The sequence below is a fragment of the Anguilla rostrata genome, chromosome 13 (assembly GCF_018555375.3).
Source record: "Anguilla rostrata isolate EN2019 chromosome 13, ASM1855537v3, whole genome shotgun sequence".
In the NCBI taxonomy this organism is placed as follows: domain Eukaryota; kingdom Metazoa; phylum Chordata; class Actinopteri; order Anguilliformes; family Anguillidae; genus Anguilla; species Anguilla rostrata.
This window is the reverse complement of record NC_057945.1, coordinates 38,330,960-38,451,623: the sequence shown is the minus strand read 5'-3', so window position 1 is coordinate 38,451,623 and position 120,664 is coordinate 38,330,960. Positions and strand designations below refer to the sequence as shown.

Here is a 120,664-nt window from a genome sequence, read left to right as displayed (position 1 = left end):
TTATAATTCAGCAAGGAACGGATTTCATCATGTTGACTCTCGATGAACCAATCAGAACAAGTGAACTCACAATAACCTCTGTCAGATTCCTTCCACTTAAAATGGTATATCCTCCCCCCTCAGACACACTTTAGAAAGTTATCAGTTATTGCTTGTTATCCAGTAATGATAATACGGTGCCTTTTTTGTGGGGGGAAGCAATTCAGATTTCACCATGATCAATAAGGCTTGATTGATTTGCTACTATTTCACTGTAGCAATACTGCAGTTGATAATCTGCAATGATTATTTTGTTTTCCTGTCAGTTTGCCTGTTGCTTGTGTTATGATTGTTTCATGATGAGTATAAGTCTTAAACTGCAACATTTTTGGTAAAAAGGTTTTCAGTTAAGTTTTTAAGCAATCCAGTGTATGCACGCACATCTCATCTTTCGGCGTGAGACAAAAAATAAAAAATAAAAAACCTGTCCACTATGGTAGCTCCAAATTAGTTTAAAAAATTTTTTTTAAAAAGATTATTATTTTTTAATATATATTTATTCCATGATTTAAAGTATAACGTTTCAAGCTCTGGTGGGCTTTTTGTCAGGTATACAAAAGAAAAAAATCATGCAGTTTCATGCGTTCTGCATTGTTAACTATCTGGGCATTTTTATGGCAGCTGAGGGCAAGCTGTTAGCTGTTAGTTCTGAAGGCGATTATGTAGAATTTTCCATTTGTCTGGACCAGTATGAGCTTTCCCGGGCTGATTCAGAATAACAGCCAGACCCGTGAACCGGCCCAAAAATGCCCTCAGTGCCTTTTGTAATTCCCCGAGCAGTTTCCTGAAACAGCACTTAGTAACTGTACTGAAGTGTTCTGGGGGAAATGTCAGACAGACAGGTGCATTTCACAGGCCTTTAGCTCTGTCAGGGGTGCAGGAGCAGTGTGGTCGGTCTGACAAGGTTATTTATGCTGCTTGTCTGTGAAAATATTCAGTGTAGGATAAAAATGCAATTTGTAGGCACAGTCTTTTTTTTTAAGGAAAAATCAAGAGGATGATGATGATTATGATGGTGATGATGATGATAATAATAATAATAATAATAATAATAATCATAATCATAATCATAATCATAATCATAATTATAATTATTATTATTGCTGTTGTCATATTTTAAATGTTTGTGTTCCTAGAATTAGCCTCCCAGATTATGTTATAATATGGCAAAACTTGCCAGCCTTTTTTCTTTTTAAAGATGTAAATACAACTGACTTGGCACAAGAAAGATGAGCTGAATCTCTCTTGGACCAACAACACAGTGTGTCTCCAGCACTTACAATGTGCCACGTGTGATGATATCTTCTGGCCTGCCTCCCAGCCCTGAGGTTTGGGCAGTATATCTGCCCCGTGTTTTAAATAAACCCTGTGCCCTGTAAGATTTGAAATCAGTTAAAGTCTTCTTAACTGAACATTCTAATGCTGATGCAACAATCACTGCTGATAATCAAAAGCAATGGAGTTTTACAACAGTGACTTAAGCCTGGTGCGCTCTTCAGGATAATCAGGCCGATGCAACAGACAAGCCCGGGAAGGCTGCAGTGTCTGCTGGGATTTGTAGTTTCAGCAGCCAGTTGACGCCTTGAGAACGCGGTGTGTGGATTCCTTAGCCGATTGACAGTTGAATTTAATCTGATGCTTAAATCCACCCAAAACCAGCAGACACCATGGCTTTCTGGGACTGGAAGCTGATACCCATGTTATACTGTAGGCTATATGTATATGCAAAGTTATTTGCTTTAAACTGCATAAAACGTCTGTATTGTATAAATCATAAAATAAATGTTCAGTCTCATGTATATTCAAACACAAAACCATGAGCAAATGTTCTGTCACCCTGTAGAGATTTATGTAGCAGATGTCACAAAAGTTAGCAACATGGTGGACAGTTAATTAAGATAGTGCCCTTAGTCCTAACACCTCCCACTTGCAAGATGTTAGTCCATTTGAAATGTTCAAATTGCAAAACTATTGACTTAAATGTTGCCAAAAGAAACTTTTTTTTTTGCTTGTGTGTTGTATTTATAAACTCATTATGCATCTGAAATATTCTGAGAAATATGATATTTTCATGCCAGTGTCCTGTTTGTCTTTACAGTGCGTTTGCCCTGTAAAATATTTGACTGTCCCATAAAGATATATTTAAGATTTTGATGTAATATCCTGTACATGTGGGGTAACTCAAAACGGATTATAAATATATTTATGAGTTTCTGGAGGTTCACGGGATCCATTGCAAGCTCTGGTGGACCATGTGGGCCATGCTTTTGATAGGTCACATGTCACATAAAAACACGGAACGGTAATCACAGCCCTGTTACCGGGATGATGCTAGCTCAAAAAAGTAACCAGAAATGACTTATTCATAGAATTATAGATTTTTGTTAATTCAAGGTAAAACACTTTGGCAAATTACATTACAGGCATTTAGCAGACGCTCTTATCCAGAGCAACTTGCACAACTTTTACATAGCATTTACATTGCATACATTTATACAGCTAGATATATACTGAAGATTACAGATTAAGTACTTTGCTCAAGGGTACAACGGCAGTGTCCTACCCGGGAATCGAACCCGTGACCTATAGGTTATAAGACCAATCCCTTACCCATTATACTACTCTGCCACCTATACCCCTAATTCCTCATGTGTCGGTAACTGTGTAGCCCAGTTAGGAAACTGGTTTTGCAGCTCAGGCAAGTTTTTGCCTTTGAGATGCTTAACCTGACCTGCTTCAGGTAGTATCCCGCTGTGTAAGATCAATGGACTGCATGTATGTGAGGCAAGCTGCATGTAAGTTCGATCTGGATAAAAGCACCTGTAAAAATAGCTGAAATGTAAAACCTGAACTTCCAAAGCAGCCTCTTACCAATACAGCAAATCTGTTTTGAAACACTGCGTAAGTACATTACTAACTGCATAAGCACATTGCTCATTGCATAAGTCCATTACTCACTGCCTAAGCACATTGCTCTGGTACCGCACTTTAAAGTCCACCCGGTATGAATTTTATTATCTGTGGCTAAATGCTGTAACTGAGACCATGTAGTGTTGAAATCTATTAAATGTGATAACTGGGTGCAAGTCCCGTGTAACTCCCGCTCTCTTTCGCTGGTTTTTATTTATTTATTTATTTTACGAGCAGTTGAAAATGCACCGCGTCTTCAGTGTCAGACTGAATTCATGGCGCCGTCCTGCTTGACAAAGGAGCTGTCGGCTCCTCGGGGGAGTTGAGTGGGTATAAGTCATCCTGAATAAGGTGGAAAAATCATATGCATCACGTACGTGTATCGTGTTAAAACGCTGACCCCTCTCACTGATACCTCGCTTGGAACTTCTTGTGCTTGATTTTTTTTTTCCATGACACCGACCCCCCCCCCCCCTTACACCGTGATAATCCTGTATTTAAATCGTTCCAAATAAGACAGGTGAATCACATACATCATGTTCATGTACTATGTTAAAACCCTGACCCCTCTCACTGCTGTGAATATGAAAAATGATGTAACCATTTGGTTCTGTACCATTAAAATCAACTGTTTATGGAACTCATTTTTTTTCCACCTATAACCCTGGGATTATAGCTCATAATGTAGCAAAAGTCAGATCCATCCATGCTCAGATACTGTGCAGACCAGCAATGGTTGTGTTATATACTGGTCTATACCTTTGTTCATTACACCTTTACCACTTTTGTGCTTTTTTATCCTGTCATTTAACTTCTGGGCAGTGGAAACTAATTCTATAGTTGCAACATCTTTACTGTGTATTGACATTATGTAGCCTAGATTATTCTTTGTAGCCTGATTTTAAAAAATGTGCTTTGCGTTAGCGCATTCTACGTACACTAAATCGCAATGTCTTGGCAGTAGTTTCTAAAGAGTTTAGCAGTAGGTGTTGAGTAGCTTGACAGGAAGCTAAGACCCTCTTAGCCGCGGCGTGGGATGCCTCTGTAACGTTCCCGATCTGTCTCACGCCAGATGGATCGTCAGATTTCGCCCCCCCCCGCTCGCAGGAGCTGGGTAGCTCGGGATCCCCCGTCCGCCGCTCACTCGCACCTGTTTTTATGACGCGACGCAGCTGCACGAAACTTGGATTCCTGCGCAATTCGAGCCTTTTAAGCGTAAAACGAGCCTCTGCTGCCACGTTCCGCGGGTTTAGTTGGGTCACGCTGGGTTATTTTTGCTCGTGTGTGGTAAACGTAATCTGTGGCATATTCATGTGCGTCTGTTTCAGTGGTTTTTTGTATATCGTACTGCAGGAGGTGTGGTGATTAAGTGCAAATGCACAGCCTCGAACCACCTGCCACGCTGACATGTGGACTAATGATAATTCGGTACTTGTCTCCTTTGCCACCGATTTTAATAGCGTTGACGAATGTCAGCCGTCTTTTCAGTCATAATTAGGCATGGCGTCTGCTGGGTTTATCAGACCTTATTTTCACACAAGTGCTCTTGCCTCTGCTCAGAGTTTAAAATGTTTTTTTTTTAACATGTTGTTTTCAAAATCTCTTATGCCTCTGACATCAAAGAGGGCCTTTGATTTGTACACCTGTGGCATTGCCATTTTCTTGATCATTTCCAGAGAGGATTTAGCAAGTTAAAGTTGACACGGATTTCTGTCTAGTAGATCTTCAAGCATACCACTTTTAAACTAGTACACTCCCTGATGCATTGTAGACATTCGTTCCTATCCCTTGAAGTAGCTGCAAATCGTTTGCATGCCCCCACTCACACACGCTCATCTGTGCTGTTGTAATGTGAGGTCTTGCGATAGGTGCTGACAGTATGGTTAGGGAATAAGGAGGTTTATGTAGGGTGTAGAACTGAGTGAGAGCGGGTTTTTGGGTAAATCATAGATTAAAGTACAGATAGCAGTTCTCCCTCACGGATAACGTCCCACCAGAGCCACCGCGTGGCTTACCTGTCCGTCCCAGGGTACCTTCTCGGGTCTCGTCCCAGGGTTCGTCTCAGGGGTACCGTCTCGGGGTCTCGTTCCAGGGTTCTCTGTCTCCAGGGGTCCTTCCGGGTCCGTCTCCAGGGGTTCGTTCAGGTACTGTTCCAGGGTCTCGTCTCCAGGGGTTCCGTCTCCAGGGGTTCCGTCTCCAGGGATACTGTCTCCAGGGGTCTCGTCTCCAGGGGTCTCGTCTCCAGGGATACTGTCTCCAGGGGTCTCGTCTCCAGGGATACTGTCTCCCGGGGTCTCGTCTCCAGGGGTCTCGTCTCCAGGGGTTCCGTTTCCAGGGGTTCTGTCTCCCGGGGTCTCGTCTCCAGAGGTCTCGTCTCCAGGGGTCTCGTCTCCAGGGATACTGTCTCCAGGGATCTCGTCTCCAGGGGTCCCTCCTCTGCTCCTCTCTGCTGGGGCTGGCCCTGCTCCTGCTGCTGATATTTGAGTGCCTCTCCTCCTCGATTTTCTGGGTGATAAACCGTTTTAGGAGCATGTAGTTCTGCATCTTAACTGTAGGCTGGGTTTACAGGGGTCAAGGGGGGGCGGGCGCCGATGCCTCACTTGGAATTTCTTGTGCCTGATTTTTATTTTCTACCTACCCCCCCCGCCCCCAATGCCATCGTAATCCTGTGTTTAAATTGTTCAAATAAGACAGAAAATTCACATACTTCATGTACATGTACTATGTTAAAACCGTGACCCCACTCAATGCTGTGAAATGTGAAAAATGATAAATACATTTTATTCTGTACCATTAAAATCGACTGTTTATAGTAGGTCAGATTCATCAGTGCCTAAATACTCAACAGGCCTGCAGTGGTTCTGTTATATACTGGTAATACCTTTATCGATTATACCTTTCCCACAGTTGTGCTGTGTCCTGTCATTTAACTTTTTAACAGTGGAAAATAATTCCAGTTACAAGAAAAGTAGAATATCTTTACTGTGTGTTGACATTATGTGGATTATTCTTTGTATCCAGAATTTAAAATGTGCTTTGCATTGGCACATTCTGCGTACACAAAACCACCGTATTTGAAATAGTTTCTAAGGAGCAGCAAAAGTTCCTGTTATGTAACAGATCAAAATATTTTAAAATTACCCAGAAATGTCTACAAGCAAGATCTTTTTCTGATTAGATGTGAGACAATGCAGTACCATGATTGAGTATACCGTGTAAATGGTCAGTCAAACATTGATTTCTCGCAAGTCCTGTAATTTCAGTGCGCAGCTGACATATTATAAAATGGAGTGATATTTTTAAAATACGATATTCTAGGACTGTCATTGCTGGAACTGTACTGGCAAAATTAGATTGAAAGGGAAACTCAAAAGGGATAACTGTTACGGAAGCACATTTCATGCATTTTCAGCACTTAGGCTGCCTCCCTAAACTCTCCAGGAATCCAGAGTATAATGACCTGACTCAGCGAGAAGAAAATTGCACAGAGAAAATGAACCCTAGTCAGATAGGGAGTTTGATATTTTGGGTAATTTGTACTTATTGATGCTTTTAAGATACTGAATCTAATTTATATAGTCTTTCTTAAAACATTTTTTTTTTCCCCCCAGTTGTGTGATATTTAAAAGCACATTTAGTAGTCCTTCCTGATAACAAATTACTTGTATATGGTTGCCAATAAATATACCCAGGTCCTTAATGCTTTTAGAGTCAGCAAAGTAAAATATAATGGGACCCTTCCTGAGAGGGGAGTCAGTTTGAGGAACATTGACAATGCCTATTTTTGTCATTAAATGTGTATAGAATAACTATAAAAAAATATAAACAGATATTTCACAAAAATCTGAAATTGTGTGCAATAAAAGGGGTTGAGCTCGGGTGCGCAGGTTGACTTCTAGGGTAAATAACAGACTACAGGCTATAAATCGCAAGAATGTGTTACTCCCCAGAGAAATGGTGTCATTTCAGTCACGAGTGCTTCTGCAGAACAGGCTTAAGGGTAGTGACAAGATCTTGAAGTTGCACCTTTACCTTCCGAGTCTGGAATTGGATTGAAGCTTACTGTATGTGAGCCAGTTCCAGAGCTATGGCGACTGTGTGAGGGGGTGGCGACGAGGGGGGAGAGTCTTCGCTCTCACTGGCGATGGTTATATTGTCCGTGTTCTCGGAAGTGCTGGCAGTGCGGATTTTTAATGGAGGCGTGCGGGGCGGATAAAGTTCAGGAGGTCACGCTGAACCTAACTTTGGCCTCGTGAACAAGACGTCTCCCCCTTGGCCCGCTGCATGCATGTGACCTCCAGTGGTTTGCATTACACACTGACAGAGGTTAAGTTGGCTTGACGTGCCCAGGCAGCTTGCACACACAACTGCTGGGGCTCCTGTTCAGCTGTCCCGGGACGAGGCATATCAGCGGGATGAGCAGGATGGGTGAAGACGATGCAGTGTAACGTGTAACTCCTTTTTCAGCCATAGGTCTTAAAAAAAAAAAAATTTTTTAAACTTGCACAGTTGAACAGACGCCAATCGTAAGATGAGAGGAGCAAGAACTGGGAGGGGGTTTCCTCTTTGAAGAGCAAGAGAAAAACAGGTTTCCTTTTTGAGGATGCATTGCTGTGAATGTTTTGACCCTATTTTTTTATTCCCCAAGACTTATTGCAGAGATAATATGCCACTGCCCTATTTTATCTATGCAAAACCCCATGGAGATAGGGTCAGATACCGCACAAATATATGCTTAGTAATACATAATTCTGATAGAGCACATCTTAATATTTGACTCATATGAGTCATGTTTAACTAGGTTGAAATAATTGCTTTGGAAATGTCTTTGTGTATTATTTTGTCTGTATAATTGATTGGGAAAAGTGCAGGTGTATCACATAGTGTTGTCATGCTATCGCATTTAAGAAAGACCTCACAGGTCTTTTGTATAATGTGATGTGTTCTGTAAACATACTGGTGTTGCTTTATAAGTCAACTCTGTGTTTGACTGGTCTTTAAAAATACATCGCTTTTGTACACAGATACGTTTTTGTGTTTGTAGCTGTTGGCATGCTCATATGGCTGTACAGATAACTGATTCATTAAATTAAAAAAATAGTAAATTTAGTAGATCTTGTTTTGTGTTTACTAAGGTTTCCCTTGCCTAATATTACATTTTGTCTAAAGATCTGAAACCATTCAGTGTGACAAATATGCAACAATAGAGGAAATCAGGAAGGGGGCAAATATTTTTTCATGGCCTTGTAGCCCTGTGTTTTACTTCAGTTGGTAATGAAACTGGTAAAATGTAGTTTTTCAGTTATCATGCTCAAGAGTATCATCAGTGGATAGACCTTCAAGCCCTCCCACGTGAAATTTTGGTTATCTGAACTCAAAAAATGAACACAAAAACTGCTCTTCCGTTTGTGATGAATGCTTTTAGGTATTTTTTTGACTCAAAATTGTGCTGTACCTGCAATGCTTGATTTTGTACTGAAGTCAATATATTTTATATTGCATGTGACAAAGTTTTTGTTTTATTTTTATACATTTTTGTAGTCACCAGATTTACGTTGATCATATTATTAGCAATTGCTCTGTTATGATAGATCACAAATGAACTATTGAGTGGATTCTTCTGATGTATTGTATTGATCTTTAGTGTAATGCATTTATCATGCAGGAGCCAAACGTGTACATTACAGAGTTGCAGTACCAACTATCAGTTAGATACTTGTCAGTTACAACTCTATCCTAAATGTTACATAAATAAATATGTGTACTTTCTAGTTTTGTTCAGTCACATTCTTTGATGTTATTCTGATTTCTGTTGTTGTTAGTGGTGCTTGAGTTTGGGAACTAGAATAGTACAGTACGTGACATTTTGCGTCTTTACAATCTAATTCAGTGAATGTTTATTGTTTAAAAAAACTCAGAGGATGCATCATAAAGGTTTGTGAATACCAAACAACTATTTCTTTACTCCATAAAATGAGAACTTTTCTTGTTGGGTGAAAGCCTAAGAGAACAGTATCGATATTTTTTCACTCAATATCCATACAAAATCAACAATGCATGCATTTTTTCATTTATTATAGGTATAATCCAGCATTGTTCCGTTCCATCTGAGCACTTTATGATTTCATAAACACAGTGCATTGAATAGCCCAGGAAGATACTGCTGCTGTTTTTGTTCAGGTTAAACCCTGTTCAGACATGGTGAGGCAGGAGTGGGTAATTCCTCTCATGGTGGGCTGCTGTACGTGCTACCAGTCGCTGCTATTGCTCAATTAGCAGATTAGGAGTACGTACCAACCTCTGCTGGGGGACCTCCAGCCAGATCCAGGTGTTTGACGTGTTCTGTCTCGAGCACACCTGATCAGTACTCAGCTGAGTATCCATGAGCTGATCAGTACGTTTGGCCATACAGTAATGTCAGTGACTAAAATGATTGGGCTTGCAAATAATCGAGAGGTGAAACTGGCGAGGAACTGAGGAACAGTTGTGGTCCTTCCACCCCACCCTGGGGTAAGAGATCAAATTTTTATTCCAACACAAAACAGTACAACCGTTGATGCTAAATTAACACTGAAATCTTGCTGAAGTAATACAATTCACACACCGCACGTTTCTGCATAGATACTGTACGACTAATAAGACAACCGTGTTACTGGCACACTTGGGGGGAAAATGGAACCAGTCGAGAGTTGCGCTCTTCCTCTGGTCGGACCCAGACAAGGAATTCAGCCTGTTAATTACGACGCATTCCAAGAACATCCCTGTTAATGTGGAGGGTCACTTTTACTGCGACCTCGGGCTTGTAACTCAAAGGTTGCGGGTTTGGTTCCCAGCTTGAGGCACTGCCGTTGTACCCTTGTGCGAGGTACTTAACCTGAATTGATTCAATAAAATGTCAAAAATGTAATGTAAAAAATATACCCTGTGTAAGCTGCTTTGGATAATGACATGCACTGAATTCAGGAAACCAAAGAAGTTGATAAAGCGATTCAGTTTCTTTTTTTTTAAATCTTAATTGATACCTTGTGTAAGGTGTTATAATTATTTGGCATCTTAGAGAATGTCTGTGTACAAATTTAGCAGGTATTGTGCCGTTTAAATGCAATCACTGGTCATGCTGATTACTGATTCCCATGTGTTATATACACAGTATGCGATTTCTTCCTTGGCCTGTACTGTATGTCAGTACGTGGATGTGGGTTGTGCTGGGTCAGTATATCATCCTTCGTCCAAAAGGGACAGTCTTTGTCTAACCTTCTCCATTACACTGGAGGCATGCAGAATCACGTTACCATACATTTGCAATGAAAATAATCTCTTTGTAAATACAGTATATATATTGTAAATTTACAGACAATCGAAAACATGAATAATTTTAATAATCATTCTCCCGGGTGTTCTTCATCATCTTCACCGTCTTTGCTGCTTAATCTGGAGAAATAAAAAGAATAAAACGATTGCTTATTATAATGTGTTGAGTTACGCTGTGCTACATTCTGCCTTCCTCTGCACTATGCGTGTACATTATTCTGTCTGCGGGTCAGGTGAAAACGTTCGACCTGCTCAAAGATGCTAGTGGAGCTGTGTTGCTACCAGAGCCGTATGCTATCGTTTTGGTATCGAGTGTAGTGCGGTACCTTTGACGGTGAGGTTGGTTGAGCATTCCGCCTTGCCGAAGGAGTTGACCGCGACGACTCTGTACTCGCCGTGGTCCCTGGGCGAAACCCGCAGGATGTACATGGAGCAGACCCCGTGCGCGTTGGTGATGTAGTAGTTGTTGTTGGCCTCCAGGCTGGCGTCGTTGAGGAACCATGTGACGTGGGGCGTCGGGGACCCGCTGACCGCGCAGGTCATGTAGCACTGGTAGCCGTTGGGGTGGCTGTGCACTTTCAGGGGGACGAGGATCGACGGTGGCCTGTCCAGCATGAGAGCTGTACCTGTGCTCGTTGTTGCCATCGAGACTGGATAAAATAGCCAAATAGGAACAGGGTTATGAAGGTAAATTTTCTGTGAACTAAATCTAACCCTTTAAGGTGTGAGATCACAAATGTGTCATTAGAATGTTCTCAACTGAACATTCTACTGCTGATGTCACAATCACTGCTGGTAATTTAAAGCAATGGAGTTCTCGAACACTGACTTAGGATTTTGAACGAAAAAAAACCAGTCTCACTAAATTTGGAGAATAAACTAGCAAAAACCTTTGTTAATCATGTTATCTTGATTAATGTGTTAATAGCCACACTAACACAAAAAATTATTTATCGATTATCACAAAATATGGGGGGGGAGAAGAAAGCGACGTTATATTTTTTTGATATTTCAGCATTTTAAAAAGGCGAATGAACACACCTTTGAGGCTGTTGGCTCCCCAGGTGGGCGACTCGGAGGGCTCGGAGAGGCCGATGTCGTTCTTGGCGAACACGCGGAAGTGGTACTCGCGGCCGGACTCGATGTTGAGGGCGGTGTGGCTGGTGGCGAAGAGGCGGTCGGCCACGGTCCGCCAGACGCGGGCGCCGGAGTCGTGCTGCGCCACCGCGTAGTGCAGCCGGTCGTCCTCCTCCTGGTCCGGCGAGGGCGCCCAGGACACCAGCACCTTCCCGTGGACCGTCTGCTCCAGCTCGATGGGGCCCGGGGGCTTGGGCTCGTCTGGAACCACATCACACACGGGCCCGACGGTCAGAGCATGCTGCTTCGTACAAATCAACCGCCTGCCCCCTGCTACTGTAGCTTATTCTTCTGCCTAGTTAGCTGTGCAGATGTTAGACCAGGATAGTTTTCATTGTTCTCGGCTAGAAATAGCTGTACAAAATAAGTAATTGTACCTTACTGAACCCGTGTTCAGCAGTTGTCTACGATCATGAAAATGCACTTTTGTACGTCGATTTGGATAAAAGCGTCTGCCAAATGAATGTAATGTAAATGTAATGTAATGCTTTCTGCTAGCTAAACGCAACAGCGTCATTGGGTCGATGAGTTCTGGATTTGGTGTAAAGTAAATCAAAATTCATCTGCACTCTCCTACAAGTAGAACGTGTACCGTGTATTTTCTGAGAGTAGAACTTGTTCTACCAAAAAAAAAAAAAAAAAAAGTTTCCAGGAGCTTCGCTTCACAGATTTGTTTTCAGAATGACTTCTCCGAAGGGATCCGGAACTCACCTGCGACTCTGACCTCCACATCAAAGCTGGCCTGGCCGAGGGAGTTTTTGGCTTTGATGGTGTATACCCCGGAATCGGAGCGCTTGGACGAGGGGATCACGAGCTGGGACGAGCCCTCGGTGTTAATAATGCTGACCCAGGGGGGCAGGGGTTCACCGTCCTTCAGCCAAGTGATTTCTGGCAAAGGGGACCCCTATGGATAAAGACAGGCCGTACTGTATTCAAAGGCATATTATAATCGGTCAGTATTATACTAATCAATACTATAATTATGCACCTGCGTTCTATTAAATCCATTTATTCAGGATATACATACTGAAGCAATTTAGGCTAAGTACCTTGATCAAGGGCAGTGTCCTACCTGGGAATTGAACCTGCAACATTTAGGTTCTAAACCTAGTTCCATTTTCATTATGGTAACAATCAATATTTTTTCTCATCCTACAAAGCTTTGAGCATTGCCTCCTTTGACTGTGGTCCTGACAAATCCCTGGTTGGTTCAAAACATCAAGCGTGTTGTTTGTGGTGGGTAATAGGATATTGATTTAGGGATTTTACTGAGTGCCCTGCAATTGATTGGCGACTTTTCCAGGGTTGCCCTGCCTGTCACCCAAAGCATGCTGGGATATGCTCTAGGGCCCCTCAGTGACGCTGAGCAGGAATAAGCAGGTATATATAATGGATGGATCAATGGATTGATGGATGGATGTTCTGTGTGCAGCCTCTCTTTTCCATACTGTTTTTCTGCCCTGCATTTGCATAAGCTTTTATAGATATGTGTGCTTCAGATACTCAAATCAGTGACCTGGGAGAGACCTGTGGCACCGCTCACCTCATAGTTGATTTTGACTCTAACAGAATTTCCAGCTCGCATCACCAGGAAGTCCTCTGGGTCTTTGAAACGAGGTTTCACTGGAAAGCAGACACAATATTTTAAAATTACAGCCAGATAATTTTATTTGCATTGTCTCACGTTGGTCTAGATTCGGGATTTTACCTAGCGACCACTGATTGGTCGTGTAGTTCTGTATGTACTGTCAGGATTTTACCTAGTGACCACTGATTGGTTGTGTAGTTCTGTACGTACTGTCAAGATTTTACCTAGTGATCAATGATTGGTCATGTATTTTTGTACGTACTGTAAGGATTTTGCCTAGCGACCACCGATTGGTCGTGTAGTTCTGTACGTACTGTCAAGATTTTACCTAGTGACTAATGATTGGTCATGTTGCTCTGTATGTGACCACTGATTGGCCGTGTAGCTCTGTACGTGACCACTGATTGGTCGTGTAGTTCTGTACGTACTGTCAGGATTTTTTGCGCAGACGAGTTGAGAGGGGCCACTGGGGTCCCCTATTCCGGAAATGTTGATGGCCGACACTCGGAACTGATACTCCGCTCCTTCGATGACGTCTTTCACCGCATACTTCTCCTCTGGAGGGTGAAATTGAAGGGATAGGAAATCCCCCACAAATTAGTCTTACAATTACAATGTGGGTGCATACAAGTCCTCTTCAAGGGCAACGACAGTGTCTGCGTGCTACCTGATTATAGAGGGGCACACCTGTTGTGAGAAAATCTATGGAATTGCTCTTGTGTTGGAGTGTATTTAACCATTTGGCCTTTTGAAAGACTCTGATAAACTGTTTTGTTCAGCTGCTAATGGAAGCCAAGTGCAATACTTTTGAGTGTAATAACTTATAATGAAAGTGGCATTGAAGCTCTTAAAACACATTAGAAGTCCTCGGTTTTGTTTGGATCATAGAAGTGTGTTATTGAGTGCATGGCATAAATGGGCAGTAAACTTGGTTTTAACCTTAATTGATGCATTGAACTGTTTCGCTGCACATTTTCAAGATTTACTGTGTCATGGTGCTCACTCTAGCTGTATTTAACTTTATTGTGTTATTTTTCTCAATGTCTTAAGGCACCAGAACAATTCTGAACAAATATTAAGAAAACCGTTGGTGTCGTTCAAAAACATACAGAATTTCCTAAAAAATAATTAGTCTCAGATACAGCTGAAAAATGACTCTTGTGGTCCAGTTACTCTAACACAGCATTATGGATTAGTTATGTGGGGTTTTGAGCCAACTTGGTTAGAAGTTACGGAAATGAAATTTTGACTGCTGGAAAAAACAAAGACCAATGAAAGGACAGTCCAGTGTTCTTTTATGATGCCACTGAAATATAATTATAAAATATTCATATATGGATGCATAAATGAGAGACCTTCGATGGGCTCGGTCACGGGATTCACGTGAATCCACTGAGTGGTGTCCTTCTTGCGCTTCTCCAAGGTGTAGCCCAAAATCTTGGTTCCCCCGGTCTCCGTCGGGGCGGTCCATGACAGATTGATGCAGTTCTTGAAAGCGCTGACCACTGTGGGCGGCTCGGGGGCACCCGGGAACACTGCAGATGTCACAACAAGACAACAGAAACTGACTTTATGCTGAAAAAAGAAAAAAGTGATGCTGAAAAAAGTGATTATACTGGTATTACCCCCTATTGCCTCTACAGTAACAAACTACATTCAGTCAAAGGCTGCAGCAACAGGATGCATTAAAAACAGAGCCTTAAGTAAATATAACATAACAGAATTCTTTCAAGTGAGCAATTTCTCAATTATATTTCCTGGAATGTGTCAACTATGAGAACTCAAAGCAATGTACAAAATCAGCAGGAACCAATTTCCCCAAAAGTGTACATTATGGATGAAACTAACATTCATATTGTGGATTGTATCTCTCTCAGTTGACAAAACTGGAAAAACTATGCTTGGTCGCCTGCATGTTTGGAACTGTTTATGAGAGAATGCTTTGCAGATGTGGAAATGTTTTTGGATCTGTGAGTTCAGTATGGTGTATTTTAATCATTGGATGTTTTTGGATCTGTGAGTTGAGTATGGTGTTGAGCATGATGGTGTATTTTAATAATTGGATGTTTTTGAATGTGTGAGTGGAGCTTGGCATAATTAAAATATTATTTTAATCATTAGGATGTTTTTGGATCTGTGATTCGAGCATGAACTGCGTATTTTAATAATTGGATGTTTTTGGATCTGTGAATTAAGCGTAGCGTATTTTAATAATTAGGATGTTTTTGGATGTGTGAGTCGAGCATGATGCCATACTTTAATAATTGGATGTTTTTGGATCTGTGAGTTGAGCATGATGGTGTATTTTAATCATTAGGATGTTTTTGGATCTGTGAGTTGAGTATGGCATATTTTAATCATGATGTTTTTGTATCTATGAGGTGAACACGGCGTATTTTAAACATTAGGATGTTTTTGGATCTGTGAGTTGAGCGGGGCGTTTTTCTAATCTTTGGAAGCACAGGTGAGCTCACCTAAGGTTCCCGCCATCAGGTACTCGGTCTCCAGCGGCTGGCTGGTCCCCTCGGCGCTCACGGCGGCGATCCGGTAGCGGTACCTCCTGCCGTGCGACACGTTCCTGTCCCGGTAGACGGCGGGATCCGCCGGGACCTCCCCCAGCTTCTTCCAGGCGCTGTCCCCAATCTGCTGGCGCTCTACGCTGTAGCTGGTCACGGGGGACCCGCCGTCGTCCTTGGGGGGTCCCCACTTGATCTCCAGGAGCGTGGAGGAGGTGCTCACCACCTCGGCCGGGCCCTGTGGAGGGCCGGGCCTGTCTGTGAGTTAAAATAGAGAGAAATGAGTTCCTCTTTATTGCCAAGTGTGTCATACACTACACACAGGAACACTGTGCTGGTCCTTCTAGAGCTTTCTCTGGAGGAAAGGTTGAGTAGAAAATGGTTGCAACAGACAAAAGCTTTTAAGGCCATTTTCAGGGTGATGGATGATCAGCCGTAGTTTAGACTATTTAGCCTGTGGCAGTGGCTCCCTTCATTGGCTGGACAGCAGCGAGGGAGTGACTAAGGACTGGCTGACATGCTGGTCACCAGTCGGTACCCTGAGCTGACCAGAGGAGGATGGGTTTCCCCCTTGAGCCTGGTTCCTTCCAAGGTTTCTCCCCATCTGCCACAGGGAGTTTTTCCTTGCCACTGTTGCCTTAGGCTTGCTCCTGTGGGGGTTTAGGCTAGGGTTGTCTGTAAAGCGTATTGTGACAACTGTTGTAAAATACGCTATATAAATAAAATTTGATTGATTGATTGATTGATTGACTCACCGAGGACGACGAGCGTGGTTTTGGCCTCGACGGAGCCGAACTCGTTCTGCAGCCGGACCCGGATCTCCCCGGCGTCGGAGCGCAGGCACTCCCGCAGGAGGAGCCGGCTGTGCGTGGGCTCCCTCACCAGCTTCACGCTCCCGCCGTCCTGCAGCTCCTGCCCGTGCCGGAACCACGCGGCCTCCAGCCGGTCCTGGCCGGCGTACGCCAGCTTGAAGGCCGCGTTCTGACCCACTCGCACCGTCACGGGCTTCGAGAACTTGTGCAGGTCGTCCGGGTCGAACGCGGGAGGGGCTAGCGTGGCGGCGTGTAGAGAAGGCTCGTTTTGAATTCCACATTTAAAAAAAAAAAACAAGTCCCGCTACTCGCTAAAAAAACACAGCGATGCTAAAGTACGTGTGCTCTAGTTCATACTCTAGTATAGAGGTAGACAGCCCTGGTCTTGAAGTGCCAGTGATGTTTCTGGTTTCTGGTTTTTGTTCCACCAGAGCTTGATCACAGGAGTCTGATGGATGATTTAAAGTCTGAGGCTGAATATTCTGAATGCTGAAATGCCTGAGTGCCTCCAGGACATGGTCATCTGCATTAATTAATCCTGATAAATTACAATGAATCCAGTCAGGTAGTTCTAGGTTTTGTTGGAGCCAAAACCAGGACCATCTCTGGTGCTCCAAGACCTTGGTTGCTTAGCCCTGCTCTAGCACACCTTCCTTTGATGTTATATATAGGCATGGCTCAGTGTGCAGTATAATTGGACCCACATATCCAAGCCATTATTGAAAAGTGCAGCGGTGGGTGACTTATTTCCTGACCTCCCACAGTGAGCCTTGCTTCGGTCTTGCATCCCTCTGCCTCGAACTGGTACTGTCCCGAATCAGCGTCCTGGCAACTGTGAATCCGCAGCGTGTGATTGGCCCCGTCTTTAGAGATGGACAGCGCGTCCGTGGGGGAGAGCTGACCCGGGACACACAGAGAGACGGAGAAAGCGCTGACTTCAAAGACGCCTTTCATCATGCAGCGACACCATCGCAAAACGCGGAGAAACAGACAGGCTCTGGTCGTATATCAGTCTATGTGATCTCTTTTCATATGGAGAGTCTGAGCTCACGCAGCTGTGAACATAAATGAACTGAAACTGTTAAAAAAAAATCCATACCATAAGGAACATAAATGAACAATGTGGAGATCTACCCAGAATAGGTGGCTTCTGGTTTGGGCGGATGTTTTTGCTCCCAATTCCCATTTTGGTTGCTGTGTTGACATCATATTTATATTCATTTATTTACGCCCGGGATCGAAGGTGTAACCCCTCACCTTTCCCCCATCTTTGGACCAGATTCCATCACAGTTGTCACTGAGCTCACAGCTCAGTTCTGCTGGTTCTCCCCGAACAGCACTGACGTCCGATAAGCTACTGGTAAAGCGAAGCTTGCTCTCTGAAATACAAAAAACTCAGTCACTACCCATGTATTAGCTTATGTTGGCAAAGACAGATTATATCCCAGTAATTACCTGGTCAATTATCTAATTAATGTATTTTTTTTTATATAGTTGTGCTTTTATAGTACTTAGCAGAATAGAATTGCCAAAGCTGGATGTTAATTATTTCACAGCACTTGACTGTGACACAAAAGTGTTTTTGCTGTCAAAGTGCATGATAAAATGGCATGCACTGTAAACAGAGGACTATTAAAATAAATGGAAAAGCATATAAGAAATTCCTATCGACCCGTGTATACTGTGAGATGTAATAATTTGTGGTTTTCCACCCATTAATTGCAGGCATCTGCCTTTTCCACTCATTCTTGATAGCTGTGAGTTGAGATCTCATCTCATAAAGTCTTCGGGCCTCTGTGTTGTGTATGACGTACTTGCCAGTTGAATACGGTTCCAGTCAGCCTTCCACTGGATTTATAATAAACACAATAACAAAACTGCCCTAATTAAACTACAATATAAAAACACAGCCACAAAGAACCACTGGCCGTGGGGGAAAACGCACCTTACCGGTGAGTTTAGTTACAAAGAGGAGTATTTCCTTTCCGTAAAAACAGAGCACAACATGTAAGTCCAATGTACATGTTGTACATATAGCATATAATCTGCAAACAGTGACCCTCAGACAAAGCCAAGCCTACTGATACTGATGCTGACATCCCTGAATTTATTTGAATATTAATGTATTGTGAGGGGGAAAAAAAAAAAAACCTTTTACAATTCAAAACATAGAAGTCAATATAAAGTCAAATTTTAATCTTTGTTTAGTTTTGAAGCCTTAGAGTTTCAAGGTTAGAGTTGGGGGTAGATTTGGATTTTGAGTCAAGGGACATCTTTTGTTGGTGATGGGGGTTATTAAATTAGGCACACAAACCACAAACTCTTGTTCCACAGTAGGCTTTATTTGTTATATATGTCCGCAGTAAACCAAGCTGCACATTTGGGAGGGGAATCTGCCACATCTTACTTTTTAACTGTTGTGAAGTTGTTAATTTAAAAAATGTAATTTAATTTTGACATGTCAGAGGGCTTAGAAGGCATTCCCGAAGAAATCACAGAATTAGATTATTTGTGAGATTTCTTCCCACTTCCAAAGTCATTATTTTGCAAATGACTTTGACAATGAGTACAGTCACCTTTCTTCCCACAGCAGTTTTCTCACCTGCATTTCAGTGCATCCTAAATAATAAATTACTGGGTGGAAAAAGAACGCCCCAGCCTCCCCCCCCCCCCCAACCACACATCACCCCATCCCCAATTTCTTTAGGTTACCTGTGTGGCACCTCCACATCGAGATGCTGAATGCAAGTTTGAAACCCTGTGGGTCATCCTGCTTTAGACAAAATGGCGACCACAATACTGCTGCTGAGTTTTTGGGATATTCCTTCAATTTTTGAGTATGTTTTGCGATGCACATAAAACCGGTTTGGGCCGCAGTCTAAAAACATTCACAAAAACTGAAATAATATTTTTCAAAAGACTGCCAAGAAAGGCCTCCATTAGTCCATCCATGCAGCTGCTGGTTCAACCGTTGCATACTCTTACCATTGACCGCGTCTGGGACCACCATATCTTCCCCTTTCCTGCTTGCTGCACCATCATGATCTGATCAGTAATGATCAGAGCCACTGTAAATTTCTGTCATGATCACAATTCTGCATGATGCTTTTTTTCATAATTGTTGCAGAAAAAATGTTGCATTGTTACTGATATTATTTTAACTGTTTAGTATCAGTCGACAATGTATAAAACAAGCATATCTCTGATGAAATAGATGAGTATTGCATTACATTATGTAATTACATGTAAGTGTAACAATGGGTGAGTGCTACCTCATCTTTCTGAAATTTTGTCAGAAAAATGTCTTTAGCCGAACACAGGGGGAGAAGCATCTCAAAACAGGTATTTTTGAAAGTTCGTTTTTTTTTTCTCTCTTGAGAATGGCATGATCATTCGATGATTGCCTCAGGTATATTTTTGGTTAGAAATGATTCTACTGGGTCAGTTAAAAAGTTAGGAGATGTCAAAGGGCTTAGTTCTAGCCTTTTTCAGACCTACGGCCAAAGTCATTTGTTTCCAAATGTCTTTGATAATGCCACTGCTTTCGTCCATGCTATTATCAGTACAACCCTCGCAAACTCTTACCAACGACCACGTCCGTGACTTTGTCTTGTCCTTTACTGCTTGCTGCGCCGTCCTTATCTGATCAGTAATTATCAGAGTCGATGTCAATGCCTGTCATGCTCAGAACAGTTTTTATTTGATTCACATCAATTCTTTGTACAAGATATTTTGGAAATTATTTTTAACAGCGTAATTGCTAGGCACTAACGGCAAACTAATTTCAGTAAAGCAGATGGGCATTATATATAATATAATGAGCAGCCATATATCGTTTTGTGCAGCCCAGACAATTTTGTTGCTAACAGAATCACTTGGAGAACTATTATAATTGTTAGAAGCAATAACAGAAAAATATATTTCATTGAATAAACGTGCTGTAATATCCCCCCGGTGTCTGTATATGAATTTATCTTATTTCCACAACTTGTTGTCATTCCTGGACTGGGCTAATCAAATGATGATGCTTATGTTCAATTCCCGTAGGTGATTTCTTTTCTCGCTGAAAGTTACCCTGCAAACAAGCTAACAGTTATGTTCTTACTAATTTTGGCAGTCATTTATTTTTTACTGTGTGAACACTAATGTGAAAGGAAAGTTGGTATAACGTTATAAGTAGCACATGTAAGTTTACTAATTTACTCATTTATGCTATTTGAGTACTGCGGTCATTTCAAACAAGGAGGATTCAAAATAATCTGGTGTAAAAGAACTCAATTATAGGCTATAAAATCCAGTTAATTAAATGTAGGGCCAGCTCTTCTGGCCTGCAAAACAACTGAAATGGCTCTGTTAATGTAGTTTTCTGCTACTCTAATTACTGTTAGATTAATGACTGTCATATCTACTACTTAGAGGACAATAAAAGGGCATTTGCAAGCAATATAAGAACATTAATGGCAGTTAACACAGTTGATGATAATGACAGTTGAAACAGAACCGTTGTGTGCGTGTGGCCATACTGTCTGTCCATGCGGCAGTGAGCTCAGGTCTCGCAGAACCTTACCTGTGCTTGGTTCTGGTGCCGGAGCGGCTGTTCCCACGTCTGCCTGGACTTGCGCTTCTGGTACCAGCGCCACGTCCTGTCCCGAACCCGTGCCCTTCCCGGAACCAGTGTCCGGTTTCGGACCTTCGTCCCGTCCAGAGCCTGTGTCTTTTCCAGAACCTGTGTCCTGCTTGGGGCCTGTACTCTTCCCAGCTCCCGAATCGTCATTGGCAACCGGCACAGCTTTGGCGACGGGCTGCTTTTCCTCGCCGACATCATTCGCCACCTCTTTTTCCACCTCCCTCTCCTTCTGCAGTTTGGCCTGCTGCTCCTGTGCGATTTTCGCCAGGTCCACCCCCGCCCCTCCGGCCTGGGTCGTTTTCCGAACTTTCTTTTTGCCGCGCAGGTTTGGGTCATTGTCAGCTTTGTTGTCAAGGAAGGGCGTGGAAGAACCAAAGCAAGAGAGACAGAGATGAGCTGAATTAGTATTTCAATAGAAAAGTTTCAAAACTCCTTGTTGATGTATCTTAAATATTATTAAAATATTATTTTTCCTCTTTATACTGTTAGCAATCATGATCTATCCTTTGTGGCATTATGCATGTAGACACCAAACTCCTCCTCTTTTTGAAAGGAGATGGACGAATGAATGATGTCATCAGTGACGCACCTTCTACTACAAGCCAGGCGCTGCAGGATCTGATTCCAGCCACAGCTGCGTAGATCCCCTTGTCCACCAGCATGCAGTCCTTCACCACCAGCCTGTGGATGAGCTTGTCCTCGGACACCGTGATGTCATACTTATCCCCCTGTTCCAGGGGTGCGTTCTTTCCCATCCATAAAATTTTGGAAAAGGGGCGGGACAGGACGCACTCGAAGACGGCGTCCTCTCTCTCCATGGCCTTCACCTCCTGAATCTTGACAATGAAATCCACCAGGGGAACTGGGAAATTGGGCACAGGTGTATTAATCACAGAACTGGAGCGTGAAATGTCAACGGTTTGGTGTTTAGCTAAAAATGTGCTACCTGCCCTTATCTGTTTTTGACTGTAAGGAAACCACCTTATATAAGTAGCAGTATATTAACAATTTGTAGTGAACTGAGAGCATACTGTGTATGGCCAAAAAAAAAAAAAAAGCGGGCTTTGTAAAGACATTTTGTGTTTTGTCTGCTGTAGAACAGAAGCTAGGTTTTAAACAGCAGTGAGTTTTACATAGGAGTGACAGCATCTATCCTGTGGTTGATCTTACTTTTGAAGTCAGTGGACATTACGTTGACATCCTCAATGTCCACCTGGTAGAAGCCTCCGTCATCGGGCAGAAGATCTTTTATAGTGAAGATGTACTTCCTCCCAACCTGTTTCAGGCTGTGCTTCATTTCCATGTCCAACTCTAGACTGTAAGGGACCATTACACCATCCTGTAGGGAACAGGAAGTACCTGTCTGTTACACTATCTGTATATTAATGTCTGTCTATATGCCTGTCTGTCTCTGTCTGTACAGTAAGTCTGTCTGTCTGTCTGCCTGTCTCTGTTTGTACAGTATGTCTGTTTGTCTGTTTCTGTCTGTACAGTATGTCTGTCTGTCTGTCCATCTATCTGTGTGTCCATCTCTCTGTCTGTCTATGCAATGTTTTTGAGCATCCAGTGGAAGTCAGTGACCCCATACTCATTGTACTCTGCAATGCTCTTAACTACAGATGCACTGGAGAGCAGTAGTTTACATTATTATTGGATTTTGCATACTCTAATTTTTGATTAACAGCTGGATATATACTGAAACAATCCTACATTTCATGTTATTGCATCAAGTTCCTTTACAAATCATTCACGTTTTGTGAGTTTCAGCCACAGTAAAAATAAGTTCAATAGTTTACATAAGAAATACCACCACCACCGCAATATTTACAGTGTAATCCAACGTGGTTACCTTGTAGAGGAAAATCCTATGGCTGGGGTCTAAGAGGTCCATGTCAAATTCAAAAGATGCTGTTCCCTCTCCTTTCACCTCAACATGTTTAAGGTTACTAAGGTGTTTAACAAACTGAAAAGACACGAGGTAGAGAGGAAAATTAAACAAGGAATGCAGAAATAAGACAGAAGAAGGTTAGAAATGACATTTTTTATAAAGCTGGATACATAAATTAAAAAATTACAGGAGCCCTTGCACAAAGCATGTGGTGCGTTGTATAAAAAACAATGCAACTTCAAAAACAAAACTAAAAAAACCTGGCAGACCACACTATTTCATTTATTTAATATTCAAACAACTACTCTAACATGCTCCAACATCTAGTATAAAAGCCTTCCCAGAAGAGTGGAGGTTGTTATACCTGCAAAGGGTCGACCAACTCCATATTAATTCCCATAATTTTGGATGAGATGTTGGGTGTCAGGTGTCTGCATACTTTTGGCCATGTAAATGGACTGCATTTATATAGCGCTTTTATCCAAAGCGCTTTACAATTGATGCCTCTCATTCACCAGAGCAGTTAGAGGTTAGGTGTCTTGCTCAGGGACACTTCGACACGCCCAGGGCGGGGTTTGAACCGGCAACCCTCCGACTGCCAGACAACTGCTCTTACCTCCTGAGCTATGTCGCCCCATGTAGAGTATTTGGCCAAAGCCCCAGTGAGGGAGACTTTGTGCCCACCTCATCAGCCAATAGCGTGTCCTGTAGTCAGTATTCGGCCTATGAGAGCTGCGCACAGACGGTGTGCAGAGACTGCCAAGCTTGGATGCTTTACTGCACAGATCGCTTCTAAAACTCCAGTAGTTTTCCTCAACGAAAGATCCATATAAGATATCGGGAATCTATCTGAATGAAACGCACTGTAAAATCCTATGAGTCTGAAAGTAGGTGTGGGAGTTTTTTTTTGTTTTTTGTTTTTTGTCCCTGCTCTCATACCTGTGCTTGTTCCTCTTCTCTCTCTTTTTTCATCTCGTTCAGTTTTTTGAGCATCCAGCGGAAGTCGGTGATGCCGTACTCGCGGCAGATTCGTTCGTAGTCCTTCTTGTCCGCGCTCAGCAGCAGTTCCCAGAACTTTTCGTCCAGGACAGGGCCTTCTCCACTTTTCTCTTCCGGTTTTGGCAGTTTAACACTGGAGGAAAAAGAGAATAAATCATGTTTTGATCATGCATTCTTCCTTTGTTTGCCATGTTTTCCTAACTTTCCACATACAGATGTACAAGTATAAGATATACAGTAATTTAAAATGTGTGGAAAAAACCATGCAATAAGAAGAAAACAAAAACAGTTTCTATTTGTGAGATGTAATGGAATATTTCTTCTAGACATTTCCACAACTTCATCCAGTTGATGAACCTTACACTTGCTGTATGTAAACTGAAAACATTGTCTTTGCCAGTTTTTCCAGCAACCAGTGCATGCAAGCTCTGCTTGTGCTTTGGATGGACAGTTTTGTGGCTGACTAACTGGAGTAGTAACTGTCTTAAATATATTCAGCATTGAAATATAATCAGTGGCAATAGCTCATCATATAGCCTGTGAATTGGTTGTATGGACTAGCAGGTAGCTACAGGTATACCCACAAATAAGATCTGGTGAAATAACTTTTGGGTCAAAGGGTTTGTATATAGACGTAGGTATACATCTTGTCTGAACTTTGCTTTTAATATGATGCATATCCACAATTGTTAAGTTGCAGTGCTAAATCTGAATGAGTTATATTATTCAGTCAAAATTAGTCCAAAACAGTGGAGTGGTATTTCCATGTCATTACAATGCGTTGCACTTTACAATAACTCTACATAATCTAGAAGGAATAGCTAGCATTGCAAATTGTATGCGGTGAACTGCATAACATACCATTTTTGGCTATTTCTATCCAAAATGGGTATTCTCTGGAATGATGTTGTAAGTACATTGTCTAATAATAAAACACCAAACCTATATTTCTATCCCGTTTGTACCAATATTCAGTGTGTAGTGACGTTCCTTACCGTCGCCTCTTAAGCACAGGTTTCGCCTCGTCCTTCTTCGCTGTAGAAAAGAGGTTCACAGAACAAATTTGAACAGGAAATTGATTTTATTCCTGGTGTAACGATCTTGGCATACACCTGCTTACAAGACCCCACCTGTCTGCTGCAGTGCTTTGTTCTTCTTGTATCCAACTGGAATAAAAGAAAGAGAGATATTGTGAAAAAATGCATTATGGCAATCCAGGGATTGCTGTTGCTGTTGCTTACAGTGCTTAATTTATACCGGATCCTGCCGGAACAGAATGCGGAACCTCCCAGTTTTCCGCTGCCCGTGTTCCGGAACTATTTGCGTATAGTGCATATTTGCAGTACAGTCCGTAAGTAGCCCAGTTACCGTAATGCCAGTTACCGTAATGGCGATGGATCGGCTGTAATGGCTGACTCGATGGTTACCTTCAATGACGTTCAGCATGGCAGTGACCATGGCTCTCCCAAACTCATTGGTAGCAAAGCATTTGTAGGTGTCTGCTTGTTCCGGAGACACATTGGCCATCTGTTGAACAAGCATTAGAGAGTCAGTCACCACAGGGAAGCATACTGCTGTTGCAGTGCTCTCTATGGGTAAACATTTTCAACCTGATTGGCCACACCCAATCAGTGATGTCATTACAGGTATTTTGCCTTTTCTGCCAATGGAGAAATACCTATAATGACAGCAGTGCAACATGGTTTACCATTTCAGCCCATAGGGAGCGCTGCAACAGCAGGTGTATGCTGTGTGTTCACTTACTGTTCAAGAAACAGTCATCCCACACCTCCCCCCCACCCCAAAACATTTTCATGTTCCTATTCAATAAGAGCCACCGCTGGTTATTATTTCAAGCAGACAATACCTCATTAATTAACTTGTTTTTATGGGGAAATTGTATGAATGTTTTGAGGGTTTTGAAACAAGATTGAAGTTTTATTCGATCGGAGTTAATTTCAGGTTGAAATATGGAAGTGTGATGCGAAGTTGGATTTCTTGGGCCTTATGCAGTATACATGTTAAACTCCTCCCCTTTTTGCATAATGTTTCATTTTTAAATTTCTTACTTGGCCTATCCAAGCCCTGCCATCTGTGAGTATTTTAATTGATTTTAATTAATATTTTAATCTTGTGTTGATGTTATTATGTGATAGCCTGTCAAGTATGTGTCAACATAATTGGTCAATTATGAGATTGGATTTATGGGTGGAGATAATCATTGCCTTGAATGACACTTGATGAATTATCATTGGTTGATCAGGAGGGTGTGTCTATGGGTGTGGGTATTTAAACCTTGAATGAACACCTTGTAAATAAGCTCACTGAAGAAGGCACTGCGCGAAACGCGTCTGTGCCGAGACGTTCTGACAAAAATTAAAAATCAGATTATGCAAAGTGCGGCCCTTTTTTTTCTTCTTCTTCAACTTTAGCATTTTAATTGAGCAACAGATTAGCCAAAGCACCCAAAAGCTTTACTTACCTCTATCGTGTGCTCCCCAGATTCAGGGTCATATTTGGTTTGGTATCTTGTTGTATCCGAGACATCTCCGTTGTTCCTGCACCATGACACGGTCGGCGCTGGGTCTCCCGTCACGATGGCTTTGAATATGGCTAGCTTGCCTGTAAGATAGAGCACGCAGATATGTCACTCGTTCTCTCAGAGTGTATAAAGATTCACCTGAATCAGGACATCTCACAGCATGAAGAATGTGAACGTGTGCTGCTCACAAGCAACCGTTAAACGGTGTGGTGCTATTTGGCACAAAAATTTAGAATTTACCTGCCACAGGGAATCTTATCAAAGATTAATCATATCCAGTTATTCTCTCTTGACATGTAATACTACTGCAAGAAGTATCTTGTTCTCCGTGCCCAAATTGTAGTCTGTTCGTTTCCTTTCACCACATATTTTAAAGTTTTGTGTACAGTATGTATAGGCTATCTTGTTGTCATGATCATAAATTACATGTTAGTAAATCATGATTTTAATGTATGCGCATGAATCTCTTAATGTGAAATGTGATGCTGAGTTATGAACGAGGATTTAGTTTCTTCTCTGCAGCACATTGCATGCTTTGTGGCAGAGGTCACATATTCTCGTCATGGATACCACCCCACATATATGAAATCAAGTGTGCGTCCGTGCACTACCTAAATAAGAATGCCAGTAAAACTGACTTATTTTCCAACCTGCTGTTTTGATGCTAAGAGTATACCTGTTACATCTAAACCAGTGCATGCAGCTACATATATAAGTTGTATTTCCATGCTAATGATGGATTTTATCACACAAAAAAAGCTGGATGTACAATAACTATGTTTAAACTGTACATACTGTAGTTTATTGAATATACGGTATTAGCCACCTTTAATTTCTGGAAAATATATTGGTTTTATCTGACTCACAGTGTCATTACATTTATTGCGTGTATGAAATAATTTGAACCCATACCCTCCTGAATAGTTAAGGCGATGGGTTTGCGGGTGAAGTCTGGAGTAGTCTTTCCTTCCGGAAGTTCTTCCACAAACTGCGAGATCATGACACCCGGAACTCTGGATCTTTTCTTGAGCACCACCACTGATGACATCATAATACAGCTGTTAATACAACACTCACCAGCCAGAATAAACCAGAAGAAGAAAATAAGATTGAATAATATTTGTATATTTTTGCAGTCACACACACAAACTGTTGGTAATGTCATTATACTTACAGCAATGGCTTTAAAACATTATGAGTGAATGCTTATCCCAAACATTATAGAGCTCACTATATGTACAAATTATTCTCATAGCACGCAGATGCACACATTATCACCATCATTGAATCCTTGTCATAGCACGCATATGTACTGTACACACTCATAAAATTTGAAATTGAAAAAGGAAGCCTCTTCATACTTGGCTTTTTATTATACAGTATGTGTGCACTTTTACCACCTACCTTTGTCTGTTGGCTCCTCTCCAATGTCTGCTGTTGTAAAGCATAGCGATGTTAATGGCATAGAAACAGGCAGGGCAGGTAAATTTTAACCCTTCCAAAAGCACGGCTGAGACTCAACACTTTTGGAGAGTTATAAGGACACATAAACAGCAACATGTTACCAAAACCAGGAGAAGTACAAAAGACTAGAGTTAGCAGACACTATTAGGACTATATATTTAATACATCGTACATAACATGTTAATAAGCATGCTATTACTGCTTTATAAAGCATTAATAACCAGCTGCTACGGCCAAAGACTGCTGACATGAAATGCAGATCATACAAATACATATTATGTAGTGTCATCGTTATGCAAAAATATTTGTTTCTTTTTCCTCCACCCATGCCACATCTTTTCTTCCACAGCTTATGGTGGCCAAATGTAACCGCAGTCTGCAGTGTCCGTCGTGAATTCAGGAGGGCAGTCGCCAGCTTGTGTTTCCATGGAAACGTTTAGCATAGCGGCGCAGGCTCGTCACAGTTGCCCCTCCTAACAAGAGTGGTTGCCTTTGCGCGAGGTTGAGGAAACCCTGCTGAAGAACTCCACCCTCCGGTGTTGGACGGTGCTGTGACTCTTAGCTGCAGTCATTGCTGGAAGGGTCAAGGGTCAATCCAAACTGCTGTGTGCATCAGTGCCCTTAGCTAATATAAATTATGACCAACTATTCTTATAACGGTCGCCCTGAGAGCTGAGATCTGTCAAAATATTGACAAGATGCGAGTAGACTAGGGTAGTTCAGCCTTGGATATTTACAGTCAGCTAGGCTGTAGATGTTAGCAGTGGGTAAACATACCGATTCAAGCTGCACGTTCACACTGTACAAACGGTGCAGTAACACATTCCGCTCTTTGATCAAAGTGTGTGCTACAAAACCTGAGTGGTGAATCATGTTAGGGCAGCAGTTGGTTTATAGGATTTTTAAAATTCCCCTTGTCTGTGTCCTTAGTTTCCCTTTGCAGCGCTGAGAGTCCTCAAATTGAAGATCGTTTCATCCCAGCTGCCCGTCACTGTATGTTTTTCTGGATGTCTCCTTAAGTGTCTTTTGTTCATCCTTGAGGTTTACTTGCTTTTTTCACAGAATGTCCGGTCAAACCATTATTCCATGCCTTCAGGCAGGGCCTTCTGATTCGATTAGTGACACAAGATGTTCTTATGTCCAGTTATGTAGAGGGCTTAGCATAGTGCTTGGCTTCAAATGAACGTTTTCCCCCTTTCTCTCCCAGAACTGTCAGATGATATTCAGACAATATCGGCATTGTCATGGCTAACAGGCCCCATGGACTCGAGTGAGTTAAAAAAAATTTCAAGCTTCATACTTTTGCCGGTTAATACTCTGCGTCGACAATCTCACCAGTAAGACTGAAAGGAACACATTTCTCGTTTTGTCTGCCTTAGACCTTCACACAAGTGGCTGTGTTTTAAGTGCAGAACACCAGCAGAAAATGGTGCTGATTGAAAGGCACATTTCCTCCGGGTTGACACGATTGCTTGGCCACCTTCCGCATACTAACATGAAGTCTAATTCACGCAAGTCTTGAATGGGAGCGGTAAGCATTTGCGTCTGAACTTTTGCTTATGCATCAAATGCATTGCAGTCACGCTGACAGAACTCTCTTATTGTTTTGTTTGTCTTCAGTGTTGCTGTTTGGTTTTCCATTATTTTTAATGGCAAATTTCCTCCACTTGACTTGACGGGACCTCATATCCAAGATCGTAGAGAAGGCATTGCAGTTGTTAGAGATTTTGCATTGAAAAGCACATTTAGACCGAGATTGACAAGCACAGCAATGCGCATATTTTTCTAGGTTACCACCTTAAATGTATGTGCTTTTTTCTTGTTCTCTTTCTGGATCCATCTCTATAAAATGAAGAGCGGGAGAGGGTTACGTCGCTCTTACCTTGACCAGTGGCGGTCTGATCCGTCAGTTTTGACTGCTTGAACATCCTGATATCTTTTTGTTCTCCCTGGTCTCAGAATCACCCTCTCAATCTATAAAAGAGAAGGAGATTCAGTACAGATTCAGTACAGATTCTGAACTGCAGGCAACGACTGAGGGTTCTCATTCCAAAGACATGTAGTCCAGAGACTACAGATGGAAATTAGGCTCCACTGCACATTCACGGATGTGTTATTCATGTGCGTTGCCACTGTCAAATAAACTAGCGAGTTAAATTAAATTAATGTTGAGTGCTGGAGGAGCCTGGTTAGCAGTGTGTTGTGTTGTGAATCCAGAGACTACAAGATTTTGAAGAAAGCACTGATGCTCACTGAATGTTTGCCAGTGAGCACTGGGTTGCAGCAGTGCCTGTTCGTCATTTTCATAAACCTTTTTTAAAGTGGCCTTTTCTGTGTAAAAGCCCAGTTCAGACCCAAGTTTGGCGACTCAACAAGCTGCAACTGCCGCAAGCAGTTGCAACATTATAAAATCCGCCACCCGCGATTAGACGAGTTGAATCCCCTGCAACAGCAAGCATGTGCATCAGGTGATCTGAGACGTGTAGTTAGCACTGCTGCAACTCCTATCTCTGCAACATTGTAAAATGGTTTTGTCACATCACTAATCTTTGGTCTGAACTGGGCTAAAATCCTCTCAGAAATCTAAGAGATCTAAGAGTAAAGACAGCAATGTGTTCATAACAATGCAGCAGTGATTAGGAAATCATTGTCTACTTTGCTATTACATGCAGCAGTAGGCACTATTGACAGATGCAGCACAGAACTGCAGTGTTCATCCTGAAAGAGACGTGCCTAATGTGTGATTGCCGTGAGTCGCCTGTAGGTGTCACTAAACCCACACTGCTGGCTGGGATCATCAATCTCTGGCCAAACGTGTTAACGGCAGTTTTAATAAATGCATTCATGTGCACCTCTCCGTGCCAACAAGGACATTGAATGCCCAGGACCCTTAACCCTTTACAGTGTGAGATCACAAATATAACAGAATATTCTTAACTGAACATTCTAATGCTTTTGTAACTATCACTACTGGTAACAGAAAGCAACAGTTCTAGAACACTGACTTTTAGAACAGGAGGGGGAAAAAAATTCCAAAAAACCTACTCTTCATTGGGTTAAATAGTCATAGGTTTGGTTCATTTCATGGAAAGTAGCTTAAACTGGGCAGGGGGTGTAACCAGACTTGAATCTGAAATGTTTTGGTCCCTCCGTGTCATGGGGGAGTTCACTTTGTCTGGTATGAAACAGTCAGTCAGAGGGAATATGTGGGTCTCACTCCTGGATTGAAGCAATTAATCCGCTGCCAGGAATCTGATGTTGACATTATCTGATTAACCCCTGTGATTTTAGAAATGTCCCCTACATTTTGGGGAGACAAGCAAAGCACTGCACCAACCCTGGTGATCCCTTATTTCTGCTTCTTACAGCTGTTGTAGAAGCAATGCAAATTATCACAAGGACATGAGAAAGGACTTGAAATGAACCATCAATTTGTTTTTGCATCAAAGAATTTGCTTTTGCCAGTTTGCTTTCTCTTACATTTTTAGTTGGTTGGGAGAGTAAAGTTGACAAAGCAAAATAGATACCATCATTCTTTATAAAATGCTCCCTAAACAAGTAATGTTTCTGGTTGGAGAGTTGTTTATCAGTTAAGAGTATTGTAATTGCTGGAAACTTTCAAACTTGTGTGTGTCTTTTTCCCCAATTTACTTTGTATCACCTGCACCTGTAAAATTGTTGGATTTTTATGCACAACCGTCTGTTTGAGTGTAACGTAGCTTAAATTGTCATTTAATATCCTGGGTTTGTTTCGCTTTTACAAATATTTTTGTTCTACCAACACTGAGATATAAACACATAATCAATGCGCGAAGAAAGAGATTTGCTTATTTAGGATACATTTCTGTATATAACCTTTAATAACCGTTGATCATGACCCATAAAGAAAAGTTAAAATAAATGATCGAAGTACACTTTCAAAGGCCGTATTCTATTTGCACGACAAAATGCCATTTATGTTTATAAACTGTGTTTTGGTATGGTATTTCATTACCTGTGGGGAAATTAATTAATATTCTGCTTAAAAACCTAATTTCAGTGGCCTACTGCACTGTACACTTTGTCTATCATGAAAGTGTTTTATTTTAATTATACTGCATATAGCTTCCTTAATTCTAATAATTGTATATTTCTAAAATATTCTACTGAGTAATACAATTTGACATGCGCCCGTGTGTGTAAGTGTCAGTTTCAGAAGGATGGGGGTTTGCATTGACAAGCAAGCCCTAAAGTCTCTGTGTGAATTCCCTGTACTGCAAATGCAATATTTCAAACTCTAACCAATAAAGATATATTAAGATTTTGATTTAATATGCAGTACTTCTGGTGTAATTCTAAACGGCTTGCGATGATCTGTGTGATATTCTTGGATTCTCAGGAACCTTAGGATGCCCTTTTTGAGCCGTTGCAAGTTACGTTGCCATACGATAGGTCGCATGCCACAGAAGGAATATCACCGTTAACCTGTCGAGCGAGGCCTGAATTTATGCTTACAAAAAGCTCACTCATCTCGCTACAATCGAATGTCAAAATGGCATGGCAATACAAATACCTAAACCTAAACGTACGCTGTGCGATTTGCGTTCTACGGGTCCAATCTAAGTTTGTTAAGTAAAGTCTACTGAAGGCCATTTAAAATGTCACTGAAATCCATATGGCATAGGTTAGCCTTGTGGCTTTCTGAACACCCTCTCTCCGGTTACTGAATTAGCTGGTTGGTTACCGGCAGGCGTGCTGGTTTAAAGCAGTTATGAAACAGCAGGCAGTCGGGGGTGGGGTGAGGTGGGGGGTTGGTCGGCGGATGGTTGGGCATTATGGTTTCTTGCCAACTTGATGATCTCTCAATCAGACATTAATGTGTGGGACAAATATCCCCCTAGAATGCTGGAAATGGGAAGCACATGACCCAGAACTGCGCTAGCAGTAACTGTTTGGAGTAACGGTGTAGCATAATGGCTAGCGAGCTCGGCCTGTAAACTGAAAGGTCGCGGGTTGGATTCCCAGCTGGGACGCTGCTTGTTGTGCTTTTTTTCTTCTTTTTTTTGTACAGTAGGTACTCAGCCGGAATGGCTTCAGTAAATTTCCAGCCCTCGAAATGGACGCCATGTAATGGTAACGTAAGCTGTTTGATTCACACTGAACATGAGAATATACTAAATTCCTGAATGAAATCTAGAATGTCAACATGGTCTCATATATTTGGGCAGAAGCCCTCGGCGCGACTATGCAGACGCACACAGTTGTTTCCTTTGGCATCAGTTCTGGATGCCCTAGGTTTCGCCATCGACTTCAGTACAAACCCTCCGCGTCTTATGTTCCAAGGACAACGGGGTGGGGAGGAATGGTTCACGGGGGAAAGGTTAATCTTTTTAGTTTGTGAATCGAGAAAAAAAAAATACAAAAACACACGAAGTAAAACCTTTATGAAATCATTACATTTATACCACATTGCTATTTTGGCTATGTTAAGATCTGGCAAGATACACTGTTCCATTTTTACCCTTGGGATGTCGATATAGCATGTTTACCTTTGGCGGCAACATAAGGACGCTGAGGGTTATATATCAGTAGCTCGCTATGCCTTCGCTGATTTAATAAGCAAACGTGCTGTAGCGGACTGCTATAATAGGGAGTTTAGGATGCAATGCTGTCTCGACCGTATTCTCCTGATGAGGTTAACTGTAAAAAAGACAGCTGTGTCCATCACATACCAGTGTACAGCAGGTGGAACTGAAGCTCGTACAGCAGTGCTGTCATCTCGTGTGTCAGCAAGCGAGCGTCCGTTAGGCAGGCACTGATGGACACTTTGTCAATGCACAGTTTCACTAAGGGGTCAGGGAAGAGCTGGACCTTCCTCTTCCTCCTACAGAGCTCCTGCTGTGCTATGCCTTGGACTGGCACAAATCACGCGGTGTCTCCACAGCGTCTGGTTGCGGACTGGCACAAATCACATGGTACAAATCATACGATGTCTCCATGTTATTGTTTCTCAGAAACCTGAGGAAAGGCCCAGCCGCTGCCGTCAAATCTTCATTTGTCCACGGCGTTCTGTTTTAGCTTAATGCACCTCTTATGAGTGACAGGATGATGAGCTAAAATTATATTTACATGGAAGTTTTTGGTTTTTTTTTTCTTATTAAAATTTTATGTGGTGTGAGATAATGGTTCAGAAATTTGGTCTGTAACTCAGAGTTTGATTTTCAGCTGCAGTTCTGGCATTGCAACCTTGAGCAAAGCACTTAACCTGAACAGCTTCAGTGCCTAAACTGTCAATTATATTTATCACTTCCACTAAATATACATCTGAATCGCTTATACTGCTTGTGTCTTTTTTATAGAGATTAACCTCTTTTTGACACAAAGAATTTAGTAATAGATCCCTGGAAAGAATACACAATTTTCATGTTTGCATTGGTTAGTACTTGTTGCTTTTTAACCATAATACGTTGCCTGTGATGTCTTTAAGTGATTATCATTTAGCATAATTCGACCTTGACATTCATTTTGACCTTGTGATTGCAGTAATGGGTACAGTTTCCAGTTGCAAACACTCAGCTAGTTACTATAAAAATGCCTTAACAAAATGAATGTCTGTCACCTGGGTTTAATGATCTCAAACTATTAATTATGTTGTTGTTGTTGTTTTTGCTGTCAATGCTGTTTAATTTTGTTTGTATTATTTGCAAGTCATATTTTTAATATGTAATATTGTCGGCTACACTCTTCTGCTCCAGTAATGTGAGCCTTTGTCACTCTTGGCAGAAAGCCAATCGTTATTTAGCCATGATGATGTAGCTACCTAAAGATAGCACAATCAACGTACCTAATAATTAAAATGACAAGACCTTTACATATGAAAATGTATTTATGACCAAAAGCTGCCAACGGTGTGAGAACGTTGAATAACCCATATTCAGTTATTACTTCAATTCATGTTATACCCTTCCAAGAATAAAATTGGAAAGTGTGGATAAATTTTAATTCACTGATCTCATAGGTGATAAAGACATTTTTTCTTTTTTTTAAAATGAGGAAGACATTATGGAACTACCTTTACAATTTGTATGCAGTGTAGTTAGTTCAGAACAGCACTTTTAACACTTCAACACTTTCCTTCCAATGTCATTGCATTACATTACAGGCATTTAGCAGGCGCTCTTATCCAGAGTGACTTACACAACATTGCGATTTTATTCTTTTGCTTTTCGACTATACAAAAAAAATAAGTCCAATGTAATTAGCTTTTAATGTGGACGCCTGTGCAATGAAGAACAACAGATAACAATGACAAATCTTGCATAAATAACTATAAAAACAATTTAGGAACACACATCTTGCTATAATTAGTATTGAGCAGAATCACAAAGGTCATAATTTGCATATTTGCCAAAGGCATTAGATGAAACTGTCGGAAACTGCGTGAGGTGTTCTCCTAAGTCGCAGGAACGAACAGGAAGCGCGATGTGAAGATAGTCCTGGTAATTAATGCCCAATTAGCGTGAGGAAGGGTGCGAGGAAGAGGATGGGAAGGAGACTCACCGTCTGCGGCGTCCGCTCGGCTCTCCTCCTCGCCGTCTCTTTTTTGAGCGCCGTGTGCAGCTGGCTAATAAATCCTGCGAGGAATGCGCGTGTGTGAGGTTATCCCGTCAGACCTCTGGTGCTCAGGCGGCGGCGACTGCTCACCGGGGGGGGGGCTGTCCTTTTTGTCTCCTGCCCCGGGATGCTGGGGAGGGGCGCGGGGAGTGGTGAGGTGAGGTGAGGTGGGGGTGGGGGGGGGGGGGCCACGGGGAGTGGCGCGTGGGGGGTGGATGGGGTAGACGGGGTGGCATGGGGGGTGGGGAAGTGGCTGGCAACATTCCGCATTCTTTCTGAGATTATGACGTGGCTTACATCCAGTGACGGCTCAATCAAGCCCGGAAATGTCGCAACAAAAGGGACGATCTGGACCGTATCAGTCAATGGATTTAAAACGGAAAATGTCATGGAATAATATTACATCAGTGACGTGACAAAACGGACGACAGTTTTCCTTAATACTAAATGTATTTTAAGTAACCTTTTCAGGAAAATGAAGCAATCTAGGCAGGTTTCTAATTTGGGACTACATCGGTTTTATGTTCCAAAAAGATTTTTTTTTTAAAGTTTGCTTGCACGTGTTATTGAGCCCAGTGATGCACCTGACTGAACAACCAATCAAATTACAGCTAAGACATTCGAAATTTCCATTAGAATCTGTTTCCAACCCCTTTACAATAGCTGTAAATTCGCTGTGTCCAAGCCCTGAAGTTTTAGCTCTTTCTGGTGGCGGAGGGTGCAGAACGCATAACTCGGTGTGAACTTTAGGAACAGCCATAGGAAAAGACTGTTTTGAGACCGTTAGCCTAGAAGTTCCTTCACATTTTAGTGCTGTGCATTTTCATGAACCGGAGAGACGGTCTCCTGAAAATAGCTATATGAATAAAAACGTACCGATGAAGAAGCCTTCGTTTTAAGCAGATTCTGTGGACTTGTAATTGTCGGCTCATGCCTGGCCACGGGTTGTATCTTGACGCTCCATTTCGCAAGCAGGTTCAGGTCCTTCTGCTGTGGCGACACTTGAACCTGCGGATTCCCTTGTGACAACGGCAATGCTCCGCAGCCTTCTAACATGGAGAGGAAGGGTGTGTGTGAAAGTCTGAGATGCTTAACACACATCCCTGGTTATGAAGAAAGACCCACACAGTCAATATTAAACAGGGAACTGACAGAAGTTGTCTCAGGAGAAGCACTCTCAGTATGGAAATGCACACAGTGAAAGCAGAAAGCTGAAGACCGTCTCAGTGATTATCAACAAACCTTTGGACACCTTGGCTGAAGCTTTGAGAAGTGATTGAGGAAATAAGAGGAAAGTCGAAGCAGATTGCAGCTATATGATGTGATTAAGGCAGCTGACTGGAAGATACCAACATGGCAAGAATATCCAGAGTCTCACAGGAATAAGCTTGTAGACAAGACCTTTAGAGCGCCTTGGAACACCTTGCAGTCAGGTTGTACGCCAGTAGACTGTGGATTATATGGACAGAACAGCAGGGGAAGTCATTTATAGAACTATAAACAAGCATGATTCTAGTTTCAGTCCATAGTCCTTAAAAAGAAACATAAAATCAGCTCATAAAATGAATGTGTGTGACCTCTCTACTGCCCTCTGTTGACTCTTTATAGAAAAACAGAATTTGAATGGAGAGGGTGAAATGAGATGGCAATGTATTGCTGCTGTGGAAACAATATAATTCAAATTGTTGAGGAGATAATCCACTGAGAAGGGCCACGGTGATAAGGCACGCTTTATTACATGCAGCATGGAGAGAATTCACAATGCGACAGTATGGTGCTTTCTCTGAACCAAAGCAGCAAGTTTTCTGATATATACTCTGCAGTTTATGTCAAAAATATACTTATCACATTCTGCATTGATCTAGCCATGTACCTCTTCTTCTAGTTCCTGCTGAATCAGCTCTTCAGCAAAACATCTTTTATCTTATGGCTGGGCAAAACAACTTTATCTAACTCATTACAAACAAACAGACACACACACACACAAATAAGATTACTTAACAATTATTCCTTCAACGCTTTAAGGTGTGACAGCACAGATATGTGATTAGAATGCTCTTAACCGAACATTCTAAACACTACTGGTAATTGAAAGCAAAGACGTTCTAGAACACTGACTGACAATTATGAAGAAAACATTACAAAAAAAATAAACTACTCTTCAAAAGGATAAGTGAACACAGACTTCCACACTGCTACTCCGCTCCCCCCCCCCATCCTTGTCTCAGTAATGTCACAGTTTCAGTCTGCTCCCTGCTCAAGCACGATTGATTGGCTAAGGGGGATATTTCAGGCTGGGCCGTAAAATGGCTATGCTGGACACATGACTATCACCCCCCCGGTAGTCATGGGAAGGGGTGAACTGAGATGCTTGATGTCACCAGAGCAGAGTCGAGCACGCTCGGTCAAGGGCCGTTCCTAATTCTGCCACCAGACCGCGCTGGTTCGGTTTACCACAACGCTGCCAGAGATTTAATGTTCATCTAGACCAATCAAATCGCATACTCAAACGTTTGCTCGTACGAAGCAGTGAAGCTAAACGGGTGAAGAAGAAAAAAAAAGGGGGGGGGGGGGGAGTCACGAAAGCCGTTTTGTTCGTTCTGTTCTTTTTGTTTTGCCGTGTGTCATTTCTACTGCCTCTTGCTAATGTCGGTCTCACCTGTTCGAAGACCACAAATCAAACGGCCGCCCATCAGTACGATTATGGTAGCAGTTACGATGCTGACGTGGAGGAAAGCGCATTTTTGTACCGCCCCATCAGGGTCTGAAAGCCCCACTGCTCACCCGCGAAACATCAAAGGAAAATGTCCTGCTGTCTTTTGTCGGCAAAAATGTTAAAAATGTAAACCGTGTGAATTGCTGTGGATTAGAGTGCTTTCCAAATGCCAGACGTACTGTAAATGTACCGTCCGTTTCAAAATATGGATAGCTTTTATGTTCACCAGGAAATGGAACACATGTTGAAGTGTAGTTCACTTACTGTTTTTTATTTTTTTATTTAAAAGTGATATTAGACCTATTTCAGTATTAGCTGTGTTTTCAGATGATCTGCATACCAGCAGATTTTTTTTTATTATGTTATTTACAAATGTCAACGTTATTACTTTTGTGTTACAAATATACAATGTGTTAGCTATGTGTCATATAGGGAGACTTTTAACATAGACAAAAAGTAACACAAAATGTGTTGCCATTAACTAGAACAACTATGTTGTTTTTAACACGTCTGTTTTGAGTCTGTATTTGACTGATGAATAATGAGGTGATATAGACTACTCACGCAAATCCTCTGGAGGCATGACATCACTGTACAAGCTTCTTTGAATACTTGGTGTATTTTCTTACTTTATATCTTCAACCCCCAAGTGCCCCATTACCTTTAAGCCAGTTGGCCATCAGAAACTTCTTATTATACCAATCATATTCTTTATGGCACACAAAAACTGAGTGTATATTTAAACACAAGTTAATTGTTTCTTTAACCTTTCGTGTAGTGTGTTGTTTGACATTTCGTACACTTAAAAACCAGAGGCATGTCTTTTAATAACAGATGGCTGAGAGGTCAAACTTAATGACACGGCTTTGAATCTCTTTCAGTTTCGTCGCGATACCCTTGGTTTACGAGCGTCCGTTATTAACCGATAATCCAGACCACGGCATGCCGGTCTGGTAGTAAAAGAGAAATGCGCCATGTCCTGTGACCATTAGGGAAAATAGATGAAAGGGCGTGACTCGTGTCCGTTTGGTGTGATGCGCAAGATGACGGGAGACACGGGATATGAGATTGGACTAGGAAGCACTGGGGCATTTCCAACAGAAGGGTGTTAAGGCGTCAATCCGTTTTACCGCCGTACTTGCATCTCTTCTGGCTCTTATGTCTCTGAGGTGGAGAAAAACAGCGAACGAAAACATGCCATCCTGTAAAGCCTGCCCAGAAATCAAGTTTCATGTTTCAGCTCGAATACATCCATAAATGATAAACCTATAGTTTTAGACGAGTGTGTAGGCCGTGCAATGGATAGCCTAAACAAATATCTCTTTCAGTTGAGACATTGGTCAGTTTGATTCTCTTTCAAAGAATGTTGGATCGTTTTAAATTTATGTTCCATGCAAGCGTAACCCACATGAATATGTGTTTTTTTAAAGGGTTAATATGTCTCTGATACTGAGTGAAGATTAGGCCACATCATTGCCTATAGAGGGCGCATGCGCATTCTTTCTCACATTTATCTCGAGAAAGAACAAGCGCGATGTCGTGGGAAACAAGTGGATTTTAATGTTGAATATTAAATACTTTGCATTTTCACTGTAACCTATTTTAATAACGATGGTTTTTGTCAGTTATCAGACAATTAAGGCGAATTACTCTGGTTTTATGTTATTTTTATCGTCGTTTCTACCTTGAGCTCCGGTGGGTTCCGTTGTGTAGAACAGTTGTATTGTTAGCATGTTGCTAGCTATTGTGAATAGAAATGTTTAAGGAAAATTTGAGTGTGTTTGTGAACGTAATTAAAACCAGAGTGTTTTTAAGTAATTTTTTAAGAGTGTTTACGAACTGTATTCTTTGTATTTTGTTGAAATTACATGTTAAAAATGTGTTTATAGCTAGATAAATGTCGAAGTAGTCTAAGCTATGCAGTAAGGTTTCTTTTTATTAAAATGCTACAATTAATGATTAATTTAGTTAGTTGTCAGAAATACAATGTTGCAAAGTCAGTATTGAAGCAAAGCCGATATTTGTTCTTTATTACTGAACTTAATTGTACAGCCGTCAGCTTTATTAAAGCTAGGCTAGCTAGTACCCGGGTAGCAAATTATTTAAAATGGTCTCGTTAATTATTAATTATTATTTTTCAATACACACACAAACACCAAATGGTTTTTTGTCTTTATTATTTGATACTTGTTTCATAGCATTGTTGTGCTTGTGTGCTTCGTGAGTTGAATCACTACTGGAACAAATAATTCGGGTGAACTGTAATAAAAGCACCAGTTCTATGAGCTGGTGAGCACGGCTAAAATTGATTTTGTATTATACTGTTGGCATCTGGCAACCCATGGCAAACTACGGTGGGTGCCACAGACTTTTGAAGGATCTAAATAATCCTTCAGATGACCTAACATGACAGGGTATTTTATTTATGATGATTGCATTTAGTCTTTTTACTTCAAAAAGCATCGTATTCAGGGACACAGGCATGCAGCGTTGATGAATGTAGGCCATGTTGGTGCTGAATAATCAATAATAATAAGTACATTCCCATGTTTTGGCCTCACTATTAAGTACTTGAATAACAAATAACTATAAGCACAACAGAGATTGCCTTTATTACATATTATCACATAATAAATATTATCTGCCTTTCACACTTTTTTCCCACTTTAGTTTTAACTTGCATGTGTCTCACGAAAACGAGAAAACCATTGCATGCAATTAAATGAGGTGTTCCTTATAGTGATAGTGTTTGACATCTATTATTCAAATTAAGACAATGCTCCTCATCTGTAAAACACAATCCAAAGCAAAAAAAAAAAAGTCTGTATTTTTGTATTTTCTCTGTGAAATAGTTGCATACATTAAGCACTCTAAAAAAAAAAAACGGGCCAAATTAAACTGGAAAATAGAACAGCTCATATTATACACTGGGTGGGTATGTTTCAGATATTCTGAATGGTTTCATCTTCCATTCCCATATGATATGCTTGTAGTAGTGTTTACACAATTAAAACATTACTGGAGAATTCCTGTTGCATTTGTGTTGTTGCTACAAGTTCCCTACTGTTTCGGAACCTCAATGGGTTATAAAGATGAGCACTTAACAGCTCAATTTGATGACCATTTTGTCATGCCAAGGGTTTTCTGGAGATCTTGCCTTTCTCACAGTACTTCCTTATTCCTTTCATATAAGGGTTTCACACCATCCAGGATCCATCAATTACAATACGCACATACTCCTTTTAAAGAAAGGACTCTCACCATCCAGGGAGCTATCGGTTACCATACACACATATTCCTTTTAAATAAAAGACTTATCATCCAGGGAGAAAGGGTTCACACCATCCAAGAGACATCATTTAAAATACTTTTTTTTAAAGAAAAGCTTCACATCTTTCAAGGACTAGACTTTCTCTTGCACTTTACAGTTGGTCTTGTCTTAAACTCTTGCACTGGAAATACAGTAGGTCTCCACTTTATTACAGTTTATTTACAAATGTTAAGTGTTCTGTAAATAGTTCCCCTTTGAAACATAAAGTATGAGTACCAAGGGTGAAGATCTCATCTCAAATTTTGGGTGGACAGGGAGACAACAAACGGGGGTGGGGGGTTTGGGTTGGGGTTGGGGGGGGGGGGGGCACTAACAGTACCACTCAATAAAATGATAATTTTAGTAGGTACATACAAGGTACATACAAACACAACAGGAATTTCAGCCCGTATTCAGTAGAAAATAATGTGATGTCAGTGTCCTATGCCTTCATCTTGACAGTTGCGTTGTCTTATTCTGGAAAAAAAATAGAACAATGTAAGGCAGCGTAAATAAAAGACAGAAATCCCATGGTGCTTAGAACTCATTATACCAATGGTTTAAATATACTGATTTTAAAAAAAAACTGAAGTTACTAAGGTGTGGGAGTTTGGGTAGTTAAGAGTGGTAGCCTACCTCTGACGGTGAGCTTGGTGGAGCACTCTGCTCGGCCCAGCGGGTTTTCCGCGATGACTTTGTACTCCCCTGTGTCCTTGGGCCCGACCCTGAGGATGAGCATGGAGCACACGCCGCAGGTGTTGGTGATGTAGTAGTTGGTGTTGGTGTTGAGGCTGACGTTGTCCCTGTACCATGTGACGTGGGGCGCGGGGTCGCCCCGCACGGCACAGCTCATGTAGCACTCGTAGCCTTGGGCCGCGGCGTGCATCTTCAGAGGGATCATGAATTTGGGCGCACTCTCCAAGTTGCAGGTCTTAGATTCCATGGTATTCACTGTGAACTTTTCTAGCCAGAGGAAAACAAAAAATAAAACGTGATTGATTTGGTAAAATTTATAGGTCATCTCACTTAAGTATGACAAGTAGGAAAGAGTATTAAAACTCCACAAACCTTTTTTTCTTGTGACTTCCCAGACTGGCGATTCAGAAGGCTCAGATACGCCCATATCATTCTTAGCATAGATTCGGAAGTAGTATTGTCGTCCTGGCATGATGTTGCAGACAGTGAACTTGTTATTGAAGAGGTGGTCGGCTACAGTGTGCCAGGCCCGTTTGACTGAGTCGCGCTTGGATACCATGTAGTGGAGCCGGTCGTCACGTTTCTCATCTGGAGACGGTGTCCAGGACACTGTGACCGTGCCTGGAACATTCTCGTCAAGCTCCACCGGACCAGGAGGTTTGGGTTCGTCTGAAACCAGGTCAGAAATAAGGCCAACAGAGACACTGTCATCCGGTCGCCTGTGTTTGAACTTTGCTTTGACAGTCCAACAGCAACAGTGCTATTTTAGTTTAAACAGCAGCTACGTTGGATATAGTCGCACAGACTGCGGTCTAGCACTTCTTGACAGTGTTGTATTCCAACCCCAGTAAAATGTTTATGTGATCAATGATCATGCCATAATTTAGCATAGATTACCTGTGACTCGGAGCTCAACACTGAAGGTGTCCTGGCCCACTAGGTTCTTGATTATGATGGTGTAGACGCCTGTATCGGAGCGCTCTGCTGAAGGAATCAGGAGCTGGGATGTGCCTTCAGCGTTGCTAACGGTTGCCCGCTTAGACACTGGTGAGCCGTCCTTCAGCCAGCTGACCTCTGGCCAAGGAGAGGCCTGGAGACCATATAAAAATAATCATCTCTCACAATAACACAGTATTATCATGCAGATATATTCAATCCAAATTGTTGTACCAATTGGAATAATATGTATTTATGTACACCGAACTGGGCAAATATGAATTCACCTACAAATAAAGTTGTTTAAATAGACTTTCTGTTTGCAAAGATTTAGTTAATTTATTTCCTTTGTATTTTGTCTTTTGGATTATCCCTGCTCCCTTTATTTAGAATCTTCCGGAAATGGCAGTTATGTGTCACTTGAGTCACCAACAGAGGGAGAGACGTGTGTCTCAATATAAAGCAAACCTTAGATCCTCTTTGCTTTTTACCTCAAAGTTAATGTTGACTCGTGCAGAGTTTCCAGCTTTCACCACTACAAAACTGTTCATTTTCACATCGGTGAATCTGGGCCGCACTAGGAAAGAGACACAACAGGACAGAACTCAAAACTCAGGACTCATCACAAAAGAACAGGACTCAGAACTCTGGACTTTTCATCGATGGACAGGACTCAAAACACAGAACTTTTTAACTCTTTAAAAATTGTGTGGCGGTGTTAGCCATGACCAGTCCCTTTGATCAAGAAAACGCTGTAGTACCTTGCAGAAAGTGGGACTCAAATGTTTCACCTATACTCACCAGGGGGAGGCATGGCGAGGATGTAGTTATCCAGTTCCTGGGGCTCCCCCTCTCCCCCCTCATTGGTGGCGGTCACCCTGACCCAGTACATGGCCATTGACTTCAGACCTTTTATGGTGAAGCTGGTCATGATAATGGCATTCGTTGTGCAACGATGCCAATCTGGGCTCTCCGCTGGTCTAATCTCCACAAAATAGCCTTTGGCTTCGTCTTGGACTCCCTCGTCTTCATGAGGCTTAGACCAGCCCAGGCACAAGGTGGTGTAGGTGGAGTCCGTCACCTTCAGGTCAATGACTTTACCTGGGGGTTCTGGAAGGAAACGAATGGAATTCATGTGCGTGTCGGTGTTGATCGACAGTACGCTGGCTCCCTTAAATAGTCTTATCTCAGGGGTGTCCGGTCTTATAGGAAAAGGTCCAGTGTGGGTTCAGGTGTTTGTTCTTGCCCATCACTGTGACACCTCTTTCAACTAATTAACTAACTAGTTTAATTCATGGTCATCAATCAATGTACCCTAATAAAAGCCAGCACCCACACCGGCTCTTTTTGGATAAGATTGGACATACCTCCCTGCCTTATCCTGAGAGCTAAATATGTTCTGTGATAGAAAATGTTAAATTGTTAAATTGATAACTAGAATGTTTGACATTGCAGAATGTTGAAGTTGTGCATCATTTTCGTCATTACTTACTCTTGGGGTCTCTGGCAAATACAAAGTCAGAGGGAACGCTTGGTTCACCCGACCCGGAAATGTTTATCGCTGACACGCGGAATTCATACTCCATCCCCTCTATGATGTCTGTCACCGCATGTTTTTTCTCTGAAAGCAAACAGCATGGAATTTGCTTTTGCATTTTGAACTGCTGTCTCACAGCTTCAGTGGTCTGATGCTGGCTGGGATTATCAGATTATAGATCCGACTCTGTGCTGACATTGTAAAACATACATTTCTTATGGCTTTAGGGAAATGGTATTTGAAATATTCAAAACACAACAATTCAAAACAAAATATAATTATAATGTTAAACCGAAGTGACAGTGGAAGACAAGTCCGAATACAAGAGTATTAATAAGATTTTTTGGCATATTGTGAAAAGCTCAGACCTTTAATGGGTTCATCCACCGGGTTGACTTGGCTCCAGATGTTGCTGCCCTTCTTGCGTTTCTCCAGGTTGTAGCCCAAAAGGGCCGTTCCTCCGGTGTTGGTTGGGGCGACCCATTGGAGATTAATACAGTCCTTGAAAGCACTGATCACTTTGGGTGCGGCTGGTGGACCCGGATATGCTAAACGATAACAGAAGATATCTGCTTTAAAAAAATGTCTTTTCCATCCAAATTTATTTTGGTGGCACACAATAACATGAAGCACACCATTTTGGTCATCAAATTTTCATTTTGATCTTAGGTTGGGTGACCCATTGTGAATTTACGTGACTTTAAAGGATGGGTTTGAGGTTAAGACAACTTGTCTGTACATTTATATGCAAATAATTCTATTTGTTTGCATTTTACTTAAAGTGAATAAGGAGCGATACTAGTTAGCACTTTCACTATTTCACTATTTTCGAAATTGCAGAATACCTTGTGCAACTGTTTTGTCCTATCACTAGATCATTAAAGTTTTGTAATTGTTGAAATAGCCTTCAGACATTCACACTCAAACTATCCAGTCCAAGACAGGTCAATGTTTGTACATGGGTGCGCTTGGTTGGGAAACAAGACTGCCAATGCAAGCCCCACCTTTAGTTCCAGCCTGTACGTCTTCAGTCTCCATCGTCTCGCTCACGCCCTCTGCCGTGATGGCTCTGATGCGGTAGCAGTACTTCCTGCCGTGGTCCACATCTGTGTCTTTGTAAATGGGGGGGTCTCCAGGGATGTCCCCGATCTTCTTCCAGGTGTTTCGCCCCACCTGCTGACGCTCCAGGTTGTAATTAATCACCGGAGAACCACCGCTGTCCTTCGGAGGCCTCCACTTGAACTCAATGCAGTTGGCGGAGCTCTCTATAACATCCAGTGGGCCTTGCGGTGGGGTTGGCTTGTCTGCAAAAAATAGAAAAGAAAAGCGGTGTTGTCTCGATGTCTGCTGAGTGCAAAGCTGTTCATTTAGGGAAATACAGTTTTATAATGATGTTTTTATTTAACTTTATTCCCTCTATCCTTTTTTTAACCCCAACCCTGATTGTATGGCACAACAGGTAGATGTAAAAGACTCTGACAATCTGATGGCACAATAGCACATGCATCAATGTTAGCTTTGTTTTCATATTTTTATCTAAAAATGTATCTATTTACTACCTTTGTATGTCAATGAGGTTTTCTGTGCGCATAATCCTGTAAGTTGTAGTTCTGCAGCATTTGAGCTTACCAAGCACAGTGAGCATGGTTTTGGCCTCGATGGTGCCAAACTCGTTCTTGATTTTGATCTTGACCTCTCCACTGATTTTGCGCTGGCACTTGCTAAGAAGCAGCCGACTCTGCTCGGACGTTATTTCAACCTTTATGTTTCCGCCATCCAGCTGCTCCTCGTCCTCCAGGTACCACTGGACCTTCATTGGGTCGCGGCCCACAAAGGTCATCTTGAAGGTCGCTTTCTCACCAGCTCTCACGACAACAGGCTTTGAAAATTCAGCCAGGGCATCGGCATCAAACCTGGGAGGATCTAGAATGGAAATTGGCATTAAGCATAACATGATTTTAAAAACTTTTATCTGACCTTCCACTGTCATTAGCAATATAGTAATTGTTGAATTATTTCTAAATTTCATGAAGCATTCCTGATACTTTGTTGAGAATCCCTGAAAATTAATTAATGAACTAATAAATATTTTCCATGCCCTCATTATATTAAATATGACAAGTATGGCATCTAATCCTTTAGGTAATTATCCTTTTGAACATTATTGTTAGTTTTTGGGTGATGTATTAAATGAGTAAATGGTCTATGCTGCCTGGCAGTTGTCATAGTAGCTATTCTCACCTTCCACGACGAGCATCGCTTCTGTTTTACGCCCATCTGCCTCAAAGCGGTATTTGCCTGCGTGACTTTCCTGGCATTTAAGTATTTTCAGTTTCTGGTAGGCCCCATCTTTCGATATTGTCAGTTCGTCGGTGGAGGACAGCTGTTCAAGGTCACAGAAACAAAGCAAGTTGGTTACTGGGGTATGTTCATTCTTCAGAACCTTTGCTGGGAACAGTGATTTCCATGTGCGGAATGTAAATCAGGCTACGTGCCACACGGAACGGTTGTGTCCCGCATGTTAAATCGGCGAGGGTGATTCGCTAACGAAATTAGGCTTTTGCGCGCTGTGAACCCCCACCTTTTTTCCATCTTTGTACCAGGTGCCTTCACAGTTCTCGCTGCTGAGCTTACAGACCATTTCTGCCGACTCGCCCAGAATAGCACTGATGTCCTCAAGGCCGCTGGTGAAGTGCACTCCAGGATCTGAAATGCAGGACAGGTGTGCAGTGCCGGTGGCAGTATGCCTGATAAGAAGGCCAACTCGACCGAAATCAAGCCAGCTAATCGAACCTGTTAAATATTACTCAAAACAAAAATCTTTTTTTTGTTTTGTGTAATATTAAATATTGCCATGGATAATATTTAATATTACAATCAATGAAATAAGATTAATGCTCTAAAGGTGCCAGTTACTCTGTTCCACCAAACTTACTAATATCCTTCAAGCCATTTTTGATTTTTACTTTTTTATTAAAGGCATTTAATAATGGTTTATAAGATGCAGTATATTGAATATGCAAATAACAACAAAGTATCTGATACTTGCTAATATAACCGTAAAAAGTGTATAACTATCATAGCAGCACATTGCCAAAAAAAAAAAACCCTGTATTATTTCTTACCTATGATTGTATCTGGAACGAGTGGACCAGATCTTACACGCTTTTTACGCTGGCCTCCTTCAGCATCTGCAGCAGGCCCATCTTCAACCGGAACATCTTTTACTTGACCATCTTTCACTGGGACATCTTTAGTGGGTGCACCACCAGCAGGACCTTCTTTCGCAGGAACTTTCCCAACAGATTCAGCCGGTGCAGCTTTTCCAGGAGCAGCCGCTGCAGAATCGGATTTCCCGGGAGCAGCCTTAACAGGATCAGCTTGCCCAGGAGTAGCCTGAACAGGATCAGCTTTCCCAGGAGCAGTATCAACAGGAGCAACATTCCCGGAATTACCCTCAACAGGAGCAACATTCCCGGAATTACCCTCAACAGGAGCAACATTCCCAGAAACAGCCTCGGCAGGAACAGCTTTCCCAGGAGGAGCAGCGTCAGCAGGAACAGCTTTCCCAGGAGCAGCCACAGCAGGAGCAGCTTTCCCAGGACCATTTACCCCAAAGCCATTTTGTTCAGAAACCATCTTGGTACCGTCACCTTTTCCTCCCTTGTCCGTCTCCTTAGCTGAAGCCTCGGCCTTCTCCTTCTCCTCTTTAGCTCTTTTTGCCATCAGCTCCTCCCTCTCCGTCTGCAGTTTGGCCTGCTGCTCCTGTGCGATTTTCGCGAGGTCAGCCCCCGACCCTCCGGCCTGGGTCGTTTTCCGAACTTTCTTTTTGCCGCGCAGATTAGGATCCTTGTCAGCTTTGCCGCCAAAGACATGAGAGGTGTTAAGAGTCATCATATCAGCACATGGGATATCACTCAGTGAACTAATGACAGTGCATCTCAGATACAATTTTCCAATGCCTTTATGATCAATCCACAGACATTAGTGGGTTATATGTGACAGTCAAAATAAGTGACCTGGAAAGCAAAAACACTCTGATCTCTATAATTAATATTTAGCCAAACTGTTCATTGTTTCAGAGTTTTTTTGAATGTTGACTCACCTTCTACTATAAGCCAAGCGTTGCAGGATTTAAGTCCAGCCACAGCTGCGTAGATCCCACCGTCTAGGGGCATGCAGTCCTTCACCACCAGCTTGTGGATGAGCTTGTCCTCAGACACTGTGATGTCAAACTTGTCCCCTTGTTCCAGGGGTGCATTCTTGCCCATCCACAACATTTTGGGGAAGGGGTGGGACAGGACGCACTCAAAGACAGCGTCCTCTCTCTCCATGGCCTTAACCTCCTGAATCTTGACAATGAAATCAACTTTGGGTACTGGAGAAAGGGGAGACATGGTGGGTTATATTAAATTTATTTGAGCATTGATTATTTTCCAGCAACAACTGTACAGAGGGCTTTACAATGAATGCCTCTTATTCACCCATTCACACTCAGACTCACAGACCAATGGCAATCAAGGCAACCATGCAAGGCGCAAACCAGCACGCTGGGGGCACTGGAGAGTTAGGTGTCTTGTTCAAGGACACTGTGACACATTCAAAAGACCAGGGAACAAACCAACAGCCTCCCAGTTGCCAGACGATCGCTCTACATCCTGAGCTACTGTTGCCCATGTATAGCAATAGGACAAGTCTTTGTTTTGTTTTTTTTGTGGATTCACTCAAAGAAATTCTTTTAATGATCCTCCATGCAGCTGGAGTTCTGTGTTGAGATATAGCAAAACATTTTTTCTAGTCTGCCCGAAATAAAGGCGAATGCTATCTGTAGCATAGTTGTGATTCTTGATGATATCTAATGGAAATGATCAGATTTAACTCAGGTCTTACCTTTGAAGTCTGTCGAGAACACATTAACACCCTCAACATCCACCTGGTACATTCCAGCATCCTCAGGCAGCAGATCGTTCACTGTGAAGATGTACTTTTTTCCAACTCGCTTCAGACTGTGTTTCACGCCTGCTTCATCTGTGTCATCAATGCCGAAAGGCACCATCACACCATCCTGCAGAAACAGAAAAAGTGCTCACTTCCACCCTACAGAAACAGGAATAGTGCTCACTTCCATCCTACAGAAACAGAGAAAGTGCTCACTTCTTCACTACCGTTCTTCTTTTTTTTAGCTGAAGAAAATTGATTTGTTGTTTATTGTTTTTATGGTCTTCAGGATTTTTACCATTATCTGAAAAATGAAGTCAGCCAGTTTTCTCATCACTTTCTGTCAATTGCAGAACTTTCTGGACACAGAAGGTGTGTCTAGTCTGTCATACCCGGTCTCACCTTATAGAGGTAAATCTTGCTGTTGGGGTCATTGAGATCGATGTCAATTTCAAACTGTGCGACGCCACTCCCTTTAACTTCAATATGCTTCAGGTTACTCAGTCGTTTAACAAACTGGCAAGTGGGAAGTGTGAGAAAGGGATGAAAGGAAGAGTCAGAGGTCACAGAAGTCAGTCATGGCGATAATAAGGGAAATTTATGTTTTAAATTTGCACAATAATGTGCAGTGTTATGACTGAACATTCATATGGGTTTGGGCATATACAGTGCCATGAAAACATATTTGTCCCCTTTCTGACTTCCTCAGTTATTGCATATTTTTCACTCTGAATGGTTTTGGTCCTTTAGACAAAAAAGGGGAACCTAAGTAAGCACAAATCAAATTATTATTTGATTTATTTAATGAAAAACATAATCAAACACTCATATCACCCATGTGAAAAAGTAATGTCCCTTTAGCAGCAGTAACTGCAAATAGAATTTGGTGTACGTTTTTCATGCAGCTGTGGAGGAATTTTACCTCACTCTTCTTTGCGTAACTGCTTTAATTTAGATAAATTGGTAGGCTTTCAAGCATGAACTGCTCGTTTCAGGTCCTGCCACAGCACCTGTATTGAGTTCAAGTCAGGGCTTTGACCAAGTCAAGGCCACACACAACTTTAATTTAGTTTCTTTTCAGCCGTTCAGATGCGTGGACTTGCTTATGTGTTATGGATCATTGTCTTGCTGCATAACCCAGTTATACTTCAGCGTCAGCTCACGGACAGATGACCGGACATTCTTCTTAATTTTCTGGTGCAGAGCAGAACTCGCGGTTCCTTCAATAATGGCGAGTCGTCCATGTCCCGAGTCAGCAAAGCCTCCCCTGACCACCACACTACCATCACCATGTTTGACTTTTGGTATGATGTTGACTGTTGGTATAATGCATAAAACATGATCAAAAAAAGCTTGAGGATTATCCAGATGATTTTTTTTTTTGAAATGTGAGAGACAAGCACCGATCTTTCTCTTGGTTAGCAGTGGTTTTCGCTTTGCTACTTTCCCATGAATTCCATTTTTGCCTAGTTGCTTTCTGATTGTGGAGTCGTAGCTGAAGGTAGAGAGGCCTGCTGTTCTTTGGATGTTCTTCTGGGATCTTTTGTGATATCCTGGATGAATTGTTGCCGCATCCTTGGAGAAATTTTGTCAGGCTAGCCACTCCTGGGAAGCTTTACCTCCATTCCAAGATTTCGTCATTTGAAGATAATGGCTCTCACTGTGGTTGAGTGGAGTCCCAGAACCTTAGAAATAGCATTTAACTCTTTCCAGACAGCTATATTTCAACAAATTTTTTCTCATCTCTTCTGGAATTTCCCTTGATTGTGGCATAGTGTGCTTGTAGAAACTTTGTGGTGACTACTTCACTCTGATGGTAAGGTTCAATATGAGTGAGGTTTAGATTTAGATGCAATGAAGCCTATGTTCAATTAGGTGATTTTTTTAGATCAATTAAATGTGGTTAATTTGTTGATTGAGTAACTAAGGGGGCAATCACTTTTTCACATGGGTGATATGGGTGTTTTATAACTTTTTTCATTAAATAAATGAAATAATAATTTAAATGTGATTTGTGTTTACTCAGGTTCCCTTTGTATAAGATAACATTTTGTCTAAAGATCTTAAACCATTCAGTGTGACAAATATGCAATAATAGAGCAAATCTGGAAGGGAGAAAATAATTTTTCATGAGACTGTAAGTGGAAATATAAGGGAAACACCACGTAAATACAAAAACAATAATAATAACAATCATAAAAACAACAATAATAAAAGCAATATTAACAATACCACTGCTTGTTCCTCTTCTCTCTCTTTTTTAATTTCATTCAGTTTTTTGAGCATCCAGCGGAAGTCAGTGACCCCATATTCACGACAGATTTTTTCGTAATCTTTCTTGTCCACACTCAGCAACAGTTCCCAAAACTTTGGATCTACTTCCCCGTCCTGTTTTTCTTCTGGTTTAGGACGTTCAGTACTAGATAAAATTCATATGTTTATGGGTGAATCTACCTCGTAAAGTACATAATTCATAATTAAAGATGAAATTATTGCAACCCATTGAGTCTTACCGTGTTTTCAGCAGTTTCTTCATATCCATTGGATTCTCTCTCAGGGCTAAAAGCAGTAATTAAATTAATGTGTAAATTGAAGAACTGTTAATGCATGCTCGTCTTCATACATGTCTCCCCTGAAACATTTCAAGACTCTAATTATATGTCAGCAGTACTTATGGTTATGGCGACTGTCAAGATTATGGTTTTCAAAACAAAAAATTAAATGACTATTCCCACACGATGCTGCACTTGCATAACTTTGCATACTCAAGCCTGACAGGTACCACACGGTCAATTTTAGCAATATTACAATAATATTTAACAATGTAGCTAGGTAACTGCTATGAAATTAATAGTTGTGGATGGTGCCTGCTAAGAACTGTCATTAATGATTGTGTCTACTATAATTGAGAGCTGTCAAAGGGTTCACATGTATAGATGACACAGGTCATACCTGTTCTTGACTCTTGCAATGCCTTGCTCTTCTTGAATCCAACTGTGAAATAGTAATGAAGATTTTAGATTTTAATTAATTGTGGCCGCCCAATTATGGCAAGGAACTTTATTACCCCTGCACATTTGTTAAGGCATTAATATTATGCTATTACACCCACTCATGTGTTAAGGCATTGTTATTGTCTGAACTTCGAGTTTTCTCACCTTCAATTACATTGAGTGTGCAGGTGACCACGGCCCTTCCAAACTCATTTGCAGCATAGCATTTATAAGTATCTGCTTGGTCTGTAGAGACATCGGGCATCTATTGAAACATTGAAGAAGTCATTATAATTTAATTAAAGTGAGTTTCAAAAAGAAAAAAAATGGCACTTTTTAACCCTTTGAAGAGTAGATCTTTGGAATGTTTTAAAAACTACAAGTCAGTGCGCTCAGGAACTCCATCGCTTTCAATTACCAGTAGTGACTGTTACATTCGCACTAAAAAAGTTTAGTTAATAACTTTCTAATCACACTCGCTTTCTAATCACACTTTAAAGGGTTAATAGTAGTACGACGCGTTAAACGAGGCCTCATTCTCTAGACTCAACGCAGCGAGTTTCCACTAAGTTATTAACGTTGCGTTGTGTTGTAAAACCGACTCACCTGCAGTGTGTGCTGATGGGACGCAGAGTCATACTGTATTTGGTATCTTGTTGAATCTGAGGTGTCGCCGTTGTTTCGTTCCCATGTTACAGTTGGCTCTGGTTCTCCGGTCACAATGGCCCTGAAGATGGCTAATTTTCCTGCAAGACGATGCACTTAGTTTGGAAGGGGTTGTATGTGGATGTGCATTGCCTAAGGTTACCTGAAAGTCATTTATTAATGTTTACAGCTGCTTATTGCCACTGTATTTCATATATTTTAACACTTAATATTTTGATTTTGATTAGATATTGATGACATTATACGTACAGTACTTTTAGAGGTATATTTATTGCAGTTAGCCAGTGAAAGTTTTTGTTTTTCTGATGTAAGGATATCCCTATGTATACTTTGGCTTTTCTTAAGGGAGTTGTTCACGGAAATGGCAGTTTATAAAATGAATTGAAACCATACCCTCCTGAATAGTCAAGGCGATGGGTTTGCGGGTGAAGTCCGGGGTACTTTTTCCTTCTGGAAGCTCCTCCACAAACTGTGTGATCATGACACCCGGAACTTTGGATCTTTTCCGGATCATCACTTAAAGCAAGAGTCGAATTTTGTTATTCCAGTAGAACCTGTACATCAACTACATGCAACAAGCTTGCTACCAGAGCCAGGACCCCCCAGAAGGGGGAGTCTTGTTCCTTTTAACAAGTTTTTTTTAAAGTAATATATATATATATATATATATATATATATATATATATATATATTTATTTATTTATTTATTTATTTATTTTTCTAAATTCTATGTCAGTGTTCTAGAACACCTTTGCTCACAATTACCAGCAGTGATCGTTACATCAGCATTAGAATGCTCAGTTGATAACATTCTAATCACATACTTGTGCTCTCACACCTTCAAGGGTTAAAGCATCAACGGCAGAAGGAGACAAGCTGGAGGGCTGTGCTTACCCTGCCCATCAGCAGTGTATTCTGTCACTTTAGTTTTCGTCCACATCTTGGTATCTTAATAAAGGTTGAAGAACTATTAGGCCTCTCCGCCTGGAAAGAAGGAAGGATTCAAAGAGATGGAGCAATGGGGTTTAGGTTTTTCAGCTGAACATCCACAGTGCCATAGCCAAAAGTGTTGAAAACCATGATGTTAAATTATAATTCTGTGCTTTATGTATTTAGTCCATTATGCCTGCGGCTCAGAGCAGGCTTTTTTAAAAAAACTAAAATTAGATGACACATTTTTTTTAGCCATTTACTAAGCGTTACTGGCACTGTACCTAGTAATTGTCTTGTGAAATTAACCTAGTAATTTAGTTTGCTGTGATATTTTTCTCCACCATGTTTTACTCAGGGAAAGTATTTTCTTGAGGTCTTGAAGCATGCAAATGAAGGATTAAAATATCAAGATTAAATTAACGATTCAAGTAATATGGAGAAAACAAATGACAATGCTGAAGGGGAAATTGCAAGACCTCATTTGAAGAGTTTCAAATGGGAATCCAGCAAAGGGCCAGGAGTTGTGTAATAATGGGGAAACACCATCTGGCCATGGAAAAATCTACCATACGCAGCTAGTCACAGTCAACGGGTGGTGTCATATATCTGTTGCCCCCCCCCCCCCCCCTCCCCCCCCACTCCTCGATTGAGGCAATATGTCTGCACAGGAATTTGATGTTGACATGCTTTGAGTAAACTCCGTACTTGTTGAGTTCTCCACTAAATCGTCACACGGAGAAAGGAAAGTGTGTGAACGCCTTGGGAGCATTATTGGAAAGGAAGCCCGTCACAGACATTAGGAAATATTTTTTCACACAGAGAGTGGTCAATGTGTGGAATAGCTTGCCTGGACATGTAGTGGAGGCAGAAACACTCGGGGTATTCAAGGCCCGGCTTGATACAGTGTTAGATACTATTAAGCTTTTAGGTAAACTAAGCATTAAGTACAGTTTAGTGGTAGGAATAGACGAACAGTGTTGGGCTGAATGGCCTGTTCTTGTCTTACGTTATGTTATGTTATGTTAAACCACACATGAAGAAAATGTCTCTTCTCTGGAGGGTTTCATGTGCTGATGAAGAAGCTCTTTGTGCGAATCCACCCAGTCTAATTACAGATGCAGTTCTCGGAGGAAAAACAGAAATACAAACTGCTGGCTCTACGTGGTGAAGCCCATTATTCTTTACTTTTCCTATTTAAATTGCATAAAGTTCTAGTTTTTTCAGCAGATATTTCCAGTGAAATGAAAAATGAAATATATGATGTATCTTAATTTATGTGTGTATGCGGGTTGGCCTGCATGTGTGTGTGTCAAAGCAAAACACACACGCACACACACACACACACGTATATATATATAAAATATGCATGTTTTGCTTTGAGTACTTCAATATGCTAACAGAAAATTGCTCAGTGCGACTGAGTATGCACTCCTTTATATCACAAACTGTCCATCTTCTTATTTACTTCTACATATATTTAACCTGCGGGAGACCCTCTGACCAATGAAGATATATTAGGATTTTGACATACATTTCATCCGGGGTAACTCTAAACGGATGGCAAGTGTAGGCATCCTGTGTAGCGCAGGACCTTAGCACGCACTTTGCAGTTGTAGCCAGTGACCTCGGCTCCTGGGATAGGTCAAGAAGCCCGTGAGGGAATCCATCACAGTGCTGTCCAGCCGCCGAGAAGTAAATCACCGGTCGCCCCGCTGTAGCGAGCTCGATTCAAACGCTGCTTAAAATAGCCGTTCCGAGCAACGTCCCCTTTCTCTGTTAACGCGCATCTACATATGAAAGATGGGCATGTATCCAGAATAAGTCTTGCTACTATGTGCCAGAATTGAAGTGCATTCATTTTCTTAAAGAGCCAAATGTTGAATAGTCTTGAAGGTGTCATTACTTGGACACAGACATTAAAGATTGTGGCACCCTCAATATGACAGCCCGCTGTCACACAGAACAGTTTTTCATCGTAAACACAGCTCCTCTCTGTGGTTTATATTCAGTCACAGCCTAGTGGTCGGGTGGTCTTTCCATAAATCCCCCGCCACCATATCGACTCTCCTCAACTCCTGTCAGTTTAACTAGCTGCTTCATGCTTACCTGATAGCAGTTTCTCATATGTCATGAGAAAAACCAAATGGTACTAAACAGTGATTACGAGTGTGTGACCGCAAGGTCCTGGCAGAAATGACCACTGGCTACAGATACTGCTGTTCAAATGGCTGGAATATTTAGCTATTTTCTTTTGAAATATTAAAACAAAATGTGAAATCCCCCTGGAATCATACATATAAAACTCAAGCCACGTTCAGGAAAGTGTTGCATAACATGAGCGCATCACCAATATACAGAGTCACACCGGTATCTCAAAATGTATTCATTCATTAAATGCTTCTGATAATTAAATTCTGCAGTGTGGAGTGCTGAAATTATTATTGGTTAAGTGTCTTTTGATAAATTTCTGATTTATGACTATAGTATCAATATTATTAGTATTTAAATATACGATGATATATAGGACAATACACATATACAGTGCAGTTTATTATTATTATTATTATTATTATTATTATTATTATTATTATTATTATTATTATTATAACTTTCATATTCCAAAATCAGCAGTAGCAGCATTGTGTTATCAAGCAGTTAGCATTAAAAAAGTTTTAAATTTCCAGTTAAGGGAATGCATCCCATTTGTGTGGCTCCCCCTTCCTGTGTGGAAACGCAAATGTTCTCTCCCTTATACAGGAGTAGAGGGTGGGACTTTACAAGGTTGTTTAGGAATGCAGTACTTCCCCCCCACCCCCCCACCCCCCGCATAATAACATTGGGTTTGGAGGTGAATATAAAAGATCACCCTACGCTCTGGAAGCTGGCGTGGAGTTTTACACACACACACACAAGTCTGCATTTGTAGAATGTTAATGGGGGGATAGTTATGGTTTCCGCAGTGCGCTTAACAAAACCAAAGATGACGTTAAAAAAAAACCCCCTCTGGGTTTTTATTAGTGAACTGTTTTTATGCGTGTGGGGACTGTCTGCCTGACTGGCTCGTTTCAAACCGCGAGAGTCCGGGCCGGTGACAGAGTGACAGGGTGACAGGGTGATGTATGAGTGAGTGAGGTCCGACAAGTGGCTCCGAAATGACCAGAGGGGTCTCGCCCTCTGTGTAGGCGCTCGGTCTCTTCTGACCTCCTGGAGATATTTCGGTGACTTTTTATTGTCAGACATAATTTTAAAGTGACATAAGGACGTATAGGGTTACCTCTGACGCAATTATATTTAAAAAAAAATATATATATATATATATATATTTCAGCCGGATTGGGCACATGGATTTCTAAAGCACAGCGCTAACAGGCCTGTCTAAAAGCTTGCGATGTGTGTTTCGTGAAATGTAGAACTACGGAGGATTTTCTCATTAATTTAAAATTGTATATTCCTGCCGAACCATACCATCTATCGCTCAGTTACATTTTTATTTATTCAGAGTAATTAATTAATTTTCCATTGTCCTTCTGTATCTCAGTATAAATGATTTAGTCCACATACTGACAAATGAGTGTTAATCTGACAACTACAACGACCTGTTGCAGTTTCTCCATTTCTTTTCAATGAAAATACAGTAACTGACGTGTGTATGTGTGTGTGTACATGTTTTTGAGTTTGTGTGTAATTGTGTGTACATGTAGGAGACTATTGGAGACTAGTGTCATTGGACTAGCTGAATAGTTTCCTATCTATATATTGTCACTTTTTACACAGGTGCATTTGCATGTAAATCACTTTTGTTTTTACAAAAAAAACGAAGACTGATACCTGTGTCATTAAAAAAGCATAGTGATGTCATGCATGTTTTGGACAGTGACCATGGTCCTCTTGTTGATCATGCTTATTGAGTTTTTTTGCACAAGCATTTCCAGCATGTAGCACTGTGAACACATAGTAATAAAAACAAGTCAACTTGGACTAAGGAAAGTAGAGGCACTGAAACCTAATACCGCTGTGTTAGATCTCTCATCTCTCTCTCTCTCTCTCTCGCTCTCTCTCTCTCTCTCTCTTTATTTTTTTAGGGGGTATCTTTTTCATATTTTTTTTGGTAAGACTTTGTCTCTATATTGTTGAGATTTAACAGCGCTTCTTTAGACCATTAGACCATTCAGTCTCCATTGTTATGCTAATGCGCACTCCGGGTGCACAGCACCCGGTTTTGTCAAAATTAGTTAATATCATGCGTGTATGTACACAAGGACATTTTATTGCCCATTCATAAAGGACCATAACGCTTCCTATTCTATGCTGTAAATATGTACAGAGGCACATTTACACTGACTCTGAATGCATTCCATTCCATTTTTTTTACTGCATATTTTAATCTAAAATATATCCAAACACGTAAATGCTACGCATTTAATTTCCGCATTCTGGAGCCGAGTCCTACAGGTAGGACATTGCACAGGGTTTGCTTCGTAAATTTTCGAGCACTGACGCCTCCTTTTAGTTCAGCCGGATGGAGGAATTAGGAATACGATTAGGAATATAGCTCTTGTGTGATTGCGGAGCTGGTGTAGATGGAGACCTACCTGGTCGTAGACCCCAGTGTTAACAGCTTGGCTCCTGTCCTTCAGTCTTGCTATTAGATCTGATATTGGAGTATCACCATGTAGTTATGGGAGGCAGTAAAAAGCCCTTTTCACTGCGTGGAGTTTCACCCCTTGCTAGTCTCTTGGTGTTCAAAGGCAGTGAATGCCAAAGTTAGCCTTGATGCCTTGTATTTGGGGGGGGGGGGGGCTGTGGAATGGGTGGAGGAGGGGGGGGATGGGGTGGGGTGGGGGGGGAGTTTGACATTGGTGTGGGAGGAGGTGCTGGGGTTAAGTGGCAGAGGACTTCTCTTTCTCCACCCTTGGACTCAGATTCCACGCTGCTTACAGACGAAATGGGGGAAACTTAATGCTCAAAATGTGTGCGAGGACCCCACAGAGTGTACTGCAGCAGCCCCGTCCAGCTCTAACGTGTTTGCACAGGGTGAAGGTACTGTACAAGCAGCATGCCTTTAAAAAAAAAAAAAATCAGGCCTTGAAATGTGATGTGGAATTTCTTTACAATTTGTTTGTTTGTTTGTTTTCCTCCTTCTTCCATTTAAGGGAACGGGGGGCAGGGGTGGGTAGTTGGGGGAATCTTGTTGCAAATGTAGGCATCATCAGCAGTAATACTGCGAATAAGAATGCGTTAGCCCTCTTCTACCGAAAGCATCATCGCCAGGAAGAACTTTGAAATTTACCGAGCCTAAACTGAGCTGAAGAGCTTTGAAATGGGGGACGGGAACGGGGGGCAGGGGTGGGTAGTTGGGGGAATCTTGTTGCAAATGTAGGCATCATCAGCAGTAATACTGCGAATAAGAATGCGTTAGCCCTCTTCTACCGAAAGCATCATCGCCAGGAAGAGCTTTGAAATTTACCGAGCTGAAACTGAGCTGATTGTTGCTGTACAGTTCCCCGTACCTTTGTGATTTATAATGTGGAGGAGATTATATTTCAGTGTAAATACTGCTGTACTACTTTTAGTTTACTCAAGTGGAGGCTGGGTAGTGTATACTGTACATAGTATAGAAAAAAAAAAGTTTTAAATATTTTAATTTCTTTAAAATAAATGACAAAAGCATGTTGCATCCAGGACATTTTGAAAAATATTTTTAATTTTTTGAATGTCACTTGTAGCGCAGGTTTCAGCATATTAGCATATATGGCTCATGAGATTAAGATTCAGGAGGATATTCTGGATATTCTGTTTTTTTTCCTCATTTCTTCTTTATGATTTCTTGGTGATATGTTTTTTTCCTCTGCCTTTGTGTAGGTTAATTTAATTATTCCTCTTCTCCAGTCAGTTGGGTTGATTGTGCTGTGAATTGATTACACTGAAGCCGTTGTTTGCACCGCTGAGGTCGGCAGTGGTAATGGGCTTCCCTTTCACTGGCCATACACACGGCGTCCTCTAGGTCTCTTAATAATGCTTCACTACTTAACTTAATGCTCCTCTTTATGACAGCATTTTCCTTACAGAGGTGGGCACTCAGATTAGTCCTTGGTGTTGCTGACATGGCTAAGGCCGAAGATCGTTTAAAATCAGTCCTTGCACCGACGCCATTTGGCGAGTTTGGCAATCAGCATTATTTAAAAGTGAATAAAAATAAAATTGCGTTGGTGTTTTAAAAAAAGACCACATGCATTTATATGTAAATTAAAGTTAAGGACTTAAGTCATATTGCTTAAGTCTAACGGAAGTTTAATATCTTTAATCTCAGTGAAATAAAATTGATGAGATGACTCATTGTTTTTATAAAAATAAATAAATCGATGCAAAGTAGAGAAATCTGCTAATTTCACTAGTAGTATGAAATGTTTCCTTCCCCTCCTATCGCTATATGTGGGCTGAGTATATCTGTATCCTTAAATATGCATTTTTTAAATAATATTATTTTTATCCAGCTCATTATTCATCATGACACATAAAGGCTATGGAAACCTCTTGATGAGTCACGCAGATTATTTTGAAAATGGCACCCACAAACTCTGTGCTTAGCATTCACATTATCTGAGATTGATTGGTGTCATGCCCTTGCTACGGACATCAATCCTTTAAAGGCACATCATTTTAGAGATTTGTGAGTTCCCCTTAAACCACTTCAATTTGCATAAATGTGAGAGATCCTTTTAGTCTTGACATTCTTATGTCAGGTTCTGTGTTAAATAGCAGAAAGCAGTAAAAGGATTCATAGTTTGAATAGTTGGTCATATACCTGGAAATGGACAGCATTGTATTGCAAGTATTGAGATTGTGCTCATTACTGAGTAAATGGAGATTAGTTTTGTTAAATTAGTATGGTCCAGTATGGAGTAGATAGTATTGTTAAATATCTTTTTGTAATGTTTTGGTTAAGACTTGTTTTCTGAAAAACAGCATTAAAAAAACAAAACAGCAAGTAGATTAAATGTTGCAATTGTTTGGTTTATTTAAAGGGTTTGTGCTTTTCACTCAGTAGTTCGTAGTTCATACAGTAGTTGTTTATACCCAGTTTTTTTTTTTTTTTACAGTGGCAGTAGTGCTTAAGCATTTAGTGTTTCCATTCAAAAACAAAATAAAACAGTACTAATCTAATTTCTAACACATACAGTAAGTATTGTGATACCATAAACATGAGCCATAACGAGTGTCCCCAAACTCTAGGGTCCGTGTGATATTTTTAAACACAAGTAAAATAAATCCAGAATACTGTAGGAATCGAGCAAGTGGGAACAAGGTCGACATTTCCCCTCCTCTTTCCCAGCTCAAGACTCTCAGAGGAAAATAATAATCGCCTCACAAGCTTTCACAACTTTCATGTAAAGAACAACAACAACAAAAAAAAATGAAAGTGTTCCTGGTAGTTTACAAAACTGTATTTAAGGGAAATAAGACTGAACCTGTGTAGTTGCTGCTCAGCTGATTTTAACTCTGACAAAACAGTTTCCCCTTTTTATTTTCTTAAGAATAATTATGTACTAGAGAAGGTTCACAAAGCACACAAGACTGGGTTAACTCAATTTAAAATGCACTTTCAACCTTTTGCGTTTAAACTTTTTTCAGGTTATTGAAAGCTTGATGGTCACTGATATTATAAACTCACTAAACTAAAAATGAGAACCTGTAGCCATGTCCATACAATGTCCGTATCTTAAAATGAATTACATATAGGTTTCAGTGAGCTACTATGAATGTATTTATTATCATATTCCCTGCTCTTCGTTATAATTAAACAACCTAGTGTGCATACACCTCAGATCTACCTTTACAAACCAAACACACATTAAAAATAAATGCAATAATTTCCATAAATCAGCGGTTATAGGTTGTTGTTGGTTAAGGATAACGTTTCTGTTGTGAATGCAGTCACAAACACTAAACAAATTAAAATAAATAAATACTTTGATAATCATGCAGCATTCTAGAATTCACTGGAATATGAGAAATATAGAAATATTCTGCAATAATTTGGGCTAGCTTGCCATATAAAGTGGAAGTACAAAAAACTCTGACAGGACAGCTGTGCTGGAAGGCTTTTAAGGTCAGATGTACCTCCATAAACTGAAAAATCAAACGTAAAACAAAAAAAATAGTTTTGAATTACTACGATAAAACTAAATGTGTGAGCAGGTATGTCTGTGTGCCATGTAAGAACACATTTGTTTTGTGAACACATTTGTTTCAGTCCAACAATACATTTCTTTTTTTAGCTACTATTTTCATCATTAGTTAAAGATTAATGTTCTGATACTGCACTTGAAAAACCACATATATTTTTGAGACATACATCTTTCTAATAACGTTAGTGAACTGACAAGTCAGTGGGGCGACATAGCTCAGGAGGTAAGAGCGGTTGTCTGGCAGTCAGAGGGTTGCCGGTTCGATCCCCGCCCTGGGCGTGTCGAAGTGTCCCTGAGTAAGACACCTAACTGCTCTGGTGAATGCGAGGCATCAATTGTAAAGCGCTTTGGATAAAAGCGCTATATAAATGCAGTCCATTTACCATTTAGGTCACAGAAAACTTGCTTGGCAAAAGAGTGTTTCAGCACATAAATCTGACTGTTAATTTTATCACATAATTCATTATTACCTCTAAAATAAATTATAATTTGTATGCCAGCAACCAACCACAAACCAGCCTGACTTATATTGCTCCTAAGTAAAGATGATAGCCTGAAATGGATTTGACAGTTTCTTTTAAAACACACACAGTAAGTTATTTCTGCATTAAAAATAAAACAAGGTAACAAGATTTCCAGAAAGAAAACATGGCTATAAAACAACAAAGTCTAGAGCTGCAGCCTTGAAAATGAAGGTGGTTTATTCTGGGGGGAAAAAAGAGAACAAAATGAACATTAGTAATAATGAATGTGTGTTTAAAATTTGCATTTTGCAGTGATTTGCATTTTTATGAGAGTTAGGGTAGCTGAGAGCGCAGTACCTCTGACGGTGAGCTTGGTGGAGCACTCCGCTCGGCCCAGCGGGTTTTCCGCCATGACTTTGTACTCCCCCATGTCTTGATGCCCGACCCTGAGGATGAGCATGGAGCACACGCCGCAGGTGTTGGTGATGTAGTAGTTGGTGTTGGTGTTGAGGCTGACGTTGTCCCTGTACCATGTGACGTGGGGCGCGGGGTCGCCCCGCACGGCACAGGTCATGTAGCACTCGTAGCCTTGGGGCGCGACGTGCATCTTGAGACCGGTCAGGAATTTCGGGGGACGCTCAAAGTTGACGGCCTTGGATTCAGGTACGTTCAAGGTGAACTTTTCTGTATCGGGAAGACACGTGATTATTTCCAGTGCATTTCCAGGGTCATCCCCAGTAAGGACATGTGCATGTGATGCCTGATATGTAATACCGCGTAATTTAATTTTGAATGACATAAAAGTACAAACATTTATTTTTATGAGCCGGTGGATTGACACATAATACTGTACATGACAGATATTATTCTCATATACTGTATATTGTGGCTAAAAAATAAGTGAATAAAATAACTGAGAAATGAATTTGACAGGTTATGTTTGCCTCACTAATATATATGGCACTACATAGAGGGTACATACTGTATGAGCGTATATTAACACATCACTGTTGTGAGGTTGTGAGTCATGAAAAGCTGAAAGGTGGATGTGCTGGTGCCTGATTGACCAGCAGGTGTTGCTGGTGCATCATGAGCCACTGGTCGATGCTAGCCATTACATTACAGGCATTTGGCAGACACTCTTATCCAGAGCGATGTACAACAAAGTGTATATCCAAAACCAGGAACAAGTGTGTTGAAAACCCTAGAGGGAAGTACAGTTCCAAGTGCAGGGAACGACCGCGCAGTTTAACTTGGACCCTGTAGGTTAATCTGAGTAACACAACAGAAAACAGCAACAAAGCAGTCTATGCAATTAAAACAAGCAGTAGTTGAGTGGGCACAAGTGCAATAACTAAGTCAACTAAGATAAACAGCTTACCTAGCGACAACCCTAAGATTACATAGCCACAGTCAGTGTTAGCCAACTCCAGATTGTATCATTTCATAACAGTCTGTGGTGCCCATCGGTGCACTAGAACAGTGCCTTAACAGGATAAGATGCTCAGTAGCATGTGTGAGTGCCCATTTTTACATTTTTTTATTGTGTGTGTGTGTGTGTGTGTGTGTATTCTTGATGCCTTTCCAGCCATGCTACCAATCATAACAACACACCTTTCTTCTTGATGATTGACCAGGCTGTTGATTCAGAAGGCTTAGACAGGCCCATGTCATTCTTGGCGTAGACTCTGAAGTAGTATTCTCGGCCTGGCATGATGTTGCAGACGGTGAACTTGTTATTGAAGAGGCGGTCGGCCACGGTGTGCCAGGCCCGTTTGACTGAGTCGCGCTTGGACACCAGGTAGTGGAGATGATCGTCACGGGTCTCGTCTGGAGACGGTGCCCAGGACACCGTGACCGTGCCCGGAACGTTCTCGTCAAGCTCCACCGGACCGGGAGGTTTGGGTTCGTCTGAAACCAGGTCAGAAGCAAGGCCATCAGAGACAATGTCATCCAGTTGCCTGTGTTTGAACTTTGAATTGGTTAAGTCCAGGTCAGTTGAACGTGATTTCCTTTGGCCTACGTCATCACAGATTTTAATGAAATTTGGCATGCTTATTTGGTCTTATAAGGAACCCCTTAAACCGAAATTGCACTTATCTCAGATCATTATTAAGGGAGATATGGGCCTGTATTTCAAAATGGATAAAATCTTCACTCAAGTGCACAGCAGAATTCGTAACTGCGCCACTTTGCCTCGTAGCAAGCTGGTCATAACTTGCAGGACTGACCTTCGTTTTCTCTCAATGTTTCGCTCTTTGGTGAAATATATATATTTTTTAATTTAACATCACGTTCTGTTAATAGAGAGGTTTTATTGTTTGTGTATGCAAGTGTGGTCCAATAGTAGCTATTTTGATCAGATATTAGCTGTGACTAGTGCCTACAGGGTGTCTTGCAGGTTGTCATTCAGTATTTCTTAGTTTTGTATTAAAAAAACTGAATAAACCTGTTGCATTATCATGTCCTTCATGCCGTAGCTTAGCTTAGATTACCTGTGACTCTGATCTCAGTGCTGAAGGTTTCCTGGCCCACCAGGTTCTTGATTATGATGGTGTAGATGCCTGTATCGGAGCGCTCTGCTGAAGGAATCAGGAGCTGTGACATGCCATCAGCGGTGCTAATGGTTGCCCTCTTAGACACAGGTGAGTCGTCCTTCAGCCAGCTGACCTCTGGCCAAGGAGAGGCCTGGAGACCGTATAAAAATAATCATTTCTCACAATGACACCGTATTATAATGCAGATATGTTCAATCTGAAACTGCACATCATCCTAAGACAATATATTTATTAAAAACGGGACAAATAATGTTTGGTACTGTACATCGCATTATGCAATTTTATCTTCTGCTTTGATCCAGTAATTTTTTAAAAAGGCTTCCTATATTTTAAACATTTTATATACCTCAAAGTTGATGCTGACACGTAAAGCGTTTCCTGCTCTCGCCACCATGAAACTGCTCATTTTCGCATCTGTGAATCTTGGCCTCACTAAAAAAGAGAGACAAAATGACAGGACTCAAAACTCCGGACTTTTCATAGAAGGACAGGACTCAAAACTCAGGACTTTTCATAGAAGGACAGGACTCAAAACTCAGGACTTTTCGCGAAAGAACAGGACTCAAAACCCAGGAATTTTTTTACCCTTCTAGCTGTAGAATGAATTGTGGGGCAGTGTTAGATATAACCATAAAATAACCTTTGATCAAGCAAGCATAAGGGGAAAAGTTTCAGTTATACTCACCAGGGGGAGGCATGGCAAGGACGTAGTTATTCAGTTCTTGGGGCTCCCCTGATCCCCCAACATTGGTGGCGACCACCCTGACAAAGTACATAGCCATTGGCTTCAGACCTTTTATGGTGTAGCTGTTCATTGTGATGGCATTGGTATTACAGCGAGTCCACACTTGTTCGTCTTCTGGACGAATCTCCACGAAGAAGCCTCTGGCTTCACCTCGACCACCCTTCTCGGCTTGGGGCTTAGACCAGGACAGGCACAAGGTGTTGTAGTCAGAATCTATCACCTTCAGGTCAGAAACTTTACCTGGGGGATCTGGACACAGGACACGGACAACTGTGATTAGTGGCTGATACCAATAATTCTTTACAGGTTTTGCTAGCCATTTCGCGATTATTCATTTGCGTTATTGTCCAAACCGCTATGCTGTGAATGCTGGAAAATCTGTTCCGAAAATGAAAAATGTTTCTGTCACCGTTCCTCAGAAAGACTTACTCATGGGCTCCCTCGCAAACATAAACTCAGAGGGGACGCTCGGTTCTCCGGAGCCTGAGAAGTTTATTGCGCTCACTCGGAATTCATACGCTTGCCCCTCAATGACGTCTGTCACTGTGTACTGTTTGTCTATGGTCAAAGAACAAGCAAATACAAGAAACAGTAATGAGCAGCAATAACAGCAGAGCTTTTTTTCCCCCACAATAGTACCTTATCATTGTTTTAGCCAATTTGTTGAATTATTGAATTATTTGCAGATCATTTATTCCACTGATACTGATACCTGTCATTCTATAAAAATCTAAACAAAATCATGCTTTCCACTGATAGCACATTAATATGTACAGCATTTTTTTCACCAGTTTGCTGTGTTATGTTATAACCTTTTGAATTTGTAATGAAAAATATAAACGTATACAACATCAGAAAGCAGATAATCACTTAGACCCTGTGCACAGGGGGCTTTCAAATCCATTGTACAACGAATTCTACACAGTTGTGGTACAACGGAATTATGTGTATGCCTCAAAATGTTTACAGAATCGTTGTGGTAAAAACACATTCAGGAGGTAGTGTACAACGCATCTCAAGTTGCGTGTGTCCGCCCAAACGTTTTGGTTGTGTTATTACGTCATTGGAATGCACACGTGTAGTGTAGTTTCTTTAGCATAACTGACAAAAAATAAGTTAGCTTGCTTCCCATAATGTTAACGTTAAATTTATTAAACATGGAAGACAGTAATGGTGACGATAAACAGAGTTGGAGTGGCGGGAGTGTAGCACAGTGGGTAAGGAACTGGGCTTGTAACCGAAAGGTCATAGGTTCGATTCCTGGGTAGGACACTGCCGTTGTACCCTTGAGCAAGGTGTTTAACCTGCATTGCTTCAGTATATATCCAGCTGTATAAATGGATACAATGTAAATGCTACGTAAAAGTTGTGTAAGTCGCTCTGGATAAGAGCGTCTGCTAAATGCCTGTAATGTGATGTAACGAGTGGCGAGGAAACCGTTTTTAACCAACATCGAGAACAACCTTTGACACGTCTTCGGTGCTGATTGACAACAAGGCAATTTCTGCCACGGCCGGCTGACAGGACCCTTCAAAACATCAATGTACGAACCTGGGGCCTAGTGAAAACCATGATTGAGTTGATTGTTAAACACTCGTTGGCAAGCTATTGTGTAGCTAGCCAGAACTGTTCCCACTGGTGCGTGTGTACGAACAGGCTACAACCGTTGCATTGCCAACACATTCTAGAATGCTCCAAAAACGTTTTGAAAAAGCTCCGTGTATACAGGGTCTAAAGTCTGCTTGCAATGCTGAATTGATTCATAATTCATATTTTATGAAAAGCTCAGGCCTTTAATGGGTTCGCCCCCCGGGTTGACTAGGCTCCAGAGGTTGCTGCCCTTCTTGCGTTTCTCCAGGTTGTAGCCCACAATGGCAGTTCCTCCGGTGTTGGTTGGGTTGACCCATTGGAGATTAATGCGGTCCTTGAAAGCACTGACCACTTTGAGTGCGATTGGTGGACCCGGGTATGCTAAAGCAAAACAGTGGGGTCATGTTTTAACAGGGCTGTGTTCATGTAAAAAGAAATACCTAAGAAACATTGTGCATGAATACTATTTATGGTATGGAACTGTTGGGAAATAAGCCTTGATGATAGATTGTGGCCTAAGACAAGCCCCACCTCTAGTTCCAGCCTGTACGTCTTCAGTCACTATCATGTCGCTCTCGCCCTCTGCTGTGATGGCTCTGATGCGGTAGTAGTACTTCTTGCCGTGTTCCACGTCAGTGTCCCTGAAGCTTGGCGGTTCCCCGGGGACATTGCCGATCTTCTTCCAGGTGTTACGCCCCACCTGCTGACGCTCCAGGTGGTAGTTTGTCACCTTTGAGCCACCGTTGTCCTTGGGGGGCCTCCACTTTATCTCAATGCAGCTGGAAGAGCCTTCAATCACTTCCAGTGGACCTTGGGGTGGGGTAGGCTTGTCTGACAAAAAAAAAGTAAATAACGCAGTCTTGTGTTATGCTCATGCGTGCAAATGTTTATGTCGTAACTCAAGTATCCACATATCTCCTATGCCCTGACGTTAGTTTCTTTCATAAATTGGTGTTGAATAGTCACGGCAGCTGCATGTTGACATTAACTTGAGACCTTGTATGTAGCATCTAACTGCATAAGTAAAGTAAAGGTGAGGATCGAGGAGACAAGGACGGATAATATAAGCAACTGGAATGAGCCCAGTACCTCTGCCTATTTGAATTTGAGCCTTCATGTACTTCTGCGTCTGTCTGGCTTCACCTACCGAGGACGTTGAGTTCCGTTGTGGCCTCCGTGGTGCCAAACTCATTCTTGATCTTGACCTTGATTTCTCCAGAGTCCTTACGATTCAACTTGCGAAGAACCAGACGGGTATATCCCTCGTCGTTCTCCACTCTGATATTGGTGTCATTTTTCACCTCCTCCCCATCTTTGAACCACTGCACTTTGAATGGTTCGCGACCCACAAATGGAACCCTGAAGGATGTAGCCTGACCGGATTTTACAGAGACGGGCAAACAGAAGTTTTTAATATCAGCTTCAGCAATCCTTGGTGGATCTAGGAGATGAAACATAAACCTACAGTTACTTATTAAAGCATGTATGCAAAAGAAGTTTCTCTGTCATAGTGAAAATGGGCAGTTGAGTTAGTGTTTCAAGATTTTGAACCGCCATGACAGGAAGATCATTTTAATTTATTCATACAGTGTGATTATTTATCGAGTATGGCATATGGGAAATTTTATATTTTCTCCCATCGATCTGATAAAAGGACTGTTTATGATTTGTCTGAGAAACACACCGTCACATATATCACTTCATTTATCAGAGGTGTGTTTGGGTGGAGGTGATGTAATCTTTTGATTTCCAAGCCCGGTGTAGGAACGGGGGGATGACAATGGCGGCGATTCTGACCTTCCACAACGATCATCGATTCCGTCTTGCGTCCCTCCGCTTCAAAGCGATATTTTCCAGAATTTTCCTCGGAGACCTTGAGGATTTTCAGCTTGTGAGTGCCGCCCACTTTAGAAATTTTTATCTCTTTGGAGGAGGACAGCTGACAAGAAACGCAGAAGGAAGAAACATGGTTAAAGGTCTGCAGTAGGACAATGGGTAAGGAACTGGGTTTGATTCTAAGGTAGGACACTGCTGTTGTACCCTTGACCAATGTACTTTTAGCAGTAAAGATTCTAAAGTTGTACAACTCCCTAAATGACAGTAGTGTAGTTATTTAATGTAATGTAAAGGCACTTTTCACACTGAGGCGCACTAGGCAGGACTCTGGCAAAAGGAAAGAACAGGTTTCAGATGCGGAATGTGACCTTTCGCTTGTGTTTAACCAAAGCATTGGTAAACCTCTAAACCAGGGCTTCCCAGTCCTATTCTTGGAGATGACATAATGATAAACCTAACAAAGCACAACTGCTTCTCCTAATTAGCCATTCAACAATATCACTGTGAGGTGTGCTTTGTTAGGATTGGAGTGAAAACCTACAGGACGGTAGATCTCTAGCAGTTGAATGAGGTGTGCTTTGTTAGGGTTGCAGTGAAAACCTACAGGACGTTAGATCTCTAGCTGTTGAATGAGGTGTGCTTTGTTAGGGCTGGAGTGAAAACCTACAGGACGGTAGATCTCTAGCTGTTGAATGAGGTGTGCTTTGTTAGGGTTGGAGTGAAAACCTGCAGGAGGGTAGATCTCTAGCTGTTGAATGAGGTGTGCTTTGTTAGGATTGGAGTGAAAACCTACAGGACGGTAGATCTCTAGCAGTTGAATGAGGTGTGCTTTGTTAGGATCGGAGTGAAAACCTAAAAGGACGCTAGATCTCCAGGAACAGGGCTGGGCAGCCCTGTTTTAAACCTTCCTGTCACAAAGTAGCACATGTATTTTATTTATAAATACCAGCTGTTTACTTGCGTTCAGAAGTCAACAGATCTGCATGTTAGAAGCAGTGAGAAGACAAAGAGTACCTCTAAATTCATGCATCATCCATTTATGGTACCAAAACATAGGGAAGAAAACACCTCTTCGTGTCTCTGATATGTTGAACAGGATAAAACCAACTTTTTCAATGATTTAAGGCAGAATATTTCTCGTTGCTCACATTTTGAAGTCACTGCTTTTTTTTTCCCCTTTATCGATCTTGAGTTGCCAATGCAAACGTGCATGGGAACCGTTTGGTGATAAGTAGCAGGATGACGCTCCTCAATGGCTGTTCATTACACTTGCACTAGCAGTGGAAACTGGCAATAGAAGTGTAATGAAATGATCTCACCTCCTTTCCGTCGTGGTACCACACTCCCTTGGAGGCTGCGCTGCTCATTTCGCACGTCAGTTCTGCTGACTCTCCCAAAATGGCCTTTGCGTCGTTCAGAGCGCTGGTGAAGTAAACTCCAGGTTCTGGAGGGCATAGCGGGTGTACAGTTACCGCCTCTTTATCGGACATGTGCTTGCAAATCTCCTCAACTTCCTGCAAAAATGTGCTGGTTATCGTAACATTTGTCCACGGCGTGGTGATTAAAAAACCCCCTAGGCTTCAGTACACGGTAGGCTTTTGAATACTTATCTATGGAATAAAATCACATTTACAAATGTCATGTGAAAATGAATAATTTCAAACAAATGTAGTTATTGAACTAAAGTAAAACTTAAAAAAAAAAAAATGCATGCTCAAGAATCAAATATTTTCCATTTGAGTATTGTTTGGAAAATGTCTTCATTTTTCCATCCAGTGTTGGCATCCATTTTGTTCTGGACATTTCTAACCCAAGATGCACAGTTGATTTGTCTCAACTTCATTCCTTCAGTTGATGGCCGCCTTGCTTTCATTGCTACAGTGGTTCCAAACACTGTTCCTTGAGATCTACCTTCCTGTAGGTTTTCATTTAAACCCTCATTTGGCACACATGACCCCACTAATTGGCAGCGCGGTAAGATTTCCAGCTGTTGAATGAGGTGTGCTTTGTTAGGGTTGGAGTGAAAACCTCTAGGACATTAGATCTCCAGGAACAGCGCTTGAGAAACCACTGCATTTTGAAAATCGTATCCTCTTCTCAGATGTTCTAATGACTAACATTGCCACGGATGAATATGCAATATAGCAGTGTTTGATGTAGTGAGGAGTTCGTAGTTTTGGTAAGACTTGGTCACGACATGAGAGGGGCCTATATTTCTTATATTTTCATATCTCTGGTCACTTTTCTTTGCGCCTTCCAAAGCAGCTTCATTTCTTTTTCCTAAATCTTGTCTTGGCCGTTTCTCCAGCATTTTGGGCTCATCGAGGCCTACATCTTCCGACATGTTGACAACAGACTGACAATTCATCATGGATGGCTGTTTGACCGCTGCAGTGTGGTGTCTTCTGCAGTGTGAGATCAATGCCTGGTTTTGCATGCCCGCCTTCCTGCAGGCACGCATCTTCTTGCCGTCCTTGTCACTTTGGCAATTCCATCTCATATGATTGTAATAAACGTAATAAGAATGAAGAAAGAAACTCAGTATCAGTATCTGTTTTTTTTTTTTTTTCAGGGAAACCAAAGGCACACATTACATCACAAATGCTTTTACATAAAGCACACAAAAATCTTATTCCATACAAGGACATCAAGACGATTCATCTGGTGACACATTCTGCACCCAGTTAATTTTATTATTATTATTATTATTATTATTATTATTATTATTATTACATGTTCGCTTATATAATAGTCTTTATTGTAAGACAACTACAGTATGCTTTTTAATTCACTGACCACACTTAGTTTTTATTGAAGCATCAGCAATTTTTTTTTAGGCAAGTAATTTTGATTAAGATAAGTTTGGGAAAAGCTCCCATAGCCATTTGCTTTCAGCAATTGCTTCGATGCAGGGCAGTCACGTCGAAGCAACGGACAGTGCAGCCGTCAGAATGTCTTACCGATGGCTGCGTCCGACCGTGCGTGGCCCAGGGGCCCGGCTGCCCCCTCGAGCCCAGAATCGGCTGCGGGGCCAGAGGTCTCAACTGCCCCCGCTTGCCCCATTTGCCTGGCTGAATCTGTCGTGCCTTCATAATCGGCTCATAATTAGCCCAAATGATAATTATCATAACCACTGTCAGCTTAATTCATTTTCAGAGTTTTAAGTTGGATCATAAGATATGAGATCGGATAAGAAAACACAACAAAAACATTGACGCAAACAACAGTAATGATAACATTCACAAACAAATAGTGCTCAAAATGACAGTAATCAGACCTGGATGCATAGGCACACATACTCCACAGAGTCTACAATAATGACAGTGCAACACACACATTTAAGCATTAGAAATGAACACACATTTCACATACACAGAGTAAATATGTGCTCGTATTTTAAGTACATTGCAAAGCATCGGTTGTTGAAAATAAGATCAGTGTATTTTTCCAGAAATCTTAAAAACAACGCTGAAAGCCAACAATGACAGCAATAGCACAAATATACAGACAGTGTTTCCAACAACGTTAGACATACGTAACAGTAACAATAACAATCAAAATTATTGTAGTACAGACAACAGAGGCAATATCAGTGATGATTAAAAATATGAGAGTGATGATAACAATGATCAAATCAATATGAGGGCCTGTGCAATCCTACCACTTCACTGATCTCTGTGATGTTTCTAGAAGGCATATTAAAGTCTGAATTCAGAGACAAGGACAAACGTTACTTTAGGTAGGACGGCCTGCCCCTTTTGCTCTGCATGGCACCGCGGATGTGCCAGAGGTAGCCGGAACTCTTACCTTCAGGTTTGCCGGCAGCTGCTGCTTCCCCTGCCGCTCCTTTGCGCTTCTTCCCCTTCGCATCTTTTTTTGCATCTTTGCCGGAGCCGTCTTCTCCAGTCCCATCTCCGCCCGCTCCCCCATCTCCTTTTCCTCCATCGCCTCCGGCTCCTCCCCCTGCACCACCAGCTCCTGCTCCAGCACTGCCAGATCCTCCATCTCCACCTCCCGTACCTCCTGCTCCTCCACCGCCAGCTCCTTCACCTCCTGCCCCTGTGCCACCAGCTCCTCCATCTTCACCTCCTGTTCCAGTACCTCCTGCACCTCCTGTGCCTCCCCCTCCTGCTCCTCCACCATGAGCCCCTGTAGCACCTTTTGCAAATCCTACACCGCCTGCACCTCCCACTCCCACACCTCCTGCTCCTGCACCACCTGTGCCTACACCTCCTGGACCTCCCATACCTCCTGTTCCTCCAATACCCCCTGCTCCTCCTCCCATGCCTCCTGCACCTCCCATTCCCATACCTCCTGCACCTCCTCCCATACCTCCAACTTCAGCACCACCAGCTCCTGTGCCTCCCATTCCTGCAGCACCTCCAGCTCCAACCCCTCCCATTCCCATACCTCCTGCTCCTCCCAATCCTCCTGCTCCTGCCCCTCCCATTCCCATACCTCCTGCTCCTGCACCCCCCATTCCTATACCTCCTGCTCCTGCAGTGCCTCCAGCTCCTGCACCTCCCATTCCCATACCTCCTGCTCCTCCCATTCCCATACCTCCTGCTCCTCCAATACCTCCTGCTCCTGCAGTGCCTCCAGCTCCTGCACCTCCCATTCCCATACCTCCTGCTCCTCCAATACCCCCTGCTCCTGCACCTCCCATTCCCATACCTCCTGCTCCTGCACCCCCCATTCCCATACCTCCTGCTCCTGCACCCCCCATTCCCATACCTCCTGCTCCTGCACCCCCCATTCCCATACCTCCTGCTCCTGCACCCCCCATTCCTATACCTCCTGCTCCTCCAATACCTCCTGCTCCTGCAGTGCCTCCAGCTCCTGCTCCTCCCATTCCCATACCTCCTGCTCCTCCAATACCCCCTGCTCCTGCAGTGCCTCCAGCTCCTGCACCTCCCATTCCCATACCTTTTGCTCCTGCTCCTCCCATTCCCATACCTCCTGCTCCTCCAATACCCCCTGCTCCTTCAGTGCCTCCAGCTCCTGCACCTCCCATTCCCATACCTCCTGCTCCTCCAATACCCCCTGCTCCTGCAGTGCCTCCAGCTCCTGCACCTCCCATTCCCATACCTTTTGCTCCTGCTCCTCCCATTCCCATACCTCCTGCTCCTCCAATACCCCCTGCTCCTGCTCCTCCCATTCCCATACCTCCTGCTCCTCCAATACCCCCTGCTCCTGCTCCTCCCACTCCCAAACCTCCTGCTCCTGCTGCTTCTGCCGCTGCCTTAGCCGCCGCATCCCTGGCCTCCTTCTCCGCATTTGCTCTTTTTGCGGCCTCCATCCTCTCCTGCATCTCCTTCTTCAGTTTCTCCTGCTGCTCCCTGGCAAGTTTCTCCAGGTCTTCTGCTCCTGCGCCCCCAGCCTGGGTTGTTTTCCGGGCTTTCTTTTTCCCACGTGAATCAGGATCCTTGTCAGCTGAATCAGGAAGACATTAAGCGGGTTTAGAATAGGACTGAATTGTGTGAAGAGCAATTGGACACACACTTGACGATTACTGCAATTCACACAGGTAATTTGCAAGTTGAAGTCTTTCTTAAGTTGGGAGCTTACAGAATGGTAAACAGGAAATTGTAAAATTGGACCACTGTCGTTTAAAAAAAAAAAAAATCTATGTTATGCTCTAATCCATGAGTGTACCATTTGCGTGGATGTGGAGCAATATTTAAATTGTGGAGAGACTTTGAGAGGAGAAGCTGGTGTCACCTCACCTTCTACTATAAGCCAGGCGTTGCAGGATTTAAGTCCAGCCACAGCTGCGTAGATCCCACTGTCTAGGGGCTGGCAGTCCTTCACCACCAGCTTGTGGATGAGCTTGTCCTCGGACACTGTGATGTCGTACTTGTCTCCAGCTTTCAGGGGAGCGTTCTTGCCCATCCAAACAACGTTCGGCATGGGGAGGGACAGCACGCACTGGAAGATGGCGTCCTCCCTCTCTTCCGCCTTCACTTCCTGGATCTTGGCGAGGAATTCCACCGGGGGAACTGGGAGCAAGGAAGGAGAAAGTGGAAGGCCATGTGTGTTGTAGGAACAGTAAAACAGGAGGATTGCTTCTGTTGGCCTCGCTATGGTAGAAATCATCTACCTAACATTCTTGAAGCTTCTCTAACTCGCATGGCTTTTTCAAGTTTTTTTTTAATTTTTACTCATTAAAAGTCGGGCTTTTTTTTTTTTGAAGTTAATTTTGACACCGATCTTACTCTTGAAGTCAGTGGAGAATACGTTGGCGCCTTCAACATCAACCTGGTACAGCCCAGCGTCCTCTGGCGCAAGATTGTTGATGATGAACATGTACTTCTTGCCAACTTGCTTCAGTTTGTGTTTTGTTTCATCGTGTTCATCCTTGCTGTAAGGAACCATTACACCATCCTAGAGGAGTAGAGTTGTAGTGCTTTAGTAAGTAGTCTGTATCCATTCCTGAACCTGATGCAAGGAAAATAATGTCTTAGCCATTTTCTGTTCTTTTTTCATCTGTTGTTCTTATTAAAATGAGTGCTTTTCTACGCTTTGCAGAGTGGCAGAAAAAGAGCAAAAACCAGGCCTGAACCCCAAATAGCAAACACATGAGGTGAAAAGCTCCCAGTGGGGAGAAGTGTGTGTGTGTGTGTGTGTGTGTGTTGAATGGTAGTGCCACAGCTTAGTAAGCTATCTGAACAGCTGCTATTTACCTTGTGGAAACGAGACAGGTCCTTAATGAACTCAAGCACTTGCATTTCACTGCAACCTCACCTTGTAGAGGAAGATCCTGCTGTTGGGATCTTTGAGTTCCATGTCGAGTTCAAACGATGCCATGTCCGCCGCTTTAACCTCGATGTGCCTCAGGTTGCCGAGCTGTTCGATGAACTGCAGGGGGGAAGAGAAGCGCACGGTTGTTAGAAAGGAAATGTATTTCATAATGTGACTGGGGTACAATGCAGTACAGTGCCCCCCCCCCCCCAAAAAAGAAGTCCTAAAGTAATTGTAGTGTCATCGTCCCCCCCCCCCAGTACACCCTTGCCCTAACTCCTAGAATGAAGTGCATTAATTTTATTTTATTTTATTTTAAGTGAATTTTACAGGACGTTCGTTCGTCGGGGACTCATCCCGGGACTTCGCTCGCACGCGTCGCCCGCCGTACCTTCGCCTGTTCCTCCTCCCTCTCCCGTTTCATCTCGTTCAGTTTTTTCAGCATCCCGCGGAAGTCGGTGATGCCGTACTCGATGCAGATGCGCTCGTAGTCCTTCTTGTCCGCGCTCAGCAGGATTTCCCAGACTTTATCGTCTGGTTCCCCGTCGTCTTTCGCCACCTTTCCTTCACTGGAAAAACAAATTACAGAAAATATTTCACCTGGTTTTCCATTTTAGACATTTTGGGCATGCTGTTATTCACAGCGGCTTCCACAGTATTTTATTATTATTATTATTATTATTATTATTATTATTATTATTATTATTATTATTATTATTTTGCATACAATCCATTTATGGAGCTGGATATTTGACTAACAATTAAGTATCTTGTGCAAACCCTTGAAATTTTGAAGGATGCTTAAACCGCGTTTTTCACATAAAACATAATAGTTTCAAGCTTTTCGCCTGCAAACCTGTTAGGCTATCCCGTTTAACCTTGTTTTCAATGACAGCAACAGCAATAACAACAGTAACAACAAAAGCGACAACAACACAGTTACTATGGTGCGTGTCAATGATGTCTCACCGTTTCCTCAACATTTTTCTAAACTCAGTCGGATCCTTTGATGGAGCTACAGGAAAAATATATAATAATTATAAAGTGTTTAGCAGTTTTTTATTTGCATTTAAGCGGTGACATTGTTTATGCGTCAAAAAGGAAAATCTGACGGATTACTTTTCTTTGCATCTGCCAGAGCTTTCTTCTTCTTGTATCCAACTGGAATAGAGGAAGATGTTTCATTAGTCGAGCAAGGCACAAATATCTCACGGCAAATGGATGCAGATTTAACACCAGCGCAATGGTGGCTATGGGAAAACGCATGTAAATATTTAATACAATGAACGAGAGAGAGAAAAAGACGGAATCTAGTGTAAAAGGGTTCTAAAGGCCTCCAACTTCCTTCTCTGAGGTCGTTGACTTTTCTTATGAAAACCGAGTTAAGGTTGTTTTTTTGTCTGCCATTGTTACTTCTTACCTTCTATAATATTGAGGACGGCGGTGCAGACAGCCTTTCCGTATTCGTTTGTGGCAAAGCATTTGTAGGTGTCTGCTTGATCCCCAGCCACTTTGGGCATCTGTTAAATCGTTGGATAATTTCAACATCCCTGAATTTATTCATTTTTGCCCTGTCAAACTGATAGTTCTCGAGAATGTACACGAAAAGCACTGCCAGTGCTAGTCAATTCTGCCAGAATTTATTTATTTATTTATTCATTGCTTCATTCTTTTCTGTCCAGGCATAGCATTTTTTTTTTCTCATTTACTTATTTAAATATTATTTTCTGCTCGCGCATTGGCTATTTTCAATTTTTTTTTCTTAAGTTGAAAAGAAGCAAACTATTTAGCAATGGCTGAGCATTTTTTTCTTTGCAGGTAGCTCAGATATCTGCATAAATACGTACCTCTAATGTGTATTCACGAGATTCCGGATCAAATTTATTCTGGTATCTCTCTGGATCATTAATATTCCCGTTGGCTCTGTTCCATGTGACCACTGGTTCGGGATTCCCAATCACAACAGCCTTGAAGATGGCCAATTTGCCTGTTGGCCAAGCAGAAAAATCAGTTCTTGTTTCTCTGTCTGATTGTTTCTAAAAGTAAAGCATCACTTGTTTTTTCTTTCCAGTCTTGTTGACAAAGGTGCTGTTTCCATTTGATTAGATAAATGTAGTAAAGAACACTGTAATAAAGAAAACGGAGCCAAAATTGAGCGAGCATTGTGCTTACAGGGTAGTCATGGTAACCGATTTTCAGAAAAGGTCAAGCCTCTTTGTATGTATGATTGATTGTTTGATGGTAGTTGTGATATCCTGGTTTGTTTGTGGAATATTTACTTGTGAACATTAATCGATACGGTATTGTATGTTTTTCACGAGGCCAACAAAATGTATCAATTTCTGAAGGTGAGCCCATGTCAAATTCTATAAAGCTCATTGTTCTCTCTCTTTACTAATATTCACCAAAACAATGAGCCTTGCCTAGCTATTAATGCTGAGCAGCTAACTCCATGAACTAACATACAACTAACATTATTAAGCCATTGTTAAGGTGTGAATATTTTCTATAAAACATGCATAGACAGGACTTAAATTGCTGACATGTGTTTGTCAACAGATGGTACCATTACTGTTCATGATTAAAAACAAACCACGAACAGAACAATTGAACATCATGTGCTAGTGGATAATTCTGGAGACAGTTTCATATATTAGTTGATGATTATGCACTGCGTTACTTTATGTTAATGTAAACATATTATTAATGCTGAGCAAAGACAATTCATGTTCTTTGTTGAAGGCCTAGTTAACATATGTTATTTATACTTACTGTTGTATACTGTTAATTGGCTACTTAAGTTAATAAATAATGTGCTATTACAATCTAGGGCATTAGATATCGGTTTATTTGAAAAATCCAAAGCAGAAATTGTGGTATGATGGGTGCATAGGCATATCTGCTAAACATAGCCTAAGTTATGAACGCACGCAATACATTTTAGTGTCACTGCTGTAAATGGCTGCCTCCCCTGACACATGACCCTGAGCAATGTGTGCAGGTTCGGTTTCCTCTCCAGTGATCATGTGCTTTACGGCAGCGGTCACATGTCCAGGTCAAGAAGTTGGACGCGCACTGATGCTGATAGATCACTCATCTGAGTATAAAATTAGAATCCGTGGCCTTCCTTCCTTGTTTTTTTGCACCTTGATACTTGGCTTAAAGTATGTCCTACATCCACTTTTGTTTCAGTATGTTTTTCCCCGTCGTGTGATTTGTGCGTGATTAAATTTAGAGTAACAGGGCCTAGAATGCTTAAGGTTCGTAACCTGCTTCAGATTTGATCTCAAAAAACAACAAAAAAAGTTATTTAAAAATACATGACACTGAATTGGTTTGCCATGCGCATACACACACACACACACATGCACACACACGAAGTGCTCAGGACTCATATAGTCATTAAAACATCTATCGCTCACAGAGCAAGGCTGCGAAGTGTTCTTTTGAAAAGGTTGTTGGAAATAGTGAATTATAAAACGTGATTGGGACTTACCCTCCTGAATAGTCAAGGCGATGGGTTTGCGGGTGAAGTCCGGAGTAGTCATTCCCTCTGGGAGTTCGTCCACATACTGTGTGATCATGACACCTGGAACTTTGGATCTTCTTTTTGTGCCTGGTACAGGGTGCAGATTTAAGAAAGCCCTGAAGGTTGTGCCCAGCGAAGTTGCCATCAACAGCTTTTGCTCTTTTTAGGTCATCTTACAAAATCCCTAATCAGTCACTGCATGCATGTAATAACGCATCATATATTGTGATTTTATTTTGTTTTTTCACTGTTTGGTCCAACAAATGTACCACAGGATACTAATACAAGGTAATATGAAAGATACATTACCTTTTTTCTTTTCATTTGATCTCACCCTCCAGACAGTTATAAATATTCATAAGTTCAACTGGACCAGCATTACTGGTCATTTTTAAAAATATATGTGTTTATGAGAGAATGGGAGTGGCTTATAATATACATAATAAATGGATACACCAGGACCCACCAGAACCAGGGTTCAGAGGTCACACTTTAAGCGTCATATACATCATCAGCCAATGGAAACTGTTGCATTGTTGAAGCTCTATCCCTTATGCACGTGCACAGGAATACTGCTCCCAGGGGTAAGAATAAAATGCCCCTTCGTAGCTGAAGTGTCCATGCACCTTCCTGCAGGCATGTGTGTGTATTGAAAAGAAAAGATGCCTCCCCCAACGTACCTTTTTTCTTTTGCGGGGTTCCATCAGTGCCTGGTGTGGGTAAAGTGTGGCAGACAGACAGGAAGGAAGAGAGACATAAGGACATTAATCCAGGTAATCCAGGTAAAAGCACAGCTGAGGCTGAATGGCTTGTCAGGATCAGGCACACCTGCTACACTGTACACAAAGACTGGGAGATACAAACTCCATTCTGCAAATAAGGGTGGACATTTGAGGTGAGAACTGCAAGGTACATGACAAATTACATCTGAAGTTTATTATATTAATAATAAAAAATAATAGTGTTTTGCCAAAGTATTTGCGGTATCTAAATTTATATGTCTTGGAAGTTATCTTTTCAGATTTGTGTTCCTTGGTTGAAACCTGAGAGTTTATTATGTATTTTTTATTATTTTTATTATTAGTATTATTTTCAATGCTATTTGTGTCAGTCCAAGTTTACCCTGAGAACCAGCATGTATTGTCTCTGACTTTGAGCCAAGCAACTTTGAACCATAAACTAAGCTGGAAAATTTATCGATATAGCTCAAATCGAAACTGTATAATCTTGAAAATAGCGAAAGACCATGCGTATTTGGAGACATCAGGTTGTCTGCTAGTGTGTCTGTACTGATGTACATGTGCACATGAACTGAAGCCCTGGGGCAGTGTTACGACACTTTTCTGGCATCAGCTGTTTAGGACCTTGAAAAAGACAGACTTTAAGGCTTGGCACGTGTCCATCTACTGTCTTCTTCCTGCTCCATCTTCAAAGCTGCTCTTTGGAAAGGAGCTTGTAACCGCTCTCTTCATTCTGTTCCCCAGAAGCTACATTTTCTTCCCACGATTGTCTAATCCCCACATGCCAAAAACAAATATGTTGGAGTGTCTGCAGATATATTTTAGTGCTATGCATGTTTCCCCTCTTCCACTTTCTGTGTCAGATTGCCTGTGCTGCTCGTTCTTCGCGTAGAGGAGGTGTCAGGGGCTTCCAGAGGTTCATTGCTGCGTATGTTGCATGGCTGGTTGATAATAAAACCTACATTCACTTCTCATAAACTTGTTTTTGTTTTCTTCTAGATTGTGCTTGTAGCGGTTGACTGACTGGTATGAACAACTAAAAATTCCAGGGCTGCTCTTTTCATTTTGGTAAATCTGTGCTTATATGTACACATATGGAAACTCTTTATGTACGTTCCATCTTGTTTCTACCCAGATATGCTAATTTATACAGCACATTGCGCTGTAGTGCACAAAGGTATTTGTCTAGCTTATTGAAGCTGAGTAGCCTGATATATCTTTTCTAATGTCTACATGTCTGTGTCAGGGCAACTGCTTGGACTTGTTGAAGAAAGGTTACTCTTTTACACAATTGTGGACGAGAGCAGATCTTTGGGTCTTGGGTTTTGGGATCTCGTTTCAGCTTCAGGTTGATTTTCAGCTTTCTGTTAATTATGACTCTGCTGATCTAAGGCCATCAGTCCAGGGACATAATTCTTGTGTTTGATTACTTGACTTGTGTATTGCTGTTTCACTGTTTGTTCTTTTTTTGTTTGTTTTTTGCTTCTTTGGAATATTGCGTTGAAAACTGCACAATCAAACTGACAATGGACGGAGGGGAAGGAAACAGGTCTGCTCTGCTGATGGGAGTACGTCTCCTGCCCTGTGGCGGTCTGATCCGCCATTTTGGCTTGCTTCCACATCCTGGCGTCTTTATCTTCTATGAAGATTCAGAAATTCTGCTCTCCAGTCCTGTGAGCTTAAAAGGGGAAGAGAGAAGAAAGGATTTGTGTGCGGTAAATCAGAACTGAATCTATGCAGTTTTTACACGGCTGCTTTTTACAGGTCAACACAGGGGGTCAAACTGTCACACAGCACTGAGTGAAGACAGCAATGCACATTTTCACTATGTCCTGTTGCCAAGAAACACATTTGGATGTAGATTTTTTTTTAAATAATCTCTAAATAAATTTAAAATAACATTCTGTCAACTGCGTTTTGATTTAATAAGCTACGCTGTGTCTTCTGTTGGTTTTGGAAACCTGAATTCCACAGCCCAGGCCTATTAAATCATTAAATATAATTTGACAGTTGTAAACTTTTTTTCCCCCCCGTTTTTACTAGTGAATAAAATGTCAGAGAATATGCAGGGCATTGTGAGAATTGTGGACTGGAAATGTGTCCCAATTAAGTGTTTGAGCTGCATCCAAGGCACACGGCATTCCCATTGGGAATCCCAGGTAGTACCAGCTGGCCTTCAATAATGGGGCAAATGCCACCCAGCTGCAGCACTGTCCATCTTTAGGCTAATCAGCAGGAGGTGGCAGTCCTCTTTAAACCTCCAGATTAAAGTTCTACGTCTGCCCCTGTAATCTCATGAAGATATGTTTTGAGTAGCCTATACTCTGTACTGGTTGTGTTTTCTTCTCTGTCCTGATTTTTGAAGGGGACGGGACACAAGGACCGTGACAGACTCGGAATCCCAGCTAGCACAAGACGGCGCTGGAATGTTCTGTCAGCGTTATAACGTTGCCACTACGTTGCGGCAACATTGTGAGAACGTTTCGCGTTAACTGGCATCAAGGCCTCCTGTTAGTATACGTGCAGACCCCCCACTGGTTGAAAGGTCCTACAGAGAATCTCTACAGTTGACTTTTATTTTGTAGATTTATAACAGTCTCACCCCATATGCAATATTTTGTAACAAAAAAAGTAATAGAAATGTAATATTAATTTTAAATATATAAGTAAAATTCTTGTCAGGATTAACTTATTTTTTCGTTTTTGCAGTGCAGTTGTCATTCAAGCGATGACCAGCTCTCAGACCCCGGCCCTCTCTGCTAGGTTTATGCCCTTTTTTGTACTGATTTCGACAGTTTTCTGCACGAGCAGCTGGGGCTTCATAAACCAAACAGCAATCTTGCTATTTAAGCATTCCGCAGTATCATATATCAATTTACTGATGCCGTGTTGGCGCGGACGAGGTGAACGCATGAATTACGGTGAATGCGAATTCTGCCTTCTGTGGAACTCATCATGAGGCAGCTGTGAGTGAGAGTAGTACGCCCAAATAGCCGGCGACTCTGGGCCAGAACTGGCGCGGGTCCGGCCCGGAGTCGCCGTGCTATCTGGGAGGGCTTCGAGTCCGTTTCCCGTGATTTAGCCTTAATGGCTTTTGTCAGCGTGTTCCGTGTCACGCAAGCGACGTGCTAAAAACACAGCACGGCGGCGCATTGCTAACGGGCAGCAGCTGCGGTCTGCGCCCAAGCTGGCCTTGATGTCTGCCATTTGACTCGGTGCTGATTGAGGGACAAGCATTTTGGGACCTGACAGCACACTGATGGGCGTGGGGGTTGAGGGGGGGGGGGGAGGTGTACGGTGGGGGTCTGGGGTCATGAGGTTGCTTGGAAACCCGATCCTTTCTGCCTGTGTTCTTCTCCAGCGCCTCTGTTCAGCGCCATGGAATTTAAGGGCTGAAACGTGTCCCTGTCCTGCTACCTAAAATGTGCAGTTATAATTCTCACAGAACAATCGCCGAATTAGCTGTGTACCGGTAGCAGTGTACCTTCACTCCCCCCACGTCCACGCCCCCGAACCCCGTTTGTCCAGTAAGGATCGGAGCTGCGTGAAGGGAAAGCGTTCTGTCGCTGAGAGAAATAGGAGCTGTAGCGAATAACATAGCTACACATTAGCAGTATGCGGGCAGAGAGGCTGCACTGCGGGTTGCTGTCAGTGAATCTCCACGTAGTCTGTGGCCTGACTCGCGCACTCACAGTGAATTTTAGCACTTGTCGGGGTGATCTTTTTGTACTGGGGGTCACTTCAGGGAAGCCCCTCCGAGAAGGGAACCTGTTCTATTATATTTTTCCCGGGTCAGTCCTATTCTATTTTGTGTTTTATTGGTTTATGAGGTTACGAAAATATTTACATCACTGTGACTTAATGTACTGAGCCTGTAGACAAGGCCCCTAAAATACATATTTAAATTACTACTCGCATAGCAGTATGTTCAGTGGACATTTTACTGTGCGTGTGTGTAGGTCCAGCACAATACTCATGTAAATGCATTGCTCGTATTAAGACACAAGCATTGCCATGGAGATAGGCACGCCCCCTCAGTCCTCCCGTTGATTGACTCGCACAGATGTTCCCCCCCCCCCCCCCCCAGACTCTGCAGCCAAGCCTTTTCATTTGATACAGAATCCTGAGACGGTTGCAGAGACAGACGACCCAGGCGAAATTTTGAGACGCTCGACATGCATCATTTATTACTAAATCCGCAATTATAACTGGTGAAATGAAAATAAATATAGAATATAAATATTAAATATAAGAAATGTTTTCATATAATTATGATTTATACTCACAATATTTCATATTCCTCTGTGGGCAAGAATAATGTTAACTGAAATGCACATTGCTCACAAAAAAGAAAAACCACTGTCAATGTTTTTCCTTTAATTGTGTTTATGAATGAACATATGGAGGCCTGCTTTTAAAACTAGAAAAAACGCTGTCATTAATTGTTGTTCGTGCTTTTTTCCTCTCTCATAATTGTTTTTTAATTCTGCACTTATTTTCATTAAATGTAAGTAAATCTGTATGTGAGAGAGCGATAATCTAGTGTAAGGTTCTAAAGGACTTCCAACTCTGCTTTACCTCAGGTTATTGACACTTTTTAATGTAAAGTGAGCTTGTGAGCAGAGGTATGGTAAGAGACATCACATACGATCACATATCAAGTGCTCTATGTATAACTGAGCGGGTGTGTGACAGGACCGATTGCTAAGCTATCACCATGTATAAATTAAGCTGCAAGGCAGTAATTAGAGCACAGTTGATGTAAATGTAATCACTGACCATCTAACGCAATTACACTTTAATTGTTTTTTTGGGGTTTTTTTCCCCCTGCCGTAATTACAGGGTGACCCAGTGTGCAGCGTTCCATTGAGTACCGAGGATTCCCCCTTTGGAAAAGTTCCGCTTCGGAAAAGTTTCCCTTTGGAAAAGTTTGGCATTCCGGCGTCCTCCATTCCGTGGAATGCTCGAACGTGCGTCTGCCTGAGGTGAGGAAATCGCTGTCGCATGAACAGGCCGGTCTGACATCACGGCTAGTTTACGACCTGTCTGTTGGCTGTTCCACTGCCAGAGGCTAAAACTAGATTATTCCCTGTGCCAAACCTATGCCTACTGTACGTAGAATATTTTTATAGGTCTTAATGAGGTCGCCCAGCTAACTGCTCCGTTCAGTTGAAACTATCTGGGGACTGTCTTCGGCGTTCTCAAGTGTCAGTCCTGTCTTTGCTGGGTCTGAAATCTGTGGCCTTATCTCCAGTTAACTCATTTTCAGTTACCCCATGACAAGGCCCTTAATAGGCTACTGGAACTATGAAGTGCTGTATCTTTTTAATGAACATTCTGCAACTGACAAGAATGTGTGTATGTGTGTGTGTGTGTGTGTCCTATCAGCTTGAAATGTTATTGTTGTTATCCGATATTAAAATATGAAAGTATTTATGTGAATCTGGAAAGCTAGTTGGCGTGTAATTTGAAGAAATTTTATGCAAATAGGTTGAAATTCGCTTTAGAAAGCTTTTAGCACATTTGACACTGTATTTTGCAATGCGAGGCACCACGTTCATTTCATACCGTGCGAAAAGCTTAACAATTGCAGAGTGACGAACAGAAGGCACCGTAGTTCTATTAAAATGGTTCAGCAGACATATCTATTGATGTAATTCTGACTTGTATGGGTTTTCAGAGAAAATTGTTAACGCGCTATATCAATAAAAAAAAGTCACACATTGAAATACGAATGTCTCCTGCATCAATTATTTGTCTTTTTTTTTATTTTATTCTTTCAAACATTTCTCTTCCGTTTTGGGAATCTCTGAAAGCTCGGGTGCCGTTCTTGTGCTAAAGTTAGCCGCCGGCCCGCCACCGGCTCCACCGCGGCTTCACGTCACCTGACCAGCGGCAACATTCAGCTCCGCGAATTCCGAGCTCAAGCTGAAATTCAACCTGAGAACTCGCATGCCCCCCTATCAAAATGATTTCAAACCTGACCGCGGCCTGACAGCTGCGACAGGCTGTCCCAAGGAAAGGCGCTCACTTTACGGGGCTGAGCTCGTGTCTGCAGACCACCACTGTGTGCAACATATGATGGACAGAAGGACTGGAAATTACACGGCAGTAAAAAAAAAAATTTCATCACTGCCCTCGATGGAATTGTAACAATGTTTTCTTTTCTTTTTACTACGCCGTTAAGAGGGGCCTTGCCGACACCGCCCCACCCCCACCCCCCCCCCCCCCCCCTCGTGCCCCTCTTCAAAGCTGGGATTAGTAACCTGCCCTAGAAGGTGATATTTATCATGAGAAATAAATGAATTACCTGTGCACAAATGCACGTGCCTTTTTGAAACTATAAACATGCACATGCACACACATACACATGCAAACATGGTCACACACACACACACACACACACACACCCAGACACACAAACAAGCTGCAACAAAACAAAACAAACTCTTAACATATCACTGGCCCGCAGAATGAGTTTAACCCGCGAAATGGAGATAAAAACCTCTCGTTGGTTTCTGAGTCGCAGGGTAGAGGAGCGGTTTTGCTGAAATGGAGCCTCCCCCCCCCCCCCTCCCCAGGGTCTCTGCCTGGCCGTGACCCTCTAACAGAGCCCCCCAGGTGCGACGGAGAAAAGGCAAGAGCAACTTACCTGCTCGGAGTGCTCAGCCCTCTCTCTCTTTCTCTCCGCTGCGCTCGTCTCCAGAGATCGCGCGCTGCCCACCCTGATATTTGAGCGCCCGCTGCTGCGCTGTGGCGCAATAAATCCTGGCGTGCCCCTCCGTGGCAGAGCTCCCTCTGCAGCCAGCGCTGGCGTGCCAGGTGCCAGCGGGCACACAATGCCGCTCGCTCTGTTTTACGCAAGGGTCCTGCTCGAGGGGTACCAAGTTCTCTTTTGTTTTCTTTTGGAAGGCGGGAAGGGGGGGGGGGGGTACAAAGCAGCAATGAGAGGATTATTTTTGTTCCCTTTGAAGTTTGAGCCTCACGATGTCTAACTAGGCTTGACAGGCAGTCTTAACATGTACTTTCATGGATTTTGAGGGGGGGGGGCACAGGGTGGCAGGAGGACGGCATGTTTTTAGAAGGGGTCCATTTCAGGACAGGGTCCAGGCGATGCTTTTAAGCCACAGAGGTCTGTGTTAGTGTCTGGGTCCTCTTTCATCCCGTGAATATTATCTTTTTTTAACAGTGAAGGAGTTAACAATAAAACAAAAAAAAAACAAACAAAATGATGTGCAACACAAGTTGTGAAAAGTTTGGTTTATTCATGTTTGCTTAATAAAGGAGACACTGTGAAAGCGAGTTGCGGCTGCTGTTTGTCTTCCTTGTCGTCCCTGTCAGGGTTACAGTATATGTTTTATTTTTGTCACAGAAATTCTTTTTTAAACGTATATATTTAAAACAGGCATACATGTTCACACAATGCCTCCGCATCTAAAAATACAAACAAAAGCCATCCGTAGACTTTAGTACCGGTCTTCCATGAGTAGTTAACAAGATGGTTTTCATTCCAGTACAAACTAATATAGGAATTACTATTAAAGCTAACATTAGCTTACTTACAGTAATCGTAATGCTGTACCCACCTACTATATAACAAAATCTGGAGCTGATTCAACATCGGAGGCCACAATTTCAACACCTCTAGTCTAGTTATTTTAACCAATAAAAGACGAGTATGAGCATACCAGTGGCACCAGATAGCGTTTTGTGGGTGTGTGCATTTCGTATATCCGTTTAAAAATATGAATTAAATACATGAGATTACAGTCTGTCCCATTTGCTCGTCACCTCTGTGGGTAAATATTTGGTAATTGTCTTGTTTGATGGGAGCTTAATGACAGTATATTTTATTCTACTCGCAGCAACTTACAATAAAAAACACTAAATTATATATTTTTTCATCCTTACCGTGTATGGATTCCACTGTGTTAGCTGAGTCCCAGGTATTTATGGGTTTCAGATGTCAGAGGTTACAGACAGTGGGCTCCAGACTGTTCACAACACTATGTAGCAGAAATTTTAAATATTGCCTGTGGCAGGGCTCAGTTTGTGGGAGAGGTTCAGGGTAATTGGAGGACCATGCCCACTGGTTAAGGAGGCACACGCACCTGGAGTGCATCACCTGTTAGTCCAGGTGCAGCTCTCTTCCTGGTAGAGGGCTGCTCCAACCGGCTGTTGGGCTGTTTTGTTTATTTTGTCATTGTTATTTTATTTTGTTGTGTTCAATTTATTTTATTTTTTTTACCTGGATCCCATGAGGGTGAAAGGCGAAGACGTTTTATTTGTTTATTTAATTATTTATTTATAAAATAAAGACTGTAATATTCTGGAATTCCCATATCTCCTTGTGTCCAATGCTCTTCTGTCCACCAAAGGGGTGTGGCAGCATGTGCCTACGGCATGAAGACTTTTAGTTAGGGATGTAAGTCTTCTTGTTCCAAATCCTAGTGGAAGGGAGGAGATTCCAGGAGTCAAAGGATCTTTGGCAACAGAACGGACCTGCAAAACACTGAAATTCTAATTCACTTTACCTTTTCCTGTAATGTCTGGCTAATGTCATACCATTAATTTATATATTAATTTATATTATTAAATGTTGAGAAGATGAATGTATTTACTTATCTGAATAATCTTCCTCTGCAGTTTGTTAGATTGTGTTTCTCGTACCTGTCTGTCGCTTTTTTAGGTACAAATAATAATTTGAAATTCAGAATATTACAGAAATAAGTGGACTTAATATGCAATGGTATCAAGAATATCCTGAGGGTTGTTACAGAAGAATTGAACAAGTGGAAGGACATAATATGGTAAGCAAAACTGCAAGTATTGCTAGCTAAAGTAGATGACATTTCAGTTTGCCACTGCTGGGGGAACTCATTGGTGGGGGTAACCTGAGTCTCAAGCCATCAACATCGAACCATGTAGCAGGGGAGCTATATGCAGGGGGTATGTCAGGACGATTCCTAAAATTGTGCTGTAAATGTGCAGGAATAGGGTGGCCCGGGGGGACCCGGGATGGTGGGGCCCAATGTTGAGATCTTCTCATGGGGCCCACCTGGTGGTGCTCCCTGCTGTGGAGTACAGCACTGTGGATTACATCAGCCAGGGTTCCACAGGTTATTCTGCCATTCGTCTGACAGCACACAAGCTGTCAGTCATCGTCTTCGAGACATTAGCATCTCCTCTGAATGCTCTTAGGTAGTTTAGTAACAAACAAAAAAAAGAGTTACTGTTAGCAAAAACAGTCACAGATGTTAGTTTATACTTTGTTATTGGGCCTCATTCACAAAACATGCGTACAATCAGATTTGATCGTACACTGCATAAGAATGTTTTTGCCGAGGGACCCCAAAAGTCTAGAGCATGGCTCTGAGGCTAATTTAAGTATGTTCCTGATTGATCACAAACTGATATTCTGTGCTTGAATTGTAAAGGTATTTCCAGAGGTAAAATGGTTTAGAAAAAAGATGAATGACAGTCCTAAACAAATAAGGTAATGTGAGAGAGAGAGAGACGCTGAATAAGTGGTTGTTTTTTTTTGTTGTTGTTGTTTCGCAACTTTCTTTTTTTATTTCATTCTGCTTAATGTTAGAATAACATTGTGAACTTATATTCCCTGTTGTAAGAAAGTTAAGCAGAAGTGTATTGCATCTGAAATTAACTCAAGCCACTTTCAAAAGAAAAAAAAACGGTGTTTTGACAGGATCTGCAATTAATAAGGGTATTGAACAATTATAATTAAACTTGGATTTTCAGATCTACAGAGATGACAATGCAGTCTTGCAAACACCAATTTGCCCAAAACAAATGGAACTAAAAAAAAAGCAATCTTCCTAACAGTCCGTTTATAAAACCCACTTGAATCTGCTCTACTCCTCTGGAATTCAATATTGAGGCCTGAATTCAACCAACATTTTCCTTAATTTTGATCAACCATTGCAGTACACAGAAGAGTTTGTTTTTCTGCACAAATGCTATTTGGCAAAATCATTGATCACCAAAACTGATGTTAAAATGCGGGCGGACACGGTGGCATAGTGGTTAGCACTGTCGCCTCGAAGGTTGTGGGTTCGAATCTCGGCTTGGGGCCTTTCTGTGCGAAGTTTGCATGTTCTCCCCGTGTTCGCGTGGGTTTACTCCGGGTACTCCGGTTTCCTCCCACACTCAAAGACGTGCATGTTAGGTGCGCTCCTGCAGGTGGCCTTGACCAAGGCACTTGCCTCAGAACTGGATTTGGTCCCTGGGCGCAGCACAAAAGAGGCAGCTGCCCACTGCTCCTAAGTAACTAGGATGGGTCAAATGCAGAGGACAAATTACCCCGTGGGGTTCAATAAAGTATATCTTCTGAAATGTGTTTGCAGTTTTTGATATGTTTCATTTCATATTTCTTAAAACACTGAGATTTTGAGTTTCATCAGTCAGTAGACATTCCAAAAAACTGAAATTGTATGAAAAGTACATTTTTAAGTAATTTTAGAAACAGAGCTGATAATCTTTAAAAGAAAACTGCCAAATACTGAGCCTTTTCCACAGGTCATGATCTTAAATAGCCACCAATCTTTTAACGATACATGCTAAACAATGAAGGATATTCTGGCCAATACATCCCACAAAAGCAAGCTGCCTTCATCTGAATTGCCAGTGTCACTTACGCTATCTGTTCCACATGCCTAATTTACCAGGCCTGCCTGTACTCAAGGTTCAGTATTGCCACCAGAAACATTGAAAGTCAAACTAGCCAGAAATACATGTGTCTGAAACTATTAATAGCTAGTTAGCAAGCATAACCTCCATCAACAGTTAATGGATGAGCCAGCTAGCTAGCTAGCATGTGTTCCCACTTATGAGAAGTTGGGCACCAAGTGTTCTGACTGACAGGGGCCCTCAAAAAAAAAAAACTTCTGTAATTGTGCTCGGGTGGGTTGGCCTGGGGTGGTGGGGCCCAAAATCCCTGGTGATACCCTGCTCAGGCCATTGCAGTGTTACTGAATCTGGGCTTCACTGATACCAGCTTTGCATGTATTTACCCAGCTCAGTCTGTTTTTGTCTACATTAAGTTCAGTATATGATTATATCAGACTGTACTGATCTATTCTGTAGCAATGCTTTAATTATTTTTTGCTACGTTGTAGAGGGTAAATAGATTTGCATTTTGGCTGCAGTTAAACTTAAAATCAAACTTCTTTGTTTTCATGTAACTTCCACTATGATATAAAAAAAAATAAACAAACCCTCTATGATTTACCTGAGGCATATTAAACTTTCATGGTGAAACGCAGTGTTATGTTTACATAAATGGAAGCAATTTGATGCCTTAGTGTTATTATAATGGTGTTATGAGTGAAAGTAAATTATATTTTTCAGTGCAAGCAGAAAACAACAAGTGTGTGATATTTCTAATGAACGCAATGAAATATTGTGATACCTGTAAAATGTTATGGGGGACAACAGGTTTATGGCTGCAGTTCATCTAAGTGCACTGTGATCTGCTATTTTTTATTTTTCGCTATAGTTTTGAACTCTGAATAGCACATTTAAGTGTTACTTTGTTGTTATCAACACAACACTTTGGCTGTTGCTGATTTTTTATTTTTAAATGCACAAATCAGAAGAAGCATCCTCATGTTTGCTTGTATTTATGGCAAAACACAAATGCCTGCCAGGCTTGTCTCTCTTTTCTATCATAAAATAAACACGTGTCTGGTAAAACAAACCATGTTTTTTTGCAGCCTTTTTACAGCAGTCACATGAAAATAACTGACATTTATCAGGCCGTAAACTCGAAATGTCCAGCGAGTAATTACTGATTGCGTCAGTCTGACTTGGCCGCGTCCCGGACCTTGCCTGTCTTGACCTATGCAGCCTCCAGACTCAGGTTTCTGAGCCTGTGTTTATTCAGGTTTTGCTTGCAGGACATGGACTTTTAAGGCCATTAGGTTTTATGCTCAAACCCTACATGGAGAAAGAACCAGTGAATCACTTGTTTTCGAGCACAAACATGCGTGATAAATTTCATGTGTTAGGCTACCCAATCAAGTTAGTCCTAAGCCTTCTTCAGAGATGATCTTAGAAATATTTCAATGGGGTGGGGGGGGAAGGAGGTAGGGTGCATTTTGAATTGAGAAGATATGTTTCGTCTTGGCCTATCGTGACCTCAAGCCTGTTGCAATCCGTGCTCTGGAAGCAATTTTTACGACACATATTTTCATATGTTAAAAATTATTATAGCATCTAAATGGTTGGATTTGATTTCCTTGGCACCATTCACAAATCAGTGAACAATAATTGGGCCCTAATTGCACTTCGGAAGTTGTTTTCTATCAAGCATTTGTTAATACTAAATTGCAATTTCACATCCTGCAGTGCTAAGCTTTGTTCCAGAACATGAATAGATTTAAAATAACATTTCAGTTGCGGTTGTTTTGCTTACTTATTCACTGCCACAATCAAGTTTTTCAAGCTATCATCAAAGTATGTCCCCCTTTCTTTCACAGAATGACAAGTGGTTGTGTAGATAACCACAGAAGTGTAGGCATAGATGTGCGCTTGCGTACGTGTGTGTGTGTGTGTGGGTGGGTGGATGATGTGTGTGTGTGAGTGTGTGTGTAGTGTACGCATGCGTGAGTTTACACTCATCAAAGTCAAATAATAATTTTGTCTCTGCGTCTCTACAAGGTCATTTTAACGGACATAAACACACACACGTCTGGTCACTCTTGCGCTCACATGCTTTGCCTGAATAGAGTCAGATTTCACTTCCACCCTTTCGCTCACAAGACCAGTCCACAGTGTCCCAAGTCTGCTAGGTACTGTAACACATCCTTCCTCTGCCATCTTTAATCCCCTGTCCAGGATCCTCTCAGATTTCTCCATCCTTCCTGGTCTGAAAAAAAGCAGAAGAAGAATAAGATCTCAGAGCATACTCACCTTGGTCCCCCACCTGGCTCCGTCTGGTCGGACCCTGGGTGCCTGTGTGTCTGTCACACCGCTGTTCTCAGCTGCTTCTGCAGAACTGTCTGGGAGACGTCGCCCTCGGTGATGTCTTCATTTTCCAAAAAAATTCCACGGCCGACCTCTCCCAACAACTGGGCTCCTTATATCGGCTTCCATCTGTTTCAAAGCGTGCCAGTGTGCGATTCACACCCCTCCCCTTTGGACAGACCGTTTTACACCCCACCCTCCCCATATTCTTCCTCCGTTATTCTGTCCCCAAATCCTGGGCAGGGGCAGTGGATGCTCCTCATACTACCAGACCTGTCTCTCTCAGCCCCAGCTCCCCATGCGGGCACACTTCACCCCGTCTGGGACGCCCCCGTGTAACGCCCCATAACGTTCAATAAACCTCTGCCACCCTGCTAAGTCTTGGGGGACGATAAACTATATTTACCCTGCTTGTGTTCTGGCGACTCGTGGCTGGTCTCATTTCAAGGCCTTGCTTGTAAGGCTCCACCTTTGTTTGTCACTCGGTCCTGTCATACTTACAGTGGATCGCGCTCCATGCATTAAAAAAAAAAAAAAAAAAACTGCCACCGGCTCCAGAAGTCTAGGTATGCTATAGTCTGGGCGTGTGGCACCTAAGGAAATAGCATCCTGAACATTGCGTTGGGTGTAAAATGCTTGGACCTCGGATTGAGGTCAGGCAGCTGGGGGGGACAGGAAAGCAGTAAAACATTTGTTGGGGGCGAGGGGGTGGGTGTCACTGTATGGGGGTCACGGTCTACAGGAAAGGAAGTTCAGTGGGTCTAATGGTCACAGTCATGCTCAGCTCTCGTGGTTTTTGATGTTTTTTTTCGTCCTGGAAACAGTTTGACGCAGGCCATTACTCTTATCAGTGCTCTGCTGTGCTCTCCAGGAGCCCGTTGGCTTCTTCTCTGTCCCGTGTCTGGGAGGTGCGCGAGAAAGGGCGCCGTGATCGTCATGGCAGCGGCGGGTTTGGCAGGCGGGCGAGCCCACGCTCGCGGGTCCTTTAAAAGCGGCATGCGATGCGTGAGGTCAGTCCCCGTCAGATGCCTGATTTATCGCTCCTTCAAGGGTCACCGCGGTAACGGAACCTGCTTAGATTCGCAGTCCGTGACAGCGTGTAAATCAGGGGTTATTTTGGGGGGTGGAGGGGAGGGGGGTGGGGCAGGGGGGGGTGGGAGTGTGGCGGTGGGGGGCGTTGAATGGACAGCCCGCAGAGTGGTTTACTGTAAGGCGGGAAGATTTTCATCACGTCAGATCACTCAGAGGCAGCTGTGAACATGTCTGCGCCAATGTGATGGGTGCTGATGAATGAACAGCCGTCCCGTTAATCCATTTGAACATGGATACATCGCTCTATATGTATATACACACGTAGATGCTGAAAAGGCTTGACAGCTAGACACACATTCCCAAACAAACTCTTTTAACCGTCTGCACATCTGCACTAAACTCTACTAAGATCCAATTCAATTTGTGTGTCATGAAGTTAGTCTGTTCAGTGTAGCTTTTATTTTTTTTAGGGGGGGGGGGTCGAATTGAAACTTTGGACTTGTTGAAGCTTCCTGTGGCAGTGCATTATGGGAAATGTAGTCACCCCTCCAGACATTGAACACAGATGAGTCACGGGAAGCACTGGAAGGCTGTTGTAAATCAAGCTGAAGCTCTCCTTGCCATCTGATACCGACAATAAAGCACATGGCTAACATACCAACGGTAATTGTAATATATTAGAATTTATTACACTGCTGTTTTTGGCCACTGTTCCTCAGGTCTCCTTTGCTCAACTTGCTCCCTTGTTTGGTCGTAAAATTGGAGAAAAATAGAATTTAAAATAACCTTTTACATAACCGGATCTAACTCCATCCATCACCAGGGACGTACCAAACAGAAAGTCAGCCACGATATTGACAGATTATCAAGGTTAACATTGCCATCGCTGTGCAGCTAGATTTCATCTTGTTTTGGCCATTTATTGATTGTGTTTTTCAAATGTAGCTCAATAAAGAACGTGAGAAGAACAACATTGTTAGTCTAATTAAGTTTTTATCTTTGCTTAAAAAAATAACTAAATAGCACTGTGCAGTAAATGGCTAGCAAAATAACGTATTTGCTGCTTGCTATAACGTCAGCATTGGAGAAAAATATTCTTCCCGTAATGACATCAGGATATTCACTTTTAGTCCACTGGGTTTTAGATACCTTTAGCTGTCTTCAAGCCAGAGCTCAGGACTCGTTCCTTTGAAACATAAGTAACGGAGGGCACGTGGCTCTTTGCTGCCACCTGTAGGCTGTCTTGTAACTGCATCGTCAATCTGGGTGTGATGTAAACCCACCAATCCAGAAACAAACAAACAGGTTTAGAATGCTATTCATTTATCACAGAACTGTTGGGGAAATATGTATAAAAAACTTTTTTAAACAATTATGAGTGGAATTTTATTAAAATGTTTAATTCCACCTAATTTAGATGTGTAGATTAAAATATGTAAAAATTATGCATTAAATATGGATGTAATGAAGAATCTATTCATATTCATGCATATTTGCTTTTGCTGTTACAATGCTCTCAAAAATTAATAACATTGATAAAGATGAAATAGCAAAGCAAACAATAAAGAGAAGAAAAAAGCAAATAATGCATAAAATATAAAATATAGATTGTGAGCTAGAATGTATGGTTTATGGTAATGGGGGACATTATACTGTATTTCTTTTATAGTTATACAATTGCTCAGAGAAAAATATTTTGTTTAACAAACAAAAATAAATTTCATAAAGAGAGGTGTCACATTTATTCACACCCCTGTTTTCAGAACTTTTTGCATCCTTTATTAGAAATACTATAACTAAGTACTGTAGTATTTTATGAGATTGGTGAACATATTGGAGAGGCTCTTTGACTTATTTGCCCATACAGAATATTTCAAAATCTTTCAGGTTCAATGGCTTTGCACTTGTGGATTTCCCTCTTCAATCCAATCCACAGATTTTTGATCAGGTTCCAGTCTGGAGACTTGTCAGTCTTAACCTTTTCTTGGCTGATTTTTGAGGTATTTTTGGGATCATCATTGCCTGGCTGAAAGGTCCATTTGTGGCAAAGTTTCAATTTCTTGTAAGAGGGTACCTGATTTTTGGCAAAAATGTCTTAGTACTTGTTAAAGTTACCAGATAAAATTCATATTCTGAAAAAAAAAACAATGCAATATTTTCGTTAAACCTCTAAATTCCCTTTGACTGCATTGACTCATTCAGTTGAAATGAGACGACCGAGCAGCTCCCATTTCTAGAGGCAAAAATAGACGAATAGCAACACTACCAGTGTGTGCTGTGGTCATAGCAAGGACATAGCAAACTGGTAACCACCTTTAATAGACAAAGCGTTCCATGTTCCTAAACGGCGTGGCCTTGATGATGCAGTTTTGGCGCACCAGGGCGAGAAGCGGGGGCGTCAGACGATCACGTCAGCTGGGCTGACCCCCTTTTCCGCGGGACCGCTCGTGGGCAGCGAGGGGCTTAGTCCCAGATACAGCAGCCCACTGAATCGTGATGCCATCCAGATTCCTCGGAGTTCTCGGTCCAGCTGGAGATGTGCTTACGAGAGCAGGGCAGTCCTGGTGCCCTCGCTGGTATTTCCCTCACGTCATGTGATTCGGCGGGTATGGGAGGGAGGAGGGGAGGGGAGGGGGGATGGGGGGGGTGGGTGGTTAGCGGTTGGCTTAGATGTCACTATTTCCAGCCTTGTTCTACCGGTCTCATTTTCCCTCGACACCCTGCAACAGGAGAAGAGTTCTTGTTTTCCCTATTTTTGTATTCTTTTTTTAATCAAAAGTTTTGAAAATATTTTTTTAAAATATATATTTCCCTTTTATCTCTTCCTCTCCCACCCCTATTTCTGTCTCTCTCTTTCTTTCTCTCTCTCTATCTGTTTCTCTCTCTCTCTCTGTCTCTCTCTCTATCTTTTTCTCTCTCTCTCCCTCTCTCTGAGCACTGAGTGTATCATAGCTCACAGAACACAAAATAGCCTCCTCCAAAATTGCCTGTGACTACCCGACCTCTTTAACCAGTATACCACAAACATGCCCCCCCCCCCGTTAGTTTGACCTCTCTTACACGCATTTATTAGTCGCACCTGTCCAATTAGTGCCACTCAATCCCGAGCTAATACAGGAATAACTACATTTTAAAAGGTGAAAGGTCACCGGGACGGGACACGCATTCTTGTCAGAGTGGGATCAACACCGTGCTCGTGATCATGATCGGTGTCACATTTTTTTTTGCAGCTATGAAAGTCATACCACTGAACCCCATCCTGTATCAAAGGCCAGTCCCCAGCCTCTTCCATCAAAATCAGGGGGCTGCTGGGAAACGTTTCTCCCCCTTGGGAGGGCACAGATGTGCTGTAGCTTGACTGTAGCGCATCTTTGCCATTTGACAATATGCGTTACCAAGGAAAACCATTGCAGAGTTTTGGTGTCATACGGCCATTAAGATAACTGTCCCTCTGGTAGCTACCAGGCTAAAATTTAATACAATTTGAACATCCTTCTGTTAGAAGATACTGTGGCGAGGCACCAGTGGTGTTCCCACAGGGAACAGGTTCTATAGACGGTCAGCCAGGTCACCTGGGGGTGCTGTGGACCTGGAGAATGATGGCATGGACGAATGCTCAGAGGTAGTAGGTGTGCAATTTTTAGAGATAGACGACATTAAAGATTAGAAGAGCATTGTGTAAGAGCTTCATTCAAACCACAGTTTGAACAGAGTGATACAGAACCGAAATAGCGGGAACAGGAACAAGAAAAAAAAAAAACTTCCATCTGTGATCACAGATTGAGCATGAACATTGTGCATCACCCTGCACACTATCAATAAATTAAATATGATATAAACTAGATAACATACGTTAATCAAATTCTCAGATAAGATTTACATGTTCATTGTGTGTATCTTGTGTAATCCACAGACCGTAGAGAAATCAAAGCTGCAGCTATTCTAGCAATTAAAACAATATTTGTAGCAATTAAAACAATATGTAACCAAAGTAATAATAATGTATTCAAATAAATAATGTACTATGACAAAGCAAAACCCAGTGCTCAAAAGATATGCCCCTCAGCAGTACTCTAAAGCATGGGTCAACATTATCAGTAACAAGCATTAGGTTTCTAATCTTGGATATACTGTAGCTCGCTGGCACTGTCTGTTAGCAGCTGCTGTGTATCTCTGTGTGCCAGCTATGGTGCTTAGAAACCAGTGCACTGCAGCATCTTTAGCCATTAGCATCTTAGCCATCGGTGAAGAGTGAAAAACAATCACTTTCTGGTTGGCACCTGGAAGTGATCTCACAGGCAGGCGCCTTGAAGGTGGCACTTACGTGATCGGAACTCTGCCTGTCTCTGGCTTTTAGTGATGCTTGTTGTGCGTTGCCATGTAAAAGGCACTTTTGTCACTCAACAATAAAAATAAGCACCAGCCAAATATGCCATTTGGTCAAACCCAAAATAATATCCTGGGCAGCAAACTGCCGTCAAAATTGTTATTTTTTAAAATAACACATTGTCCGGCATATTTTACAGGGTGGTGTGAGTCCTCCATTGGCAGAGCAGAATCTCCCTTCATAAATGGCCTAAGGAAGACAATGACTAACACCTCAGCTAACTGCTGTTCAGCTTCAGGTGAGCATGCCTGTGGTTTGAGACTGCTGCTGTCCGAGGTCCTGAAGTTCTCTCAGACTTTGGGGAAGGAACTGAAGAAAAAAAAAACTGATATTTGCTGCATTGTATTACATTACATTCACACAGCTGACCCTCTCATCAAAAGTGACTTGCAAAAGTGTAGAGCTTCAGCATTGGTCTCAGGAATACAGCAGTGCAATATCACCAATATGCACAGAGAAGTTTATAATTTTATAAGTTTATAAGTTTATAATTAGCAAGTATGATCCAGTACTCTTATTCTCCCAAGTTTGGCACTTCAGAGGACGTGCTCGGATACTAAAACACAAAACCACATTTCACACAGAGGGGACTAATCCTCTTATCAACAGGATCGCTTTCAGATGGTGCCGTTAAGATGAATGGTATTCCAGTGCAAATCCCTTGACCCCCCCAAAAAAAAACATGACACCGCTGTGACAGAGATCCAGTGGCTCTGTTCCCTTATCGAGGGACGAGCTTTCTCTCGCACGTACAGCCTCCAGCTGATGTTGTGCCATTTCCTTTTAAATGCTCGGTGGCCTAGCGCACTGGGCCTTTAATACCAACCATCCGAGCGGCGGTGGGTTTTTAAGTACCTCACATTTATCTTTTCTGAATGACACTTTACTCTGGATTGGAATTATTACTTGTAAATGTGGATTGGAAACACAGTCAATTTCATCTGTTTTGTTCCCCATCAATTTGTCATTTTCCGGTGTAATATCACTATGCCCATTTGCTCAGAACAACTGTTTTAATGTTAGCTAATGTTAGTTAACTCCTGAAAGCAGGAGTATATTATATTTTTTCACAAGCGGTTTAGCAAGGTTCTTTTGGTGATCACCTAAGTTAGTGAGTAAAATTTTAAGACAAATGTAGCATAAAATATCAGCCATTTTGTATGCTTTTGGCAACTGTCCATAGTTAAGTGTTTTTATTTTTTTTATTTTTTACTTTTTATTGTGTTGCTGTATCCAAGACAATTATCCACAAGTTCATGGGTATACCTGCAAGGATATCATTTAAATTTTATGAGTCAGTTTCCAGGTCTAATGTTTTTCAGTATAATATTTGTAACATTTAAAGCAGAACGTTTCAGCATGGACCTCACTCTAGCTCTCTCTGGGTTTCAAGTTATAACAGTTTTTATGAATTAATCAATTTATTAAAATTATTTTTGTGGGAGAGTACATGTCTCCTGTGAGGGTCAGAAACAAATTTTTAAAGGTTGTGGGTTTAGTGCTATGATGCAGTATGTGTGCATGTGTATTTGGTGCATTAGATATCCTCATAAGGCCCATTCATTTATTGGCCCTTGTAGAGGACACAAGTCTCTAAGTCTCTGTTCTTAATCCCTGGATCCATATATTTTGCTATGCTGAAACCCACGCTACAAGGGACATTCAATGAAAATAAAAAAAGTATTTTTAAAAAGATATTTTCACTGAAACATGTTTTGTCATCCAAGACACTTGTATTGTGTCCAAAAAAATAAAATGCTGACTTTTTAGTACCAGGAGGATATAGACAGGGCCTATGATGTACTCAGGTACACGTGCTTTGGTTGCTGCAGAAAGACTTTCCCTGATGAATGTGCTTTGCATTGTAACTGTACCTGGTTAGTTCTACGTGTCAGACAAGTGTGAAAAGCCATGTTCCATTTTCCATGTTTTATTTTTTTTCGCATTTTTTTTTTTGTCCAATCAAAAAAAAAAAAAAAAAAAAAAGAAATTTAAATGCTATTTTTTTTTTTCACCATAGCAACTGGCGCCAGGTCCTGACTGAGCTCACGTACAGCAGCAGATTGTTTACGCGGGGCCGCGTGAGAGCAGGGTGGTGAGACGCGAACTCTCCTCGCGGGATTCCTCCCGCGCGCGTGTACCTGCAGTCTGCCTGTGTTAGCAGGGTCACTGTACCTGTCTGTCTGTCAGTGTGGAGGTGCCTGGAGGAGGGCGCGCGTCGACTGAGCCGTTATTCGACGACGAGAGAAGGCGCCACAGACTGATAACCGCTGCATGTTGTGGGTCGCCATGGACTGCACGTACTGCACTCTATGGTTCCTGGAGCTCTACCGTCCAGTAGGTTTTTTATTTCAACCCTAACTTGGCACAGGCAGTTAATTAATAATTAGCAGCCTCCCTGTGTGAGTTGTTACTACTGTAAAGGTCTCATGTGTGAGTGGGCCAGCGATGGTGTGAAGTTGCTTAGCTGATTGGTGGAAATGAATACCCATGTAAACCACTGACCCCCCCAGGAATAGCTGTGTCCACGCTGTGATACCAGGCCAGGAGAGCCACACAGCTCAGCTCTATGTACAGGTTCAGTATGGAGTCACTAATATTGCATATCTGTGGGGTGAAAAAACACCAACAAGCTACAAGAGCTGAACCATTATTTAAATTATCAACTGTAATGTATGTACAGGTACAGCGTGTGGCAATATTCTGGCATGTAGTTCTTTCTCTTTGTTTCATCTACTGCTGTGATGTCCAGTGCTCTCTGACTGAACCCCCCCTTTCCCCAACAGCCACAAGGTGGCACTGTTGTGTTTTCTCACCAGGGTTGCGGTTTGCAATCACAGGCACGAATAATTGAGTTTTATAAGGATTCACAACAGGGGGGACAGTGCTTTTATTTCGATAAGAGAAGCCCTTTAGAGTTGTTACGCAAAATGAGCCATGATTCAAGATTCAAAATGTACGGAACCATGATCTTGTTGCACTAAGCATCTTCTTTAAGACCATAATAATAGGTGTTTTTCAAACACGCCATCCCTTTCAACCAAGCCAAATGATTGTATTGTCACCCTAGCGATGCTAAGTAATATATCTTTTTCCTCCATTCTTCCGCAGGGCCTGGTCACATATTGAATAACTGTGGCTGTGTGGTGATTACAGTAAATGAGCTGCATCTAAGTGCAAAAGGGCTCGACTGCACGTGACGTAGAAAGGCTGAGCTTCGTTAGCGTGATAGTCACGCCTTAGAGAAGGAAGGGTCGGCCATAAATCTCTAAACGTGTCGAGGGAGACAGAGGTGGGTTCAGGGATATGCGCATATCTGATGTATGGGTGGAAATTCATGTACCAGTTTTTATTTTATTTGTTTGAGCACGTCTTCTTCTCAACCAGCCAATACAGGTGTTTACAACCCTGGGCTCCTCCCCCTTTTCTGTCCATCTCGTCGTTTCTCTGACATCACGCTGGAATGCCCCTCAGCATTCCGCTTGTTCTGGCCTTCTGGTGTTTATCTGAATGTAAAAATGGTGCTTATTTTATTTATTTATCTATTTTATTTTATTATGAAAGCATCTAAAGAGCAAAGGGAAGCCTGTCTTTGAGATGTGCGGTTCTAGGTCAGAGGTGGGCAACGAGGGCCGTATCTGTTCCTGGTTTTCGTGCCAGCTTCTGTCCTAAATTGCTTAATTAGCCATAACATTTCCGCCTCCTGACATTTTAGCTACATTTCTTGATAAGCGCATGAATGACCTTCGAAGACCGTTGCTGCATCCCTATCTGCAATGTTTTGCTAAGGTCTAATCTGAGAGAGGGAACGAGTGTTGGTGTGTACAGCCAGTTAGCTCATTTAGCCAGGGCAACTGGTTTAAACAACAACCTGCACACACACCGGCCCTCCAGGACTGGAGTTGCCCACTCCTGTTCTAGGAAAACAGCTGGGGTATAGCTATTGGAACTGTGCTTTTGGGGCTGGGGGCAGATGGTGCAGTATTCCATGGGGAGGGGCTTCTATACAGAAGTACCCTGCCCTTCCATGTTAAAATGTGCAGTGTCTGTCTATGCTTATTGTAAAAGACTATAGAATGGAGGGACAGTGTGTCGGGGCTGATAGCGCCACCACTGGGTTGGAATGCACTACTGCAGCATGTTTGCGGTGAAATGTGTAGCCTGCCAACCGTCCAAAAGCAACAGTGGATTTTATTTGCAAATAAAAAAAGGACAAATAAAAAGCAGGTACACTAAACCTCAGCCATCCAGCCTCACAGCGGGTAGCACAGTAGCCAAAGTAGCCAAATATACTCCCACAACCCCACCAGTACCTGGACTAACCCATTATGACGGGGGGGGGGGAGGATGTAATGAATGATATAGATATATCAATGGAAAATCTGCACATAGTCCACATAAATCTAATACAGAATAAACACAACGCTAATATTTATGTGTGTATAACAGCAGCACAATACAAAAACTAAAGATGCTGTCATATGACTGCGTTCTTACACCCCTCCACACAGTAATACCGACCACGCTCCACTTTCTGAATAGAGAGACGATCAGGCGCGCGCTGCTGCGCGCCCCCGACCAGAATGCGGACGTTTGCCGTACTGCAACTGCTAGTAAGTTTGGCGTGGATTGCTGGAAAAAAAAGGTAACAAATTGTACAAAACGTATATGTATAACAATGGATACCTCATTATTAACGTCGTAAGATGTTAGAAATGACTGTAAATGCGTGCGCAATAACGGCTGGAGGGTTACTTTGTGAAATTGAATGAAATTAAACCAGCAAAACGAAGCCAAAAAAAAAAAAAAAAAACATGAAACGCCGACACCGTTGCTTGCTGAGTGCCATGCGGGTTCGCCCTCACGCGGCGAGTGAAAAGGCCGGGTTGCTTTTTTTGCAGACTGTAATATTTAGTTTCTGTTACCACTATCGACACATAATATTTACCAGTTATTTATTGTCAGCCGTTTAGGAGCATTCCAACCGCGCTTTGAGTCCTATCTAAACATTTTAACTATGGGCATTTCCGGAGTGGAATTACTGCTTTTCGAACCTACAGTTCGACGACCGTAAATGGTAAAAGCATTATCTTTGTCTCATTGTAATCACAAAGACGGACTTTGAAGCAAGGATAATGTTTAAATACTCGTACTTAATTGTTTGAATAATGAATAATCTAATTATCTCAAAACTGCTTTAAAAAAAAAAAAAAAAAAAACTTTGCTCAGTTTTTCATATATTCTATACAGCCCACTATATACACATACCAATTTAGAGAACTGGACCTCCTATACTTTTTGTATTACAGTGCTATTACAACAAGACTATTACATGGGGTGGCCAACTGGTTAAAGGAACAGTTCACCTGAAAAGATTGATAAAGTTTATTGAATTTTGTTTTGATTGTGTGATGGATTGCTTTCAACTAGCTTTCACCATAGTTTTGGGAGGACTGAAATAGCTTTTCTTGCTGACAGATGAATCCTCTATGCCAGACAGACACTTGTTGTCTGCCAATTGTGTGTCTATCTACTTACCTCACTCCTCATTATATGGACATTATTCATGGGATTCTTGTGTTTTTAGCTGTTCTTTTGGAGCTTTTTGTGACAAGTGATACACATGTCCTGTTATTATATGCAGTGAGCTTCATAATGTTTGGGACATTTTTTTTATTTGGCTCCACAATTTTAGATTTGTAATCAAACAATTCAAATGTGATTAAAGTGAACATTCTGAGCTTTTCTGAGGTTTCACCCTGTAGATATTATAGTCCTTTTTATACATACACCCCATTTTAGGGCACCATTATATTTGGGACATTAATGTCATGTAAATGAAAGTTGTCGTGCTTAGTAATTTGCTGCTTATAATTTGCATGCAGTGACTTCTTGTCTGTCACTCAGAAACATCACCAGGTGCCGAGTATCTTCCCTGGTGATGTTCTGCCAGGCCTGCATCTTGTTTTGGGGGCTAGGTGGTGCCTTAGGGTTTCTCTTCTGCATATGAAGCTCATGTTCGATTGGATTCAGATTGGGTGAATGACTTGGCCAGTCAAGATCTTTCCAGTTTTTGACCTGCTTTTTACGCCAAGGCTTTGAAGCATTCGTTATGATCCTGGGGGGGGGGTTTTCCTGAATGGCTCGCCTCATTGCGTGTGCCGCTGCCCGATATGATGTAATAGATGACGCTCGAAGCCTCGTTTTGCCTACACCGTGCGACTGGTTTTGGTAATGGCTTCGATTCCACTGGGAAGCTTCGGTTTTAGCTATGAGGAAGTGGGCTAACGCTACACAATTCCTGGGTCTGTACTAGGATTGTGTTGTGATGGAACCAACTAGAAACTAAAGTTTCTCCCTGTGTGGTAACATTGTTTTGATCTCTCCCTGTGAGGTATGTCCTCAGTAATTATTTGCCTGGTATTTTTATTAGTGCCCTGATAACATATCATATGGGAAATATATTAGGTATAATCAGAGCTCAATTTGGATGCTTGGGGATGCCATTCCCTCTTCTGAAAATATATATATTTTTTAAATATATTCCCTTTGTTAAATGACCACCATCCCTCTTCCACCCCCATTGAATTAAAGGCTCAATCTTTCATCACCTCCTGGTAGGTGCTCCAACCAAACCCCGCCATCCCCCCGGTGCAATTTATTTACTTGGGATGGACATTGCTTTCCTTTTCATAACGTTATTTCTTTTACTCCTTTGTTGTTCCTGATTAAAAATGAAGTAGTTCAGTAGTTCACTGCCCACCATTACCTCCATTACTGTCCAGCCACACAAGCACACTCGCTGCCCCCCTGTCACAGAAGCATTTTTACTGTGAAAAGCCCATTCACCGCCCAGTTAAACACACTGTCACTGTTCAGTTGAAGCACGCAGATATTGTCCATGCCCACTTACATTTTTTTTTTTTTACTGTGGAAACAATTATAGATAAGCGCACTACAAACTGAAACATTTGACAATTATGCATTTCTTACTCGTGCATTACAAAAGTAGGCCATGATATGATGCCGTATTACTGAATACCCGTACAATTCAGCAGAGTCATGAGGAGTCTGGTTTCAAACCTACACACAACAAAACAGCCATAACACAACAGCTTTAACCACTTTGCTACTGAGAAGTGACTGTTAAATGCGAGCATTTTACTGTCAAAATTACGCTCTTTATTTAAAGTTGGTTATGTGTTTATATTAGGCATAGACATTGAAAGTAATCATTTATTTATAATTGGTTACATCAGAAGTTTAATCTCCAGACCATTACTGGCCCAACTATTACACACATCGCAGTGCAGTCTTTATCCATAATGCATTTGCCTGCTGTGAAATCATTTGACCAACAGGTGTCCCTTGTGAACACTCAAAGCCTCGAGAACTGAACCCATTCTCAACACAGTTGGCTGGAGAGATTCAACGGTGTCTTGACTCCCCACCACGACCCACTACCATAGACAAGCCAAGCATTAAGGCACCGCTATTCTCTGACTTGACCTCTCACCCCCCTCTCTCTTCAGTTACCCAGGAGTGCTGCTTGCTATTGGCCCGTCCTGGTTTTATGTAGGCCTGTAACCATCGCCAACTGATAACGCCTGCTGAATCCTAATTGGCCTGCAGCTGTAGTTTACAGTTTTTCAGTTTACATTTACACGTTAGGGATTTGGCAGACGCTCTTGCATTGTTTTTTAACAGACAACCTGCTTGCGCAGCTGGGTGTTTTACTGAAACGCTTCAGGCTAAGTGCCTTCCCTCGAGGGCGCAACAGCAGCACCTCAACCTGGAAGTCAAACCTGCAAGCCTCCGAGCGGCTAGCCCAGGGGCCCATAACCGTCAGGCTACACCGCCTCCCGCTAGCCATCCTGGGCTGTGCGCGTTCACCGGTGCGTGGGATTGCTCTCCGTATCGATCCCGTTGCCTTCCGCATTGATTAATTCGCCCGTCATTAGACATATTAACTCGGCCACTTCTAATCAGTGCAGCATGTTCTGAAAGTAAATAATCAATCTAAGGCTTTGTAACAGACTCCGGAGTGTGTATTCCATCCCCCCCCCCCACAGATGCTGTAGACTAGTAACACAAATGCTTTTGGCCTTGGCCTTTTGCTAGGTCAAGCTACCCAGTATAGCATGCATTGTAGAACGCCAGAAGGCTTTTGTTTTATTACTAAAACAAGTTTGCATGTGCAATATCTTCCTGAAACCTGGCGGAAAAATAACTTTGAATGTACAGTATATTGTTGATATAATACACGTGTCTTGGATGAAGAAAATCATGTTGCAATCAAAATGCAAAAGTATTATTTTATTTTTTATTGAATGGCTCTTGTAGTGTAGGTTTCAGCATACTACTATATATGGTTCTTGAGAGTAATACCATAGACTCGTGTCCCCCTACAGGGTCAGAAACAAACTGCCAGGTCTTAATTGGACGTCTGAATGACGTCGCTTTTAGATTGCCTTACTTCAGTGTCTCAAGGTCCTCGTATTCCTTCACGAGTTCATGTGCCGTCTGCAATAAAAAGCAGACTGGGGGGATGTGCCACTTACGACGTGCGTTGAGCGAGGGCTACCTTGCCATCGACTTGCCTTGGACTGATTTTAAGCCAATGGCTGTCCCTCTCTTCGCCAAGCCTCTCCAGATTGATTTCTTGGAAGAAGTCACAAGCCTTCCAATAAAACATCTTTGACGTTTAATTGAATTTGGTTGTCATTCCTCAGATGATACTGCCTCAGCCAGACCGGATCCGTCCGCATACATTTCCCTAACTGGAAAGCACATCTGCAGTCAAAATGGCACCCCAGAACCCCAGAATTATGGATTTGACTGGTCAAACGACTGGGTATGATGCCAGTTATGCTTCACCTAGCTCCTTTTTTGCCCTTGACACAAATATTTTGAGCATTAAATTAAAGCGAGTCAGTTTCAATTGATTAAAAAAAACTCCTACTTGCTAAATTAAAATGGCATAGAGCCATGTGTATTGGCTTTTGATGTGAACTGAGGATTATGGCCACACAATGACAGTTTTTTATTTTTATTTTTTTAGTAAGGCTGACACAGATACACAGGCTTCAAATTCTTAAATTTGGTGCATTTTCACATAACTTTCAAAATTACAAAGGACCCTCTCTACTTAATTATTTTAATTTGTTCATATTTTTAAAGATTGGCAACACAAATATTAAATTCACTATCATGAAGGCTCTCTAAATCGTTATAAGTTAGTGTTATACATTTTTACCAACACTTCCTGGCCACGTCAGTATTCCCATTCAGAATGGTTTTCATTCGGTGTGTGTGAGAACAGCTCAGGGTTAGTAAAAGCCAAGGTTGCTTCTTTGAAAGAGAATCTTCTTTGGTGGGTTTTCTTCTGAAATCGGTTGATTGTTGCCGAGCAACATGAATGGGCGGGAACGGTGAGAGGCAGAGCTTTAACGGCTGACCCTGACAGCGGTGGGTTGGCGGAGTGGCGTGTGCTGTTCTGCCTCTGTGAGGTGGTGTCTCTGAATTTCCTCTGCCTGCTCTCTTTATAGAGACAGAATGGAATATATCCACCCCCCACCACCCCCGCGCGCACACACACACACACACACACACACGCTCCCACCCCAGCACGCATACACACACACTCACTCACACACACACACACACATATTCACAAACACACGCACACGCACACACACACACATACATACTCACAAACACACACACACACACATGCTCCCCCCACACACACACACACCACACACACACACACACACACTCACCACACACACACACACACACACACACACACACCATCCACACACCGCACACCACACAACACACACATACTCACAACACACACACAACACATATACTCACAAACACACCCCACACACACTACACACGCCCCACACCCCACACAGCCACACACACATGCACATACACACACACACACACACACACACATACTCACAAACACACGCACACGCACACATGCACGCTCACATTAGAGAAATTGCAGATCACCAGGTCTTTGAAGGCCCATATAGGGAATTAACTGTTGCGATATGACTACAATCCTGCCCCTTGTTAGGCTGGGGAATGTAGTCTAAATAAAGATGGTGGAATTAATAAACATCTGTTCATTACACAACTAGCTAAAATTGCTTAACATTAAATAACTTTTCTGTGCTTGTTAACTTTGGCTTTGTGACTGCCGGGTATTCATTTCTTTGTCTGTTTATTATACTGTTTATTAAAGCTATACGTGGGTCATTAAGCCAACTTGCCTCGATTGCTCATCATACCTGGCAAATGTGGGCACTTCTGAGCCTGTATTACTGTGATGACCCATAACGACTCATCTGTGTTACAATGACCAGGTGTACTGGGGTCTGGACTGAATAAAAAACCTAAAATAATTGCTGGCACCATTCAGACTTGTTTTCTCTTGATCTTCAACGCTTCAGCAAACTTTCTTAATCGATGCATTCATTCATTGCTTATTTTAACGACTCTCATCAGTCAGAAACACAAGCCCATTATTGGACAGGTATTTAGCAGTGAATCACAGTACAGTGTGTTTAGCAGTGAATTGCAGTATTTGAGTATGCTCAACAGCATCCTGTGAAATCTCTCAGTCTAAATGTCTTTATTTCTGTCCTTAATTAAAAAGAAAACTTCTTTTCATCACAGCTATGTGTGTTTTTTTATGTGTGACCTTAGATTTCAATTACAGTCTATCATCTACTCTTAAAAGAAAATCTGCTTTGACAAATTAAAATTGTTCTGGTGGTACTGATACATTTTTTATTTACTTTTATTTTTTTGGAAAGTTTGTCTGTGAAAGTCTCAGCATGAGGTGAGGTGGCTAATCTCCAATGATATTCACCTCACAATCTGGCGTTAAAAAACACACCTAATGCCACATCGTTTTCTGGCCTTCTGCTTGTGGGACTTACCAGGCTGCAGGTATGCAGTGTGAGTGGTGGGCCGTGGATATTTATTATGTTTGTCTGGGAGTGATGAACTACTTCATGTGAGGGTCTTCGGAATTCATCTGTCTCTCTATCAGAAATCAACAGCTATTTTATTTCTTTTTTTTTTTTTTAATTTCATTTCATCTGAGGACGCACTACTTTTTGAACCGCCTCTCCACAGCCATTATTCAATCCGGTGCTTCAGCAGTGCATTTCATAAAAGTTGAGGAGGGGAGTGGCTGACGGAGAAATTAAATTGATTTCATTAAAGCAGCCGGCGTACTCAAGGACTGGGGCTGCAGTCCTCCTGCTAATCAGAAGCAGAGGCACTTGAGTTGCAGCCCTTTCCTGCCAATGCACATTAACATTGCCGTGGCCCGGAGGCCTGTGGACGTGCATATTCCCCTTCTGCAGAGTCATCCTGCATTCCCAGTACATTATATCCCGAGTTTAGTGCCAGACATCGCCGAAGGTGTGCGATAAATTAGATTCCCAACACGCATGCCATGCCAGCTGAATGAAAGAGCACTGGATAGGTGATCAACAGCCAGGACGGTCAAACTAGAGCAAAAAAAAAAAACTCCGTATTCCTTACCTTAAGACTTGCTCCTGTGTTCCTTATGTTGGGCCAGTCTCCGTGAAGGTAAGGAGGTTTTTACTCTAGTAGCAGCAAAAGTGTATATATTCAAAAAAATTTCTGACTTGCCATAACTCAAATGACTTAGCCTATGCTAACTGTGTGAAGTAGACATGATGCTCATGACTATGGATAACTGATCCCTAACTGGTACCTAATTGGACCTGTGGTCTGTAGTAGTTCCAATGGCCTTCAGCATGCAATGTAATGTCATTTTATACATCAGATATGATAGAGTAATTTGAGTGGACAATCAAATGGTATTCCATTTGAATTATAAGGAATTCCAAGGAATTATATTTGTTACCAGGGCCAAATAGACAAAATCATATTCTATCATCTCAATCATTGCTTGATAGAAGGTTTATGGGCTGATGGAACTGTAGCACACTGGAGGTCGTGCTGTTATACTGTACAGTATATCAGCATGGCTGTGCTTAGCTTCAGTACTCTGCCCGTGGCCTCGTGCGTACAGCCCGATGACAGACATGCTGATATACAGTATATCAGCTCCCCATGTCATGTTACATTGCTTTATTTTTTGTGTGTCACCGCATCTTTTAGTTCATTCATTAAGATTATGATTCATCCTTTCCCTTATTTTAAATCAAATGACTACGGGATATTCTCTATTGAGAATTTCCATGGCAACTAAATGAGCAGCTTGGGGGGAAAAAAAGCCAAAAAAAAAACCATGTTTATGAGGAATGTGGAACCCCGCAGAGGAAAATGGCAGGTTGAACTTTATTGCTTTATGTTATGTTACTAAAGTGTTTTAAATTGTACAATGCTTTACAATGAACCATGTGCGTAGATGAAAATCAGTTTTCTATTGTATTATTATTGTTAGATGTAATTTGCAGAAACAATGCAGAGAGGCCATTTTGTCATTTCCGCTTGGATGGTAATTATTTGGCGAAAGTAATCTCAGATTCATTCAACCCACCACTTCTAACAAAATGAACATATAATAATAATAACAATGAGTGAATGCTTATCACTGCTTCCGAGGTTGGGTTTTTGTATCGGATCAGTGGTCCTCAATCTTATCCAGAAAGGGCCAGTGTGGGTGTCGGCTTTTGTTTCAACCAAGCGGTTACACACCTGATTCTACTAATCAACCACTAGAGTCTTGCTAAGCACCTCGATCAGTGGAATCAGAGGGGTGTGTAACTGCTTAATTGAAACAAAAGCCTGCATCCACACCAGCCCTTTCTGGATAAGATTGAGGACCCCTGTATCGGTTGTTTTCAGGCCAAATTGCCCCCGTAAGTGATGCATAAATTTATATCCACCAGTCAGAAGTGGCTAAGATCTTACCCAACTGGCATATATATATATATTCATAGATTACCTTGGTGGTGAACTCTCAACATAACGCAGAGATTATAGGTTTAATTCCCACCTAGGGCGCTAGCCTTGCACCCTTGAGACAAGGCTCTAAACCTTTGTACGTTCAGTAATATATCCAGCTGTATAAATGGATTGTATGTGAAAATCACGTGGCAGTAAAGTGCCCACTCAACATCAAAATGAAATGTAATCTATGAGGCACGGTTGTGGTTGTTTTTTTTAATGAGTCAGTAAGCTGTGTGTCATCTTGAGAGTTTGCTCCAGCAATGTTCCACTGTTGTTTGGGATGTAATGCATATTTTTTCTCCCGTTAACACAGGGAGTGGATCAGAATAAGACTGCCTCTGTCTTCTGACTCACCTGATTTAGGAGGTCCAGCTCACGATGATCCACAATACAGCAAAGCTGCTGAACGAAGTAAAAAAAGAAAATAATTTCTCAGTGTTGAGAAAAAAAAGACTTCAAACCCAGAGACTCATATTCACGGCAGACCATGTTTCTTTGTGATAAAATATCCAGTCAGCGCGAGACATCAGTGAGCAACAGCAGCTGCTTTCAGTGAGTTTCCTCTCTACTGTGATTAGCTGGTGAACTGGTACCAGTAGCAGACAAGTGTGTGCCATTTAGTATGACTTTCGACTGCTATGCCAACAGCTGGTCAAAAAGCCTGAATCACTGACATACCAGTTAAATGCACACACATACACACACACACACACACGCACGCATGCACTTGCACATGCACACACACGCACACACACATCCTGTATTTGAAAATGATTGTATAATGCATTGTGCTTGGAAACGTATGTGACCTAAATCCTTACATTAACATGCAATATTTACATAGATGCAAAATAGCTGTTTTCTGCTTTCTAAGCTGATGTTGATGCTCCTGGAATGTGCTGACTCTATGTGCTGAAAACATGGGCGCCACCTCCTATATCATTCCAAATGAAAATGTACACACACCTAAGTATCCTGCACATTTATATCAGAGAATTTCTTACAGAGCTGAGCAGACCTGGGTCAAATACCTATTCGTTTTGGATTCAAATGTTTTTCTGTGCTCTGTTGATCTTGCCCGGTGTAATTGAGCCTGCCAATATGACCAGAAGGCGGGGTTTGCACTTTTTGAGAGTGTTTCATTGGTTCCAATAACACAATGCGTTAACAAGTTTAAGGAAAAAAAATTATGAAAGAACTTAAAAAGCATGTGCTTGTCAACCTTAATTGAGCAAGAGATTGGTTGGAACAGAAACCTGCAAAACAATGGTCCCCTGGGACTGACTTTGAGAAACTGCTGTGGATCAAATTTTGTTACTTGATCAAGTGTTACCGCAGAGAGTGCTTGCTCTTCTGATTGGTCCAAAGCCAGTGATTGACAGCACATGGTAACTCCCAGCCCACACAGGGGTTATAGCAGTGGTGTCAAACTCGTTGCCATGGAGGGCCGTGTGTATGCAGGTTTTCATTCCAACCAATTAATGCTGCCTTAATTGAGTCCAATTACTCATTCAGCCATATGCGTTTAACTGCATTGAAGCACGGAATATAAGAAAATTTTTATTTGGACAGTGCGGGTCACCATAGACGTCGGGTCACCATTGTGCACAAACCTGCATCCCTAATTCAGCAAATAATTTAACTAATTATATAATCAAGATCTGAGGCTGGAATGAAAACCTACATACACACGGCCCTCCATGGCGACGAGTTTGACACCACTGGGTTATAGGATCCGGCATTCTCCCATCGCTAGTGTGGTTCAGCATAAATATTTTAAAAATAAATAAGTCATGCATTTTAATGACAGCTTCGTGCAGAATGCGCCCTGCGGCCGGCAGGGCGATCCGCAGGAAACTTGCGAATCTGCCGCAAATACCTGGAAAATAATAATAAAATAAACTGTAACGTGGCAATAGCGATGTACTGTAATTGACCACAGAGGCCACAGGCAAATTTTTTTTTTGTTTGTTGTATTTTATTTATCTTTTTTTTTTCTTGAGGAACACACTATATATGACAAGCTTGGCTCTTTCCCATGCCTCTCTCTGCGGTCCCCCCCCCCCACACACACACACCACACGCACACACCCCCCAACTCTCCCTGCATCCACCCATGATCTCTCTGCTCTGTTGCAGTCGGTCTTCACAGGCCCTTTGCCTCTCATCCAGTGATTTGCATTGGGTATTTATATTGAATTTATTTAATTTTATTTTTTGTGAGTTTGTGTTTTTTCACATCTCCTCCAATCTGCTCTGCATGTCTCCTGTTAATAAGTTGATTGCACTCGGTGTCACCCAGAATGTGCAACTGAGTTACAAACTGGGTTCCCTTTCCAGTTTTGAGTCAAAAGATTATACTTTCTGTAATAACACTCAGTTCTCTTGTTGTTGAATTTCAAATTCTCTCTTAGGGACAGTATCTTCATTTTTAAATCAAAATCCTGGTAATTTTGATTTTTCTTTTTTTTTTTTTTATCTGTGGAACAAAGGTACTTTGGTTAAAGCTTGGTATTTAACAGGGTTTCCTCAGACAGTTGTACCCAAAGTAGTTTAGTTTGAATTGATTTGTTGTACCTGCAAAATCAGTCAGAACTAAACCATACCAGGTGCACTGCATATTTTAGGGACTTGTTCCTGCAATTAAAATAAATTCACGCTCACAGTCTCTTCTTAGCCAGTCGTTTCTTGAACGTGTTGAAAAGAGTGCTTTTAATAGCGGTGGTTTGAATCATCGTGTGTTCGCTGGGTGCAGCAGCACCAGCAGCAGTAATTGATTGAAATGTGCTCGTGGGCCTACCGTTAACAAAGCTGTGATCATCTTATTTTCAGCAGCCAGTTCGCCCCGCTTCTCCATGATATTCGGTGGAAATTGCTTGTCATTAAACGGGTGGCGTTGTGTCTCCCGACAATATCGATCTCACCGAAGATTATGAAATAGGATGTCAGCGGGAGCCCTGCTGATATTCTTTTCATTCAAAGCTCTATTATTGAGTATCAACTTATGATACTCTTTGGAATAAAAATACTGTCCCCCTTATTCCCAGAAATGTGCCGTGTGCCGTCTGTTATCTCTGAATACGCATTATGAGCTTCATATTAAAGTGGCCTCATCTTCTTACTGTTTGATATCTGAAGGACCCTCTCATTCGCTTTCTCTCTGAAATGAGATTGGGGCCAGAGCTTTTGATGTTCCTTGGCTTTTTGGTGTATATATACATATATATATATATATATAAAATATCAAATCAGATTTTGTATATATCAACTATCAAATCAAATGTGCATCACATTGTCATTCAGTGTGTGTACCAAGAGCTGGTCTGAATTGAAATTATTACTCAGTGGAAGTGTGTGCGTGTGCGTGTGTGCATATGTGTGTGTGTGTGTATGTGTGTGCGCGTGCGTGCGTGCGTGCGTGCATGCGTGTGTGTGTGTGTGTTTGATTGGTATGCCAGTGACTCAGTTTTTTCACCTGCAGTAGTTATCTTGTGCAAATATAGATGTGGCTGAAAAGGCAGCCACTCTAGATGGCACCAATAGCACCTGTGTGCTAAAGTGTTTGTGTTACATAAAACATGCAATTACATGGTTCGAGGTAAGGTAACAACCCCCTGCTATGTAATTTCATTTATATTTCAATTAATTTATTTTTCAAATAGGTGGCCCTGGCTTTCAAGCAAGGCCGCTGATGTTTCACTGTAAATTATTACATTACATTACATTACATTACAGGCATTTGGCAGACGCTCTTATCCAGAGCGACGTACAACAAAGTGTATAACCTAACCGGAACAGATGACGACCCTAGGAATCGGTCCAATAGGACAACCGCTAGTCACTGGACCTGGTGGTAAATGTAACATACACGGGCAAAGTCATGGAAATAAATAATTGAATATAATTATGAATACAGTATCATAATTACTTGATTTTAGGCCGCAGGAAACACCAGTGACATTTTGGGGGATATATACAGAACACCAGCCCAGTATCAACCCATCTAGAGCCTGATTTTCCCAGACCTTAATTTAGCGAGCGCAAACTTTTCAGCGCACTCCGAATCGAATGACACAGCTAATGACTGCACATGGTATTTGTTCTGCGTGCGCTAAAAGGATTTGCACATGCTAAAGTAAATCAGTCTTAGTAAATCAGGCTCCTAATTCGGTATACACAATTATCTGTTTTTAAAAAGAAAAAATAAATAAATATTCCAGTTTTCGCAATGGGAGATGGACAAATGGGAGCTGTGATTATGCATTTTGACTCATGCAGTGAAACTTTATTTAAATGACAGTTGTCAGTAACTGACATGGCACCCATTTTGACTACCTGTAGATTTTTTTTTTTTTTTTTTTTTTGTAATTCTCAAGTTAGCATGATTACTTCACTGCTAGAGGTTGCATATAATCCTCCAAATAAATTGAACCGTGCTTAATTTTTCAGTAAGAGTCAGGAAACTGATGTGCGATGCTGGCATCTTCTTTTGTTTGTATCTCCCAAGGATGCGTTGTTAAGACTTTCTCTTTTTCCCATGATAATTATTTGCAGAAACTCATTTGTAGCAGAGATTATGGCAAAGAAAACAATCTTTTTCATTAAGTAAACGTAGAGTCAAGTCAGGCTTGCATTGATGGAATGGCTTAAGTCACAAGTAGTGCCTTGATTTTGTAATTTCTGAAATCACCAAATTAACCAAAATACAGTAGCTAAAAAAAACCACATGGCCAAAACACGATTTGTGTTTCCTCCTTCCTCTTTGCTTGAGCTGTTGAATTTGCACTAGCTTCGTTGTATTCCCAGCGATACGTTGCCTTGTCAGTTTTATTCCATTTTTTTTTTTTTTTGGTGGCAGTTTTTTTTTTAGACGAGACTATTATCAAGCGATTTGACGGTGCCTCCCGGTTCTCTGTGGCAGCGATACGGTAGGTATAAAATGAGCCTGACGCAGACGCCAAGGCCCCCAAATCTCCACGCGCGACCGCGGTTTATCCGCAATCTCCCAGGCCTGCCTTTCTGATCAAGCACCATTCTGGGCCTAGATTGCCCAGAGCAATCTAGGCCCAGATAGCAGTAGATTTTTATTTCTTCTCCTAAGATCAGATGAGACCTGGGGCTCAGCAAATTGGCACATTCTCTTGTCTGCCGGTTTGGCAGGATGTGTTTCCCATATAAATAACTTTTGTAAATGTGAAAAATGCTCAGTTACAGTCATTGGAAGTCTAGTCTGTCCCTCAACAACAATGCTTGTTTCTCTTAATTATTTTTCTTTCTTACTCATACTTGAAGTAAGTATGCTGATTAACTTGAAATGTAACATAATTAAACCGGGCCCCAAGAAAAATCACGCTGGAAAAAATACACCTGTCTGTAGAATTTACCATTAAATTCATTACAGTAATTCATGGCATAAACTATTACATATGAAATGTGATTTTTATTATTATTATAATGTACCATCATGTGCTGTATTTTTCACTTAGAAAGCTGACAAGCAACTTGTGCATGGTGAGCCAGGTTGACCTTTACTGGTGCTAATGTTGTGTAGCGTTACGGTCTGAACAAACTGAAGGGGAAGCCACATGCGATCCCAGGACGTTCAGGAGGTTCCTACGGTAAACAGATTTCAGAATGAAAAGACCAAATGGATCGTCAAGCTCACTTACATTGATATATCCAGCAGGCTTTTTTTTCGCAAAACGTTCAAGGAAATGGTTCCCAGACAAACCCAGAACTATCCGTTGATAAGGTCAGTATGTCCGTCAGAGGGAGTAAGTCAGGACACCAGGGGTTTAGGAAAAGGGTGAGAAATATAAAGTGCATAAAATCAGAAGAAATATGGAAATACGGTCCTGCCCGGCTAGTGGGCTAAAATAATAACCCAAAGCACAGATGAGCTCATACAGTTTATGCTAACTTGCTATACAGAACAAATACCAAAAAAGGCACATCCATGTCCTGGCAACAGCATTAGTCTTTATAGTCAAGTTTTGCAGTATTTTCAACCGTGGTCCCCAAACTTGGTCCTGGGGGGACGCCTGTGTACGCCGGCTTTCATTCCGGTTGCAACTGTGTGCAATTTTACCAAGCTGTTATTTTTCTTAATTATGCTTCTCATGTTTTTGAGGGATTGTTTTCCATGTTAAACCATGTTATGTCAGAAGCAGCCAACTCGGCGCATTGCCATTTTTGTTTAAGAGCACAGGGCTTCCTGCGATTCCTGGAGGAGGAAAAGGGGAACGATAATTACCACAGATCCATCAAATCCTTCATAATTACAGTTCTCACGCAACATAGCGGGTGGCGGTGTAGAATAATGGTTGGGGTCAGAGGTCGATCAGAGGTTGCAGGTTCAATTCCCAGGCACGGCACTGCTGCGGCACTCTTGAGCAAAGGTACTTAACCTGGACTGCTTCAGTATCTATCCAGCTGTAATAAATGAATGCAATTTGAATGCTGTGTACAAAGTTACGTAAGTTACTCTGGATAAGAGCGTCTGCTAAATGCCTGTACTGTAATACGTTCGCAATGTCCCACAGGACTGCGTAGTCAGATCCACTGATTTACACAAAACTTAGGAGCAGTGAACCGAAGCAACTGAGCATGCAAATAAGTCCACCACATGCCAACCGATAATCTCACTCTATGGCAACCACGCCATTAGCGGTGGCAGCATAACAAAATGGCGGGGGAGCTGGGTTTGTACTTGGTTGCAAGTTCAATTCCCTGCTGGGACACTGCTGTTGAACCCTTGAGCGAAGCACTTAACGCTCTCCGGTTCACTGCTTCAGTTTGCTGTATATGTGTGAATTAATGAATGAATTAATTAGCATTTTATTTTCGTGTCATGCCGCTCATGTGGTCCATCCCATATGGGATTATATGAAGCATAAGTAATCAAACAAACACAAATACACACATGGATGGTGCTCAGAGGGATGAGCAACACCGTACAACACAGGCAGAGAGACACTATGTATGGACTAAATGTAGGATGTGTCAGGCCTTTTGGATAAGAGTAGTCTGCTAATTCTAATTTCTTGTAGACGCACCTGGTCACAATGTCACGTCTACATTACATGTATGTGCATGTCTGATGCGCATGAAAATAGGTATATTTTGTTCACTAGGTTTGTGTGATTCCCCTCCCCCCACCTGATTGTGAAGTATCTTACACCTGTAAATAATTTGTTATTGTACTCATACATTTCTGCTATTGATCCGCATCAGACTGAAAATTATTGATTTGCAATTAGATGAGACATCCCACAAATTGTTGTTTTTTGAACATTAGCGGGTTTGAGGGAGTTTTCTCCCTGGTCCATGTAGAAAATCAGTGCCCAAGAAGATGCAGACTTTAAAATTAAACCTGATTCACTACAACTGTTAAACAGTAAATGAACACAAGGCAGGAAACTGCTGTTGCAGCGCCCCCTATGGGCTGAAACTGCTGTTGCTGCGTTCCCTGTGGGTTGAAACTTTTGATGCACTTCGGGCCGCACCTAAATCCGTGATCATTACAGGTGTTTTTCCATTCACAGCTGAGACAAAAATACCTGTAATGACATCACTGATTGGGCGTGGCCAGCCGTGCAATCAGGTTGAAAATGTTTACCCGTAGAGAGCGCTGCAACGGTAGGTTCCTGCCATGTGTTGTATTACCACTTCACCATCTTCACCCTCTTTTTAATCCCTGAAGCAATGTCTTCAGCCGATTTCCGGGGTTTTATTTTGTGTTTCATTCGACTGTCTGTGTCACCGTGCTTGTAGAAACATTGATCTGAAGCCTATTTGTACGGCTGTTCGTTTCAAGCAGGCTGTGCTGCCACCCTCGACACTGTACGGCTGAATATGTTGGCACGCTCAAAATTCAGGCCTTCGCCAGTGTCATGTTTTGCTGACAGAGAGGCTTTTTGCAGGGCGAGAGCTAACACTGTTGCTAAAACCTTGTGATGGTGTTACATCTCAGTGGGATTCACCCAATGCAAATACTGCCTGCTGCAGAAAGGAAATGCGTGTGCTATTTGTGTCTGCCTACCTTCTGGGCGGTTGTTTTTTTTTTGGTTGTTGTGTCTATGTTTAATTTACATTCCTATTAAAGTGTGTTCTGAATCTGTGAATAAATTAATCACTTAGACAAAGGGTAGGCTATGTCTGGATACCCTATACGTCAGACCACATATTAAACACTTTTTGAAAAAGAAGGTCAAGGGTTCGAATCTGGCCTGGGTCTTTCTGTGTGGAGTTCGCATGTTCTCCCAGTGTCCCCGTTGGTATCCTCCCACAGTCCAAAGACATGCAGGTTAGACCAACTGGAGACTCTAAATTGCCCATATGAATGAGTGGGTGAGTGAATGGTGTGTGTGCCGTGCGATAGATTGGCGGCCTCTCCAGGGTGTATTCCTGCCTCTCACCCAGTGCACGCTGGGATAGGCTCCAGCACGCCTTGCGACCCTGCTCAGGATAAGCCGGTATAGATAATGGATGGATGAAACTTCCTCTTTGAAAATAACCCCCCTCCCCCCAACCACACACATACACACACACACACACACACCCTGACCCCTCCCCAGTTCTATCACCCGTTGTTCCATCCCCCTCCCCTTTGTACATTTTGGTGAGTGTCAGTTGCAGTGTAATGGGCCTGTTAGACACTCAAAACGTTTTATTAAAAAGGAGACGCCACTACCTGCCACACGTAAGCATAACCCGCTAAATAACCGTTAATAATCGCGGGCCG

The 120,664-nt window shown here is 42.0% G+C and overlaps 3 protein-coding genes and 1 long non-coding RNA gene across 14 annotated transcripts; 1 reads left to right on the top strand and 3 right to left on the bottom strand.

The window, feature by feature from the left end:
- Positions 1–9,423: 9,423 nt before the first annotated feature.
- On the bottom strand, positions 9,424–35,503 carry igfn1.4 (immunoglobulin like and fibronectin type III domain containing 1, tandem duplicate 4). Of its 7 annotated transcripts, none has more exons than XM_064305932.1 (26): positions 35,373–35,503; positions 29,716–29,807; positions 27,774–27,803; positions 27,282–27,407; positions 26,310–26,449; positions 25,255–25,354; positions 24,953–24,993; positions 24,823–24,854; positions 23,768–23,960; positions 22,790–22,903; positions 22,111–22,279; positions 21,530–21,802; positions 20,881–21,282; positions 19,899–19,955; positions 19,299–19,358; positions 17,571–17,692; positions 17,069–17,210; positions 16,257–16,550; positions 15,460–15,759; positions 14,341–14,520; positions 13,414–13,542; positions 12,941–13,020; positions 12,109–12,301; positions 11,302–11,598; positions 10,587–10,910; positions 9,424–10,380 (listed from the first exon to the last, which is right to left on the bottom strand). In XM_064305932.1, the coding sequence occupies exons 2-26, from the start codon at positions 29,759–29,761 to the stop codon at positions 10,376–10,378; spliced, it is 3,849 nt and encodes a 1,282-aa protein (XP_064162002.1). In that variant the 5' UTR covers positions 29,762–29,807; positions 35,373–35,503; the 3' UTR covers positions 9,424–10,375. The 7 variants fall into 7 exon arrangements, with proteins under 7 accessions (XP_064162002.1, XP_064162000.1, XP_064162001.1 ...); XM_064305930.1 differs by having other exon boundaries at positions 24,823–24,862; positions 24,958–24,993; XM_064305931.1 differs by lacking the exon at positions 35,373–35,503 and adding an exon at positions 33,545–33,811 and having other exon boundaries at positions 24,823–24,862; positions 24,958–24,993.
- A 5,226-nt stretch (positions 35,504–40,729) lies between these two features.
- igfn1.3 (immunoglobulin like and fibronectin type III domain containing 1, tandem duplicate 3) lies at positions 40,730–58,921 on the bottom strand. Its single transcript, XM_064306721.1, has 24 exons — positions 58,744–58,921; positions 54,113–54,202; positions 53,612–53,734; positions 53,159–53,298; positions 52,718–52,817; positions 52,512–52,553; positions 52,073–52,118; positions 51,792–51,978; positions 49,962–50,075; positions 49,512–49,686; positions 48,727–48,999; positions 47,747–48,478; positions 47,203–47,327; positions 46,863–47,004; positions 46,251–46,544; positions 45,626–45,925; positions 44,990–45,169; positions 44,577–44,705; positions 43,886–44,194; positions 43,576–43,661; positions 43,046–43,238; positions 42,521–42,817; positions 42,089–42,415; positions 40,730–41,929 (listed from the first exon to the last, which is right to left on the bottom strand). The coding sequence occupies exons 2-24, from the start codon at positions 54,156–54,158 to the stop codon at positions 41,925–41,927; spliced, it is 4,365 nt and encodes a 1,454-aa protein (XP_064162791.1). The 5' UTR covers positions 54,159–54,202; positions 58,744–58,921; the 3' UTR covers positions 40,730–41,924.
- Positions 58,922–59,074: 153 nt separating this feature from the next.
- On the top strand, positions 59,075–86,272 carry LOC135238623 (uncharacterized). Its single transcript, XR_010325159.1, has 3 exons — positions 59,075–59,191; positions 81,543–81,611; positions 85,386–86,272. It is a non-coding gene; the product is annotated as an uncharacterized LOC135238623 (long non-coding RNA).
- On the bottom strand, positions 61,145–87,417 carry LOC135238616 (immunoglobulin-like and fibronectin type III domain-containing protein 1). 5 transcript variants are annotated; one of them, XM_064306718.1, is made up of 26 exons: positions 87,196–87,417; positions 82,121–82,221; positions 80,484–80,514; positions 79,771–79,890; positions 78,122–78,261; positions 77,695–77,794; positions 77,394–77,435; positions 77,244–77,289; positions 76,666–76,843; positions 76,278–76,391; positions 75,749–75,917; positions 75,260–75,532; positions 74,490–74,966; positions 73,341–74,459; positions 70,853–70,977; positions 69,495–69,636; positions 68,845–69,138; positions 68,229–68,528; positions 67,897–68,078; positions 66,537–66,663; positions 66,048–66,356; positions 65,709–65,794; positions 65,300–65,492; positions 64,419–64,715; positions 63,162–63,488; positions 61,145–63,045 (listed from the first exon to the last, which is right to left on the bottom strand). In XM_064306718.1, the coding sequence occupies exons 2-26, from the start codon at positions 82,163–82,165 to the stop codon at positions 63,041–63,043; spliced, it is 5,241 nt and encodes a 1,746-aa protein (XP_064162788.1). In that variant the 5' UTR covers positions 82,166–82,221; positions 87,196–87,417; the 3' UTR covers positions 61,145–63,040. The 5 variants fall into 5 exon arrangements, with proteins under 5 accessions (XP_064162788.1, XP_064162787.1, XP_064162789.1 ...); XM_064306717.1 differs by having other exon boundaries at positions 73,341–74,621; positions 74,652–74,966; XM_064306719.1 differs by having other exon boundaries at positions 73,341–74,021; positions 74,094–74,966; positions 87,196–87,416.
- Positions 87,418–120,664: the final 33,247 nt, after the last annotated feature.

Excerpts from the sequence above, each read along its gene's own strand:
- igfn1.3 (XM_064306721.1), bottom strand. The coding sequence starts at position 54,158 with ATGTGGACGAAAACTAAAGTGACAGAATACACTGCTGATGGGCAGG. Across the intron at positions 52,119-52,511 it reads ATTGCAAGAGTCAAGAACAG|CCCTGAGAGAGAATCCAATG; the intron begins GTATGACCTGTG and ends TACTGCTTTTAG. Across the intron at positions 47,328-47,746 it reads CGTTCCAGATACAATCATAG|ATCCTGGAGTGCACTTCACC; the intron begins GTAAGAAATAAT and ends CCTGCATTTCAG.
- LOC135238616 (XM_064306716.1), bottom strand. The coding sequence starts at position 82,165 with ATGTGGAAGCAAGCCAAAATGGCGGATCAGACCGCCACAGGGCAG. Across the intron at positions 79,891-80,483 it reads AACCCCGCAAAAGAAAAAAG|GCACAAAAAGAAGATCCAAA; the intron begins GTACGTTGGGGG and ends ACCCTGTACCAG. Across the intron at positions 78,262-79,770 it reads CGCCTTGACTATTCAGGAGG|GCAAATTGGCCATCTTCAAG; the intron begins GTAAGTCCCAAT and ends CTTGGCCAACAG.
- igfn1.4 (XM_064305930.1), bottom strand. The coding sequence starts at position 29,761 with ATGTTCAAGCAGTCAAAACTGACGGATCAGACCGCCACTGGTCAAG. Across the intron at positions 25,355-26,309 it reads CTGGGGAGCACACGATAGAG|ATGGCCAATGTGTCTCCGGA; the intron begins GTAAGTAAAGCT and ends CTTGTTCAACAG. Across the intron at positions 19,956-20,880 it reads GGCACCAGAACCAAGCACAG|ATAAGGACGGCGCAGCAAGC; the intron begins GTAAGGTTCTGC and ends ATTACTGATCAG.